This window comes from Delphinus delphis, chromosome 7 (genome assembly GCF_949987515.2).
Source record: "Delphinus delphis chromosome 7, mDelDel1.2, whole genome shotgun sequence".
Lineage (NCBI taxonomy): Eukaryota > Metazoa > Chordata > Mammalia > Artiodactyla > Delphinidae > Delphinus > Delphinus delphis.
Genome location: NC_082689.1, coordinates 111,133,811 through 111,277,989, shown reverse-complemented (window position 1 = coordinate 111,277,989; position 144,179 = coordinate 111,133,811). Strand labels below are relative to the sequence as shown.

Genomic DNA, 144,179 nt, shown 5'->3' with positions numbered 1-144,179 from the left:
CTTCACTTCAAGTGGGTCGGACTCCAGCCTAGAGATACTTTGGTCCCTGAAAAACCTGGTCCATGAGTCTGTTCGCTGCCTTCTCTCTGTATCTTTATCCTGGTATTGGCCTGATGGATTTTTATCTTTTCTGTAGCAGAGAAAGAGAGTAACAGAGAAACCACAAAACCCTTCTTTCCCAGGCCCACCCCCCCATACCTTGTCTCATTTTGCCCTGTTTCCAGGCTGGTCCTGCCCCCCTGCCACACCCCAGGGAGAACACCTCACAGGGGCGGGGCCTGATCTATCACCATTTTCCCTGTGAGGATACATACCTCTGGCCCCTGAGAGTCAACAGGATGTCTCAGTAATCACTGCTGTTTCTATCAGTTGAATTTCCGACCTATACTCTTTCTATAATGGTCCCCGCCCGGGGCATCCTGGCTGAAACATAACTTCTCTGTGAAAACATTTTATGCATAGCAATATTACCAAGTACATAGTCCTCCAAAGAAAACAGCAGGCCACCTACCAGTCTGAGTAACGCATGGTAAAATAGTTTTCCAGCCTTTATTAAATATTCAGATAAACACTACAAATACTTCAGGGCCACTTTATGGGTTTCTTGGGTGAGTATTGTAAAATCATTAAAGATCTCCAACCAAATATCAAGCCACATAACTTAGATGAGTTATTTCAGGGATTCATCAGTATATAAAACAACTCTGTGTGTATGTGGTGTGTATGTGGTGTGTGTGTGTGTGTTTCCAAATGCCTTAAGACCTGTACAGACATTTATGTCACTGGCTTACACCAGAAGCAATTCCCCACGACAGCAAGCAAGGGGCCCAGAGTTCCAGAGGCAAGCTTATAAGGGCATATTATCCCACATCAGTCTACATGCTGGCGGGGACAAAGCCGAAACAGTTAGGACCAGTTCAAGACACAGAAGCAGAAAAGCTGCCGTGATGTCCACCCTCCTTCCCCCGCAGAGGTACTCCTAGCCCCAGCCCAGCTTCCTCTGAGCCCAGGCCATGCTGTCCTTTCCTGGCACTTTACTCTCAACCTTGCAACTGGGATGTCTTTTCCCACAGGCCTCTCTTCCTTTGGACCTGCAAGGTTATGCTTCTGCCGATGGGTCCTCTCCCTTCCTCTCCACTGATTCCCAGAGATTATTCTCATCCACTCCCCCTTCAAGGCAGCTGGCAGCCAAAGCCCTCCAAGTGGGCTTCAGAAGAAGGGCTGAGAACTTCCCACCTACTCAGAGAACCAGGAGTGTCACAGCAATGCTCGCAGGTGGGTCCCCTGCAGAGTGGGCACGTTGGGACACTCATAAATCCTAGAGCGTCACTTTCATTGGCCATGGGTGGGGGCAACCACATAACTGCCGCTTGAGCAGTGCTGGAGCAGAGCACTCTGTACAAACAGGAGGATCACATGCGAATGTCCATGAGCTCTGAGGTGGGAGGACAGGATGTCACCATCACTGCACTTTCATAACAGAATTCTGGAGCTTGTCACTTTCCAAAACCACAGGACAACCTCCCGTGAAGGAGGAGGGTGAAGAGCACAGGAGCTGAACTAAAAGCACAAAACAGACCAGGAGTCCTGTTTAACTCTTGTCTTTTACAGCGTGTGGTTCAAATAGCCTTTTTTGTTTCTGTCTGTTCTTGGTTGTATATACAGAATCTGGGTGGGATCTTCAACTATATTAAGAAGGTACTTACGTAGCAAGATCCCAAGCTAGACCCTAAAAGGAACTACATGGATGGGCCAAGCTCACAGTGCCTGGGAGATGGCTGGAAGAAGGAAGAAAGCCTCAGGGCACAAGGAGGCTGGGCTTGTAACCCAGGCAGAGGCAGATCACAGCACGGGCATGGGGTAGCTTAGAAGTCACCTGCCAGTGCTCCCTGTGGACTTGTGTTTGGGTCTCATGGAGTGCTGGGTAGCTGGACTTAAGATTTACTAAAAACTCAAAAGGACATGGGGCCTTGAGCAGTGAGACTCTGAGACCCTGATGACAAAAGAGAAAACTTTACCCCAGCACATTGAGGGCTACTCTGGGCAGAAGACAACAGTGCTTTGGAAGCAGAGGACACATGTGCAGGAATGAGGCTCTCCTTGGGGACCCCTAGATGGTATAGGATAAGGCTTTGCAAGACTTTGGGGTTTAGGAAGAGCAAGTGAAGGGAAGAGTTAGGAACAATGTGAGCCTGACCAACGTAGGGAGATAGTTCCTGGGTAGAGTGTTCTTTAAATAGTTAAACAAATCCCGTCCTTGAGAGGATTTTGGTGCATAGAGCATAAGATTGGAGATTATACAAACATGGGGCTAGGTGCCCATGCCATTTAGTTAACTTTTCTCAGCGTCAGTTTCTTCTTCTTTAAAACAGGGATAACATCTGCTTCTTAAAGGAGTCATAGGGAATGAAATGTTCACGCATGTGCAGAGTTTAACCCATCCCTTGGTGCTCACCGTGTTCAGTGAACGTTCATGGAATAAATGAATGCAGCATGGCCACACACTGACAAAATTCGTATTCTCTGAGAAGCCCTATTTGTTTTACTAGGATTGATATGGCTCATTCTGCACTAACATTTCCTATCATAAGACACATGGGTCTGACTTGGTCTCTGGGTATCAGGAAGTGAAATTACAATGACCTGAAATTCGTTGTAAAGGGCCCCTGCAAAGTGTCTGGGTCAAGTAAAAGTGATCACCATGAGTGGTAAGCTTCTGGGCTTTGACTGAGAGCCTGTCTGAGCACTGAAGCAGATCTAGAGAGGTTTTACAGAATGACCCCGGTTCTGCCTAGAAAGGCTCTCCAATGCACCTCCATGCACAGGTGGATGGCAGATACTTTTCAGATAGGTCAGTAAAGATAGGTTATTAAGCTCATTTATATAACGGTGTGTCAGCCATGTATTATCTGCATTTCAGTTTATGTAAAAATACCAGCTTAGACCCCAAGGCTATGCTGGGTTCATTCTTGCATCCCAGGGTTACTTACTGGTGTTAATCCTTACTGGGCTTTGTAATGATAATGGGCACGATTCTTGCCCTTTCTTCCAGTGATGGGGACAGACAATTACACCTGAGTGAGATGAATGGTCTGCTGGAAGGAATTACTTTGTGCTAAATCCAAACTAAGACCACAGGGGACTTCATGAAGTGAGGTGACACCTGAACTGAGGTCAGAAAGACAAATAGGAATTAGGCAGACTGAAAAGGGGCAGACAGAAAGCTCTTCATTCAATCATTATTGGTTTAGTGCCTCCTATACTGTCCTGTGCTCTGGTTATAGAATGATGAATAAGACAGAACCTTTGTCCAAGGAGGCTGTGAAGGCATGGAGTCCCAGGTGACTTTAAAGGGGAAGTGGAAGTTGCTAAAGGATGACCTTAATGTCTCCAAACTGGTGGGCAGGGGCACGTTGGATGTGGATCAGGTATGTCTTAAAGTGAGATTTGAATGCTTGGCAAGAGTAAGTCTGTTCTGTGTTGTGGACAGAACAGCATTTCAGGCAGAGGAGGAAGCGTATGAGAAGGATCAGAAATCAGAAAAATGTTGGCACTTTCATGGAAGCGAAAGAATTTCAGTCGGTATAGAGCCTGGAGTGTGGAAAGAGAGGTGAAAATGGACAGATGAGAAGAGCCTGGTCATGCCCTTCTTCCTGGTCACGTGGGACTCGGGTTAGACAGGATGGACAGTTTGTAACATTTTAAGGGCGGCGCTGACATTTAGATTTCTGACTGAGAAAAACAGTGCTTTTGGTTATGATATGGAGAATGGATTGAAAGTGAGGCAGGAAGTAACTCTATTCTCTAGAACAGGTCTGGTGGGACCAAGAATGCTGAGAATCTACTTAAGAGGTCAGTTTAGTAACTCAGAGAATGCTGCTCTGAGCATCAGTGGAAACTGAGATTACAGATGGTTATAAAGATAAGATGGTAGATGGCTTTTCTTGGTAGGTTAGAGCAAGTTGTGTAGCCTAAAGGTGCATATTAACAGTTCTTTCTGATTGGTGGGGTAAATCCCTGACTAATCGATTGCCTGCTCTCAGGCTCTTGGAAGGAAGAGTGGCCAGGTTATCAGGCTTCCTACACAAAGTAGGTAGTGGTGGCACCAGCTGCCCACCCACCACCTCTCCTTCTAACTTTGCTCCCATTGCAAGACTTTCCTGAGGCCCACCATGTCCCCATCAGCACGGACACAACAATCAGTAGATGGTCTGAGACCATGACTGCCCTCGGTACCAGGTTTTCAGTGGTTAGTTCCACAGAATAACTCATAAGAGGTTAAATTGTCATCAAATATCATGTGAGCAGCCAAAATGACCAACATATCAGTCCCAACCCTGGTCAAAATCAGGCTTCTGTGTACTTTTCCCTCCAGCTCCTGAGGGTCAGAATGAGGGAAGCATCCCAGGACACTGTCTCCCAGAGGCTGCTACCACACAGCAAGGCTCACCAATCTGTCTCATTTCTTTTAAATCCTTGTCGAAGCAGCAGGGGACTGCATTTTTATCTTACCAAAGATGATCAAGTTTAAACTAACATCTAAACTCTTTATGCTCAAGACTTGATCAGCTTAGAGTTCTTTCCAATTAATATGGCATTTAGACCTAAACATATGTCTTACAGAGACTGTTGGAAAAGTCCATTTTCCAGCCTCTACTGCAATTAATCAAGTAAAAGTGATCTTCACCATAACTTTTATGCAGGTGGTGGGTTATAGCCACATACAGGCCTGGACCTTAAGCCTCTCCCACCTGTACTGCAGCCCTCTCTTCCTCTTCTGTGATGGAGACCACCAGGGCTTACTTGTTCAAGGTGGCAGCCAGCACTACAAGGTACAAGAGTCCCACCTAACCCCCTTGGACTTTGCTCACATGAGAAATAAGTCTTTGTTAAACCAATGGAATTTGGGGGTTTATTTATTAATGTAGCAGAGCAGAGCACATCCAGCCTGCAGCTAAATATATTCAGCAGGACTCCTACACGTTTTCCAAGGCAAAATGTTCATTGACAACTTTAAAATTGCCCATATTCAGGCTGCGCCTACTCTCTTTGCCCCATCTGGTAAAGGGCATGAGTGTGAAGAAAACGTCTTAAACCCCGGTTGGACATTTAGGAAGCACAGTCACAGTACTTGGATATTTCTTGTATGTGGGCGTGGGGAGGGGCAGAGATAATGAGAGCCCTGCTAGATGGCAGTGTCTTCCCTGGGAGAGAGAAAAATCCAGTGGAACAGTGAGCTGTATTCTGATTTGTTTTGTTTTGATTTTGTGGGAAGTGAGAAGAGATGGTCAATTCCACAGTGGACTTGCTGATTTTAAGGTACTTGGGGACATCCAAGTTGAGAATCCGGTGGAAAATTGGATACACATGCCTGAGACTTAGAAGAGAAATCGACTGGAATTATAGATTTTTGAGTCATCAGTATATAAATTGAAGCCATGAGTAAATGAGCTTTTCCAGAGAGAAGGTGGAAAATAAGAAAGACAACATCCTAGGATCAGACCCCACAGAAATACTCATACTAAGCCAGCAGGTTCTATGCAGAGGTTGTGAAGGGGGCAGAAATGTGTGTGTGGAGAAACAAGCTAGTGTAATGACAAGGGAGCCAAGAAAATAAGGCGGGCAGGGACAGTGGAGATCTCCTGGGATAAGAACCAAGAGATGCCTGTCAGACCTGGCAGTGAAGAGGCCATGGTGACCCCTGGCAGCAGTCTGAGTAGACGGATGGGGCTGTCCTGTGTTGAGGGGTGCATGGGAGGAGATGGTGTGCATACAGTAAGCGTGGAGAAGTCTAAGAGTTTGGCTACAGAAATGACATGGACAAGACAGTAAAAGTACGTACGACTGAGGCAGAACTTTTCTTTTTTTTTTTTTTTTAAGATAGGGTAAGTTAACATGCCGAGGGGAAGGAGTCAGAAGGAGGGGAAGGAAGGATAACACAGGTCTGTCCCTGAGAGTAGGCAGGGAGGAAGGCGTCCGGGGGAGGCAAGATTTTTCTGCTAAGATAAGCCAGAGGCAGTGGGGATTTAGAGGTTCTGCTCTGGATATTTCTGTGGTGGGTGCAGGAAGTTTGGAAAATTCCCAGTAAGTGGAGTCCTTTTTCATAGTTAAAAAGGGCATCTGCTAGGTGAGGGGGTAAGATGCAGAAGAGGGGGTTTTAGAAGTTTGGTGAAGCCTTTGTGGGAAATTGGGAAAGATGGCATTTTAGGGAAATACAGAAAGCCTGTTCTCACAGTTTACGTTGGAGACTGTAACTTTGAGTGGCAGCAATCCATGTAGTTTTCTGTTTTTCTCAAATGATGCTTAGTAATATATTTGTAAAAGTCATAAAAGCAGACATGGAAGTGATCCAGGATTGGGGTTTTGTAGAGTGGGTGTGAATAATGGAGAAAATGGTAAAGGAGATGAAGTTTCAGGAAAAAAATTACTTTTTCCAGTGATGACTTCGGAGTCCAGGAAAGACAGATAAGGGAATAAATGCATGATTTTCCTGTTTTACAGATAGATAGAAATGGCCTGTGGTATGTAGTCATACCAATGGTATGTGGTCTTAGTCCATCAGTAGGGATGGAACTCTGGCACTTTGAATGCAGGTGGGAATGTCTGTCCAAGACAAAACTGGATTGAATGTTCCAGTTCTAAGGCAGCACCATCTCTTTCTCCCAAGATCTCACTTTTATATCAGCTGTTATGTTGTTTTTTATCCTTTATAATAAGAATTAGGAGAAAAATATTTTTTTTCTTTACCATTTAAGAGATACATTTGTTCTTGTAAATTTTAGAAAATCCTTGAGAATCTCTGCTCTAATGGAAATTAGACTCTGATCCATCATCTGCCCATCCACTCATCTATCCATCCTCCAGTATGACAGAATTCCCAATCTGCTCTAAACACTGCACGAAGAGACTAGAAATGGAGACTATGGGCCACATTCTCTGCCCTTGAAGTCATTGTTGATGTGACAACTGGCCTGTGCTCTTGGGCTGTCCTGTGTAGCATCACACTTACTCTCCAAATGCCTCGTCAGTCTACAGCATCTTCCCACAGTGACATGGCTTCACCTTGCCTGTCTCTCCACATGAGGACATGTAATGTTTTCTGCCACTTTATTACAAAACTTGACTTTATAATGCTAAGTGGCTCCAAACAACTATTAGCAGACATTTTATACCAAAGTACAGATAACATACTTCTGTTGTTGTTGTTTCCTTCTCTTTTTTTTTTAACAACTTTATTGGAATATAATTGCTTTACAATGGTGTGTTAGTTTCTGCTTTATAACAAAGTGAATCAGCTATACATATATCCCCATATCTCCTCCCTCTTGCATCTCCCTCCCACCCTCCCTACCCTACCCCTCTAGGTGGCCACAAAGCACCGAGCTGATCTCCCTGTGCTATGCGGCTGCTTCCCACTAGCTATCTATTTTACATTTGGTAGTGTATATATGTCCATGCCACTCTCTCACTTTGTCCCAGCTTACCCTTCTCCATGTCCGTGTCCTCAAGTCCATACTTTTTAGTCAGTTGGTTTCTCCATAGAATTAAGATCTCAGTTAAAACAATGTGGCATGCCTATTTTGTTATATTCCAGGCTGTGAACCTGCATTCTGCTGAGAATATGGTAGGTAGGTACTCAGTAAATATTCATTGAATAATCATCATAGTTCATAACTATGACTTATCCAAAGGACTTTAACAGTGTTCAAAAGTACAATTAGAAACACAAAATAGTAACTTCCACAGTTTATAGTAATAAAGCAAAACTAAATGGGTAAACAGTTGACTGAATCAGGAAGAATTTAAGGTCCTATACAATCCTGAGATATCATGATTCTAGGAAATCAGGGCAGAAGAAGATGGGAATCAGAAAGGGAAGATATTTGGGTTTTGCATAGGTTACTTAGGAAGCCCAGATAGGTAGATTTAAGTAGCACGGATGAACCACCTCAGTTAGGAGCTCAATGGGGCATATTCCTCATAGCAGGCATAGAGGCCCACACTCACTACTGTTGCCAGCTGAGCTGATGAGAATTAAGGGTCTGTGGTCAGAGTTTCATCTCCTGACCTGACCTCTCAGCACAGGAGTGTGGCCTGAGAGCTACCTGCAGGGACATGCCTGAGGGAGGTATGGAAAACACATGTTCCAGAGCCACTGCGTTGTCATGTTAGGGAATCTGCATCTATAAGAAGCACACCTCACAACCTCTGTGCACACTAACATCTGAGCACCTTTAAGATCCTTTAGTGAGAAGACCAGGGATCTGAGATTTGGGCCTCAGCTTGGCCATTCCCAGGTGTGTGTGGTTTGGGATTCATCACCTAACTTCTCTGAAACTTCTTTTCTCTTGATGGTTATCAATACTGCCCTAACTTCTTCTGTAGGAGTCTTTGGAAGGACCATTGAGGTAGAGCCTGTGAAGGGATGTTGGAAATTGAAGATTGCTGCTGAAATCCTGAGCCTCAGGTAGGTGTAAGCCTGTGCCTCATGTGAGTGGCTGACGCTTTGTCTAGAATTTGAGGTAAGTCTTTAGTTAGTTTTGGGGGTATCTTATGGCCAATTAACCCTGGTGGTAAAAAGTCCAGTCTTCGGACAAGCTGAAAGTAAGCTACATCATTGCAGGTTAATGGTAGGGCTGTGAAGAAGGATGAATTGTGATGCTAAGCAGTGGAAGGGGCTGTCCCAGAATGGAACCAGCTTCCTGGAGCCTGGGAAGCTGCCCTCACTGGACTAGTTAAGGCAGACAGTGGATAATCTCCCTCAGGAAAGCTTGGAGCATTCCTGCTCTGCTTTGAAAGTCAGGCCAATGACCTCCATTTCCCCTCCAATTTTATACTTTATTGTTTTATGACCCTATAACTAAGTTAACCAGACACAGAGAGAGGCTGTTATCTTATATCATAATTTGCCATAAATAGTTCTTTGATAACCTTAGTGCATTAAAGAACTCTTAAAGTTTTCTTTAATCTAAATACAAATTCCACTGGGAATCACTAGGTTATAAGGTACCTTGTATTTTTATAGAGTTAAAAGGAAAAACAGATGTTACCCTGACTGTAATACTTTTTAAAAAATTCTTTCTGTGGAAGCCGATGTGACATTTCAAATCAGAGCTTTTTTTCCCCTCATGACAGTTCTTACAGTTCTACTCTGGATGACAGGAAGCTAGCCGTTCCCTCCCCAAAACATGCACACTTGCTTAGGCAGACCAGAGTGGGGATGTGGGCTTGTGTAACGAGTATGAACGAACCCGCAGAAAGGTCCATCAGTTTGTAGAGCCTGAAGATGTTGAAAACTGTCCCTCTTTCAGACAGAACCACTGAGGCCCAGAGGTGGGAAGGGATCGGGTTTCAGTGACACAGCTGCTTTTTCACAGCTGAATGGCCCCTCCCATGAGGACTGAGGAGTGGACCCAGTAGTTTTCAAAGTTGACCGTAGAGTGATTCTACCAAATTCAGTATTTGCTATTCACTTACATCATAGCTGAAATACGCTTTACCTTCTCTTGGAAATAAACCAGTCTATAAATGGCAGGAAAAAAGTTGGTTGTGTAGGATATATTGCTCTTTCATATGTGCCTGAAACTTTGTATCTAGTAGAGAAAGAAAAATAAAATCTGTGCCTTATTTATTTCCTGACCTGGACAAAATCACTAGGAGAAATATTCCTTAAGGTGTATTTTGTGTACCACTAAATCTGTGGTATATTGGGGGATGAAAAGTAAAAAATAAGTTTCAAAATCAAGTATATTTGGGAGAGTTATTCAGGATTCTCTTCTGCAGAGTTTCTCAGCAAACTCTGAGTATGATAATGCACAATAGGTCTTTCCAAGAAGGATAGGGGATAGTACCTTATTCAGTACTCTTTGGTTACACATCACAAAGAATTAGTGTTCTTCATAACACATTTTAGGAAATTCTAACATAGAGATTTCAGTTGAAGAAAAACACAAAGAAAAACTCACTGAAATTCACTGAGATGTGGCAGTGAGTAAACAGAAAGAACACATTTACTATATTTAATAAAACAGCTTTCTTCAGTACTTTAATTCAGGGCAATAAAGTAAAATTAAAAATTTAAAGTAAGCTGATAATTTAAATAATTTACTAGAACTTATTAAGTCCTAAATTTTGTGTAATAATTGAATTTTGGAGGCATTTCAATATATACATAATCAGATGAGAATGAGAGTTCTTAGAATAGCTTTCCTGCTAACAAAGAAAACAGGATTAATTTACCTAGCAAACTAGGAATAGAAGACTTACTTGACTTGATTAAAAAAAATGTACAAATACCTATAGCTAACATCATATGTAATGATGAGAAACTGTATGATTTTCACCTAAAATTGAGAAAAAAGCAAGAATGTTTCTTGTCACCATGCCTATTCAGCATTGTACTGGAAGTCCTAGTGATTGCAAAAAAAAAAAAAAAAAAAAAAAAAAAAAAAAAAAAAAAAAGGTATACAGACTGAGAAGAGAGAAATAAAACCGTACTTATTCCCAGATGACATTACTGTCCATATAGAAAATCCCAAAGAATCAACAAAAACCTTCTGGAATTAATAAGTGATTATACTATGTTACAAGATATAAGCATAACATACCTAAGTCAGTTGCTTTCTTATATACCAGCAATGAATACTAGGAATTTGAAATTACTATACAATCTCATTTATATTGACAACAAAAAACAAAATACTTAGGTACAACTTTAACAACTTATGTACAAAATCTATGTGAGGAAAACTACAAAGTCTGATGAAAGGAAGCAAAGATTTGAATAAATGGAGATATATTCCATGTTCATGGATAGAAAGAGTCGGTATTGTCAGGATGTCTTTTTTTTCCACCATGATCTAAAGATCAATGTGATCCTAATAAAAATTCCAGAAGTTATTTTGTAGATATTGACAAACATTCTAAAATTTATACGGAGAGGCAAAATACCCCAAATTGCCAACACAATATTGAAGAAGAAGAATAAAGTTAGAGGACTGACACTACCCAGTAACAATCAAGGTAGTGTGATATTGGCCAAAGAGTAGATAAAAGATAAAACAGAATAGGGAGCCCTGAAATAGATCCACATGAAGATAGTCAACTTATCTGTGACAAAGGAATAAAGGTAATTCAGTGGAGAAAGGCATGTCTTCAAAAAATGATGTTAGAGCAACTGGACATCCTCATGCCAAAAAAAAAAAAAAAAAAAAGTCTAGACACATTTTACATTTTACCAAAATAAACTCAAAATGGATCATAGACCTAAATATAAAACATACATCTGTGAAACTCCTAGCACACGAGATAAAATCTAGGTGACTGTAGGGTTGGTGACGACTTTTTAGCTCAAACACCAAAGGCATAAACCATGAATGAAAATCCTGATAGCTCGGACTCAATTAAATTTAAAAACTCCTGAACTGTGAAATAGATTGTTATGCAAATGAAAAGACAAACCACTGACTGGGACAATATGTTTGCAAAGCATAAAAAAGCACTTGTACCTAGCATACACAAAGAACTCTTAAAATTCAATAGGAAAACAAACAGCCCAATTACAAAATGGGCAAATGATCTGGACAAACACTTCACCAAAGAAGATATCCATATGGCAAATAGCACATGGAAAGATGCTTAATATCATATGTCATCAGAGAATTGCAAATTAAATAGTAATGTCATATCACTATACATCTAATTTTAGAATGGCTAACATCCAAAACACTGACAACCCTAAATGCTGGTGAGGATTGAAGCAACATAAACTCTTATTCATTACTTATAGGATTGCAAAATAATACAGCCACAATGGAAGACATTTTGTCAGGTTCTAACAAAAGTAAACATACTCTTACCATAAGATCCAGAAATTGTCCTTCATGGTATTTACCCAAATAAGTTTAAAAAAAAGTATGTCAATACTACAAAGCTACAGTAATCAAAACAGTGTGGTATTGGCACAAAAACATACATATGGATCAATGGAAAAGAATAGAGAGCCCAGAAATAAACCCACACACCTATGGTCAATTAATCTTCAACAAAGGAGGCAAGAATATACAATGGAGAAAAGACAGTCTCTTCAGCAAGTGTTGTTGGGAAAGCTGGAGTGCTGCACATTAATCAATGAAGTTAGATTATCTCACTCCACACACAAAAATAAACTCAAAATAGTTCAAAGACTTAAATATAAGACATGGCACCATAAAACTCCTGGAAGAGAACATAGACAAAACATTCTCTGGAATAAATTGCAGCAATGTTTTCTTAGGTCAGTCTCCCAAGGCAAAATAAATAAAAACAAAAATAAACAAATGGGACCTGATCAAACTTATAAGTGTTTGCACAGCAAAGGAAACCATAAACAAAACAAAAAGACAGCCTGTGGACTGGGAGAAGATATTTGCAAACAATGTGACCGACAAGGGCTTAATTTCTACAATATACAAGCATCTCACACAGCTCAATATATAAAAACAAAACAAAAACAAAAACAAAAAAAAACCCAACCCATTCAAAAAATGGGCAGAAGACATAGACATTTCTTCAAAGAAGGCATACAGATGGCCAAAAAGCACATGAAAAGATGCTCAACATCACTAATTATTAGAGACATGAAAATCAAAACTACAATGAGCTACCACCTCACATCAGTCAGAATGGTCATCATCAAAATGTCTATAAATAATAAATACTGTGAGGGTGTGGAGAAAAGGGAACCCTCCTACACTTTTGGTGGGAATTTAAATTGGTGCAGCCACTGTGGAGAACAGTATGGAGGTTCCTTAAAAAACTAAAAATAGGGTCACCATATGATTCATCAATCCCACTCCTGGGCATATATCTGGAAAAGACAAAAACTCTAACTTGAAGTGCAATGTTCATAGCAGCACTATTTACAACTATATTCAATATCTTGTAATAATCCATAATGGAAAAGAACCTGAAAATGAATATATATCAATATATAACTGAATCACTTTGCTATATACCAGAAAATAACACAACATTGTAAATCAACTACACTTCAATAAAACAAACAAACAAAAAACTGTGTCTACAGAAAAACCTGCACACAGAGGTTTATATAGGCTCTGTTCATAATTGCCCAAAACTTGGAAACAACCAAGATATCCTTCAATAGGTAAAGTGATAAACAAACTGCAGACAATGGAGTACATCCAGACAATGGAGTAATATCCAGTGATTAAAAAGAAATAAGCTATCAAGCCACAAAAATCAAACGAACAGAAAAACCATGGAGGAAACTTAAATGTATGAAGTGAATGAAGCCAATAAGAAAAGGTTACATACTGCATGATTCCAAATATATGACATTCTGAAAAAGGCACAACCAGGGGTTTAGGGGAGGGAGGGAGGGAGGGATGAATAGGTGGAACCTATGTGATTTTTAGCACAGGGAAACTATTCTGTATAATACTGTAATGGTATATGTCATCATTCACTTGTCAAATCCTATAGAATGTACAACACAAAGAGTGAACCCTAACGTAAACTATGATGATAATGTGTCAGTGGTGGCTTATCAGTTGTAACAAACAAATACCATGCTAATGCAAGATGTTAATAAGGGAAACTGTGTCTTGGGTAATGAGATATATAGGCATTTTGTACTTTCCAGTTGATTTTTTTATAAACCTAAATTGCTCTAAAATAGTCTATTAACTAAAAATATATAAATAGAATATTTTTACATTTCCCTTTCCAATCTAAATGCCTTTTTTCTTGCCTAATTGCTTTGGCTAAAGCCCCCAGTACAATATTAAATAGAAGAGTCAAGAGCTGAAATCTTTGTGTTTTCCTTGACACTAGGTAGAACACATTTAGCTTTTCACTATTAAGCATGGTGTTGGCTGTTAGTATTTTGTAGATGCACTTTGTCAGGTTGAGGAAGTTTTCTCTTATTAAATCTATTACACAGTTTTTATCATGAAAAGATGTTGGATGTTGTCATGATTTTTCTGTATCTATTGAGATAGTCATGTTGTTTTCTATTGTTTCTATTGTTTTCTATTGTGTTCTATTTATGCAGTGTATTACATTAACTGACTTTTGGATGATAAATCAACTTTGCATTCCTGGGGAAAATTCCACTTGGACATGTCATATAAAAACGTTTATATATTGCTGGTTTGCTAAACGTTTTAAGAGAGTACTCTGTTGGTATTCATTAGAAATATTGGTCTGTAGGGGCTCTTTTGTTAAAAGTTTAAAATTTGATGTAAACTGAATTGTCGTATAAAAAGATGAGGCAGAACATTTCAAACTTTACCCATAACACTATGACAAAAAGTAACTGATTAACAGGGAGAGAAACCATGTCTCTGCCTTTTAAAAACTAAGATGATTGTAGATTCACATGCAGTTTTAAGAAATAATACAGAGAGATTCCTCATAAACTGTGTCCAGTTTGCCCCAAAGGCAAAATTTTGCAAAACCAAAGTATAATATGACAACGAGGATATTTACCTTCATATAATTCACTGATCTCATTCAGATTTCCCAGTTTTACTGTACGTGTGTGTGTGTGTGTGTATTAAATGCTATACTTTTATCATCTATGTATGTGTATCCATTATGACAGTCAAGATACTAAAGAATTCCAATACCATAATGATCCCTCTTCTTGCCTTCTATAACCACACCTACTTCTATCCCCATCTCTAAGCCAAACCAATTACTAACATATCCTCCTTTCTAAGATTTTGTCATTTCAAAAGTATGTAATTTTAATCCTCTGTTATTTAGCCTTTGGGTTTTTTTTTTCACTCAACATAATTCATTGGCTATTCATCCATGTTATTAATAGATAGTATCTTTTAATTGATGAGTAGTAGTACATTTAATGTATGTATCACAGTTTGTTTGAATATTTAGACATCTGAGTTAACTCCGGTTTTTGGCTAATAAAAATGAAGCTGCTATGACATTTATATACAGTTTATTTTTGTGGAAACATAGGATTTAATTTCCCTGGGACAAATGCCCAACAGTGTAATTTTTATGAGGCCTAATTTATCTTTTTTAAAAAAATTTTGTTTTATGAAATGTACTTTTTTTGGGGGGGGTACATGGGCCTCTCACTGCTGTGGCCTCTCCTGTTGCGGGGCACAGGCTCCGGATGCATAGGCCCAGCGACCATGGCTCACGGGCCCAGCTGCTCTGCAGCATGTGGGATCCTCCAAGACTGGGGCACGAACCCGTGTCCCCCTGCATCGGCAGGCGGACTCTCAACCACTGTGCCACCAGGGAAGCCCTATTAAATGTACTTTTGATGTCATGTCTGAGAACTCTTTGCCTAGACCAGATTTAAAAGATTTTGCCCTTTTCCTTTCCTAAAAGTTTTATGTTTATATTTTGGTTCTTTTTGAAGTATTTTTTGTATGACATAAAGTTTATTTTGAGGTCTTTTTTTGTTGCTGTTGTTGTTGTTTTTTTGTTCTTGCCCCCACTCCCCGTGGATGTCCAGTTGTTCCTTCGCTATCTGTTGGATAGACTATATCTCCTTCATTGAATTGGTTTTACAAATTTGTCAAAGATAAGCTGAACTCATATTTCTGTGAATTTATTTTATATGTTTTCTATTCTCTTCTATTGATCTGTGTCTATATTTCTGCCCGTACAACACTCTCTTAATTACTATACCAATATAGCAAGTCTTAACTTTGGGTAAGATAATTCTTATCACTTTATTCTTTGTCAAGATCGTTTGTCTTTTCATTTAAAATTTAGAATAAACTTGTCTATATCTACCAAAAATTGTTGGGATATTGGTATGAATTGAACTCAGATCAGTTTGGGAAGAATTAACATATTTACTATTTTGAGCCTACCCATCCATGAACACAGTATTTGCATTTATTTAGATTTTTTATTTTATTCACCAACATTTTTCTATTTTAGCATGTAGATGTATGTTTTGTTAAGTATATACCTAAGTATTTCATCTTGGATCAATTTTAAATTGTATTATGTTTTTAATTTCTGTTTGCAAATGTTCACTGTTAGTATATAGAAATGTTAGTGGAGTGTGTGTGTGTGTGTGTGTGTGTGTGTGTGTGTGTGTGTGTATGTGTATGTTGACTTTATATCCTGTAATCTTGCTGGACTAATTTGTTAGTTCTAGGGTATTTTCGTTGATTTATTGAAATTTCTATGTAGACAATGATGCCATTTTCAAATAGAGTTAATTTTTATCTATGTATTCCATTTACTATTATTATTATGGTTGGATTTGCATCTGCCAGTTTGCCGTTTGTTTCCTACATGACTCATGCCTCTTTTCCATTTCTCTTCTTCCTTTATGGCCTTCTTTTTCTTTAAGTGAAATTTTCTTGGGTAACATTTGAATTTTTAATAAGTTTTTACTTTATAATTTTTAGTAATTTTTTTAGTGGTTGCACTAAGGCTTACAAGATATATATTAACCTCTCAGAATCTATCTCATATTTCCATTAATTTAATTCCAGTTATTTTTAAAAAAAGAAAACAATACCTTACTCCTCTTTAGCTCTATACTTTTCCCTTTTTTTGTGCCATTCTTGCTTAACAACTTTGTCTAATGTATGTTACAGATTATGTAATAGTAGTTATAATTATTATTGTATTTAAATTTGTGTTTCTTAAAGGAAGATGAAGAAAGAATATATATGTATATGGTTAGATAGATAGATAGATAGATAGAAAATTTGTACTATTCTCCTCATTTCTTAACTAAGGCTTGTGTTAACTTTTGGTGTCTTTTCCTTATTCCAATATAGCTTTGGCCCCATTCATCTCTTTTTGTGTTGTTATTGTCTAATATATTGCATTTCTATATGATATAGGCACACAATGCAATAATATATATATATTGTTTTATGAAATTAAAAAGTCTGTTAAGAAAGAAAGTAGAGGAAATATGAAATTATACTGTCTTTTATGATTTTTTACATAATTATCTTAATAGCACTTTTTGTTTTTGTGTGGATTCAAATTACTTACTCTCTTGTGTCACTTGTTTTCAGCCTGAAGAATTTCCTGTATATTTCCTTAAAGGCAATAAATTCTCTTGGGTGTTGTTTATCTGGTGTATTAGTCAGCTCAGGCTGCCATAACAAAATACCATATGCTGGGAGGCTAAAGCAACAAAAATTTATTTTCTCATGGTTCTGGAGCCTAGAAGTCCTAGATCAAGGTCTGACTGGGTTGGTCTCTAGTAAGAGCTCTCTCTCTGTCTTGCAGATAGTCACCTTGCTGTGTCCTCACATGGCAGAGAGAGAGAAAGAGCTTTCTTCAGAAGGACACTAATCCTGTAGGATCAGGGTCCCACCCTTGTGGCCTCATTTAACATTAATTTCATCCATAAATGTTCTATCTTCAAATACAGTTACATTGGAGGTTGGGGCTTCAACATGCAAATTTTGAGGGGATGCAAACATTCAGTTCATAATATCTGGGAATGTCTTTATTTTGAAATGTAATTTTGAAGGCTCTAAGAGCCTTGGTTGAGAGTTTGTTTGTTTGTTTTCCCCACTTAGAATATGTCATATCTAAGCCAAACTTACTTCTGGCCTTCATTGTATCTGATTTGAAGTTAGCTGTTAATTTTATTGTAATTCTCTTGTTCATGGCGAGTCATTTTCTCTTGTTGCTTTCATGATGTCTCTTTGATGATCAGTGTTCAATATGGATCACTTTGTGTTGAGCTTTCTGGATGCATTAATTAATGTTTTTAATTAAACTTTTCATGTTCACAGCAATTATTTCTTTGAACATTTAAATTTTTCTTTTCTTTCTTCTTCTTCTGATAGTCCATTATTTGCATGCTTATTAATGTCCCCCTCAGAATGGGAGAAAATACTTGCAAATGTAGCAACTGACAAAGGATTAATCTCCAAAATATACAAGCAGCTCGTGCAGCTCAATATCAAAAAAAAAAAAACAAACAACCCAACCAAAAATGGACAGAAGACCTAAATAGACATTTCTCCAAAGAAGATATATAGATTGCCAACAAACGTATGAAAGGATGTTCAACATCACTAATCATTAGAGAAATGCAAGTCAAAACTACAATGAGGTATCACCTCACACCAGTCAGAATGACCATCATCAAAAAATCTACAAACAATAAATGCTGGGGAGGGTGTAGAGAAAAGGGAACCCTCTTGCACTGTTAGTGGGAATGTAAATTGATACAGCCACTATGGAGAACAGTATGGAGGTTCCTTAAAAAACTAAAAATACAACTACCATATGACCCAGCAATCCCACTACTGGGCACATACCCTGAGAAAACCATAATTCAAAAAGAGTCGTGTACCACAATATTCATTGCAACACTATTTACAATAGCCAGGACATGGAAGTAACCTAAGTGTCCATCAACAGATGAATGGATAAAGAAGATGTGGCACATATATACAATGGAATATCACTCAGCCATAAAAAGAAACAAAGTTGAGTGTAGTGAGGTGGCTCGACCTAGAGACTGTCACATAGAGTGAAGTAAGTCAGAAAGAGAAAAACAAATACCATATGCTAACACATATATATGGAATCTAAAAAAAAAAAAAGGTTCTGCAGAACCTAGTGGCAGGAAAGGAGTTTTGGGGACTCTTGTTGACTCTTTCTTTCCCTGATCTCCTTGATAAGCTTCTGAAAAGGCTGCCTCTATTGTTATCACAAGCAGCTGTTAGGCTCCACTAATTGCTAGCTGACTTTAACAATACTCTAGGATATGATTTCCTCCAGAGTTGTATCCAGTTAAGTCAGGCCCCTCAACAGGGGTGGGACATTAACAGTCTTTAAGGCTTGATCTGACTTTTCCCTGGGTGGAAACTCTGCTGTATGGAACAGGAGCTGGTAGAGGGTTTGCTCTCCACTGGCTGTTCCACCTGTATCCTCCTTATGAATCAGGAGATATGTGGTATGTGTGTGTGGCGGATGTGGAAACTGGTGTCACTCCTAGGCACCACCATTGCAGATCTTCTGCAGTCCAGAATCAGGGAAGATCAGATGTGGTGGCTTTCCAGCTTTCAAATCTATTTAAAATAGGTTTTCATCCCTGGAAGCTAGAGGAGAAAAGATTTGCCATCTTTCTGTCAACTTCACTAAAGAAAATCCCTCCTATTATAGAGGCATGTGGGAAAGGGGACTGAACTCTTAAACCAGCTGCCCAGCCCAGATCCTCCGTACTTAGCAGGAGTTGAGGGTGGAGCCACCTGACTGATTCTACAACCACAATAGGCCTTCTGCAACATGGAGCTGTGAAAAAATGTAATCTCCCGATGTTCTCTGGCTTCTAGAAAGCTGGGGAGGTGGTAACTGCTCCTTGGCTGCCAAGCCCATGGTCAGGTCACAACTTAAATGAAGGAAGAGCTGTGGGGGAAGGAGGGGAGTGCAGGTTCTATCACAAATGCCGTAGCTTCCCACTGTTCTGAGTTTCCATGGATTTTGTTGAATAAATGTTTCTCAACTTGCTGTAAGCCGTTTGATCAATCACAGACTTTGAATGATTGTCTTTGCTAATTTTTATGTGCTAAGTAGATATCTTTGTGAGGGAGAGTTTTCCCCGAGTTTTTGTATTACCATTCTGCCTTCCTACCATCACTTCTAAGCACTGCTCCATCGCATAAAATTCGAGAAAACAATATTTTGTCCCCATGTGTTATTGTGACTATTGCATTAAATTATTTTTCACGATCAGAACGTCTCCTCAATGAACTATTATGCCAATATGCTGCTTTTTAGCACCACATTTTCTTTAACAAAAATCATTGTCAGTAAATAGAAATGGCAATTTCAGGTGACTTTGAACTTTGGCAATTCTGTAATTGGTGTACATGAAACAATCAACTCACTGGATCATTACTGTATAAATGACAAAATTTATTCATTTTTTTCTCTCTCTTCAATATAATTATCATAAAGCTTTTGATGGAAAACACATTAATATTCTCGGAATGATAATATAAAAATGCCCTAGTTACTGGAGAAACTGTTAAAAAAAAAAAAGAAAGTAGAATGAAAGTGCGGCAGGCATTGTCAAGATGGCAGCATGGTTGGATGACAAATGTCAGCTGAGAATCAAGAATTTTCCTTCTCTCCAGCCTGGTCCATCGACTCTGAGATCTGGAAATGTCATTCCAGTCCTTCTGACTATACCCTCAGGGTATCCAAGCAAAATCTTGTACAATAATGGGACTCAGTGAGTTTAACAGGAATCTGTTTAAACATCTTCCTCTGGGTCAAGAAAGCTGGAATCCTGCAGGAAGTAGACATAAGGATGATAAGATAGATGGTTAGAATCACAGGGTGTGAAAAATAGAAGAAACAATGACCAGTTATCACACTAGATTTCTAACTTTTTCATCCAAAGTAAAATTTTTTAAAAGAAAAAGTTAAATGGAGCCCCAATATATAAATATCAATGCTCTGATAGAAGTGGGGTTGGAAAAAGCCCTGCTACTTTGACCTGCCCTTACCTCCTACAGTGCTCACCAAGACAACATTGCCAACCTCTGGGCTGTTGAGAACCCAGTGTGGAAGGTTGATCTGATCCAGCCTTCTTCTCTATAAGTTTTCAGTTTCATGTGGTGGGGAGTCACTAAAACTCGAGGGGTGGCCCTGAAGAGGAACAAGTGGTAGAAAATACTCCATCCTTTATTGAGTCTTCCTGAATAAGGAGTCAGCTCCTGGACAAAACCCTATGTGTGATCTATCAGGCCTTACCATTGGCAATCACACAGGCTTTATGTAGGTCTTTTCATCTGCATGTATGAGAAGTAGAAACTGAACCATTTTCTAGCAGTAACATAGGTTGTATTTAGCAGCGTACCTCCTCTCCTGATCCTGCAAATCTAATTAGTGGCTGGGGAGAATGAAGTACATTAGAAAGTAGGAGTAACACTGAGGGTAGAGAAGTTCTCTTGGCTGCATCCTCAACCTCTGAGACTCTGGAGAAAGTTCCTTTTTGGCTTCCCTTTGTAAAGCCTGGGTACAGCCACAGAAAGAGAGTGTGCCATTGCCTTCCCACATCTCCTTGGATCTGGTATAACCCTCTCTTTGAGATGTAATCCATGGCCTGCCATGGGATCCACCAAGGCTGGGGGACTGACCTTGCAGCAGAGGCTAGAGAGTGGTTTACTGGGCCAGTGAGCTGGCTGGAGGGACTGGTGAGAGGTTTGTTTCTGTAGCTAGTGAACTCCCAGATGAGGCCAGATCAGCTGAGGTGAGGCTTTAAGAGCACCATCTTGGCAGATAAATGGTCCACAAGTCCATCCAACTACAGCTGGCATCATCAGAGTTTATCAGGTCATACCAGGAACAGGAGGACAAGGCACATCACCTAAGAGACCAGATGATATCAGGTAAAGCCCATCGGGATTCCTCTCTTCTCCTTCCTTCCTCATATCACCATGACAGTGTGGAAGGTCTTATGCCTCATAAACCTGGACACTTTCTTAGGAGAAGATTCAGGAGGAAGAAATGAGACCTGGGAGACTGAACATTTGTATTTCAAGAAAAATTGAACAGTCAGAGCAGTTGCATACTATATTGCGCTCAACTTTAAATTGTGAAGGACTAGAAGTAAATATTTGACATTTTACTAACCATCAGGTGGAGGATTGCACTTTGGCCAGCAGGTGAGATGTCCCTTTTCAGAGCAGCCACACCTGGTCCGTCAGAACAGTCAAGCCAGAGGCTTCCTGAAGCTCAGTGGGCATTGGACAGATGTAGGCCAGGTAGAAAGGGCATTTGCAAGGGCGTGTTGCTGCCACCTCCATGAAGAAGCCAACCAGGTGGAGGATGCAATCAAGTTTCCTACTTATTCTCCTCATCCCCATCCCACTTTGGTTCAGAATCTTTCTTGGTAGAAATGCCATGGAATGAATCTAAAGGGGCTTGATGGCTGAAATTCAAAGAAACAGTTATACTGTGACTTCCTTTTTGTTCAGTGGTTAATCTCTAGTTTATAGAATAGCTCTCAGGAGCTGAAGATGGGGGCAAAAGTTTTTAAGTTTGAAAAGGCTCCATTGGGCAGGCAAAGCTGAAAGGGTCTAAAAATACAAAGAGACTAGCCTATGTATAGGATGTAGCACAGTTTCTGACACAGCAATCTAAGTCTGTCCTAACATAGACTCTTGTTCAATTATTTACTTTGCACACTTTGATCCCATTCAATTGCGTTCATCTACCCAGTTGTCACCAATGGACCAGGTAACAGGCCTCTTTCTCATCTCCATAGAATGTGGCACTAAATATCCCTCTGCAAATACCTAGCCCAGTCAGCTCCATAAACAGGGTGGATGTGACAGCAATTGTCATGTCATCATTTCATATTACTATGGGGAACATCAACTGAGATTCCACAATGACCCCCAAATAGTCCATGTGTTGGCAATAAAAGAAGATGCAAATACTCAGTCCTTCCCATCAGGACAACCCAGGAGGTTGTCCTGGGTTTATGTAGGTCTTTTCAACCCAGGACAGCCCTCAACACAGGAGGCGATGCAGACATATTAAGAGATTGCCACAAACAAAGTGTGGAAGCTCGTCCAGTAGAGGTGCTTCGACTGGGATTGGTCACCCCTCCCTGAGCACGAGGGATGGTGGGAGGTGCTTTGGCAACATTTCTCTGCTTCAGGAAACGAGAGTCAAACCTAAATATAAATGTTTACTGAAAGGATCTGGGTGGCTCTTGAAACTGCTAGATGCACCAGAGAAGATGAGAGTTCAAGAGGAAGCTTCAGGAACATTGCCTTAAACCAGATCATAACCAGTCTGAGAAAGGAAACAGTGGTGCTGTCATCAAGCCTTAGTAGCTTCGTTAATTCATTTCCTCACTCACTCCTGCATTCAGCAAGACATACTTGGACACCCACCATGGGCAGGCAGTATTGCATGCTCTGAAGATAAAGCAGGGTGTGCAACCACTAACACTTCATGCCAACGGCCCTACTTGACTGTCACTGCTACCACTGCCAGCTCTCTGTCCATTCCCTTTTGACTCAGTTTCTCCTGAGTCATCGTCCTATGAGTCCATGGATATGGCTGGCAAAGCCTGAGAGGGAAACTCGGAGACCAAATATCTAGCATGTTTCTTCTGTAAAGGGAGGTGTGTCTGAAACATACCAGGACTCAACAACTGGAGAATCCCCCAGCTACAAAACCGGGTTTGGTTCCTATTCCTACAAAATGAAAGACAAACAACACTAGGAAATGTGTCACAGCATGATCGATAAGGGGGTTAAGTCTTGCAGGGTGAGTGGTGGCATCAAGTAGCAAAGGAGACAGTGGGGAAAAGTTTCTATGCTGAGGAAACCACTTGAGTCAGGTAAGATGCTGGGAGAGGCAGCCCTGGGCCTTCAGAGGCTCAGCTTATCTGTGGCGTCATCAACACCATCATTTTAGAACAATTAAGAGTAAAACAATAAAGGACTTAATTCTATCTTTATTTATTGCTTTTCTGTCACTCTTTCTGCATGCATGTCCAAGGTTCTGACCCCTATGTTTATTTTTTTGCTTGAAGAACTTCTTTCAACGTTTCATGTGATGAATTCCCTTAGTGTTCAATTATCTGCTAAAACCTTTATTTTTACTTCACATTTAGAATTATTGGTTGTCATCTTTTTCCTTTCAACACTAAATACTTCATTCCACTCTGCTTGCTTGCACGGTTTCTTATAAGTCCACTGTAACCCTTACCTTTGTTTCTCTATAGGTAAAACTTTCTTCTCTGGCTTCTTTTAAGATTTTTATCTTTGTCTTTGGTTTCCTACAGTTTGAATATATTTTATTTTTAAAATGTATCCTGCTTGGTGTTCTCTGAGCTTCATCATCTGATTAAGCCTCAGTCTTCTGATGTCTGTCATTAATTTTTGAAAGTTCTTAGCCATTAGTATATCAAATATTTTTCTGTTCTATTCTCTTTCTTCTCCTTCTTGCATTCCCATTATGATATGTTATACCTTCTACCTTCTTGAAACTGTCACACAATCCTTGGATGTTCTGTTCTGTGGTTTGCATATTTTTTTTTCTCTTGGTTGTTTTAGTTCAGGAAGATTCTATTGTCCTATCTTCAAGTTCACTGATTCTCCCCCTGCTGTGTCAAGTTTACTCATGAGACCATCAAAGGCATTTTCCATTTGCATTACAATGAATTTGATATCTAGCATTCCCTTTTGATTTATTTTCCTGGAGTTTCCATGTCTCTGCAAATGTTGCCCATCTGTTCTTTCATTTGTGTACTTTTTATTTTTCCATTAAATCCCTTAACATACTTATCATAGTTATTTTAAATTCTCTGTCTGATAACTTTAACATCTGTATCATGTATGAGCCTGGTTCTGTTGATAGCTTATATTTCTTCACACTGTATTTTGTTCTGTGTTGCCTTTTAACAGGACTTACAATTTTTGATTAAAAGCTGGGCATGATGTATCAGGTTATAGGAACTTGTATAAAAGGCCTTTACTGTGAGAACTTAAGTTATTCTGCCTAGGAGTTGGGCCATGTTTAATGTTTGCTGTAGCTATAGTGTCAGAGACTACAAATTCCACTGCTGTCTCTGTTTCTATCTCTCCTCTTGGTTTAGGGACTTCCCTTTGTGCTATTCCTTGGTGAGAGTTTGTGTGTTACAGTCCTTTCATTTGTAATGCACTGTTATTATGCTGGAAGCTTGTTGGTGTGGCCTTCAGTTGTGGAGTTGGGTAGCATTCTACAATCTTCGGATAAAGTCTCTGTCATTCTGTGGACCTGTTTCTCATGGGTGGCCTTTCAAAGTGGCTCTGTTCCTCCATTTCCAATTTATATGCTTAATTCTGGTTCCCTATTGAATATGTTTTTTAAAATTATTTTTTCAAAGGTGAGACAGAAAAGCTGGAGGGGACTGGTTTGGGGCAGAATTCCACACACCGCCTCCACCCCCCCACTGGAATAAGCTTTCAGTATTTCCCTCTGGTCATTCTCATCCACTGCCCCCCTGGCCAAGGGCATGAGGGGATCTTCAGGGGTTCTCCCTGGGAGGACCTGGTGAGGTTTCTGGAGGGAAAGCCTGCAACAATGTTACCCCACTTCCAGACTGTAGGAGCAACCCCCCAGAACTTTCTCACTATCGTGCTAATGTGTTCTCAGCCTCCAGCACTTTGTCACAATTACTAGTCAGGTAAGTGTTTTGTCAGTTACGGCTCCCAGTGACTTCTTGTCCAGGTAAGCAGTCTTGGGTGCTCTACCTTTCTGGGTACGGCTGACCCTACAGATTTCAGGGTAGTTTGCCTTGTGACTTCGGGTCTCTAGTGGGCCAAAAAAAAGTTGTTGATTTTAATTGGTCCAAATTTCTCCCGTTGTAAGGACTGAGGTCATGGTTTCCAAGCTCTTTACTTGTTGGAGCCGCTATGAAAAGTCTAGTCACCATCGTTTTAACCAAAGGTATTTCATTGTGGAGGGCTGAGGGAGACCTCTCCTAGAGGGGTTGCTGGAGTGACAATAATCTGCTTTTCCCTTCTAAACTAGGGAAAGTCCCACCAGGACCATCCTACCTGACTTAGAGCAAACATATTAATAGTCAGAAAGAGCTGCACATCTCAATTAATCCAACATTAATTAGGAAGGAAGCAGAACAGTGACAGGAATTTGCCCTCAGCAACTGATGAATTGTCTCAAGGTTTCCAGGGCAGTGATGGAAAGGGAGAAGTTCCAGGTTTTGAAATCGGTCAGGCTTAGATTATTAACAATAGCTCTTCCTTTCACTCTCTGGGTTTCCTCCATAGTCATAATTTCCTCAATTTTAACTAGAGGGTAACAATATGCACCTTACAGGTTACTACAGAAATTAAATGAGATAATTTATTTAAAGCCCTCAGCCAGTGCCTGCCACCTGGTCAGGACCTGTTGACCTGAAGCCACCAGCATCTGCCTGTGCCTTCCCTCCCCTGGAGCCTCCCCAGCCTGAGCATCTTACCTCCAGAGAATGGGGACACAGGTGTCTGACCCTCACTTGGCCAATGCCTTCTGCTCTGCTCCCCATGCCATCTGAGTCTGTGACACAACACTGGCACATTGTGGGTTAGCTCCAAGTTCAGCGGAATGCTTTGCTTCCTAATTAGTAAAGGCAGAGCTCTCGCTAAATTACTGGAAGATCAGATGTCTCATTGCCTTTTATTCATTACTGGCTTCTAATTATTCTAAATTGTTTCTTAATTAGATTCTGTCCGCTGGAAAATGGATGTGCAATGAGCAAGGCACAGGACAGACCTCCGGGGTGAAGCAGACAGTACGTGATCCCTCAGAGATGGTCTTTGTCACTAGAAGAGGATGCTGAATCTGAAGCTTCTATTTCCTTGCCAGGCGCATTCTTTCCAAGCCCTGAAGAAAACACCATCTCTCCAGTGAGGTCCAGCTCTAGTCTATCAGGAGCAAATATTCCCAGAAGACTTCCAGTCTTGAGCAGGAGGTGTCACTTGAGGAAGTGTGAATAGAACCAGGCAGAATCTGCCCTGACAGTTTTGTGTTCTTGGTGATCCTCTTGTCCAGGTGGTTCTTTCCCAACCCCTTTGTAACCTAATGCCTTCATCTTCCTCCCTCCCCTACTGGAATGTAACCCAGACAAGGCATTGCTTTTGGTCCCTTACCCTTCCCTTTGCATTATGGATCCTATTCTTGCCAGGGAACTAAAGATGCTTCTTACAAAGTCTCTTCTCTTACTATAAATGAAAAGTATTTCCCTTACAGAAATGCAAGCTATCACTTTGATAGCATGCAACAAAGATCTAAAGAAATAGTCATTACCTCTACTTCTGAGAATTTAATCTAAGAAAATAATCACAAATGCAGATAAAGGTTAAACTCAAAAAATAGTGTTATGGGTTGAATGTGTCCCTCCAAAACTCATATGAAGTCCTAAATCTCAGTACCCCAGTAAGTGACCTTCTTTGGGGATGGGGTCTTTAAAGAGATAATAAAAATGAGGACATTAATTGGCTCTCATCCAATATAACTGGTGTCCTTATAAAAAGGGGAAATTCGGACACATAAATATTCATACAGAGAAGATGATGTGGAGGGACACAAGGAGAAGATGGGCATCTGTACGTCAAGGAGAGAGGCATGGAATAGATCCTTCCCTCATAGCCTCAGAAAGAACCAAGCCTGCTGACACTTTGATTTTGGACTTTCAGCCTCCAGAATTGTGAGACAGTACATTTCTGTTGTTTAAGTCACCCAGTTTGTGGTACATTGTTACAGAAGTGAACAAATTGGTCCATTTGTACTAATACAAATGGGCATTGCAGTAGTTAAAACAGTGAGAAATTGGAGCTAAATATTCAGTGATCGGGAAATGATTAATTACATGTGGTATGTCCATTTGATGCCATTTCATGCAGCAATTCAAATAAATGTTTACAAAGAGATATTGATAACAGGGAAAAATAGGTAAAAAAAAGGCTTAAAATTTATACATAGAATGGTCACGTATACATATAAACCAGACGAAAAACCTACATAGGAAGGTCATTAAGGAAATGTTCAGTCACACTAGTAATCAAAGAATGCAAGTTTAAACAACAAAGAAATACATATTTTCCCAACGAAATTATTTTTCAAAAATCAAACTACTTAATTCTGAGGAAATACAGTGAGATGAGTATTCTCATATGCTACTGGTGGGAGTGTGGGTTGGCATAAGTTTTCTGAAACCAATTTGGCTAAAAAATTGAAGAACTTTAACTTTTCTGTGCTTTATGGGCTAATTTTCAATTTCTAGGAATTTATACTTAGGAAATAATCATGGGTTAGAAGAAAGGATTTTTGGTATCGGATTTTTTGGTATAGCATGATTCATAATAGGAAAACAAATAGAAGCAACATAAATGCCCATAGTAAGAAAACTATTATATAATTTCTGATATGCTTGTAAAATTATGTATTATGAAACAATTAAAAATGTTAAGAGTATGTTTCATACTGTGAGAATGCATTGCCTGTTTTATAAAATTAAAACCACTAAATGTATTTTTAAAGAAATAGACCAAGATTTTATACAAATTATCTTTAGTTATAGGAATGTGTGTTGTTTTTAAACTATTATTTTATTATTCCATATATAATTTAAAATTAAAATACATAATTACTTACAGACTGTGAATAATTTAATACCCTTTTTTAAAAAGAAGAACTGTAAAGCATCATCAAGAGGATGTAATAATGTGTGGGAGGTGGGGGTGGATGTGAGGCTTTCCAATATTCCTAAAATCAATTGTGAGTATAGTTGACTGCCTTTTATTGACCTTCTGGACCCCAAATAGAGATCAATAGTTGAGCACTAAAACCATGGTTGCTTCACTGGGGAAAAAGATTAACAGGCAGGTGAGGCAGGAATATTCGATAGACTGTAAACAAGAGAAGAGCAAAGCCCTAGTTTAGCCACACTAGAGAGGCAGTAGGCAGACTCTGTCAATCAAGCCGAGAGTGCAGAGGACATGCAGACAGTGGGGACTCAGTGAGCCAGCATCAGCTGACAGGGTGAAATCAAAAAGTGCAGGAGGTTGTACTTGGACTAGAGAGATGGTAACTCCTCGACACGTAGGACCAAATGCTTTGCTAGCTCACTTTTAAGGGAGAATTAAAACATTATCCTACAGAGCAGCAGTTCTCAAATCTTTTAGTCTCAGTTTCCCTTTACTCTCTTAAAATTACTGAACACACCTAAGACCTTGTCTATCAATATTTCCTGTATTAGAAATTAAAGGTGACATGCATTAATATCTTTATTATTCATTTAAAATAATAATAAACCCATTTGATGGTAAAATAAATTCTCTTTCATAAAAATTAACTAACATTTTATTAAAATGAAAAAAATAGTGAGAAAACTGGCATTGCTTCACCTTTTCACAAATCTCTTTACTGTCTTAATAGAAGGCTGAATTCTACTTGTTCTATATGCAATATATGATGATATATGCCATATTGCCTCTAGAAAACCCTACTGTAAGAAAATGACAGTGAAAACATTAAAAAAAAAAAAGAAACCCAACACCTCTTTAGCATCATGAAAATGATTTTGAACTTATGGCCCTATTGAAAGGATTCGAGGGACCCTTAGGGGTTCCTGGACAAAACTTTGATACCCAATAGCTAGCTATTGTCAGAGCTAGTATAATTGATTTGAGACTGCCAAAGACCCACTCTCCATTCCATGGAGGGTATCAGCCATCCCTAAGGAATTCTGCCTTTCTTCTTTCCCAGCACGTGAAATCAGTGAATTAGTGATAGCTCTGGGAAGCAAAAAGCATGCTCCAGGTGAACAAGGCAAACTAAAAATACGAAACAAATTGGATTCTCTATACAGCAAAACATGCATCAGAATGTACATTCCAACACGTGAACGTGGAACACCTGCTGCAGAAGGGACAGAGATTCTGGCTCAGAGTCAGTGCCTTCATAAACAGGAGGCCTGGAACCGAAACACCCTATAGGGTCTAACTGGGTGACCGCCAGCCTGCGCGGAGGTTCCGGGACCGCAGCAATCACGCCACCGAGCGCTGGGGTATGGTTGTGTGGGTTTGGAGAGTTGGAATTGTGGCTTAGGTAGTTGGCATCACCCCTGAGGTTAGGGGCTTCCTCACACCCAGAAGACGGCCTCTGGCAGGTGCCCTCGTGCAGCCTGTCCTGTGCCTCCGCAGCAATCACGGGGGTGAGTGGGGGTGGGGAGGGGCAGCCTGTGGCAGAGGGAGCCGCAAGAAAGCACGGTGCTCTAATCCAAAGACAAGCAGATATTCAGGAATCATCCAGCGTTTGTGGAAAACCACACTATGAAACCGCATCTCTATAGTCAGTCAGCAGTAATCACCTGTGCAACAAATACCTATTGATGAACAATCATGTGCCAATGTTGATAAAGTATATTTATTTAAGCATTCCCCTATGATGAACATTTAGATAGATTTTATTTTTATTGATTGCTATAGTCCTCACCATAATTAACATCTTTGTAAAAATAAAAATATTTGACATTGACTATTTATAAAGTATCAGGCACTATTTCAAAATTTTACATACATTTTAAAAATCTAAGTCTCACAACTTTCTTTGGGTTGGTATTATCATTGATGCATATTTGTGTAAATATGTCCATAAGAATTCTTGGTATAGGTGGAACTGCTGAATGTAAGAAGCATGCATATTTTAAGCTTCGATACATTTGGCAAATTGTCTTCAAGGTATTTGTATAAATTTACCTTTGTACAAAGAATATCACTTTTAATTTACACAAATCTACACTTCAGCCCATAGTAGGCGATAGCTCCAATTTTCCTGCCAATATTGAATTGATGTCAATATTCTTTTTAGTTTTTGTCTATCTGGTCAGAAAAAAAATCTTATTCTGGTTTAAATTTTTTAAGTAAATATTTATTTTATCCAAAATTTTACTTGACAGTTAATAAAGTTGTATCTTTTCAAATGTTTATTGGACATTTGTGTTTATTTACATGTAAACTGCTTGTTCACAGCCACTATCAAATCTTCTATTAATTTTTCTTTTTTCATTGATGTGTAGGCACTCCCTATACATCATGAATATTAATTCTTTGTTCACCACATGTATTTCCAATATTTTTTCCCCAGGTTGTCTCTAAACCATTTATATGATGCCTTTCACAGTACCAAAGATTTTAAAATTTATGAAATCAAATCTTTAAGCCATTTCCTTAATGGCTTCTATCTGGGGGTCTGTTCCATGCTTAATGTTTTGAGATAATTTGAGATAATCTTCAATAAATTTTTAAATTTATCTTTTCCTTTTCTAAAAAACATAAGTATTATTTTATAGTTGGGGGAACCCATATGTTAAACATTCACATGCCCACATTAGAGGGACCAAAACCATAGGTCTCCTGACGCCATGAGGTCTAATTCTTTTCTTGGTTAGAGATGATGTGTCAGCCGTCCATGGGACCAGTGACTTCATGAATCTGTCCACAGCCCTTAGGAACGTTTTTTGTTGAATATTGCCAGGCCAAGTGACCGATGTCACTATCACAGTGTCATACACTAGAGAGTGTTGGCTATACCCATACTCTTCTTCTATGCAGCTCCTAGGAGAGAGGTGGGGCTCCCTCCCACCAGGTAAGCACCACTATGATGGTTATCTCCAAGGAGGCTTAGCAAGGTGTGGAGAAAAATGCCCTCATTAAGCGACCATGTGCTAGGGCCGAGGAGTGCATGCAGTTCGTGAATATTCAAACCTTCCTGTAGGCTAAGCATAATGGAAAGGCATTGCATTTAAGGTGTCACGGGCTCCAGGTATGGTCCAGCCCAAGCACTAGAGGAGACCAGCCAAGAAGACTCCATGGGTGTAGTTCTTTGGGAACCAAGTGGAGGCTTTGGAATCAGGACTAATGTTTTTCCTGTTAAAACAAATAGCTGTGTGCTGTCTTCCCCTTGCCATTGCTGGAGCTGCACTGAACTTCTTCACCCATACCTGGCTGTCTTAACATTTCTACACTTCCCATTATGGTCCAGGTAGTTCTCCAGTTAGAAGAGCTTAGTGCCCCTCATGATTGAGGAGATCTCACTGTGCAGCCTGTCCATGAAAGCATCACTGGGGAGAAAACTCAAAGGAACAAAAGCCTTTTCACCAAAGGAGACTCCATTCCCCGAGGGCCTGCAGCATCAGCTAGGCATTCAGAAAGACAAGGGGATAAATAGAAGTAATTTACTTCCAGGAGATTTCCATCAATTGTAGTTGGGTTACAGGAAACTTTGTTCAAGCTATTTCTTTCAACCTCAGGCCTGGAAATTTTATATCTTGTTTATGTAGTGATGAGGCTGTTGTGGAACTGGAGTAAAATGTATAACCCAGAAGTTACTCCAAGTATAAGCTGAATTATGAATTTGAACTGACAATGGGTAGTGGAAATGTAGGGCCAGGAAAAAGCTACAGAGGCTAGGAGCATGTCTTATAGAGGAAGATTGACAGTGCTCTCCACCCTCACTTGTGTCTAGTTCCTTTTGTCATTACCTTTCTTTTTTTCATTGTTTACCTTTATTTTAAAATAATTTTAGATTTATAGAAGAGTTGTGATAATACAGATGGTTCCCATATGCCCTCCTTCTCCTACATTAGCATCTTACAGAACCATGATACATTTACCAAAACCAAAAAGTTTACATCAGTACAACACTATAAGCTGAACTACAGACTTTATATTTCACCAATTTTTTGCACTAATGTTTATTTTTCTGTTACATCATTCAATCCAGGCACCTTGCTGCATTTAATCATTATGTCTTCATAGTTTTCTCCAATCTGTGATTTTTCCCTCCAATTTTTCCTTGTTTATCATGACCTTGTCCCTTTTGAAGAGTACTTGATGGATATAGCTGTAGAATGTTCCTCAGTTTGAGTTTGTCTGATACTTTCTCATAATGAGACCTGTACCTTTCCCATCTCATCATATCAGGGAGTACATGTTAACATGATTTATCACTGGTGATGTTCATGTTGATCTCTGGGTTAGGGTGGTTTCTGCCCGGTTTTTCACTGTTAAGTTATTACTATTCCCTTTCTACACTCTGCCTCAGGGGTGCTCAAACTGGGGTGATTTTATTCCCCAGGAAATACTCAGTAACATCTGAAGACATGTTGTCACAGACGGAGGGGGAGCTATTGGCACCGGTGGGCAGAAGCGAGAGATGCTGCAGAACTTCTTCCATCACAGAGTGGCCTCTGCAACAAAGAAGAGGGAGGGCTGAGAAACCCTACTCTGTCCATTGCAGCAACTCACTGCATTCAGCCCACACTCAGCAGTGACTGCATTAAACTTCACCTTTTAGAAGGAATGTCAAAGGGTTCCTGGACATATTCTAAAGCCAGCACAGTCATTAAATATTTTGCAGGAGATACTTTGAGGCTATGCAAATTCTTATTTCTCCTTAAAGTACCACCCACTAACTTTAGCTTTCATCAATTGCCTGGAGCAATTATTATTGTGCTGTAATAGTGATTTTCTATTTCCCTCATTGCTTCTACATTTATTATTCCTGCTTTCCTTTTTAATTAGCTTTTCATGTAGCCATGACTTGAGTTAAAAAAGTGACTGTATTTCCTGTATCACTAGTAGAATTGGCCTAAAATTATGTTACTGTCTTATTCATTTACACCCTTATTTATTTACCCATTCATTTATTTTTATTTATTTATTTATTTATTTTTTCACAGGCGCCCGGGGGGTTCCCACCTCCCCACCCCCAGGGACACGGGGCGCGTATGCGCGCAGCACACGGCCACAGCCCGCACCACAGCCGCCCGGTAGCCCCCTCCCGACTGCCGCGGCGGAGAGGACCACTGGCGCGCGGCGCGGCGCGCCGGCCCCGTGTGGTGGGGGGAAGCGGAGTCTGGGGGAGAAGGGAGGGGCGTCCCGACTCCCCGCGGGCCCGACCGCCCGACCCCAAGACGGACGGGCGACCTCCCATGGGTCTTCAAACCTCCGCGCCGGGACGTGCTAGGTACCTGGAGTGGGGGAGGCGGGCTAGGCGGGGGCACGGAGCGCCCCACGCTCGCCGCCGCCCAGACACAAACCAACACGCTCTCCGCCCGCGGCCGCCCGCAGCACGCGGGCCTCGGCGCTACTGGCCCGTGACGCGGGGCCCCGTCCGGGCGCCGGGCCGACCGCCACACGAGACACCACTGCCACCGCCCGACAACGCCCCCACCGTGTCCCCGAAACCGGACAGAGACCTCCCGTTCGCGCCGGCCCCGAGGGCGTAAGGGAGGCTTCGACGGGAAGCGGGGGGCGAGCGGGCAGGGAGCACACGTGGGAGGGTGGGAAAGAGAGAAAGCGAGAGAGAGCCGGACGGACGACGGAGGAGAGGCCCCGGGCTCGGAGCCCAGCGAGGGGAAGGAGGGCCTGGAGCGGAGGACCGACGACCGGTGGGGGAACCGGTCCAGGGCCGGCGGCGGGAAGGCGACGGGCGGGCGAGCGGCCCCACGGGGAGCCACCACCGCCACGCCACCCATTCATGATGCACCGGAGGCTCGGCGCGGGGGCGGTCGCGAACGGGGTGGGGGGGCGTGACCGGTGCCGGAGACTGTGGCGCGCGTGGCGGGGACTCGGCCTCCCTGGAACCCTCGGACCCAAACCTCAAGGGACGACGTGGCGGGGAGGTCGGGCGGGAGAGAGACGCGCCGGGAGATCACCACGACGGTCGCGGGTACGCGGCGTGGTGGCGGGCGGGGGTCGCCTTGGGCGGCCATACCGGGGGGTGGTGGTGGTGGTGGGGACGGTGTTGCCCCGGGGGCATTTATTTTTTAATTGAAATATAGTTAATTTACAATATTATATTAGTTTCAGGTTGCAACATAGTGATTCAATATTTTTGTAGATTATATTCCATTTAAATTTATTTCAAAATAATAGCTATGTTTCCCTGTGCTTACAATATATCCTTGTTGCTTATATATTTTGTACATATTAGTTAGTATTTCTGAATCCTCTTCCCCTATCTTGCCCCACTCCTCTTCCCTCTCCTCACTGGTAACCACCAGTTTGTTCTCTATATCTATGAGTCACTTTCTGTTTTGTTACATACATTCATTTGTTTTGTTTTAGGTTCCACATATAAGTGATAACATAGAGTATTTGTCTCTGTCTGACTTATTTCACTAAGCATCATACTCTCTAGGTCCATCCACATTGTTGAAAATGGCAGAATTTCATTTTTTTTATGGCTGAGAAATATTTTATTGTGTATATACAATATATACTGATAAGGGGTTAATATACAAAATATGTAAATACCTCATACAACTCAATATCATAAAAACAAACAACCCAATTAAAAAATGGGCAGGAGACCTGAATAGACATTTTTCCAGAAAGGACACATAGATGGCTAGCAGACACATGAAAAGATGCTCAACATCACTAATCATCAGAGAAACACAAATCAAAACTACAATGAGATGCCATCTCACACCTGTAAGAATGGCTGTCACAAAAAGGATCACAAATAAACACTGGCAAAGATGTAGAGAAAAGGGAATACTTGTGCACAGTTGGTGGGAATGTAAATTGGTGTAGTCACTATGGAAAAATATGAAGGTTCCTCAAACAAAAACAGAACTACCATATTATCCAGCAGTTCACCCCTGGGTATATATTGGAAGAAAACAAAAACACTAATTCAAAAAGATACATGCACTCCAATGTTCACAGCAGCATTATATAAAATATCTATTCATCTATTTATTCAACAGATATTTACTGAGGGTTTACTATATTCTATGCATTGCCATTCTAGGCCCTGGACATATAGTAGATAATGAAATAAACATAATCTTTGTCATGTGGAGTCTACCCTCCAATGAGGGAGGACAGACACTGAACAAGTGAAGAGGCCAAAAAAATGTTTTTATGGAGACTGAACATATAATATTAGTTGAAATAAAAGTGAAATTAGAACAACTCAATTTCCATTGTATTTCTGCTTTCAGCTGCAGATGATTGACTTATCTTCAAGCTGGAAGAAGAAAAATATTATCAAGAACAGAAGCACCAGGTAGCTAGAGAAGTGGGAAAAGAACTGGGTTGCTATTAGCATAATTTTACTAAGGCATGAGAGGATGGCTTAGTGGGTCCAGGGCTACCCAGAACTCCGGGTACGTCTCAGCTCTTCCACAGGCTGGTGTCACTGTGGGGCTGTCATAGGATGTCTGTTCACACAGACACTGTCAGCAGAGTCAGGGTGCTGCAGTCATACACTGTGAAGGAATTGTGTTGGCCACAGCATGAAAACCAGCCTGATATATTAAAGGGTCAGCTCTGTATCAGAATTCCACAGACAATGTAATTCAACCCAGAAGGTCCAAATAAAAAGGTCTTAATGAAAATATAGGTTAAGGAAATAAATAGCGGATATTGATTTCACAGAACTGTGCAAAAGAGAAAAAGCATCACCAGTCTCAGGTAGAAGGGAAGCAAGGAATGAAAGATGTTATCAGAGCCCAGTGAAAGCCAAACAAATGAAGGGCAGGCCTCCTGGAGCCATAGTCAAGAATTACAGGGTATTGCCAAAGATGCAGTACGCAGGCAGGGAGGGAGAAGGAAGGGTACTTGAGTTCTTTCACCTGCTGCTGTCCAGTCTCCTGCTAACACTTCCCATGGCTGAATACATCTGGAACCAGCTGGCAAGGATAAGGAGCCCAGGTGTTGAAGTCTCTGTGTCAGCCTCTGGAAATGCAGATCAGTCAGAGAGGGGTGGAGAATGGGTCTGAGGGTGAGGAGAGGCAAAGAGAAGAACAAGCACAGTCAGGACAAAAGGACACTACCTCCAGGCAGCTTAACTATGACCTATGGGTGGGTGGCTTGGGCTTTGAGGGACAGAGAATCCTCCAGCATCACAACTGCTGAACCTGGTCTGGGTAGAGACGTAGATCACAGTCTCCTTCTCAATCAGGGCCACCTGGGCTAAGCAGCATCCCTCAAAGCCAGTGCAGGAAGAAATCCTGCTTAAAATCAGATGGTTTCTAAACCCCTTTGTCTCCCAGGGGATAGGGGCCTGAGATTGCATCTTCTCCTGAGTGATGGATGAACTGGCCTGACTTACTGGACCCCATAACCCCTCACTTCAGAGTGCAGCTGTGCATTACGCATGTAGAAAAGCACAGGCACATCTCAAGCAGTAAGTTTCTCTAGGTATGTGATTATTTTTTCCATTTAATTCCTTATGAAAAATACCTCTATGTGTAGCACAAACACACTCTTTAAAAATACATATAGCCCTACTCTTGTTTTCTCAAACAGGAAGAACAGAAGATTGGAAATTCAAGCACCATCAATATTAAGGTCAATTATTTCACTCTTCTGTAAATACTGCAGATGGTCTTGACTCAGCCCAAAGCCCCAAAACTTGCTTTCCTGGAAAACTGATTGTTGTAACCTGGCTCTCTTCTTCCTTGCCTCCCACTCCAGGGAGTGGACTATCTTTTGTGTGTCAATGCGTCTATTGTTTCTATTGTTCAGAAACAATACTCTGTATATCTCTCTTTTAAATTTCTTCTTCCATCCTCTCCATCTCCTTCTCCACCCTCTCTCCCAGTTTTGCTCATGAAGTATACTACACAGAAGTATCAAGTAAAGGTAGGCCCTTGTGAGATGATGCAGTTATCCAGCCACTAGACTCTGTTTGTTCAGAGGCTGTAACATTAGCACATACCTAGATATAATATGCGGAGTAAAATACACACATTTCAAGCACATCTTGTTAATTTTGCCTGTACTCCTGAGTGAGCTGTTCCCAAATGAAGACACAGAACATTTGGTTTCCCTTGAAGTTTCCCTCATGCCCTTCCCCTGTCAACCCTCACTCCCCCACCCTCACCTCCATGTCGTCTCTTCCCAGCTTCCATCACCTCGTGTTTGTTGATATAAAAGTTTATAGTTTATAAATACTTTACACAAAAGGAATCAGTGTGTATGCACTGGCTTATTTTGTTCTATATAATGTTTCTGAGAGTCATTCATACTGTTGAGTGCAGCAATCATTTTGTTACGTTTTAATTGTCACTTGGTATGCCATTTTGTAAATATATGGCATTTTGTTGATCCATTTTGTCTTTGTTGGGCATTTGATTGATTTTCATTTTTGACCATTATGAATTAAACTGCTGTTTACATAATGGTATGTGGCTTTCAGTGGACATCTGCATTCATTTCTATTGGGTATTGTTATAGCTTGAATTGTGCTTCCACAAATTCATATTGTTGATTTCCTAACCCTCAGTATCTCAGAACGAGATCTTATTTGGAAATAGGGTCACTGCAGATGTAATTAGCTTAGATGAGGTCATATTGGAGTAGGGTGGTCCCTAATCCCATATGGCCGGTGTCCTTATAATAAGGGGGGATTTTAGATACAGGTACACACACAGGAAGAATGCCACGATAAGACTGGAGTACTCCCATGAGCCAAGGAACTACCAAAAGCTAGGACAGAGGCCTGGAGCAGATCCTTCCACAGTGCCTTCAGAGGGAGTATGGTCCTGCAGATATCTTGATATCGGACTTCTAGCATCCAGCACAGTGAAACAATACCTTTCCATTGTTGTTAGTTGTTGTTCTGCCATCCAATTTGTGTACTTTGTTATGACAGTTCTAGAAAACTAATATAGGTATACACCTAGAAGTGGAATTGCTGGGACACAGGGTAAGAGTCAGTTAAACTTTATTGGAAACTGCCAGTTTCCCAAATTGTTGCACATTTTACAATCCCCAAAGCAGTGTATTACAGGTCCTTTTGACTTATTCTCAGCATTTGGATTATCTGTATGTTTCATTCTGGTCATCCCAGTGAGCAGGTAGTGATATATCATAGTGGACTTCTTTTTGGCATTTCTCTGGTTAATTAATGGAGGTGAACACCTAATCATAGGTTTACTGGCCTTATGAATATTTTCTTTGTGAAGTGTCTGTTCAAGGCTTTTGTTAATTTTTGAACTCAGTTGTGTTTTTATTGATTTTTGTACATTTTTGTATATTCTGAATAGAAGTTTTATTAGATGTATTTATTGCAAATATTTTTTCTCAGTCTATGCCTTTTTTTTTTTTTACTTTTTTAATGATGTATTTGACATGCAAAATGTTAAATTTTGATGACGTCAATTTTATTTTTTCTTCTTTTTTGGTTAATGCTATTTGTATCTTTTCTAAGAAATTTTTGCCTACTTCAAGACCAGGAAGACATTTTCTTATGTCTTCATCCAGAACTTTATGGTTTTACCTCTTTTCATATGTAGCTTTATAATTTATTTCAAACTAACTTCTAAGGATGGCCAAAATATCAAGGTTAGTTTGTTTCACATGGATATCCAGAAATATGAGCAGCTGCCCCTTTGGCCAGGTTGGGAGATCCTGGGCTTGGCCAAAATGTAAAGGGGCTTAAAGGGGGGTTGGAGGTACATTAGGAACGTTCTATCTCAGGTTCGATCAGAAGATCCATTTAAATTTAGCTAAACAGTGGCTGCAGAAATCAAGTCTATTTCTAAATCAGTGGCAGAGCATTTGTGTCACAATGGGAACCACGTGAAGCAAGAACATGTGGCTGGACACTCATACTAACTCCATCCCCAAATCAGGGTGCACGTGCTGCTGCCCCATCCATTCCTCCAGATCACTTGGTGACCTTGTCAGACGGGATTTAAAATCACACCAGCGTGCTGGAGAGGGTGTGGAGAAAAGGGAACACTCTTGCACTGCTGGTGGGAATGTAAATTGATACAGCCACTATGGAGAACAGTATGGAGGTTCCTTAAAAAACTACAAATAGAACTACCATGCGACCCAGCAATCCCACTACTGGGCATATACCCTGAGAAAACCATAATTAAAAAGAGTCATGTACCACAATGTTCACTGCAGCTCTATTTATAATAGCCACATGGAAGCAACCTAAGTGTCCATCATCGGATGAATGGATAAAGAAGATGTGGCACATATATACAATGGAATATTACTCAGCCATAAAAAGAAACGAAATTGAGCTATTTGTAATGAGGTGGATAGGCCTAGAGTCTGTCATACAGAGTGAAATAAGTCAGAAAGAGAAAAACAAATACCGTATGCTAACACATATATATGGAATCTAAGGAAAAAAAAAAAAGATCATGAAGAACCTAGGAATGGAGACGCAGACCTACTAGAGAATGGACTTGAGGATGTGGGGAGGGGGAAGGGTAGGCTGTGACAAAGTGAGAGAGAGGCATGGACATATATACACTACCAAACGTAAGGTAGATAGCTAGTGGGAAGCCGCCGCATAGCACAGGGAGATCAGTTCGGTGCTTTGTGACCACCTAGAGGGGTGGGATAGGGAGGGTGGGAGGGAGTGAGACACAAGAGGGAAGAGATATGGGAACATATGTATATGTATAACTGATTCACTTTGTTATAAAGCAGAAACTACCACACCATTGTAAAGCAATTATACTCCAATAAAGATGTTAAAAAAAGTAAAAATAAAGTAAAATCACACCAGCAGTGGAGATCTGGTGCCCAATAATGGGGACAGATGAAAACAACCATCTGGCGGGGGGGGGGTGTTAGCAATGCAGCTGTATGTCAGTATGTTCATCTGTGTGTGCATACACACATGCATGTGCATTGGTGTGCAGGTACATGTGTGTGCATGCATGTGTGTGTGTGAGTGCATGTGTGCTCATGTGCACGTGCACTCTTCAGAGTTGGGTAGGGCCATGTTCCTGGGTACACTGCCTCACAACTCCAGAACTCTGCCAGAAGAAATGGACTATGTACTCACTGTGCATCTTCAAAAATTGACCTTTTCTTATGTATTTTATCTCCTTGTCATTTGTTGAACATTTATTTATTGTATTTTCTTTCAACTTTCAATTTTTTTGGGGGGAGGAGTGGGACATTACATTTTTTTAAATTCTAAGACCTTCCTCCTTCCTTCCTTCACTCCCTCCTTCCATCTGCCTCTTTCTGTCCTTCTTTCCTTCATTCCTTCCTGCCTGTCTTTCTGTCCCTCTTCTTTTAAGTAGCCTGTTGCTCTTTTATGGAAAGAATATAATCCTTTGACATTATATGTTAATGTATCTTCCATTTCCCCCATTGTCTGTTTGTTCCACTGTCAATTTTTGTTACTTTTCTCTTGGCCAGTTATTCATTCAGCAAATATTCATTGAACATCTTCTATGTGCAGCCACAGTTCTAGCCCTTGGGGTTTATCAGTGCATTTTCTTTAAATGTCTGGTTTCCTTGGGTGTCATGTTTAATTTCGTATCTAAGAAAGAAGCAGTAATAAGCCTGGCTGGGAGCCTGTGGACATGGGTAGGGATTGTCCACTGGAGGCTTTTGCTTTGAAATGAGCAGGTTGGGTCCCAGCTTGACTTACTGGGTGGAGGAGAGGGCAAGGCCATAATATGCATGCTTCTCTCAGGCCTTCTAACGACCACGTCAGGCACTCAGGTTCTCTTTTAGTTTGTTCAGATTCTTTATAACTTCACACCTCTCTACCTGGAGAAAACAGGTCTGGCTACTGAGATTCCTGTGTGTCTACATTGTTTGTGGGTGATGGCATGGTTGTAGGAATCCACTACTCCATATACAGAACTTAATTCTCAACTTTCCCAACAACCAATCCCTCCAACCCTTTATTATACATACAGCCTTCAAATGCAAGACCCTTCAGGGTTGAGAAGGGCAGCTTGGCACCTTCCAGTGGTTCTGTAACTTTCCCAAGCGTCCACCCTGCAGCTTCTGAACTCAAAATTTGTCTGTGAACACTCTATCTTCTGTCTTCTTGAACTTAGTTAAATTCTCTCTTCTGCCAGTGTTGGCTTCTTGCATCTTCTTGTTGCCTTACTATCATTTAAATGAAATCTTGAGAGGAACAGGCTATAAATGCATGGGCACAGTCTACTATTTGGAACTAAAAGTCTGATTGGGACTTTTTGAATGTGTAGATTAAGTGGAAAAGAACCAATATCTTTACAATACAGAGCTTTCCCAGTCAAAAGCATAGTATGCCTTTCTATTTGTTCAGGTATTTTTTCTCTTTCACATTTTTTGGATTATTTTGATATATTTTTGAGGTTTGTTTTGCACATAGCTTGTTTTTCTTTTTGCTGGTGTGAATGGTGATTTTTTTTTCCCTAGGGAATTTTATTATTGGTTCCCGATTACATAGAGAATTTCATTATTAGTTTTTATTAATTTGTATTTAACTTATTTAATTGAATTCATATTAATTCAATTAATTTTTCAATTAAATATCTTAAATTTTCAAGGTAAACTACCTTACTGTCTGCCAAAAAATGACAGTTGTGATTTTTCCTTTCTAATATTAAATCTTGTTTGGTTGGTTGTTTTGATTTAATACAAAGCGAGAACTTTCAGTACAATAGTGACTAATAGCAGTGACTGAGGCCATCCTTATCTTAAAACTGTCTCATGTGGATGCCTTCGTATTTTGTCACTAATTATGATGTTTCCTTAGATTTCTTGGAGAAAGTGCTTATCAGATTAAGGATATTTCCTTCTATTCTTGGTTTACCTGTAGTTTTGAGTTTGTTGTTCAACAACAAATGCAGGTTGAATTTTGGTAGATATTTTTCACCTATCATATGATGGTGTGTTTTTCTCTCTTTAATTTGCTAAATTGCACTAATAGACTTAACTATCTTTACCATGTTTACAAAGTTCAATCAGTCTCTTCGAGTTTTCTATTTTTCTTTGAGTTAGTTTTAATCATTTATTTTTTCTAAGGAGAGCAGCAATTCTGTGTCAGTTTTCAAATTTATATATAAACTAAACATAGTGTTTTATGCTTTTCTATATTTTATTGCCTCTATTTATGTTCTTTGACCCTTTATTCAATTCCAAGTTTAAAATTTTTCTTTCTTCTCAATTTTTATTGGATTACATTTGCCAGCTTCATTTTATTGGTTTCACAGAACCAGATTTTGGCCTTATTAATCAAATAATATTATTTTTCTATTAGTCATTTTTGACTTTATTAAATTATGCTTGTTTGTTTTTTTATTAATTTCTGGTGTGTCTTAGTTATTTTATTTTTAGTCTCCAGTCTTTAGTCTTGTGTTCCTGGGTTCTCCTTTACCACACTCACAGGTTCTGAACTTCCCACCAGGAACAAAGGAGGAAGCACTCAAGTTTTCTTACCAGTTTAGCCAGATGAGGGACAGAAGGTGAGGGGGAAAAGTAGGATTTGAAAGCTGTCATCAGACAAACAATAAACGTAGAGTCAGAATCTTTAGTAAATATGTGTAGATTTTTGTGTCTCTAAGATAAATGCCCAGGAGTGAATAGTATGTTTAGTTTAGTTTTTGGGTTTTTTTGGTCAAACTACAAACTCTTTTCCAGAGTTGCTGTAACATTTCACATTGTAATACGTGAGAAATATAATTTCTTTGCAGCCTCGCCAGTATTTGTTATTGCCACTATTTTTTTAACTGCTCTGATAGATGTATATTGTTATGTCAGTGTGATCTTGATTTCCATTTCTCTAATGACTAGTGATGTTGAACATATTTCCATGTACTTATTTGTCATCTGAATATGTCGTCTGAAATGTCTCTATATATTTTTTCTTATTTTTAAATTGGATTGGTTGTTTCTTTAATGGTGAGTTTTTTCATATATTTTAGATCTGAGTCTTTCACCAAAAATGTGGTTTGCAAATGTTTTCACATAGTCTGTAACTTGTCTTTTCATTTTCTTAGGAGGGGTGTTTGCAGAGGAAAAGTTTTATTTTTTTTTATAGCTGATTTGAATTTTATTTTGTTTTTATACAGCAGGTTCTTATTAGTTATCTATTTTATACAAATTAATGTATATATGTCATTCCCAATCTCCTAGTTCATCCTACCATCCCCCCTCCTGCTTTTCTCCCTTGGTGTCCATACATTTGCTCTCTACACTTGTGTCTCTATTTCTCCCTTGCAAAACGGTTCAACTGTACCATTTTTCTAGATTCTACAAAAGTTTTAATTCTGATGAAGTCCATTTATTTGGTATGAACACAGACATCTCTTTATTTATTTTGATCCTATTTGATTTCTTTCATCAGCATTTCATACTTTTCAGGATACAAGTTCTGCATATGTTTTGATAGATTTACACCTAAATATTTCTTTCTTTTTTTGACCAGTTGTAAGTTGTATTTTATTTTTAATTTCAGTTTAAATCTGTTAATTGTGAGCATAAAAAAATACAGTCGATTTTTACATCTTGATCTTGTGTTTACAAACTTGCCAAACTCATTGATTAGTTCCAGGAGTTTTTCTTTGTTTGTAGAATCATTGTCATGTCATGTCATCCACAAATAGGAACTTTTTTTTCCTTTCTAAACTGTATGTATTTTTTTTTTCCTGTCTTATTGTGCTGACTGGAACTCCCAGTATTATGTTGAACAACAGTGTTAATAAACGAGATCCTTGCCTTGTTCTCAATTTGAGGAGGATAGAACATTCAATCTTTCATCATTAAATACGATGTAAGTTATAGTTCTTTTCTAGATGGTCTTCATTACATTGAAGATATTCCTCTCTATTTCTAGTTTGCTAAGAGTTTTGAAAATCATAAATGGATGGTAGATTTTGTAAAATACTCCTGTGCATCAATTGATAATATCACATGGTTTCTCTTTAACCTGTTGACATGGTTGAATTGCACTGTTTGATTTTGGAATGCTGAACCAGCTTTGTATCCCTGGAATAAAGCACACTTGGTCATGGTGTGTTATATTGTTTATACATTGTTGGATTCAGTTTTCTAATATTTTGTTGAGGATTTTTGCACGTAAGTTCAAGAGAAATATTGTGTGTATTTTTTCTTTTTCCTTTTTTGTACTGTGCCTGGTTTTTCTACCAGTGTACTACTGGCTTCATAGAATAAGTTGGGAAATGATACCTCTTATTCTATTTTCTGGAAGAGATTCATGTAAAATTAGTGTTCATTGTTTAAATGTTTGGTATACTTTGCCTTATAAAACACATGGATCAAGATTTTTTTTCCAGAAAAATTATTTCATTATAAATTCAATTTTCTTGATAGCTATGGGGCCATTCAAATTATTCATTTCATATTGGGTGAGTTGTGATAGTTTGAGGTAGATTTTAAGGAATTGGTCCATTTTATCTAATTTTTCAAATTTATGTTTAGAGTTGTTCATAGTATTCTATTATTATCATTTTCAAGTCTGTGGGATCTGTAGAGATCCTGTGTTTCATTCCTGATATTGGTGATTTGTGTCTTTTCTCTTTATTCATTGTCACTCTTGCTAGCACTTTGTCAATTTTATTGATCCTTTCAAAGAACCAACACTTTAATTCATTGACCTCTCTGTCATTTACCTCTTTTAATTTTAATCGATCTGCTCTTATCTTTATCATTTCTTTCCTTCTCCTTGTTTTTGGTTTATATTGCTCTTCTTTCCAATGTCTAAGGAGTACAGCTCCTTGTTACTAACATTTATGTATAATTTTCCAGGCCCAATAACAGGCAATTAAAAAAGCTTTACCTGCTCTCCCCACATAGAGTCGGTGCACTGCCAGTGCAGTGCAGCCTCTGAAGGGAGTTGTAGTCAGGACTTAGGGCCATCCTCTTACTCATAGCTGCATTCCTAGCCCAGGCACCTCCATTCAGAGGCCTCTTGATCTGGGGCCTTCAGCCAATGTCTTCCCCAAGTCTTCTCTCTCAGTCTTCCCCAGGCCCTTGGATCTATGAAATGTGGGAGCCTTTTGTTTAGGGCTTCTTTGGCAGTGAGACAATCCATAGACCTATCATATCCATAGACCTACCATAGATACCATCCCATTGGGGAAATGTAACAGGAAATAGCCAGTGCTTTCTCCAGTTCAGCCTTCTGCTTATACTATTGCAGTGCATGATTAAAGACTTGACTATTCTTTTCATTTTGGTGGTTGTCTTATTGGCTGCTCCTACACCTGGCCCCTCAGCTCTCTCTAGCTCAGCTGAGCCCTTGATAAACTGGCATATCAAGCAGGGTAGTCAATTAAACACAATATTGTTATGGAAGAGCAAAAAGCTTGAAGATACCATAAGGCATCTTTGGAAGGGGCTAGCAGAGAACATTGGGTATTCTAGAGGGGTGCTAATAAGTCATTTGCAAGAGTATGAGTCCTACAGGGCGCTCTGACAATGGATCTTGGAAAGCGCTAGAGTATCCCATGGGGCACTTTGCTAGGCATGCCAGTGAGTCTTAGGGAGTGCTAGCAGAGCCACAGCACATTCTTGAAGTATGCTAAGGAATTGTTTATACAAGTCATTTGGTTCCGAGGGGGTGACTTTTGGTCCTTCTCTTTAACCTGCAGTTCTCTGGCTGAGTTCCCCTGGTGGGTTAGCCTAGAGACACAACAGAGGAGTTCAGAGAAGGTAGGGAAGCACTTTCCCAGCACTATTTGGAGCAATCTGACTGTGGGAACAGAGACAGTGGAGAGCTCTCACGATTTGAGTAACTCTAAGCAGTTCTCGGACACTGATAAATGCCCTGCAATACAGCAAGTTGTTGAAATTTCAGAAGGGATAAAAGAATGTAGACCCCTTCGAGATCACTTTGCCCCGTTACCCGGAAGAGACTTTAGAGGCTTAATTAGACTCCCTTCAGAGGTAATCTTGCTAAAGTTAGTAAGGCTATTGCCGCTGCTGCCAGGAAGACAGAGCAGCTGCAATAACCTTCTGAGTGGAAAAGCCTGGGCTCTGCTGGAATTAGCCTATCCTGTGCCATCCCTGGTAGTCCTGGCCGGGAAACAGCTGTCTACCGCAGCCTGGTGCTCTACCTGGCTCGCCACTCCTTCACTCCACCCCAGAAATCTTGTGACCAAACCTGAGAGAGGTTTGCACTTTGGTAGCCCGCATCTTCCTCTGGGCCTGGGGACAGATTGGAGGGACTCACTTTCATTTGTTCAGACCCCTCAATTGTTCAGAAATAAACAATACTAGCAGTTGGTTAAACCAATGTCCCTCTGTCCCTAGGAGAGATCAGAGGTCCTATGTCAAGGTTAGAAGTCCATGAAGAGGAAGCGAAATCACATTGCTTGGGCCCTTTAGATGCTGGTGCACAGGTAACACGCAACCCCTGCCACCAAGATGAGGGGAAAATAGCTCTCTTGTTCGGTGTCTGAGGCCACCAACACCAGAACACTTGCCCAAGCCTAATTATGAGTAGGTTCTTTTGGGTGTCTATAAAACTCTATTTTTATAGTCCCCACTACTGAATTTATTATGGGAATTGTCCATGTTCACCTCTCTTAGACTTCATCCTGAAGCCTTAACAGGAATTGCTGCAGTTATGGTCATTTAGTGTGGCGTGGCAGAGGTGGACTGGGAACCTCATGGGCTACAGTTAATGGCCTGGCCATTTGATCAAGACACTGTGCAAGACACTTGCACATAAAAAAAAGTAAACATTAAGTACAATAAATTTCCCTCTTAACACTGCTTTAGCTATACTCCCCCAATTTTTGTATGTTTTCTTTTTGTTTTCATCCAGTTCAGTGTAATTTTAATTTCCCTTGGGACATCTCATGAATAATGGATTATGTAGAAGTGTGTTTTTTAGTTCCTAATTATTTGGAAATTCTTCTGTTATTGTTGTATTATTGATTTCTAGATCTGTGGTCAGAAAACTCTGCATGATTTCAATTTTTTTTGATTTGTTGAGGTTTGTTTTATGGCCAAGGATATACAGTTGGCCCTTGAACAATATGGGGTTAGGGGTGTCAACTCCCTGTGCAGTTGAAGCTCTGCATATAACTTTACGGTTGTCCCTCTGTACAGTAAGTCCCCTACATATGAATGACTTCCATTCTGAGAGCATGTTTGCAAGTCCAATTTGTTCGTAAGTCCAACAATGTTAGCCTAGGTACCCGACTAACACAATCGGCTATATAGTACTGTACTGTAACAAGTTTATAATACTTTTTGCAACAATAATACATAACAAACACAAAAAATAAAGAAAATATTTTAAATCTTACAGTACAGTACCTTGAAAATTACAGTAGTACAGTACAACAGCTGGAGCTTTTTGGCAGTATCAGCTACATCACCACTGCTGTTACACTTGCTTCTGGACATCCTGGGCTTGAAATAAAGATAATGTACTACTGTACTCTATACAGTACTGTACAGTAAAGTACACAAAAGCACAACCACTTGTAGAGGATGCACGCATGTGATAATATACCCCAGACTCATGAACTAACTTACATGATTGGACGTGCGAAGACACGTTCACATCTTTGAAAGTTCGCAACTTGAAGGTTTGTATGTAGGGGACTTACTGTATCCAGGGTTCTGCATCCATGGATTCAACTAACCAGAGTGTGAAGTACTATAGTATTTATTGAAAAAAATCTGCATATAAGTGGACCTCCTCAATTCAAACCTGTGTTCTTCAAGGGTAACTGTAGTCTGTATTTATTATCTGTTACTGAAAAGACACAGCTCTTTTTGGGTGTCATGTTCTATAAATGCTGATTAGTTAGTTTTGATTGAGTTCTCTTAGTTATTGAGTTCTCTTATTTACTTGCTGATTTTCTGTCAAACTGGTCTACCAATTGTTGAGAGAGAGGTGCTAAAGTCTCCAACTGTAATTGTGGATTTGCCTATTTCTCCTTTTGTTTCTCAGTTTTTGCTTTGCATAGTTTTCAGATTTGTCGTTTGATGACTACACTTTTATGTTTGCTATGTCTCTTTGGTGTATTGATCTTTGTCATTAGGTAACGTCCCTCTAAGTACATTTTATTTTATTTTATTTTATTTTATTTTTTGCTCTGAAGTCTAATGTATATATTAGTATAGTCCCTCCTACTTTTATTTGATTGATGTTTGCATGGTATCTTTTTCCATACTTTTGCTTTCAACCTATGAATACCACTATATTTTAAAGTGAGTTTCCTGTAGACAGCATATGAATTGGTTATATTTTTGTTCTTCTTGCCAGTCTCTGTCTTTTAACTTCTGTATTTAGACCTTTTACCTTTAATGTTATCATTGCTATTTTAGGGCATACCTGTACCATTTCATTTTTTGTTTTCTGTTTGTTCTTAATGTTTTTGTTTTGCTTTTTTTATATTGCAGTTTACTTAAACAGTTTAAAATTTTCATCTTGGTTGGAATATAGTGGTATTAAGTGGTTTGAGTGTATCCCCTTGCAAATTTCTTGAAAAAAATAAATTTCTCTACATTGGTATATTATATATGCATAACTTGTCAGAGTCTATTGGTGTTGGCATTTTACCAGTCCACTCAGAGTGTAGAAACTTTGTGTCCCTTTAAGCCTCTCATTATAATATACTCATGTTAACTATTTCCTGTACATACATTGATAACCACATCTGACAATGTTACAATTTTTTCTTCAACTGTCTAACACAATTTATAAAACTCAAGGGGAAAATTCAAGAAGAAAAAGAAAGTCTACTGTATTTACTACTATTTTTACTCTACCTACTTTTCTTCCTTCCTGATATTTTGAGATTCCTGTTTTTAGCAGTTCCTTTCTATTTAGAGATCTTTCTTTAGCCGTTCTTTTAAGGTAGGGTTTATGATAACAAATTCTCTTAATGTCCTTTCACCTGATGATGTCTTGATTTCCCTTTCATTCCCAAAGGGTATTTTTACTGCATATAAAAATCTGGGTTGGGCTTCCCTGGTGGCGCAGTGGTTGAGAGTCTGCCTGCCGATGCAGGGGACACGGGTTTGTGCCCTGGCCTGGGAAGATCCCATGTGCCGCGGAGCGGCTGGGCCCGTGAGCCATGGCCGCTGAGCCTGCGCGTCCGGAGCCTGTGCTCCACAATGGGAGAGGCCACAACAGTGAGAGGCCTGCGTACCGCAAAAAAAAAAAAAAAAAAATCTGGGTTGGTAGTTTTTCTTTTAGTTCTTGAAAAATGTGCCATTTCTGGCCTCCATGGTTTCTAATGAGAAATGTGCTGTCATTCTAGTTGATTTTTTCCCTACAGTTAATAGTTACTTTATCTTTTGCTGCTTTCAAGAATTTTTTGTCCTTACTTTTCAGAAGTTTTACCAAGATGTGCCATGATATGAATTTTCTTTGGGTTTACATTGTTTGAAGTATACTCAGGTTCTTGAATATGTAGGTTTATACTTGTCAAATTTAGAACTTTTTGGCCATTATTTATGCAAATACTTTTTGGCCCTACTCTCCTTTTCCCTTTTTTCTGGGATTCCAATGATATAAATATTATATTGTTTTTGTTATAACCTCACAGGTCCCAGAGGCTTTGTTTATTTTTGTCCAGGCTATTTTTACATGGTTGTTCAGATTGAGTAATTTCTGTTATTATATCTCCAAGTTTCTCTTGTCTTCTCCTTTCTGTTGCTGTGTCTTCCTCCTTTGAGGTTTTAGTTGTTACTGTACATTTCAATTCTGAATTTGTTTTTTCTTCATATCTCCTATTTGCTGAGATTTTCTTTCTTATTTACGAGGCTTTCTATTTTTTAATTAGTTTCAATTGTGTTCTCAATTGCTTGTTAAAGCATTTTCTGTGATGGCCACTTTAATTTTTGTCAGATAATTCTAACTTCCCTGCCCTCTTAATGTTGGCATCTGTTGATTCAGTTTGAGGTCTTTCTCTTTATTGGTATGATGAATGATTTTTGCTTATAATCTGGGCATTTTAGATATTATATTGTAAGATTTTGGATTTTTTTTGTGTGTGTGTGGTATGCGGGCCTCTCACTGTTGTGGCCTCTCCCATTGCAGAGCACAGGCTCTGACCATGCAGGCTCAGTGGCCATGGCTCACGGGCCCAGCCGCTCCGCAGCATGTGGGATCTTCCCAGACTGGGGCACGTACCCGTGTCCCCTGCATCGGCAGGCGGACTCTCAACCACTGCGCCACCAGGGAAGCCCCGGATCTTATTTAATCTTATGTTTTAGCAGTTCTCCCATGGCACAGCTCCTTTGGAAGAAGGGAGTTGCTTCCTTGTTACTGCCATATGGGATGGAAGTGTAGGTTCACTACTCAGCTTCCATTGCCACCACCTGTCATTCTTTGCATCCTGAGGTCCCTAGCCAGTTGTCCTTCTCTCTACGTTTCAGAGTATTCTTATGCTTGTTTTATATAGACTCCAGGTTTTTTAGTTGTATTTGGTTAAAGATATAAGGATAAGTACACTTACTTTATCTTTCCAGAAATCATATCTCTAATTGTTTGTAATTTAGATGCTTTGAATTTCATTGTCAGATAATAAGGTCAATGGCTGATATCTTCTTGGTGGCACTTGGCCCTGAGCACATTATCTGATAATAATTTGACAGCTACTGCTTTTTTGCTTCTCTTCATCAATAAATCTATGTCACTGTCTTACAAATTTTCTTGTATCTTTTCCCTTTGTTTTTCTCTTACTGTATTTGTAAAAAATTGCATCCCAGTACAAGTTTCTATGTTTGTATAAAGGCAACTCAATTAGTGAGCTTTATTTTATAATTGATATGATTAGATATATTCCTTTTACTTATTTCATAGCTGCCAATTGTAATATTTCTAGTTTGTTTTCCTCCTTACTTTTTCCTCTTATTTTTGTTAAATTGACCTTTAGAGAAATTCTGCTTTCTCTTTTGTAAAATGGCATGTTCCTGTCTTGTCTTGTTTTACTAGTGGTTATCTTTTTGTTTTGTTTTGTTCTAAAGATTAATGGCTTTATTGTTTGGATAAAAATTCCAGCAACTTAGGAACCGAAAAGCAAGAATATTAACCCAAATGCCACCATCTAACATTAATTTTAAGTAACGTTTATTAAACATTATTCCAGATGTCACCCAATGAGATTAGCTGAATAATATTTTTAAATGAACTCTACTGAACAGTTTAAATTTAAATTTGTTGAATCAAAAATTAAGTTGGAGATATTGTTGATCATTGCCTTCACCAAAGGAGGTATGATATTCTAAAACATTCTGAAGTTAAGTGGAGGAAAAAGCTAATGATGAAAAGAAATAAGTAGTTATTTATTGCCACTCTGTGATTTGAAAAGTAGTTCATATTTAGACCAGTCTATGGTTGCCCTGCAATTAGTGATGAAGACATCAGCTCATCTACACTTTCTCTTTCTTCCCCCAATCACCTCTGTTTGGGTCTCTGAGGTTTCTAGCCTTTCTTTCCCTCTATAATCACAGCAGTCTCCTGGAGCAGGCTAAGAGTGGGGGATCCTCCTGCCTAGAGAGAGTTCATCTTCATATTTTTCCCCCAGTGCATGAGGAAAGGCAGTCTGTGGAGTTTCCTTGGTGAAGAAATGGGAAAGATAGTGAAAAATAAGGAGTCAGAAGTGTGTCTTCAGAACCCTGCCTACCTACCTTTGTGGTCTTTCCAATGTGTTAATACTTCAGTCTAATCCCTGTTCCACCGTCAACTAGTGCTGTGCCATTGGGCAGTCTAATTTCTCTATATACCTATTCTACTTTCCAGGCAATTTCATGAATAATGGAGATTTCAAAATCAATATGAAAAAAGTTTGATCCATTTTTAAAGATCATCACTCTTTTCAATTATTTTCTTCTCCAGTCTTCTTTATATTTTTGAATAATAGGCAACTCTTAAATAATAAGTAACTCTGGATTGCTGTTCTTCCTAGGATCCTTATAATCACACCACTTCAACCTGTTTGCTCTCTTTTTCTCTCACTTTTAATCATTAAATAATAAGGAATTTTCAAATTTTACTCTTTTCTTCCCACAGCTTACAGTCCCTCAGTACATGTCCTTTGCAGCAGCCTTGGGATCTTCAGCCCACAGCTGCTGTCAGCTGTGATTTTCCACTAGAGAAGCCCTTTTGTATTTCATCCTGATAATGATAGTGTGTGCTTTTCCAGCTCTTTTGAGCACAAAAGTTCTCAAATAGTAGTCATTCTTTCCAGGAGAATCATTAGTGAGGCTGATGTTTTAATTTGGTGAATGAGAACATGTAGGCAATGAGCTTAAATCATTTGCTAAAGGTCACATCCTGAGTCAAGGGCAGACGTGAAAACAGACATAAGCAAGCTTTGAAAGTTTGATGTCTTCAGGAATACAGCAGCTTTTATGGAAAATATTGTTAAAATTGTCTGAAATTGTTGATCTTTGCTATTTCCTCCCTTCACTTCGACCCTTGTTGGGATACTTCCTAAGAACCTACCCTTTAGCCTCCAGATTATCCACAGTCTCCATTCTGTAATAATATGCAAGAATATTAACCTGGTCCTAAGTTATTTCCCAGCTCATGTGCATCCTCACTCCTCCTACTACCACCACAACCACCCCACCAATATCACCATGGCCACCATCAAAAGCAACCACAATTCTGCACTGTTCTCTCCACCACCACTAGCAACACCCCCACCAAAACTATCACTATGACCAACATTGCCACCAACCACAATATTGTATCTACAAGCACTGCCACTGCTACTACGGACACCACCTATCATTTTCACCATCATCATCACTGCTCCCACCACCTCCATCATTACCACCATCACCAATACCACCACCACTGCCACAACCCACCATACTAACCATCAACTACCACCACCACCAGTGACCACCACCACAAGCACCACAACCACCAATACTATCACCACCACTACTACTCCTATCTACAAACAACAGGGCCACCACCAAATCCAGCACCACCACTGTCACTGGTGAGCATTACCTTCACCACTATTACAATCACTGCCACCACCATCACCACCACCAATTGCTGCCCCATGCCTTTGTCAATTTCTATATAACATTCATTCCTCTTAAAATTCAATTCCCCTCCCTGTTAATAGAGTACATTTCTAAGTCATTCTTAGAGTAGCAACTCCGATCATCCTTCTTTACTAAAGCTTCCCCTGATCCTCTCAGGAAGTTGATCATCTTTCTCCTGTGTTCTTTTTGTCTCATAGAAGAGTCCATGTTGTACACTTAACTCCTGTGCCACAATATTGTGAGTACCTCAAAGGCACAGAGCATATGCTATCCACCATTATATCATGAGTGCCTGGCAAATAACAGACAACCAAAAAATATTTGGTAAAGTGTACTAGATCATCCTAATTAATATTTATATAGAAATATGTGGTTTATATTAAACATTTTAACTACTGGAGCCAGTTTTCTGCTAACAAAATAGTTTTACTAAGATGTGTCTTGCATTTTGGTATTTAATTTAGGTAAAAGACAAATTTCATGCCTCAGTTGACTTATTGGTGATAAGAGAATGGCCCAAAGCTTGGGTTCTATGCAAGAAACTGTTATCCAAATGGTAATAAACTGATATGCCACTAAACTCTAAGAAAATAATATAAATTAAGAAAATACACTTTAATCTGTGTGACGTTGTCTAGAGTATAGAACTGTGTGGATGGGATGGCTGGTGTGGAGAACTTCTTTTATTAAACTTTTTATTTGTGGATAACTGTTGAAATTGGACAGTTGAAATAATATAGAGATCTTGTATGCCCTTTACCCAATTTCCTTCATAATAACACCTTGAAAAACTATAGTTAAATATAGCACCTAGGATACTGAAATTGATACACTCATGATACAGAACATTTAAATCCTCACAAGGATCCCATACATTGCCGGCCCTTTAACAGCCACACCTGCTTTCCTCCTGCCTCTGCTCCCTCATTAATCCTTATCTCCATTTCTATAATTTTCCCATTTCAAGATGCTATTTAAATGGAATCATACAATATACAACCTTTGGCTTTTTTCTCTCAGAATAATTCTTTGGAGATTCATACATGTTGAGGGCTTCAATAGTGTTTTCATATTTACTGCTAAGTATTGTATCATTGTATGCATGTATCACAGTTTATGAATGACATCTGGGGTGTTTCCAATTTTGCATTATAATAAAAAGAAGCTTCTGTAAGCATTTGTGTACAGATTGTTACGTAAACATAAGTCTTTATTTCTCTGGGAATTTTCTCAGTGAATTTGGTGGGTCTTTGGTTGTTGCATAGTCATTTCCACGAAACCCCCAACTGTTTTTCAAGTGATTGGACCACTTTACATTCCTAAGAACAATATGTCAGTGATGCAGTTTCTTTTTATTCTCATTCATATTTGGTGTGGTCACTATTTTATATTTTAGGCATTCTGATAGTTGTGTAGTGATATCCCATTGTGGTTTTAATTAGTATTTTCCTGATGACTAATGAATGTGAATATATTTTCCTGTGCTTATTTTCCATTTGTATAGCCTGTCTGTGATACAATATCTCTTCATGTTTTTTGCCCATTTTCCTAATTGAATTGTTTATTTCTTTAAAGCTGAGTTTGTGTATATATATATATATATATATATATATATATATATATATATATATATATATATATTCTATAGATTCTAGGTTCTAGTTGTTTGTAGGATTTGTATGTGGTTTACCAATATTTTATCTTGGTATATAGTTTATTTTTTCATTTTCTTAAAAGGATTTCCTACAGACCAAACTATTTAATTTTGATGAGATCTGATTTATCATTTTTTCTTTTATGGATTGTGCTTTTGCTGTCAAATGAAAGATCTCTTTGTTTAGAAATAGGTGTCAAAGTTTTCTCCTATATTGTTTTCTAAAGTTTTTTATAGTTTAAAATTTTATGTTCAAGTCTGTGATACATTTAATTAAATTTCACCTAACGTGTAAGGTTTATGTTGAGGTTCATTTTTCTTTGCCTATGATGCCACATTGCTTTATTTACATTTGTTGAAAAGGCTCTTTTTCCTCCATTGTATTTCTTTTTCACCTATGTAATAAAATAAGGAAACCTGAACAGCAGTACAAATCAGTATTATATAACTGACATTTATAGAATATTCTATATGACAACAGCAGAATACACATGCTTCACAAGCTTACATGAAACATCCATTAAGATGCACCCCATCCAGGCCCTAAACCACATATAACACATTTAAAAGAAAAAAGTCAGACAAGATATGTACTCAGATCACAGTGGAGTTAAACTAGAAATCAATAACTGAAAGATAGCTAAAAATTGTGCAAATTTTTGGAAATTAAGTATCAACCTTTTAAAGCCCACCTGGATCAAGTATTAATCTGTGTGGCTATGCTTCTGCCAATATCACTTGGTCTTGTTACTGTATGTATATAAGAAGTCTTGACACCAGGCAGACTGATTTTTCTACTTCGTTTTTATTTTTCAAAATTCTTTTAGAAATTTTAGTTCTTTTGCCTTTCAATATAAATTTTAGAATAATCTTGGCTCTAGCTACAAAAATGTCTTACAGGGATTTTGATAAGGAATTGTCATTACCTCGTGTATCTGTTTGAGGAGAACTGACATCTTTGTTGTGCTAAGTCTTCTAATTCATGATCATGGTATGGATCTCCTTTTATTTAGATCCTCATTGACTCATTTCATTAACATTTTGCAGTTATCAGCATACAAGTCCTGCACTTGCTTTCCTAAATTTATACTTACATATTTTGTGATTTTACAATTTTATTATTTTATTTTATTTTTAATTTATTTTAATTTGTCTCCATGTATTCATTGCTAATAGGTATGCGTGTATGTACAATTAATTTTTATGTTGATCTGGTAAACTGCAATGTCACTGAAATCACTTAATAATTCTAGAAGTTTTTGGCAGATTCCTTGAGATTTTTTATGTAGACAATCATGACAACTGCAATAGCAGTAATTTTATTTATTCCTTTGCAACCTGGTGGCCTTTTATTTTCATGTATTGCTTTCTTATACTGCCTAAAACTTGAAGCATTAGGTTGAATAAAAGTGATGAGAGTAGACACCCTTACTTTTGTTCAGTCTTTTACCATTAAGTAAAATGATAGCGATAGTTAGCTTGTACATGCTGTTTATTAAGATGAGGAAGTTTCCATTTATTCTTATTTTCTGAGAGATTTTATCATGAGTGATTGTTAAATTTTGTCAAATGCTTTTTCTGCATCAATTAATATGAATGTTTTTTCTTCTTTAGCAAGTTTATATGGTGGATTACATTGATTAATTGTCAAATATCATATGCCTTGCATCCTTGGAATAAATTAAACTTAATCACAGTATGTAATTTTTAAAAAAAAAAAAACTATTGCTAAATTCCATATTTTGTTAAGAATTTTTCACCTATAGGGGACGAGGAGAAGATGGCGGAAGAGTAACATATGGAGATCACCTTCCTCCCTACAGATACACCAGAAATACATCTACACGTGGAACAACTCCTACAGAACACTTACTGAATGCTGGCAGAAGACCTCAGACCTCCCAGAAGGCAAGAAACTCCCCACGTACCTGGGTAGGGCAAAAGAAAAAATAATAAACAGAGACAAAAGGATAGGGATGGGACCTGCACCAGTGAGAGGGAGCTGTGAAGGAGGAAAGGTTTGCACACAGTAGAAGCCTCTTCATGGGCAGAGACTGCGGGTGGCGGAGGGGGAAATCTTCCGAGCCATCGGGGAGAGCACAGCAACAGGGGTGCGGAGGGCAAAGCGGAGAGATTCCGCACAGAGATCGGTCCGACCGGCACGCACCAGCCCGAGAGCCTTGTCTGCTCAGCTGCCGGGGTGGGCGAGGCTGAGAGCTGAGGCTTGGGCTTCGGTCAGAGCGCAGGGAGAGGACTGGGGTTGGCGGCGTGAACACAGCCTGAAGGGGGTTAATGCGCCACGGCTAGCCGGGAGGGAGTCTGGGTAAAAGTCTGGACCTGCCAAACAGGCAAGAGACTTTTTCTTCCCTTTTTGTTTCCTGGTGCGTGAGGAGAGGGGATAAAGAGCGCTGCTTAAAGGACCTCCAGAGACGGGTGCGAGCCGCGGCTTAAAGTGTGGACCCCGGAGACGGGCATAAGACACTAAGGTTGCTGCTGCAGCCATGAAGAAGCCTGTGTGCGAGCACAGGTCACTATCCACACCACCCCTCCCGGGAGCCTGTGCAGCCCACCATTGCCAGGGTCCCGGGACCCAGGGACAACTTCCCCCAGGAGAACACCCGGCGTGCCTCAGGCTGGTGCAACGACCCGCTGGCCTCTACCTATGCAGGCTCGCCCGGCACTCTGTACCCCTCCCTCCCCCAAACCCGAGTGAGCCAGAATCCCCGAAGCAGCTGCTCCTTTAACCCCGTCCTGTCTGAGCGCAGAGCAAACGCCCTCCAGTGACCTACACGCAGAGGCAGGGCCAAATCCAAAGCTGAGCCCCAGGAGCTGTGAGAACAAAGAAGAGAAAGGGAAATCTCTCCCAGCAGCCTCAGAAGCAGCGGATTAAAGGTCCACAATCAACTTGATGTACCCTGCATCGGTGGAATACATGAATAGACAATGAATCATCCCAAATTGAGGAGGTGGAATTTGAGAGCAAGGTTTATGATTTTTTCCCCTTTTCCTCTTTTTGTGAGCATGCATGTGTATGCTTCTGTGTGAGATTTTGTCTGTATAGCTTTGCTTCCACCATTTGTCCTAGGGTTCTATCTGTCCGTGTTTTTTCTCTTAAAAAAATTCTTTTTTCTTAATAATCATTTTTTATTTTAATAACTTTATTTTATTTTATCTTCTTTCTTTCTTTCTCTCTTTCCTTCCTTCCCTACTTCCTCCCTCCCTCCCTCCCTCCCTCCTTTTCTTTCTTTCTTTCTTTCTTTCTTTCTTTCTTTCTTTCTTTCTTTCTACTTTTTCTCCCTTTTATTCTGAACTGTGTGGATGAAAGGCTCTTGATGCTGCAGCCAGGAGTCAGTGCTGTGCCTCTGAGGTGGGAGAACCAACTTCAGGACACTGGTCCACAAGAGACCTCCCAGCTCCACATAACATCAAATGGTGAAAATCTCCCAGAGATCTCCATCTCAACACCAGCGCCCAGCTTCACTCAACGACCAGCAAGCTACAGTGCTGGACACCCTATGCCAAACAACTAGCAAGACAGGAACACAACCTCACCCATTAGCAGAGACGCTGCCTAAAATCATAATAAGTCCACAGACACTCCAAAACACACCACAAGACGTGGACCTGCCCACTAGGAAGACAATATCCAGCCTCATCCACCAGAACACAGGCACTAGTCCTCTCCACCAGGAAGCCTACACAACCCACTGAACCAACATTAGCCACTGGGGACAGACACCAAAAACAACGGGAACTATGAACCTGCAGCCTGCAAAAAGGAGACCCCAAACACAGTAAGACAAGCAAAATGAGAAGACAGAAAAACACATAGCAGATGAAGGAACAAGATAAAAACCCACCAGATCTAACAAATGAAGAGGAAATAGGCAGTCTACCTGAAAATGAAATCAGAATAATGATAGTAAAGATGATCCAAAATCTTGGAAATAGAATGGACAAAATGCAAGAAACATTTAACAAGGACCTAGAAGAACTAAAGATGAAACAAGCAATGAAGAACAACACAATAAATGAAATTAAAAATAATCTAGATGGGAGGGATCAATAGCAGAATATCTGAGGCAGAAGAACAGATAAGTGACCTGGAAGATAAAATAGTGGAAATAACTACTGCAGAGCAGGATAAAGAAAAAAGAATGAAAAGAACTGAGGACAGTCTCAAGACCTCTGGGACAACATTAAACACACCAACATTCAAATTATAGGGGTTCCAGAAGAAGAAGAGAAAAAAAAGGGACTGAGAAAATATTTGAAGAGATTATAGATGAAAATGTCCCTAATATGGGAAAGGAAATAGTTAATGAAGTCCAGGAAGCACAGAGAGCCCCATACAGGATAAGTCCAAGGAGAAATATGCCAAGACACATATTAAACAAACTTTCAAAAATTAAATACAAAGAAAACATATTAAAAGCAACAAGGGAAAAACAACAAATAACACACTTAATTGATATTTATAGGACATTCCATCCAAAAACAACAGAATACACATTTTTTTCAAGTGCTTATGGAATATTCTCCAGGAGATATCATATCTTGGGTCACAAATCAAGCCTTGGTAAATTTAAGAAAATTGAAGTTGTATCAAGTATCTTTTCCGACCACAATGCTATGAGACTAGATATCAATTACAGGAAAATATCTGTAAAAAATACAAACACATGGAGGCTAAACAATACACTATTTAATAACGAAGTGATCACTGAAGAAATCAAAGGAAATCAAAAAATACCTAGAAACAAATGACAATGGAGACACAACGACCCAAAACCTATGGGATGCAGCAAAAGCAGTTCTAAGAGGGAAGTTTATAGCAATACAATCCTACCTTAAGAAACAGGAAACATCTCATAAAAACAACCTAACCTTGCACCTAAGGCAATTAGAGAAAGAAGAACAAAAAAAAAAAAAAAAACAAAAAAAAAACCCAAACTTAGAAGAAGGAAAGAAATCATAAAAATCAGATCAGAAATAAATGAAAAAGAAATGAAGGAAATGATAGCAAAGATCAATAAAACTAAAAGTTGGCTCTTTGAGAAGATAAACAAAATTGATAAACCATTGGCCAGATTCATCAAGAAAAACAGGGAGAAGTCTCAAATCAATAGAATTAGAAATGAAAAAGGAGAAGTAACAACTGACACTACAGATATACAAAAGATCATGAGAGATTACTACAAGCAACTCTATGCCAATAAAATGGACAATCTGGAAGAAATGGACAAATTCTTAGAAATACACGACCTTCCAAGACTGAATCAGGAAGAAATAGAAAATGTGAACACACCAATCACAAGCACTGATATTGAAACTGTGATTAAAAATCTTCCAACAAACCAAAGCCCAGGACCAGATGGCTTCACAGGCGAATTCTATCAAACATTTAGAGAAGAACTAACACCTATCCTTTTCAAATTCTTCCAAAATATATCAGAGGGAGGAACACTCCCAAACTCGTTCTACGAGGCCACCATCACCCTGATACCAAAACCAGACAAGGATGTCACAAAGAAAGAAAACTACAGGCCAATATCACTGATGAACATAGATGCAAAAATCCTCAACAAAATACTAGCAAACAGAATCCAACAGCATATTAAAAGGATCATACACCATGATCAAGTGGAGCTTATTCCAGGAATGCAAGGATTCTTCAATATACACAAATCAATCAACGTGATACACCATATTAACAAATTGAAGGAGAAAAACCAAATGATCATCTCAATAGATGCAGAGAAAGCTTTTGACAAAATTCAATACCCATTTATGATAAAAACTTTGCAGAAAGTAGGCATAGAGGGAACTTTCCTCAACATAATAAAGGCCATATATGACAAACCCACAGCCAACATTGTCCTCAATGGTGAAAAACTGAAAGATTTCCACTGAGATCAGGAACAGGACAAGGTTGCCCACTCTCACCACTCTTATTCAACATAGTTTTGGAAGTTTTAGCCATGGCAATGAGAGAAGCAAAGGAAATAAAAGGAATCCAAATCAGAAAAGAAGAAGTAAAGCTGTCACTCTTTGCAGATGACATGATACTATACATGGAGAATCCTAAAGATGCTACCAGAAAACTACTAGAGCCAATCAATGAATTTGGTAAAGTAGCAGGATACAAAACCAATGCACAGATATCTCTGGCATTCCTATACACTAATGATGAAAAATCTGAAAATGAAATCGAGAAAACACTCCCAGTTACCATTGCAACAAAATGAATAAAATATCTAGGAATAAACCTACCTAAGGAGACAGAAGACCTGTATGCAGGAAATTATAAGACACTGATGAAAGAAATTAAAGATGATACAAATAGATGGAGAGATATACCATGTTCTTGGATTGGAAGAATCAACATTGTGAAAGTGACTCTACTACCCAAAACAATCTACAGATTCAATGCAATCCCTATCAAACTACCACTGGCATTTTTCACAGAACTAGAACAAAAATTTTCACAATTTGTATGGAAACACAAAAGACCCCGAATAGCCAAAGCAATCTTGAGAACGAAAAACGGAGCTGGAGGAATCAGGCTCCCTGACTTCAGACTATACTACAAAGCTACAGTAATCAAGACAGTATAGTACTGGCACAGAAACAGAAAGATAGATCAATGGAACAGGATAGAAAGCCCAGAGATAAGCCCATGCACATATGGTCACCTTATCTTTGATAAAGGAGGCAGGAATGTACAGTGGAGAAAGGACAGCCTCCTCAATAAGTGGTGCTGGTTAAACTGGACAGGTACATGTAAAAGTATGAGATTAGATCACTCCCTAACACCATACACAAAAATAAACTCAAAATGGATTAAAGACCTAAATGTAAGGTCAGAAACTATCAAACTCTTAGAGGAAAACATAGGCAGAACACTCTATGACATAAATCACAGCAAGATCCTTTTTGTCCCACCTCCTAGAGAAATGGAAGTAAAAACAAAAATAAACAAATGGGACCTAATGAAACTTCAAAGCTTTCGCACTGCAAAGGTAACCATAAACAAGACCAAAAGACAACTCTCAGAATGAGAGAAAATATTTGCAAATGAAGCAACTGACAAAGGATTAATCTCCAAAATTTATAAGCAGCACATGTAGCTCAATAACAAAAAAACAAAAAACTGAATCCAAAAATGGACAGAAGAACTACAGAGACATTTATCCAAAGAAGATATACAGATTGCCAACAAACACATGAAAGAATCCTCAACATCATTAATCATTAGAGAAATGCAAATCAAACTACAATGAGATATCATCTCACACCAGTCAGAATGGCCATCATCAAAAAACCTAGAAACAATAAGTGCTGGAGAGGGTGTGGAGAAAAGGGAACACTCTTGCACTGCTGTGGGAATGTGAATTGGTACAGCCACTATGGAGAGCGGTATGGAGGTTCCTTTAAAAACTACAAATAGAACTACCATATGACCCAGCAATCCCACTACTGGGCATATACCCTGAGAAAACCATAATTCAAAAAGAGTCATGTACCAAAATGTTCATTGCAGCTCTATTTACAATAGCTAGGACATGGAAGAAACCTAAGTGTCCATCAACAGATGAATGGATAAAGAAGATGTGGCACATATATACAATGGAATATTACTCAACCATAAAAAGAAATGAAATTGAGTTATTTGTAGTGAGGCGGATGGACCTAGAGTCTGTCATACAGAGTGAAGTAAGTCAGATAGAGAAAAACAAATACTGTATGCTAACACATATATATGGAATCTAAAAAAAAAAAAATGGTCATGAAGAACCTAGGGGCAAGATGGGAATAAAGATGCAAACCTACTAGAGAATGGACTTGAGGATATGGGGAGGGGGAAGGGTAAGCTTTGACAAAGCGAGAGAGTGGCATGCATGTATATACACTACCAAATGTAAAATAGATAGCTAGTGGGAAGCAGCCTCATAGCACAGGGAGATCAGCTGGGTGGTTTGTGACCACCTAGAGGGGTGGGATAGGGAGGGTGGGAGGGAGGGAGATGCAGGAGGGAAGAGATCTGGGAACATATGTATATGTATAACTGATTCACTTTGTTGTAAAGCAGAAACTAACACACCATTGTAAAGCAATTATACTCCAATAAAGATGTAAAAAAATAAAAAAGGAAAAAGAAGAATTTTTCACCGATATTCATGAATGATATTGCTTTTCTCCTGTGGGTTAGTTGCATTTGTCTCTCACTAATCTAAATATTTTTTTTCTCGATTTTAGTTTTCAGGACTTTAACTATGACTTATCTTGGTGTGGATTTCTGTAGTTTGGTTTTGTTTTAAATTTATTTTATTGAAGTATAGTTGATTTACAATGTTGTGTTAATTTCTGCTATACAGCAAAGTGATTCAGTTATACATACATATATACATTCTTTTTCATAGTCTTTTCCATTATGGTGTATCACAGGATATTGAATATATTTCCCTGTGGTATACAGTAAGACCTTCTTGTTTATCCATTCTATGTATAATAGTTCGCCTCTGCTAATTCCAAACTCCCAATCCATCCTCCCCCCACACCCTCTCCCTTGGTGACCATAAGTCTATCCTCTGTGTCTATTAGTCTGTTTCTGTTTCATAGACAGGTTCTTTTGTGTCATATTTTAGATGTGGATTTCTTTAGTTTAATTTTGTTTGGTGTCAACCAGATTGATGAATCTGTAGGTTTATGCCTTTTTTCTCCAAACTTGAGAGGTTTTCATCCAGTATTTCTTTACGTACAGTCTCAACCTCTTACTTCTCTCCTTCTGTGACTTCTATGGTATGATTCGATATTCTATGATATTTTGTTAGATGAGTTTCTTAGGATCTTAATTTTTCAGTCTATTTTCTCTCTGTTCTTCAGATTGTATAATTTCTATCTTCTGAGTGACCCTTTCTTCTGTCCCTTCCATTCTGTTATTGATTCCATCCACTGAGCTTTTCATTTGGGCTATTGTGTTTTTCAATTCCATGATTTCCATTCAATTTTTATTTACATATTTGTTTTCTTCTCTGAGAATTTTTATTTTTTACTATTTAATTTGTTTCCCAAATGTTTGTGATTTCTCTTTGAAGCATCTTTCTCATGGTTGCTTTGTCAGATATTTCTAACATATCTATATATTGGTATTGATATCTATTGATTGTCTTTTTCAGTTAGAGGTCTTTCTGGTTCTTGGTATGAGGAGGAATTCTTGATTGAAATCTGAGCATTTGGGGTATAGCTTTATTTTTTATATACATTTAGTTTATTTATTTTTGGCTACGTTTGGTCTTTGTTGTTGCAAGTGGGCTTTCTTTAGTTGCAGCGAGTGGGAGCTACTCTTCATTGGGGTGCGTGGGCTTCTCATTGTGGTGGCTTCTCTTGTTGAGGAGCATGGGCTCTAGGTGTGTGGGCTTCCATAGTTGTGGCACATGGGCTCAGTAGTGGTGGCTCTCGGGCTCTAGAGCGCAGGCTCAGTAGCTGTGGCATGCGGGCTTAGGTGCTCTGTGGCATGTGGGATCTTCCCGGACCAGGGCTTGAACCTGTGTCCCTTGCATTGGCAGGAAGATTCTTAACCACTGCACCACCAGGGAGGCCCCGTCACACATTCTTACAACTTTTTTTTGGTCATCGACAAGTGAATGCATAAACAAATTTTGGCTTCCATACAATAAAATACTGCTCCACGATGAAAATTAATTAACTCTTAAGACATATAGCAACATGGATCTCAAAAGTATTATGTTCAGAAAAAGAGTATATACTATAAAATACAATTTGCACAAGGCTCTAGAATTGGCAAAACTAAACCGTGATGAAAGAAATCAGAAAAGTGTTTGACTAAGGTGGGGGAATTGCCTATAAAGGAGCATGAAAGAATTTTCTGGGGTTGTATAAATTCCTGTATCTTGATCAGGATGTTGATTAGACAGGAGTATACATTTATCAAATTCATCAGATATAAAACCTGCTAATTTTATTGCATGTAAATTATATCTCAATAACGTTGCTGTAGGGCCAAAAGATTTTTGTAAATGTTGACCACACTGTATAATTGGCTTCTGTGATCCCCGAGGAATGGTAATAATACTTAAATGTAACATAAGGGAGTGGAGTGGAATGGAAGTGGATTTCAATCCATGAGGAAGCGTCTAGAAGAGAGAGTAGATGGAATGTAGAGTTCAGTATCTGCTAGAGACCACACAGACCACCCATCAGTGCCCAGTGAGCAATGAGTGCTGGAGGAGAATCTTTGTGCACTAGAGTACTCCACTGTCCCCATGAGTGATTCTGCAGGGTTGGAACAGACAATGCCAAGAAGAGAGGTAAGGATAAAGAGTGTCTATACATCCTCTCCTAACAGTCGAGTGTCTTGTGCTTGCCTCACAATGACAGATTCACAGGACGCAAATGAGTCAGATGCAAAATAACCTAGAGTGACAAAGGCCACCTCTCACTTCTTCACAGTATTGAAAGGTGAGCTGACACAGTGTCATGACAATTTCTAAGTAGGTAAGTGACCTGTCCCAAGTTGTATGTTGTTTAATAGTAGAGACTCTCCACTGACATGCCTGCTTCACAGCCCTGACTCTCTTGCTGAGGGGAATTTGGGAAAGTCTGTTGATACCAAGAGTGCCAGACCCATGTACATTTACAGGGCAGAAACTAAACTGGGGATGGACAAAGTGCTCAAGGAGTGCTCTCATTACCACTGTGTTTGTGTACCTGAGTCTCTGCAGATGGAAAATCAACACTCTTATGTTCAGATTAGATGATCTGAAAACCACAAATCAAGCAGCAGGGTATTAAATGCTCTATTCACTAAAGCATGTGTGTGATTGTCCACTAACTTGAGGTAGGTGGTAAGAGTAGAAGAGCAACTATCATCTGAAAATTGAGTCTAAAAGGTGGAGAAAGGATACAACTGTGAGAAGCTGTCCAGATTTGTCATTAACTGAGTGGGATTTCTAGTCTAAACTGTCTATGCCAAGGAATTCTTGTCCCATTGGGCCATAGCTCACTATTATACCTAGTAGTGTTTAGGAAAAAATCAAAAAACAAACAAACAAACAAAAAAAAAACCTTTAACATGGTCCACTTCTTTAGAAAATAATTATATTCCTGGAGCCACTATTGATAGAGTTACTGCTGCATAAGAATGCCATATGGCCATACTCCAATTTCAAATCATACCCTGAGGTTAAGAAATGTCCTGGTTATTCATGAAGCAATATTATATCTGAAAAATTAGTTTGCAATTTTATGCTTGTCCAACAAGGTCATGTCTTTGCTTCCTGACTGTCCAGGTGTATGTATGCATAAACAGATGCTCACACACACACACACACTCACACAGCTGTAATGACATTGCTCCTGGTTGGTCTCAATCCCATAAAGGTACACAGACTGGTAGCCACCCTGATGGCCCAAATCTCTTTGGCAGGAGGTTGAACACCAAGCAAACCGCCCAGTGAGCTGATTAGTGTTTTCCTCACTGAGCCTCTCCTGTCTTCTCTTTCAGCCCTGCTCCCTCTGCCTGATAAAATTGTCAACTGTAGTGGATTCTGGGGTTTGAGCAAGACTGAAGAAGGTGGTCCTGCTCCGTATCTCCACAGGATCCCACCTCAGTTACAACATCCGAAAGCCAATGTTTCCAATATTTTTGAAAATTGTTTTCCTTCAGTAAAATCCCAGTCATAAGGTGTTGGCCTTCTTGTTTGGCAGGGTACACACAGGTGGTCTTTTCTGTTGCCACTGAGGGAAAGAGATGGCCAAAGATGTTCTCTGGTCTGGAATTCCCACAGAGGGCAGGGAGACCCCAGCCACCTGGCCCTTCAGGAAAACATTCTGCAGAGGGGAACTCGGGACCAGTTCCTGAAGAATGAGTTGGAAATAGTAGGAATAGAGGATGGAGTCTATATGGATGGCGACATGCATCCCCTGTGTGCTCTCCCCACCTGCTGATGTGCCTCGGACCCAGATGGCCAGGCAATCAGAGGGTGAACCCTTGGGCACTGGCTTAAATTCTTAAGGAGAAAACACTTCTCCTGAAGGCATGGTAAACCTGTTTCCTCCAGGGTACGTGGATGAGTCAGGAGAGCCCACCAGTAAAGATGAATAGTGTGGGATAAGTGCCCCCATAACCAGTTGTTAGATTTGTTTCTAAAGCAAGAGTAAAGAGAATCTGAAATAGGCTTGAGCATCTCAACGCGGCAAATAGCAGGTGTTTTTGATGACTCAGATGCCTGGTCTTGACTCTTCCATTTTCTCAGTTTCTTTCTGAAGAAATAAATGAGGTCTCATTGCATTGTGAGTGATTTTTGTTTGTTTTTTATTTTGGAGTTTGTGACAATTCCCATTTATCCTCTACTGTCTCTGGTAGGAGGTCAGTCAGATCATATCTTGATAGCATTTCATGTTTAGTATCTTACATTTCATTCTTATTAAATTCAGCATTCAGCATGGATATTTGAAAACTGAATTTTCAAATATCACAAATCACAAGTGAGAACAATTCTATTTATACAGAACAGGCTATTTATTGTTGAACAGTTTATTTATAAAGAAAAAAAGAATTAATATGTCATTATGTAATTTATAGTCAGATATAATTAAATTGAACATATAATTTTGAATCCACAAGAAAAAGCATTTAAAAACAAATGATTTTGACTTAAGAAGCATGTAAATAATAAAACTGATGAATTAAGTTACTTCTTTTGGAATTTGAGACAATTATGCTGTCGGTTTTTTTCCATTTTTTGTTCCAAGGTACAAGACACCTCAGTCATTCTCACTGATATAGTAATTGGCTTCAAGTAAAGCAATTAATAATAATTAATGGTGACTGGTTGAACATGTGCACTGCCTGACCCAGGGGTTATAGCAGCTTCCAGCTGTGATGCGGAACCACAACTCTGAGGACGACACCTGCTTTGTTTACTCTCTACGCTGTATTTTCTGATATACGACACTAACAATGACTTCCAGGACACAATGCATTCAGTCAAATCAAAGTTTTGCCTCAACTCTAAGAAAGTAAAAGTAGGAGTTTTTTGAGTAAAAGCAGACCCAGAAATATATATCTTCAAAAACAAAAACACTATTTAGAAAGGATATATGCACCCCAATGTTCATAAGAAAGTTATTTACAACTGCCAAGATATGGAAGCAACCTAAGCATCCATTAACAGCTGAATAGATAAAGAAGATGTGGTATATATGCAATGGAATACTACTCAGCCATAAAAAGAAGGGAAATTTGCCATTTGTAGCAACATAGATGGACTTGGAGGGTATTAAGTGAAATAAATCAGACAAAGGAAGACAAATACTATATGATATCACTTATACGTGGAAAAAGTACAACAAACCAGTGAATATAACAAAAAATAAGCAGATTCACAGTTATAGAGAACAAACTAGTGCTTACCAGTGGGGAGAGGGAAGGGGGGCAATACATTGGTAAGGAATTAAGAGGTACAAACTATTACATATAAAATAAATAAGTTACAAGTATATTTTGTGCAACACAGGGAATATAGCCAATATTTCATGATAATTAAATGGAATATAATGTTCAAAAATTGTGAATCACTATATTATACACCTTATATAATGTGTAACTTATATTTTACATCAACTATACTTCAATAAAATTAAAAAAAAAATCAGACCCGTAAAGAATTGACAGGACCAACCACAGAACACTATGGATGGACCAGGTCTTCTTGACCAACTCCTCAGACCCCTGAAAAAGAGGCAACCAAGTCCAACATTTAATGGTGCCTCAAGAAATATCTGTGAATTGTGATTTGTATAATCTTATTGCACACTAATCATCCATTTCTACCTTTGACGTTAAGATTTTTCAGATATGCTTTGCAGTTATAAACCATGTTGAAATGAATATCCATATGCATGTCTCCTTTACCCATCCATGTGCTAGAGTTTCTCTAGAATCTATTCCCAGATGAGGAGTTCTAGGCTGAAGGTCATGAACATTTTTATCATTAATGCGTATAGACAAATTATTCCTCGAAGTTGTGTTGCAATGTTCCTTTATGCTGGCAGTGTAGGATGATTATTTTTTCCTAGAACCCTTGCCAATTGAGTCCTGAATTTAAGATGCATGAGGCTCAGGTCTATTTAATTTATTTTACTATCATCACAGGCTGGTGTCAGACCTGCTAGCTGCCTTCCAAATGTCCACCCCCTTCCTTTACTAAGGAACTTAGATGTTGTGTATGGTCTTCAACAACATCCTTAACTTTAAACTCTCAGCTTCCAGATAGTAGGGTTGATGATAGATCAAAGTTCTACATTTCAGCAAATGAAATGTTGGTAGAAATCCCTTAGGAGGACATGTATTCATACATGAAAAGGTACAGCCTTGCTGGGAAAAAGTCTCTCTGCCGATTTGCACCTTTAGAACCTGCCTGGAAGGGGATGAGAGGTGAGGAGGCACAGCAGCCCCCTTGTGACCTTTACGTGACATGCATGAGGATGAAACCTTGTCAACTGTAGTGGACTCTGGGGTTTTCTTCCAAGACAGGCTCTTGAGGATCCACACCTCTCTTCCAGGTACTGAGAGTAGTAGCTGAGGATACAACTGCCTCACTGGTTAGGAATTTCCCTTGGCCTAAGGGAACTGCCCACTTAGAATTACCTCTCCTGCTCCCCAGGGGAAGGTGATGGCAATGAACTTTCCAGTGACCAGCCCAATGAAGGCGATGGCTGAAGCAGAGATACGGAGATGTCACTGATGTATCTTCATTTGGGATAAGAACGACCCAGTTCCAGAGCTCTAGTAGGATTGGCTGAGCCATCAGCTGCAACCATTTTGCTGTTCAGCTCCTCCCTTTACCCAGACCTGCCTTCCTCATGACCTTACTGCTGTATCTCCCAAAAGCTCTTCCCAGTGAACCCTCTGCAGTCTGATCTTTTTCCAGGGTACCCAATCTAAGACACTCAGAAAGTATGCAGAGCACAAATATTGAAATAGTCCAATGTCACTGGTCAGGTATCACACGTGTCCTGAACTACTCCTAGATTTTTTGCAATATGTGACAAATAAAACTATACGTATTTAAGCTTCTGTCATTTTAACTTCTATTCCTTATAGCAGGATCCAATCCTAACTGATAACTGCAGCCTCACATGCTTGGCAAGGGGGTCGAGGTCTTGTCAAACATGGAATTGTTAACAGTTATGATGTTTTCCCTTATGTAAGTTATGAGGTTATGTAAATTAAACAAAGGTGAAAATGATTCTATGGTCCTCAGCTTTCTGTCCTCTTCTTCCCCCAAACCCACTCCTATTTTATGTTTTGGCAATGTGGAAGTACCTGTAGAACTCAGATTGTGTTTTCTTCCTCTTTGGCACATGCTATAATTTCCATCAGAGAATATTCCCCTGCATTTGGAAAACATGTCATTCTTCACAACCCAGAGCTGGCTCATTAGCATCCTTCCTGGATATCCTATGCTTCTTCCAACTTTCTGTGGAGGACATGGCTCCTTGCCTACACAATAGCTATTATCCCTTCTATGTTGATGGGATAGTTTTGAACTATGTCGACTTAGCTAAATTGGAACTGCCTTTCCCAGATTTCTTTGTGTATGGTTTTGGATAAGGGTTCACCAGAAAATGACCTGTGTAAGATTTGCAAGGCAGAGGTGAAGCAGTGGACATTTTTTATGCATAGGACACTGGTGCTATACTCTCATGTGTGTAGTCACTGCCTATTTGGCTTACATTGTTAGATCATGGCTCCTGCAGTTCTACCAGACCACCTCCTTCAGCTTCTCTGAGTTCTGGGCAGAGTGCATACATCACTCCTTGGCAAAGGGCACTGACTTTTCCCTCAGGACACCCATGTCATTAAGGTTGGAGGGAGTGAGAGGCATATGCAGGTTCCACTTTATCCTCATAGATTGCAGTTTGCCCTCATGCTCACTTCACAGGTTCTGCTTTGTCCTTGCAGTGCCCCATGTCACATCCACCTTTCTTTCTTGTCTGATTGGCCAAGCTGGGTTTAGACTCAGAACAAAAACTGGACAAAAATACAAAAGCCTACATACTTTCATGTCTGAAATTGGGAATGGTATAATCCTGTTAATAAACCTCTTATTTTATATAACTTATAGTGATTCTGTTTCTGTGACTGAATCCTGACTGATGTACTTAGTACAAATCTTTGGTTTATTCAGTGTCAATGTGCTCAGCTACAAGACTAAATTTCCCACACTCCATTGCAGTAAGACTAGCCAATGATATGTGAGTAGATATCATTGGATGAGGCTTCTGGGAAATTGAGGGAGAGTGTTCTTTTTGTTGCTTGACCTTCCCCCTTTTCCTTTTTGGAATTCAGATATAAGGTCGGAGCTGCAGCAGCTATGTTGCAACCTTGAGGAAGGAAGACACACACCAAGATCGTGAAGCAGAAGGAAGTGGCCTGGGTCTCTTTTGTCTTCCTACAGCTTGTATTACAGCCCTGGACAGCCAACTCTGGACTTCTTTATATGAAGGAAGAAATCTACAATTTAATGAAACAAACAACAATAATAAAGACAACAAAAACACTGGAGTTGGGAGTCTATAGTAGACCAGACATAATTTAGTATTGATTTAGCAAAAAATGTTGGCTTTCTTGTGAAATCACTTGTCCTGTAAAACATATTTGCATATATTATATGTGTCCCTCTGGCTAAGGTGGTGAACATGGTGGATACTGCATCCCTCATCTGTATCCTCAGCACCTGGTATTGCAGCCAGCGTATAGTAGGCATGCAGACATATCTATTGACTGTAACTGAACTAAATATTGATGAAGTTACTAATTCCCCTTGGAGAAACTGAAGTCCATCGAAAGAGGAAGCATTTTGCAAATCTCACACTAATGCAGCCTATCATGAATCTTGTTCTTCCCTATCCATATTTCCTGTATCTATCCTTCCTAGAAGAAGTCTAAAGTAATTACATTTTGGGTTCATTACAGGTTTTCACCTTATAACCCATTTATACTCCTTCTTTAGTGATGTTTGTGGTGTTCTTCAAAATGTTATAATCAAAGATCATGTTTCCCTAGGTGGGCCAGAGTCTTGGGAAAAACAAGATCTGTGAGTGGCCTGGTAATAGCCAGCATTCCACTGCCACCGTTTGCAGAGCTGAGGACACTAATGCCCTGGCTAAGTAGCTGAGGTGGCTTCCAGAGCACTTCTTCTCCTCTCCCTGACCAACTAACCTAAAATAAGCATCTCCCAGGAAAGGTCCAGGGACCTTCACTCAACCCAAGTTTCCTGGGGACAATAAGTAAGGAGATTGAACCCCACAAATATTTAACTTGTAAATACTTTCTTATTATTTTCATGCTTATAATGTCTTTTCTCACCCCAAGATTAAATAGCAATTTGCTTCAATAACTTCTAGTTTCTAACAGTTTCATTTTTCATACTTAATTTTTAAATAAACTAAAAATTTATGTTGATACACAGCAAGAGGTGAGAATTTAATATTTTCCTAAAAATAATTGATGAAAAATCCTTTATTAAATAAGCCTCAATTATCCTTTGGAAGTTTTCTTTTATGTATGATTAAAATATTCTCCCTTCCCTCCTTCCTTTCTTTTTTCCTTTCTTTCCTTCTTTTTTCCTTTCTTTCTTTCTTTCCTTCCTTCCTTTCTTTCTTTCTTTCCTTCCTTCTTCCTTTCTTTCTCCCTTCCTTCCTTCCCTCCCTCCTTTCTTTCCTTCCTTCTTTTCTTGTTTCTTTCCTTCTTTCTCCCTCCTTCTTTCTTTCTTTCTTTCTTTCTTTCTTTCTTTCTTTCTTTCTTTCTTTCTTTCTTTCTTTCTTTCTTTCTCTCTCTCTCTCTCTCTCTCTCTCTCTCTCTCCCTCTCTCTCTCTTTCTCTCTCTCTCTCTCTCTCTCTTTCTTTCTATTTTCCAGGTAACACATTTGTACTGTTAAAAATAAGAAAATACAGGTCAACTTCTTTGACCCATCCCCCTGCACTCTGTATATATACTGTGGGAACAGAATCTTGATGACTTTGATTACTGACAACTTTGAAATTACTATTGCAGTTATTTTGTATATATGTTTTAAAACTTACTATGAAATTACAGCTTCTCTTCTTATATCCTCTTTATTTTGTCTCTTCACTAATATTTGTTGGATTAATAGTTGTGGGGTTAATTTTATGTGTTAACTTGTCTTGGCTACTGAGTGTCTTGATATTTGTTCAAACATTATTCTGGGTGTTTCTATGAGGTTGTTTTTAGATGAGATTAACATTTAAATTGTTAGACTTTGAGTAAATCAGATTTCCCTCTTTAATGTGTGTGGGCTTCATCCAATAAGTTGAAGACCCAAACAGAACAAAAACAGTCCTGTTCTGAGCAAGAAAGAATTGCTGGCAGCCTGCCTGCAGATTTTTATCTAAAACATCGGTTCATTCTGATTCTACAGCAAACTTCAGACTGGAACTGCAGCATCAGCTCTCCTGGGTTTCCAGCCAGCTGGTCCACCCTGCAGATTCTGAACTTGCCAGTTGCCATAATTGTGTGAGTCAATCCTTAAAGCTCTCTTTCTCTCTTCTATTTAAAAGTATTCCTATTAATTTTAATCTTCCAGTTATCCTTTAAGTTTTTAAAGTATTTTTAAGGTGAAATTCATGTAAAATAAAATTTGCCATTTTAAGTTATTATTATTTTTTTTTTGCAGCAGGCCTTTCACTGTTGTGGCCTCTCCTGTTGCAGAGCACAGGCTCCGGACTCGCAGGCTCAAGGGCCATGGCTCACGGGCCCAGCTGCTCCACAGCATGTGGGATCTTCCCGGACTGGGGCACAAACCCCCGTCCCCTGCATCGGCAGGTAGACTCTCAACCACTGTGCCACCAGGGAAGCCCAAATTTGCCATTTTAAAGTGAACAATTTATTGACATTTAGTACAGTAACAATGTTTGCAACCATGATGTTTGCAGTGTGTATCTCTTAATCTTTATATGACGTATTGGTCTATGGAATTTTTTGCATATAATTTTTTCAAGGTATCTGGGTTATTAATCTGTGTTGTTAAAATGTGGTGGGAGTTTCCCATGATTTGTATTCCATGGAATGGTTTGCATAACATAGGATATATCCATTTTATTTTTGAATGATAAAATAAAAGAATCTTTTGGCCCTTGAGATGTTTTAAAAGAGGTCATTGTTTGATATTGGAATATAAGGGCATTTAAGATATTCCTTAATTATTTTAGATATATACTATCGAGTTTTTAAAAATTAGTATATTACTGTGAATATCAGGCTCTTAACATTTTACTGTCTTCCAAAATCTATTTTTGTTCCAGTCAGGTTTTAAATCAAAGCAGAACTATTATGAGTTATATAGAATGAGATATTCATTTAGGAATTAGATCTTACCCCATTGTGGGTGTTGGTGGAGAAGCCTTTGCAAAATGGTTGTCTGTATGTGGCATTGAAGTTGATCAGCCTGAACAGCAGGTGGGAAGAAAGGATGGCAATGCTCCAGCTCATAACAAGATGACACAGACCCTGCTCCTCTCCTCTCAAGATAAATACACTGGAAATAATGCAACAAGTAATTACAAAAGGTGTCTCAAAGGTGAAGAGAGGAGGGAATACTGGATACAATCTAAGGATTTGAAGAATGACATTGCATTGAGTGGCTGGGTTTTAATTTTATCTGCTATACAAGTCAGACTGGGTGCAAGAGAATCTTATAACTTAACCATAGACAAGAGAAAAAAAAGGGGAGAAGGGAAGCAAGGAAATCTTCATTGAATGGCCAAAAGACCAGTACATGGAATACCCAGAGGGCGTGTGATGGTAAAACTGTTACTGAGTCCGAGCTCATGCTGCTTGCCACACAACAGGTCAATGAATCAAAAGACAGTTGTTGGGGTAAGGAATAATGACTTTATTCAGAAAGCCAGCAGACTAAGAAGCTGGTGAACTAGTGTTCCAAAGAACCATCTTGCCTGGGTTTGGATGCTAGTTTCTTTTATAAAACAGAGAGGAAATGTGATAAAAATGTGATAAATTGTTGCAAATATTTCCTGGTTCTGACCAGACTCTGGAAGTGTTGTGTTAATTTCTTCTTTCCTGCAGCCCGTTCATGGGTGGGCCTGGTCAGGATGCTTCCTGTGAGCTAAACAACATATTTTAGCTTAACACTCAGGCATGGGAGGCAGGGTTCCCAGGGATGGGCCATTATGTATACTTTAAGCTATAGACAACATCCATTTAGTGATTAACTTATAGCGAAAGCAATAGAATATGAAGGTAAAAGTAGAGGCAACGGATCCAGCATTGAGTCAGATTTGTTCTTTCCTATTACAAAACCATCTATCAGGGGCAGTGGCAGCTGATCTGTTCACAAGAGCATTTCCGGGTGGAACCCAACAGCCCTGCCCCCACCCACTTGCTGCAGCTGGTTTGATCTGCTCAGAATTCGGAAGTCAGCAGAACACTGGAGGGCTTCCACGCCTGCACACGAAACATAAACAAGGTGACTGGTGCTAAAATAGCAGGTTTAACATAATATGATATAACATATTATATTGTAACATAATATCTGAAATATCCAGAATATAGTAAAAAGTCATACCAAAAATCAGGAAAATCATGACTTAAATGAAAAGGTAGTCAAGAGACACCACACTGAGATGAACTTGAGAAGTTGGTTTTGTCTGACAAAAATATTAGAGCAGCCATCACAGAATTGCTTAAACAAGTAGATAAGAATTCCCTTGGAACAAATGAGAAAAAAAAAAAAACAAGAGCACAGCAAAGAAACAGAACTTAAAGGAAAAGAGCCAAATAGAAATTATAGAACTGAAAAATATAAAACCAAAGTAAAGGACTTGCTGGAAGTGCTCAGTAGGAGCATGAACATGATAGAATACAGACTGCATGGAAATAGGTAACAGAATGTACTCAGTTTGAACAAGACAGCAAACGGACTGAAAAGAACAATGACAACAAAAAGAGAGCCTCAGTGATCTGAAACCATCATAAAAGATCTAAGATCTGTATCATTGAGTCCCAGAAAGATTGGGGAAAAAATGAGACATTGAAAATGTATTTGGACAAATAAAGGATTAAAATATCCCAAATTTGGTATAAGACAAACCCACAGAATCAGAAACTTGACCATACCCCAACTAGGATAAAACCAAAGAAATTCATACCAACACAAATCATATTTATTTTTTAAAATTTTTACTGGAGTATAGTTGATTTACAATGTTGTGTTAGTTTCTGCTGTACAGCAAATTGCATCACTTATATATATATCCATATATCCACTCTTTTTTAGATTCTTATCCCATATGGGTCATTACAGAGTATTGAGTAGAGTTCCCTGTGCTATATATCAGGTCCTTGTTAGCTATTTATTTTGTATATAGTAGTGTGTATATGTCAATCCTAATCTCCCAATTTATCCCCCCACCCCTTTCCCCCTGGTAACCATAAGTTTGTTTTCTACATCTGTGACTCTATTTTTGTTTTGTAAATAAGTTCATTTGTACCATTTTTTTAGCTTCCGCATATAAGCGATATCATATGATATTCGTCTTTCTCTTTCTGACTTACTTCACTCAGTATGACAATCTCTAGGTCCATCCATGTTGCTCCAATGGCATTATCTTATTCTCTTTATGGCTGAATAATATTCCATTGTGTATATGTACCACACCTTCTTTATCCATTCCTCTGTTGATGGACATTTAGGTTGCTTCCATTGGTGAGAGTTCTGAGTCCAGGACACTGGGCTGCCAGAAAATTCTCAGACCCAGGGAATATTAATTGGTGTGTGCTCTCCTGGAGGTATCCATTTTGACACCAAGACCTGGTGCCACCCAACTGCCTGCAGACTCCAGTGCTGTACACTTCATGCCAAACAACGAGCAAAACAGGAACACAGCCCCACCCAACAGCAGCCAGGATGCCTAAAGTCATATGAAACTCACAGACACCCCAAAACTCACCACCCGATGTGACCCTGCCCATCAGAGGGAAAAGACTCAGCTCCACCCACCAGAGTTCAGGCACTAGTCCCTCCTACCAGGAAGCCTACACAAGCCCCTGGACCAACCTCACCCACTGGGGGGCAGACAATGACCCTGCAGCCCATGGAAAGGAGACCACAAACACAGAAAGTTAGACAAAATGAGATGATAGAGAAATATGTTGCAAATGAAGGAGCAAGGTAAAAACCCACAAGACCAAATAAATGAAGAGGAAATAGGCAATCTCCCTGAAAAAGAATTCAGAGTAATGATAGTAAAGATGATCCAAGATCTCAAAAATAGAATGGAGGCACGGATTGAGAAGATACAAGAAATGTTTAACAAGGACCTAGAAGAACAAAACACCAAACAATAAGTGATGAACAACACAATAACCAAAATGAAACATACACTAGACGGAGTCAGTAGCAGGATAACTGAGGCAGAAGAATGGATAAGTGAGCTGGAAGATAGAATGGTGGAAATAACTGTCACAGTGCAGAATAAAGGGGAAAAAATGAAAAGAAATGAGGACAGTCTCAGAGACATCTCAGACAACATTAAACACACCAACATTCAAATTACATGGGTCCCGGAAGAGGAAGAGAAAGAGAAAGGGTCTGAAAAAATGTTTGAACAGATTATAGTCGAAAACTTCCATAACATGGGAAAGGAAATAGTCACCCAAGTCCAGGAAGTGCAGAGAGGCCCATACAGGATAAACCCAAGGAGAAACAGGCCAAGACACATATTAATCAAACTTAAAAAAATTAAATAGAAAGAAAAAATATTAAAGCAGCAAGGGAAAAGCAACAAATAACATACAACTAACATACAAGGGAAAAGCAACACATAATACAAAGGAAAAGCAACACATAACCTACTAGATTGCCTCCATGTCTTGGCTATTGTGCTGCAATAAACATTGGGCTGCATGTATCCTTTCAGAATATTGTTTCTCAGGGTATATGCCCAAAAGTGAGGTTGCTGGATCATATGGTAGTTATAGTTTTAGTTTTTAAAGGAATTTCCAAACTGTTCTCCACAATGGTTATACCAATTTACATTCCCACCAACAGTGTAGGAGGGTTCCCTTTTTTCCACATCCTCTCCAGCATTTATTTTTTGCAGACATTTTGGTGATGGCCATTCTGACTGGTGTGAGGTGATGCCTCATTGTAGTTTCGATTTGCATTTCAAATAATTAATTAATAAATTAATTTCAAATTTGATAATTAGTGATGTTGAGCATCTTTTCATGTGCTTTTTGGCCATTTGTATGTCTTCTTTGGAGAAATGTTTACTTAGATCTGCCCATTTTTTTATTGGGTTCTTTGTTTTTTGACATAGAGCTGCATGAGCTATTTGTATATTTTGGAGATTAATCACTTGTTGATTGCTTTATTTGCAAATATTTTCTCCCATTCTGAGGGTTGTCTTTTCATTTTGTTTATGGTTTCTTTTGTTGTGCAGAAGCTTTTAAGTTTAATTCAGTCCCATTGTTTATTTTTATTTTCATTACTCTAGGAGGAGGATCAACAAGATATTGCTGCAGTTAATGTCAAAGAGTGTTCTGCCTATGTTTTCCTCTAAGAGTTTTATAGTGTTCAGCCTTACATTAGGGCTTCGATCCATTTCTAGTTTATTTTTATGTATGGTGTCAGAGAGTGTTCTAATTTTATTTTTTAACATGTAGCTGATTCCTCCAGCTCCATTTTTCTTTCTCAGGATTTCTTTGGGTGTTCAGGGTTTTTCCTTTTTCCATATAAATTTTAGAATTATTTGTTCTAGTTCTGTGAAAAATGCTATTGGTAATTTGATAGGGATTGAACTGAATCTGTAGATTGCCTTGGGTAGTATAGTCATTTTGACAATATTAGTTCTTCCAATCCAAGAACATGGTATATCCTTCCACCTGTTTGTATCATCTCTGATTTCTTTCATCAGTGTCTTATACTTTCAGAGTAGAGGTCTTTCATTGCCTTAGGTAGGTTTATTCCTAGGTATTTTATTCTTTCTGATGTGATGGTAAATGGGATTGTTTCTTTGATTTGTCTTTCTGCTTTTTCATTGTTAGTGTATAGGAATGCAAGAGATTTCTCTTTATTAATTTTGTATCCTGACATTTTACCAAATTCAATAATGAGCTCTAGTGGTTTTCTGGTAGCATCTTTAGGATTTTCTATGTATAGTGTCATGTCATGTGTAAACAGTGACAGATTTAGCTTTTCTTTTCCAATTTGAATTTCTTTTATTTCTTTCTTCTCTGATTGCTGTGGCTAGGACTGCCAAAACTATGCTGAATACAAGTGGTGACAATGGACATCCTTGCCTTGTTCCTGATCTTAGAGGGAACAATTTTAGCTTTTCACTGTTGAGAATGATGTTAGCTGTGGATTAGGACAAATCATATTTAAACTTCTGAAAACTAAGGAAATTACCCTAAAAGCTACCAGAGAGAAACAACATATTTCCTATGGAGGAACACCAATTCAAATAACAGCAGATTTCTCATCTGATAGTATGGAAGACAGAAGGAAGTGGCATAATATTTTTCATGTGCTGAAAGACAGCATTATTATTTGATGTTCTTATATATTTAAATTTTTTGGATGAAAAGTTAATTTAGTTATATTCATTCTACTTTTTTAATAGTAAGAGTATCTTTGGACTTGTCTTCTAAGTATAGTTTTGACTTTTTATTTTTTCTGTAATCTAAGTAGTCTATAGCATGTTTTTATTTATTCTTCATTTAAGAGTCTTTAAAAAATAATCACTAAAATAATTAGGTTGCTAACTTATAGTTTAATATTTATTTATTGTGGTTTATATACCTTTTAATTATATGATCAATTTTATTAATAATATATTATTGAAAATTATTTGTATACTTTATGGGTAAGTAAAATTATTTGTTTCTATAGAAGAATGCTTGTTAGAGAATCAATTTGCACTCTTTAAATTTATTTGGTCACCTCTGGAAGGATGAGTCACTAGAGAACAGAATGTGTTCCCACATACCATTATACAAAGTAGTGACTCTCTTTGGTTTAAAGTACCTGGATTATTTGGAGTTGGTCAAACTCTACTATTAAGGAAATATTAAATGCATTAAGGCTTAATAGGTTTCAGTTCTCAGATGTAGAGTGCTGAAAACCATATCACTCTTACCCTCACCACAAGAAAACCTGGACAAATTGCAAATTCATGACTTTTCTTGAGCTAATCAGAGAACACAGGTCATAAGGTGAATAGTTAACCTGAAATCTACAGTGAGAGACAGTACATTGCAAGGAGACAAAGCCAGATGATATACCTGGACAAGAAACCATGGAATGCTAAATATGCCAGTAAGAAAATCAAAGTAGACATTTTAAATGAATTTCTGAAGGCCAATTGTGGGCTAACATGAGAGTGTGACAGACTCTAAGGACTGAAAACTTAGGGATCTTAACACTTTCTTGCAGGCTGTTTCTCCAGGAACCCCATCAGGCTCCCACAGGGAAGATTGAGGAAACCCCAGAGAAAACCACCCACCTGTGGTCTGGCTGGGGGAGGGAAACAGCAACCATAGTGAAATCTGCCCAAACCCATCAATACTATGAATGAAAAGCCTAAACTTCAGGGGAAAGGTACTAAAAACTGTAGCCTAAGGGTACTTGTGGCAACCCACTACAGCTAGGGGAGGGGGAGGAGGGTAAGGGAGGGAACAAATCTCTACCAATGGGAGAGGGGCAGGTATACATACTAGGTCCAGAATTCATCTAGTGGGGGAAGGATCACTTGTAAAGACCAAACCCCAAGATGAATGTTCACAGTGCCTGCCTGAGACTGAGGCTTAAGAAAAACATCAGAAAACATAACCACACTATGTTAACAGACATCGGGTTAAAATAACAACTAGGAAAGCTAAGAGAATCAGACTGACTGTAAGGGACAGTATAACAGAAGGACCCCAAACCAGGAGAGAGAAATACAAGGAATCAGAGGGATTTGAACCTTTAGTGTACTTAGAGTAACCACAGCAACCACGAACTTTAAACCCAGCCCAACTGTGTTTGAACTTGATTAACACATACCCCTTTATCAAAAGCTTAGCAGAAGAGAAGTTACACTCACTCTAAGTATAAAAAAATATTTACTTCAGTATGTACTCTTCTCTGTAACAGGTCTAGATTTCAGGAAAAAATGAAGAGGCATACAAAGGAGCAAGGACAAGTAACAAAGATCAGAACCAGACTTGGATATGGCACAGGTGTTAGAGCTATAAGACAGGTCATTTAAGATAACTATGATTAATATTTAAATAGAAAAGGTAGAAAACACGCAAGATCAGATGGGTAATTTCATCAAGATGGGTAATTTCATCAAGAGATGGCAACTATGAAAATCACTTGGAAATGGGAGAAATCAGAAGCACACATGATTTCCCTGAAGAATGCCTTCAATGGGCTTATCAGTAGACCTGACACAGTTGAAAAAAACAATCAGGGAACTTGAAGACAGGTCAATAGAAATTACCCCAACTGAAATACAAAGAGTAACAAAGTAGAAAAAAATGAGACAGAGCATCCAAGAGCTGTAGGATAATATTAAATGGCCTTACACAAATTAGAATCCCAGAGAGAGAAGAAAGAGAATGGGTCTGAAGACATACATATTTGAAGAAATAACACAGAATGTTCCAAAATTAGTAACATACACTAAACCAGAGATCCTTGAAGTTCAGAAATCAAGAATAATACAGAAAACAGCACTGGCCACAGGCACAACATATTTCAAACCTCTGAAAATCAAAGATGAAGTGAAAAATTTGAATGCAGCCAATGATTCAATGGGTAGATGCTGTCAGAAGCCACATTCCCAATTCTCACCAATACTCATGACAACACATACATAGGACTTTAAGTTCTGATAGTTCAAAACCCTCTAGAAGACATTTTGGAGAATAAGGTATCTAGATAAAGGCTTTTTTATTGATTTTAATTTTTTTAAACATCTTTATTGAAGTATAATTGCTTTACAATGGTGTGTTAGTTTCTGCTTTATAACAAAGTGAATCAGTTATACATATACATATACCCCATATCTCTTCCCTCTTACGTCTCCCTCCCTCCCACCCTCCCTATCCCACCCCTCTAGGCGGTCACAAAGCACTGAGCTGATCTCCCTGTGCTATGTGGCTGCTTCCCACTAGCTATCTATTTTACATTTGGTAGTGTATATATGTCCATGCCACTCTCTCACTTTGTCACAGCTTACCCTTCCCCCTCCCCATATCCTCAAGTCCATTCTCTAGTAGGTCTGCATCTTTATTCTCATCTTGCCCCTAGGTTCTTCATGACCATTTTTTTTCTTAGATTCCATATATATGTGTTACCATATGGTATTTGTTTTTCTCTTTCTGACTTACTTCACTCTGTATGACAGACTCTATGTCCATCCACTTCACTACAAATAACTCAATTTCATTTCTTTTTATGGCTAAGTAATATTCCATTGTATATATGTGCCACATCTTCTTCATCCATTCATCTGTTGATGGACACTTAGGTTTCTTCCATCTCCTGGCTATTGTAAATAGAGCTGCAATGAACATTTTGGTACATGACTCTTTTTGAATTATGGTTTTCTCAGGGTATATGCCCAGTAGTGGGATTGCTGGATCATATGGTAATTCTATTTTTAGTTTTTTAAGGAACGTCCATACTGTTCTCCATAGTGGCTGTATCAATTTACATTCCCACCAACAGTGCAAGAGGGTTCCCTTTTCTCCACACCCGATAAAGGCTTTTTTGAAAGAGAGCTTCCAGAACTCAAGGGAGAAAATTTGTCTGTGACTTTGAATCCCCTGTGTTAGGATCTCTGAGTCCATCCTAGGAGACGTTTCTGAGATGCCTGAGACCACACATCCAACACTGTCTATCTCCCTTGAATAACAAAACACCTTATCCTCTGCATTTTCTATTTTATTTCCTTTCTTCCTATAATGATGTTTAAATTAGAATGCAATACATAAGAAAATTGCACACATCATAAGTGTTCAAAGTGTTATCATAAAGTGAATATGTCCATACAGCCAATATAGGAAAGAATACTACCATTGTTCCAGAACCTATCACTAACTTCTTGCCCCCATCACTAACCTCTCCATCCTCCCAAAGGTAAACACTGTCCTGAACAAACACCATAGATTAGTTTTCCTAATTTTGAACTTTATATAAATGTAATAAGTCAGGATTTACTCTTTTGTGTCAGGCTGCTTTTGGGGAATGTTTGTGAAATTTACCTATACTTCAGAGTAGTTTTATTTTGTTCATTTTCATTGGTAAATAGTATTCCATTGTGTAAAAATACCACCATTCATTTATCTATCTTTCCACTTTGGGGCTATTTCAAGTAATGCTTTTAAGAACACATTTGAACAAGTCTTTTGGTGAACACAATTCTGCTTCTGTTGAGTACCTACCAGGGGTGAAGTTTCTGTCATATGCTATGCAGGTGCTTCGTTTTAGTGAAGTGTCAAACAGTTTTCCAAAGTGACTATATCAGTTTACATTCCCATCAGCAGTGAATGAATTTTCTACTTTCTTTGCAAATATGCCAATTAAAAAATAATTTCAGCCATTCTGATGGGTATGCAGTGATATCTTATTGTGATTTGTTAAACTTTCCTGATAACTAAAAGGTTGTAAAATTGTCCAACAGGTATGAAGTATTTAAAGAATGTTTATTAAATAAACTATTAAAGAACACAATGAATGAAGTACAAGGAAAGGCATGGCTTCAATTAAAATTATACATACCCTGTTTTGTGGCAGGAGAATTGCTCTAATCATTGAGTCCCATGGTCCCATTTATGTGGAAGTAGATCACCAATGGGGCTTAGCTTTGTCTGAACCTGCCATTCATCCTTCAGAGCCATTGCAACCAGTCCTCCTCCTTACATGGGCTTGAGGACACCGGGCCCCAGACTGTTCTCAGACATTGTGAGTTCTTCAGCTCTGTCCTTTTGTCGGCACCTACTTGTGTAGTTGACATATGATGAAATAAGACATAGGAACTAGCCCTCTCTCTGTGCAGTGCTGGCACGTGTGTTCCAAGTGAGCACACTAGTTGAGGCCAACAGGACCACTGGAAGCAGCCAAGAGTGAAGAGTGCCAGGGATCAGCTTAATGAAGCCAGTGTTTCGGGGGCACACCAAGTGTCATAACTGAGGAACTCAGTGTGACTATCAGTCTCAAAGGGCAGGGTCCTGGAGAGTATCAAAGCCAGGCATTCCAGAGCTATGAGCACAAAGGGAGCCAGAAAATATTTGATGTGCTGGGTGGAAGGTGGGCAGGCTGGGGAAGGGAGAAGACCCTTTTGTGCCACTGTCCTCAGCAGAGTCTTATGCTGGTGAAGCTCAGGGGCTCCCACTCATGGTCCCACTCACTGTATCTCATCTTTGTGCCCACGTCATCATGATGAGAGTGTCTTATTTCTTCTCTGATGCTTGGTGAGCCTGCTACTGAGTTCTATGATTTTCCTTGAAAGAGGAAAACATTGTTTCCTCAGAATGTAATCACTAGTATCAGAATAGTGTAGGCAGTGGTTGATTGTAGTTGACGTATGTAGTGACACTAGCACTGCCTTACACCTAAATGTTGTATTTCTTTATTCTCGCTCTAAATTAGCATCCTGTAGATACTCAGGTAGCAATTAATACATTAGTTAATCTAAGGTATACCTAAATGAAAAGATTTATATTTTCTGATTTACAATTACAATGATGACCACATGAAAACCAAGCTTCTCTTTTAATTATTTTCTATCTCTCTCTCACTTTTTTGTCCACAAGAGACAGCTCAGTGACAGAAAGAATATAAACTCCATAGTTATTCACACCTGGCTTAGAATCTTTGCTGTGCCAACTACTAGCTTTATCATCTTGTATAATTTAAACTGAATCTGAATTTCTTTATCTGTTGATGTATATTATAATACCTGTGTTCTAATGTGGAGGAATTACATGAGATGTTAAAGCAGCCAGCACAAAATTAGTGTTCAAAATAGTAATTCATCCTCCTCCTTTCTGCTTTGGGGTCTTATTATCATTCCCAGTTGATGGGTGAAAGCCTTCACCACTGAAAGGAATGATGATCCACTAATAGTTTTAGACACTTAACAGGGAAATTCTGGAACCCAATCTGTTAATACCAGGTGAGCTTCAGCCTACATATATTTTTATTCTGCTACAAAACTTCTAGTCAATGGGGAAATTTAAACATACAAAGTAAATCCAATGTCAGAGAAAAAGCAATCCCTCAGTCTTGTTGCTTCATTCTTGAACGATTGTAATGTCTTCCAGAGCATGGCCTTACTTTCAGGCTTTTCCTCTATCCTGCGCTCACATCTCTACCAGATTAATATTCTTCCAGTTTTCTTCTCATAGTCCCTCTTCTTGTTCACAATCTTTCAATGGTTCCCTGTGCCTAAGGGTAGATGTTCCAACCTGTTCACTTGCCATGTGAGGACTCTTCATTTGGTCAACTCAACTTTCTGCCTTTATACCCCATCATGTTTTATTAAAATATTCTGGTTTTGCAGGAATGAAGACTCTGACCTGTGACCACACATTTAATGTTCCTGTTTCATTGTCTTTGCTAATGTAATATGTGGCAGACCCTGAAATTTTCACACTCCATAGATAGTGTTCCTCACCTGACTTTAACCTTGGCAGGTGTCAGAGGTAGCTAGGTGCTTACTTATAACAGTAGCTGGATAAATGGGTTCTTGGATCAAAAATGTTTGCAGGGAATGACTGAACCTTAAAAAAGGTCACAATTGTACTGTTAACTCAAACAGTTATTACACAGCAAGCTAAATACCAGACGTGTGGGTAATTAATGGAAACTGAATTCCTTCTACTTGGTATTTAGTGGAAATTCTTGATCACCGTATCAGGGTGACAATAATCACTTTATTCCTACCTGGACCCTTTTCTCCATGTATTTACCTCATTCTGATAATTCTCTTCTATGAGTCCTTTGTGATTACAAATCTTCATGACTATTGTCTTGGCATTCTTTCTAGTTAGAATTTACATTTTAACAGATTTTACATTTTAACAATTCTTCTTATTAATAGTTACATTAAAGCAATTCATGTTGAGTTTGAATTTTGTAGTTCCTATTTCTGCCAAGGTTTCATCAAGTAGTGTATGTATAGGAAGCATGTACATAGTAAACAGAGTTTTCCAATTTAACCCATGATTAAAACTAAAACCACCAGGAACAACTTATGTACCCTTTTTGCTCATCTTTTCCAGGTTATAATTAACAACTCCATTTTGGGGGACAGCATGCAGAAAGCTTGCTTAAAAAATGAGTTGTGCTTGGACCTAATGGCTAGGGACAGTTAATTTCTTGCAGTCTCTGTGGTGGCTGTGTAATAGGGAAGAGCAAATCTGACTCCGTATTAGATCTGTTCCTTTTACTTTAACCTCTATGCTCTGTTGCCTGTGCTGTCATGCTGGCTCTGCACCTTTCCTAAAAGAATGTTGCCTATAGCCTGAAGTATACAGGATAGCCTATTCTCAAGGCTCCGACCTTAAAGAGTCCATTCATAAACAGATAAAAAGTTTCAGAACAGAGAATAACATTTGTCTTGTTCGAGGTTTACAGGAACATCTTGACCTGACCTATGTGGACAGCTGGAAAAACAAAAGATTCCTACACCAAGAAGGTCGTAACAACTAACCACACCCTTCCCTCACTTTGCTTTGCCAAAACCCTTCAAGGAGTTTGGGGCTTAAGCCACTGATCTCCTTGCATGGTCCTGCAATAAACCTTTCTCTGCTCCAAACTCTGATGTTTCTGTTTGTTTGGCCTCACTTTGCGTGGAGCACATGAATTTGCTTTTGGTAACAGTTGGGTGGTTGGAGAAGTTTTCAAAGCTGCTGCTCCAGCCAGTCTCTAGATGTCTGAGGTAGTTTTCTCACTGTGTGCATCCCGGGAGGTATGCAAACCTCCAGGTTACTAGTCAGTAGGATCTGTGGGAAACAAATGTAACAATAGGTTGAAGGCTTCTGAAATACAATTTAAAAAAATAGACACTGAAGAACCTTGTCATTGAGAATGTAGACAGTAGTCTGAATGCTCTTACTATGTTTTGCACCTTGTAAATTTAGTTGTTAATTACATCATTTGGTAATACTGTTAAAAGAGTTTAATGAATCCTTTCAGCAGCAATGAGCTCAAATATTAAAATAAATGTTTGATGACAAATTAAGTACTAAAATTAGTCTCTCAAGAATGTTAACAAACATGCACAAATGCAGACATAACAATTATGAGGGCTACATTAATAACCACATAAAAACTAGGGGACAGAAATCAGCAGATAATGCATCAATATCTATTTCAAAAGTAAGTTCTTATTTTAAGAAGACTGCATTCAAAGATGATGTTTTAACAAATGTATCTTCAGAAGGAACACTTATTACTCAATAAAGCACAACTTTTCATTTAGATCAGTTGACTCATTTTCCAAAATAATATATTTTTAATTCTAATATTTCTTGCATACATGCTAAAGGAAAAGTGATTGATGAAAATGAATTGGCTCTGTTATGAGAAAAACGTTTCTATCAGTTGAATAATATGAAAAACAGAGAGAATTTCTAACAAATAAGCCTATACCAAAAGGAGAAATCTAAGTGAAAAAAATTTTAAGCACAAGGATAATGACCCCACAGGGAAACACAGAACTGCAGGAGAAGATAAAGAACAATAGAAAAAGATATAAAAAAGAAACATGTTTTGAGGTTTTAGAACTATTGGGAAAAAGGTAAAATTACTAATTTTTGTTAAAATAAGTCAAGAATGCCTATTAGAATATCTAGGATAAATTCTGAATGAAAAATGAAAGCATGTATAAGTCATAAGTTAATAGAAAAAATAATAAAAAATATCTAAATTATTTAGAAGGTAAACAGACAAAAGGGAACATTAAAGAGGTATATAGAAAACAAATAGTAAGATGATAGATAATAGACCAAATGTGTCAATATTTATATAAAATTGTTTAAAGAGTCTATATAAAATAGCATGCTTTTCAGAAATGACTAAAGAAGGGAAATTTGATAACTTGGAGATTATTAATATTAAAAAAAAAATTTTGTTCTGCAAAAACCCATGTAGAGAGGATGAAAGACAAACTACAAACTGGGTGAAAATATTTGAAAACCACGTATCCAGCAGAGTACTAATACATATAATATACAAAGAACTCTAAACATTTAACAGGTTAAAAAATAAATTAGAAAATGACAAATACATGAACAGAAATTTCACCAAAGAAGTATACAAATGGCAAATAAGCCCATAATATGATGTTCAGCATAATTAGCCACCAAGGAAATGCAAATTAAAACCACAATGAGATATCAGTATAGATATATCAGATGGCTAAAATAAAATTTAAAAAACTGTGGCAACACCAAATACTGGTGAGACTGGGGACTCCTATATTACTGTTGGAAATATAATATGATCCATCATTCTAGAAAACAGTCACTCAGTTTCTTGTGAAATTAAACATACAATTACCATACGACCAGCAGCTGCCATCTTGGGAATGAAATAAAATAAAACGAAAACTTAGGTTCACACAAAAAAATCATGCATGAATGTTCATGGCAGCTTTATTCATAATAGCCAAGAGCTGCAAACAGCCAAGCTTTCCTTAAACAAGTGAATGGTTAAACTATGTTAAAGGCTTACCATTAAATACTGTTCAGCGATTAAAAAGAATGAACTTGTGATAGGTGCAACGCTGGGTGAATCGTCATGGAATTTTGCTGGGTCAATAAAAAAGCTAATTCAAAAATGTTACATACTGTAAGATTCTATTTATGTAACTTTAAAAAAAGACATCATTTTAGAAATGAAGAACAGATTTGCTCTTGACAGGGTTCAGGGACAGGAGGAGGGTGGGTGTGAAGAATGTGAGTTTGGTTATAAACAGGCAACACCAGGGATCCTTCTGGTGATGGAGCTGTTTATTTCTTAGCAAAACAACAAATAAACAGCTGTGGTGGTGAATACCCAAACTTATCATGTGACAAAATTATATAGACCTCAATACACACACCACACAAAAGAGTACAAGTAAAACTGGGGAATGTTAATAAGTTTGGTAGATTGCATCTTGGCTGTGATACTATACTATAATTTTGCAAAATGTTACCTTTGAGAGGAACTTTGTAAATTGTACACAGGATCTCTCTGTATTATTTCTTGTAACTGCATAGGAATCTTCAACGATCGCAATAAAATTTTTCAGTTAAAAAGAGGAAATAGTAGTAAATGTCATGAAAGATGTTCTACTTCTCTACACTAGGGGCTATATAATACTATTACTATAAATGAAAGAAGAACATGTAAATGGAGGGCATATCATGTTTATGGAAGGGAGGACTGGATATTGCAAAGATGTCATTTCCCCCCAAGTTATTCTATCCAAAGCAATCTTAATCAAAATCCCAACTTGTTTTCAGAAAATTGACACACTAATTCTAAAATGTCCAGGAAAATGCAAAATGCCAAGAACAACTTAGGCAATCTTGAAGAGCAGAAGGAATATTCTGGAGGACTTGGAACATCAGCTATTAAGGTATTTTAAAATTGCAATAATTAAGACTTTGTCCTAGTGGTGAAAGAACAGACAGATATATTGGAAAAAACATAAGGTCCAGAAATGGATACACACATATACCATCATGTACTTTATGACAAAAGTGACACTCCAGTGTAGTGTATAAAAGTTATTTTTAACATATTGTATTAATTGGCTACCATGTGGAAGAAATAGTGTCTCTTGACCCCCTACTTCCCAGCTTACACAAAAATCAATTTCAGTTGGATTGTTCATGTAAATATAAAAAGTAAAACTATAAAACTTTAAGAATATAACATAAATATTGGGATGGCCAAAATGTTTGTTCTGTTTTTTCCGTAAGAGGGCTCTAATAGCACTTAGTTGTCTTTAACGTCATGGGAAACAATTTTGTTAGACTGTATGTGACAGCTGTCATATCAGCGTGCATTTAAAAAAGGACATCAAAATTGGGGAATTTTTGTAGAGCCCTTTTAATATTGAAGATGGAAGAGAAAAGCAACATTTTCATTATATTATGCTTTATTATTTCAAGAAGGGTAAAAGCACAACTGAAATGCAAAAAAAGATTTGTGCAGTGTATGGAGAAAGTGCCGTGACTGAGGAAAGGTGTCAATAATGGTTTGCAAAGTTCTGTGCTGCAGATTTCTCGCTGGAGAATGCTCCAGAGTTGGGTAGACCAGTTGAAGTTGACAGCAAGCAAATCGGGACATTAATTGAGAACAATCAATGTTATACCACACAGGAGAGAGCCAACATACTCAAAATATCCAAATCAAGCATTGAAAATCATTTGCACCAGCTTGCTTATGGTCATAACTTTGATGTTTGGGTTCCACATAAGTTAAGCAAAAAACACCTTCTTGACCATATTTCTCCATGCGATTCTCTACTTAAACATAAAGAAAACATTCTATTTTTAAAACAAATTGTGATGGGGGATGAAAAGTGGATACTGTACAAAAAAATAATGTGGAACGGAAGAGATCATGGGGCAAGTGAAGTGAACTACCACCAACCACACCAAAGGCCAGGCTTCAACCAAAGAAGGTGATGTTGTGTATATGATGGGATTGGAAGGGAGTCCTCTGTTATGAACTCCTTCCGGAAAACCAAACAATTAATTCCAACAAGTACTGCTCCCAATTAGCCAACTGAAAGCAACACTCGATAAAAAGTGTGCAGAAGTAGTCAACAGAAATTGCATATTCTTCTATCAGGATAATGTAAGACCGAATGTTTCTTTGACGACCAGGCAAAAAAAAACTGTTATAGCTTGGCTGGGAAGTTCTGATTTATCGGCTGTATTCACCAGACGTAGCACCTTCGGATTTCCATTTATTTCAGTCTTTACAAAATTCTCTTAATGGAAAAAATTTCAATTCCCTGGAAGACTGTAAAAGGCACCTGGAACAGTTATTTGCTCAAAAAGAAAGTTTTGGGCAGATGGAATTATGAAGTCACCTGCAAAATGACAGAAGGTAGTGGAACAAAAGGGTAAATATGTTGTTCAATAAAGTTCTTGGTGAAAATGAAAAATGTGTCCTTTATTTGTACTGAAAAATCAAAGGCACTTTTTGGCCAACCCGATATATCTTCATGACTTGCTGGTAAGCAAGTATTCTTAAATTAGGAACAAAAGTGTTATTTTAAAAAGGGCTGAGGGTTTCTCTGGTGGCGCAGTGGTTGAGAGTCCGCCTGCCGATGCAGGGGACACAGGTTCGTGCCCTGGTCTGGGAAGATCACACGTGCCGCAGAGCGGCTGGGCCCGTGAGCCATGGCCGCTGAGCCTGCGCGTCCGGAGCCTGTGCTCCACAACGGGAGAGGCCACAGCAGTGAGAGGCCCGCGTACCGCAAAAAAAAAAAAAAAAAGGGCTGACTACATTAAAATTGAGAATTTGTGTTTATCAGAGGATACTGTTAAGTGTTAAAAGGCCAGTGCATAGAACAAAGATTATATATAATATATACATCTAACAATGGTCATTTGTCCAAAATATATAATACACAGCTTCACAGGGCAAAAGACATGAGCAAGCTTTGAAAGGGCCATAAACTTGTGAAAAAGTGAAAAACCCGTTAATCGTCTGGGGAATGCAAATTAACACACAATAATTGTAGTTAGATTGTTTGCAAACACAGCCTCATTAATTTCTTAGTCTCAGCAGTCATGGCTTTTCTGAAATGAGAATTTGCTTTTCCTCCCATGAAAAGATAATGTCACTTTCCACAAGTACAACATGTTTTCATACAAGACTCCAGAAGACCTTGAATCTGAGATGGCCTTGTAACTTGCTTTGGCCAGGAGAATGTGGAAGAAATGATGCTGTGGACCTCCTAGGAATGCTGCTGCCACCATGCAAAGAAGCCCAGGCCAGCCCCCTTGAAGATGACAGAATATCTGGAGAGGGAGGCAGAGGCGACAACAACTACCAAATGTCAGACATGTGAGTGTGGCCGTGGTGGACTGTCTAGTACCAGTTTAACCTCTGGATGACTACAGCAACATGAGTGTCCCCTGGAAAGACTAGCAAAAACACTGCCCAGATGACAACAGGCCAAAACTTCTGACCCATGTAATTGGCCCATGTAGTAAAATAGTGGTTATTTTAAGCCTGTAAGTTTTGGTGTATTTTGTTACACAGCAATCACTAACTGAAACAATGATACAGCACTACACACCCACCAGAGTTGCTAAAATGAAAATCAGAGACAATACCAAATGCTAGCCCCAAAGCAGCGCATCTGTAACCCTTACACCCTAGTGGTGGAAATGCAAACTGGTACAGTCATTTTGGAACACCACTTGGCAGTATCTACCAAAGTTAAACATACACATACTAACTCTAAACATACACCATACTCTAAGCAATTCCACTCCTTAGTTACAGGCTCAAGATAAATGTATCCAAAACACGTGTAAAAATGTTTATTACAGCACTATTTATAAAAGAATATTTGGGATTACCCAAATATTCTTCTAAAGTAGAATGGATAAAAAAGTAAATTGTGATATATTCTTACATTGTACAGCCACAAGAACAAAAAAAAAAAACACAACTACACACAACTATATGCATAAGCATCACAAACATAATTCTAAGAGAAAGATGCATAACTGCATTTATATAAAGTTCAAAAGTGAGCAAAAATAGTCCATGGTGTTGGTAGTGAGGACAGTAGTTAAATTTGATGGAGGAGTGAGGGGAAGCAACACAAGGAGGCTTTCGGGGTGTTGGTAACACTCTATTTCTTGATGTGAATGCTGGTTACATGGACCTATTTACTTTGTGAGAATTCATCAAACTGTACACTTATGATCTGTGCACTTTTGTGTATACATATACTTCAATAAATTTACAAAAACAAAAAAAGCATAATGAAAGAGAATACATTCTTCAGAAAAATACTAGTGTCTTGGTATTAGAGACAGATATGACTAAAAAATTGGTTAAACAACATGAATAGAAACCAAGGATAAGAATTTAAGATACTCGGGCTTCCCTGGTGGCGCAGTGGTTGAGAATCCACCTGCCGATGCAGGGGACACGGGTTTGTGCCCCGGTCCGGGAAGATACCACATGCCGTGGAACGGCTGGGCCCGTGAGCCATGGCTGCTGAGCCTGCGCGTCCAGAGCCTGTGCTCTGCAACGGGAGAGGCCACAACAGTGAGAGGCCCGAGTCCCGCAAAAAAAAAAAAAAAAAAAGTAAGAATTTAAGATACTATTTTACGATGTCCACATAATCAATATAAATTTTGGGGGGTAATTTTTGCTTCCATGTTAATTTATATAGATTATACATTTTTTAAGTTATTTTTAAAATAGTTTTTGAATAGGACAGTATGGTGGCTCCAACAATATAATACAACTAATTTGTACTCAATAAACAGTTATCAAACTTTACTTCTTTTTAATGTTTTCTCTCACTCTCAAAGTTTTCTTATTTTGAACCAAAAATTACATGATCACACACCCATCATGCTCCACCTGTTTTTTCATATACTAACATCTGGGATTTTATTTCTATTTGCTGATGGTTGCTCAAAGTTTGCTCTTAGTTTTTTTTTTTTTTTTTTTTTCCTTGACCAAAACACTTTAATTTACAACTTTAATATACAATATGACGTCTGTAATTTCTTGAAATTCTCACCTGGCTCTTGGAAAGAGTTGAGTCTACATTTTCAGTCTCATCATCAGGAAGGATACCTAATTCTTCATCCGTCCATTGGGAAGGATCTGGATATGGAAAGTGACCCAGCACGGCATCTGAGTCATGCCAAAATCGCCAGAGAATCCAGAACCACATGATTGCACTGAAGAACTCCACCTTGATCACCTGGGATCTGGTCAGCTGGGGAAACAGTCTGTACCGGGGCTCGATATGCACACCTCCACCAGCATGACGGACTCCAGCGCCTTCTGCTACCCGCGCGCGGCAGCCCCTAAAGAAGTGGCCTCCAACGCCCGGGAAAGGCGTTTGCCGCGTCCGAGCCGACATGCCAACCCGCAACCGGACAGCAATCCCCAGGCCGCACCGCCGCCTCACGTCACTTCCCTTGGTGCCCCGCCCAGTCTTAGTTGATTTCTAAATAGTTTTTCTATAAAAGTTTTCTCTGTCTAATAAATTTCCTGGCTAGTTGCTCCACTTTCTAAACCCAGATGTTTTGGGGTGTGCCTCGTCTTTCAGCTCTCCCTCTGGTTCTTAACTTCTCAGAATTCAAGTTTCCCTACAAATCTCTTGAGGAAGTTGCATCTTCCCAGAGAAGACTGGGTTCTCCCTCTTCCACTCACACACAACACTTTCTTTCGGTGTTCAGGGCCATTGGGAGCCTTGGCCTGAAGGAATCCTATGGTGGTCTGTAGATCAGGTGCTGTTGGTGCAGCCCATTCCCTGGGCTGGGAAGACCCACTTCCCAGCAGAGCCTGGACGGTTGTAGGATGGTGTAGGGCTCTACGTGTGGCTGGTAACCTCCTGGGTGGCCTCCTCCCACCCACACCCAGTGGTCTCCTCACCATTTCCATGTGTAGGGCTGGCTTTGCCTCTGGTCACCTCTACCTGTTCCCCCCTGACCCTGAAGGTTCTGGAGAAGCCCCACCAACTCCTTGAACTCTGCCTTGGCCAATGTGGAATGCTCTCTCCCTCCTCTGACTGTCTTTGCCATTTGAACCTTAATGCATTTACCTCTTTGGTTTCTACTTATTTTTATCTGTGGGTTTCCTGTCTTACCAAGTTCCAGATTACAGCTGTGATTTGAGATAAACCCGTTTCAACAACATAATCACAATATCAAAAAGAATAGTTATAGTTAGTGCTTAATGGACACCTGACACTATACTTGATTTAAAAAGTAACCCTTATGCCAACTCTTACTATGTTGATGATACTGGTCATGGATGAGGGAAGCGGTGAACAGAGAGGCTCAATTACTTGCCTGGGATGTCTTAGCAGGACGTGGCTAGAGCTAAAATATGTACTCTAGTCTGGGACTCAAGCACACACCCTGTTCTATCCACCCTGCCTCTATTTAGGCCATGGCTGTGTCTATCATTTCTTTTGTTTTTATATATATAAATTTATTTATTCTGACAGTAAACCTAGCTGACTGTGGTGAATTAATTTTTTCTCCCTGCATTGGTTCCTTTTTATTGCTCAATACACCCCAGCAGCCAACTGTTTGGCATCATGTGTTCAAAATTTTTAATTCCTGGATTTACATGACACCTTTTCAGAACTCAGATAACATACAACGAACTGACCATCTCTTATAGAATTAATTAGTAAAAAGAAAAAAACCCAACAAATGTGCACGTGTACAGGTAATGCTGCATATTAGAGGTGGGGGGCGGGGCTTTAAAAAAACCCCTAGGTGGAACCTGCCTCATACCACTTAGATGGGCTCTCTGGGTGCAGGATCGGAGGTGTCCGTGTTACTGAACTCAGGTCCGGCTGCTGGCTGCTCGAAAATCAATCCTTAAGGGGCAAGTGTTGGTAGAAAGAAACATTGCTTTTAATCAGAAAGCCAGTAATCTGGGGAGAAGGTAGACTCATGTCCCCTGAAAACCAAATCCGAAGACTCTGCTCAGCCATGAAAGTTTTTAAAGGGAAAAGGGGAAGTAATCTAAGTTTTCACTGAGATAGGGATCAAACTCATAGCCATCCCCCACTACAAGTGCAGGCTTCTCTAATCCTTGTGATCTTGCTCTAGATGCTATGCTGTTCACACAGTTTGTTTAGGGGATTACTGAAGAAGAAGCTAGGGAAGAGATCTGATCATCTGTAATGACTTATTCTTCATGTCTACTTCTTTGATCAAGGAAAGAACCAACAGTTTAGGCAAGGTATTGTGTGATCAAAAGTTTTGAAAATTGTGCTAGAGCAGGAGATGAGTAGAGCATGGGGATGCCTGATTTAAGGTTGGTTACAATATAGCTCTGCTAAAGTGATAAGACGAAAGGGACCTCCTGCAGAGAGCTCTTTCATGTAAAAAGCTGCTTATATCCATTGTGCAAACAGGGGTGGGAACCACCTGGGGGGGTGTCTCATGGTAAACAGAAACTTCCGTGCCTCTGGTATCATTTCTTTTTCTTTTTTTAACATCTTTATTGGGGTATAATTGCTTTACAATAGTGTGTTAGTTTCTGCTTTATAACAAAGTGAATCAGTTATATATATACATATGTTCCCATATCTCTTCCCTCTTGCATCTTCCTCCCTCCCTCCCTCCCTATCCCACCCCTCCAGGGGGTCACAAAGCACCGAGCTGATATCCCTGATCTGGTATCATTTCTTGGAGTGAAATATTTCAACATAGGACAGAACTAATTGTGGTCCCACAGAGGTGCTACAGGAAACTTCTTTCTAGCGACTTTTAATGTTTTGCTTTCCCTGAGTGTTTTCCTCCCATAGAGGGAGAACACTCTGCAGGGAAAAAAGTAGCTGCTAGACAGACACTTAGAAGAAGCTGAGTATCAGGCTTCCCTCCTTCATCAAACACACAGTAAGTACAGTGCAGTGTTCCAAACTCAGGGAAAAGCCCTGCAAAGAATACTGGAATTAAACTTATTTATCAATAAACTCTGCAGAAAATTCGGTGGGGTTAGAGAGACAAGCAAAGCAGCATGTAAAATATATATTTATATGTTCAGGATAGAACTTGGAGGTGAATTATGGAGGTCATAAACATGTAGCTATAAATCAGATCTGGCAAAAGGTCTAGCAGCAGAGGTGAGTGGGTGCCAGCCATCTGTGGCTCAGAGGCCATGCAAAAGAGCAAGGTCTGTGGGAGATGGGGAACCCTGCTGTCAGCATCTACTTTCCTGGTGCAGATGTGCAGAACTTTTCCTCCAAGGGCAAGATAAAGCAGCAGGTCCAAGTACAGATTCCAGCAATGGAATGACTTGCTGGCTGTGTGAGCATGGCGAGTCCCATCACCCCTCTTAGCCCCTCTTCCCTGATCTGGAACATCTGGATGCTGATGGTACCTATGCTCTGGGGTTGTGGGGAAGTTAGACAAGAAGAGAGTCAGTCTATTACAGCAGACAGCCTGGTGTGTTACCCAGTAAAGAGGAACCATGATAGCATTACTACCCATGGACATCACAGAATGAAGTTTTTCACACTGGATGGAAGGAGCTCGCTGCTCTTCCACACCAGAGACCCCATGGTTCCTCCAAGGGGGACTCTCAGTTTAAAGCTCGAAGGTCAGTGTAAGAAAAGGACACAGGACACAGAATCTGATCTCCTTGTTTAGCATCCTGGAGCAATCAAAACTCCCCTCCACCCAATCACTTTTGCATCAGCATTCCTAAATTGCCTGCTGTTTTCTCAAGATCATCGTGATGCAAATTTTAATAATCTTCTTGTTGAAAAACAAATCAAGAAATGAAAAAAAATGAGCTGGAGATATTGCATTTCTCTGGAAGGCTACCACTAATTAAGATGTTGAAAGCAATTTTAACACCGTTTCTCACCATGGTGAGGAATCTGACAGATTTACAAATTAGCATTCCGGGACTCTCATGCTGAATGCCCATGTTTTGTCAGATTTTCTGATGATCACAGACGTGCTTGGTAATTACTGCAAGTTGATACAAATACCTTGCAAAAAATAAAGCACACTCTCAGGTGATTCCAGGAAACTGGCCTTTTCATTTGCATTATAAACGATTGTTTTTGGCAGTTATGAGAAAAAGACGAATAGCATTTTGTAAGGCTAAATTACCAATTCTTCTTTCGATAAATTTCAGGTTCAAGAATTATTAGACACCAGTGTCTGTGCTAAGTATACAAGCCATGTTGTCTGCTTCGTAGGATCCTTCCAGGATATTTGGAACCCAAGACGTAGATGGAAAATATTTCACATAATGTGGGGTGGCTCCAAATCGGTACTTTTCCAGAAAAGAAGCAGGTTAGGATAATTTCTCATCTTATTATGCACGGCAGCTGCTACTGGGCTCACTTAACCCCCATCTCCCACAGGAGAGGAATAATTCCAGGGGATGTTCAGAAAGGTCATTTCTGCCAGGAAATTTTTGACAAATCAGCTAACATAAACCCTGGATTAGATTGTAACATTTTTTTTCTTTTCCTCCTCTTTCTTTTTCTTTTCTTCTCCTACTCAGCCTCCTCTTCCTCCTTACCCCCTTTCCTTCTTCTTAATATAAAGCTATCACGTGTTGGTAAATTACCAGTTAGGTAACAACTGAATAGGAAGAGAGACATTCAAGTTGAATTTCCACAACACCCAGGGCATTGTTAGAGGGTGAGCTTCAAAATAATTTTAGAAAGAAGAACCAGAAATAGACAGAAGCACCCCTTTTCCAACTATTGTCCCATTCCCACGTGTAGAGCATTCTTCCTCTTGTGCCCAAGGTAAAGACTTATAGCCGTAGCACTTATAACATAATACTGACATCTAACATACATTGAATTCTGCCATGAGTTGGAGAAATTACACTCATTATCTCGTTTAATTCCATCAGTCATCGAGTAAATAGGTTTAGTCCTATATTTCGGAAGAAATAAAGAGGCTCAGAGAAGTTAAGTGACTAAGCACAGTTAAGCACTGCTAGCAATAAACCAGCTTTCATCTCAAGTCTGTGTGCTTCTGGGCCTGTGCCTTTACCCCCATTCTGTTTCACCCTAGCTTGGTTACCTGTATCCACTGGAGTCTGTAAAAGGCAAAGATTACATCTTTGCTTTGCTTCATCAATGCCTGGGCAGTGAACCTGCAGCAGCTGCTCAACATGGGTTTATTGAAAGAATAAACAAAGGACTAAGCAAATGAGTACATGAAGCTACTATTGCTTCCATCACTTACTCAACGTTTCTCAAATGAATATCTACCATGAACAAGGCCAGTGTCTCTGGAAGTAGGCTCCTGAGACAGAGATTCACATGCATTTGATTTACTGCGAGAGTCATCTCAGGAGAAAGAGGATGAAGGAAGGATAGAATAGGACAAGGAGCTCAACAAAGATGTGGTCTCAGCTGGAGGCGACTTCAGCCTGATCCCACAGGGAGCTCTGGAGCGGAGACTGTACCGCAGAGTGCAATTAGGCAAGAAGCAGACTTTTATCAGTCAGTCATTAGCTGTGAGCTGCCCATAGGGAAGGGGCCTTAGCCGCCCAACCAGGAAGCTTCTATCAGCCAAGGGTGATTCTCTGGAGAAAAGGGCACCAGGAGTTGGGGATGGGTGAGTGAGTGAGGTTAAGGGGATCGGCAGGGGCCAACAGCATATTTCCGGGCAGACCTTATTACAATCCTATGGGCATTTCCCCAGGCAATCCCCATGGGCGCGCATTTTCAGTGCCTGCACTCCACTATCAGTGCCCTTCAAGGCCCATCTTAAGACCAACCTCCCTCAAGGAGTCTCCCTGGACCACTTCACCCAGGGATCTTTCCTTTTCAGAAATCCTACAGTGCTTCCCTGAGCAAAATGTTTATATAGTTAATCATTGCCTTTAAATGCCTTTAGATTGTTATACATGCATATAATTATGTCCTTATTAAACCTCAAAATTCTTCCAAGGCATGGATTGTGGCATCAAATGGCAATCTTTAGCTTTTTTTTTTTTTTTTTTTTTTTTTTTTTTTTGCGGTACGCGGGCCTCTCACCGCTGTGGCCTCTCCCGTTGCGGAGCAGAGGCTCTGGACGCGCAGGCTCAGTGGCCATGGCTCACGGGCCCAGCCCCTCCACGGTATGTGGGATCTTCCCGGACCGGGGCACGAACCTGCGTCCCCCGCATCGGCAGGCGGACTCTCAACCACTGCGCCACCAGGGAAGCCCGGAAATCTTTATCTTGATGCACTTGGCTATGCTAGATGTTGTCAAGGATGTAATAGAAGGCATTGATCCTGTATAGTAATGAATAATGGTAGATTGTACAGTAATAAATAATAATAGTGTACATTTTGTAGTGCTTTCTATTTGTCAGGCAATGTGTTAAGCACTCAACAAGTATCGTTTCATATAATCTCCACAAATTTTTGTCAAGGAGTCTATTATTAGGAATGCTAAGATAAGAGAAAACCTGGATACAGAGTGGCTTAAACAAATTAGGGATGTCTTCATCCTGTATCCGGGAAATCTAGAGATATAGTATTCCTGGCCTTGGCTTCATGGCTCTCTGTGACTCTCTTGGACTTTTCCATCTGCCTGTTACCCTATGGCCACACAGTGGCTGATGCTCCTCCCCCAGGCATCCCATTTAATTCAAGACAGGAAGGAAAAGCTGTTGCTCACTGCATCTGTCTTTTATCAGACAAAGTAAAATTGTTTTCTAAAGATGCCAGGAGGACTTCCCTGGTGGTAGTGGTTAAGAATCCGCCTGCTGGGCTTCCCTGGTGGCGCAGTGGTTGAGAGTCTGCCTGCCGATGCAGGGGACACGGGATTGTGCCCTGGTCTGGGAAGATCCCACATGCTGCGGAGTGGCTGGGCCCGTGAGCCATGGCCGCTGAGCCTGCGCGTCCGGAGCCTGTGCTCCACAACGGGAGAGGCCACAAAGGTAAGAGGCCCGCGTACCGCAAAAAAAAAAAAAATAGAATCCACCTGCCAATTCAGGGGACACCGGTTTGAGCCCTGGTCCAGGAAGATCCCACATGCTGCAGAGCAACAAAGCCCACAAGCCACAACTACTGAACCCATGTGCCACAACTACTGAAGCCCATGCGCCTAGAGCCCTTAGTCTGAAACGAGAAGCCAGTGCAATGAGAAGCCCGCGCACCACAGCAAAGGGTAGCCCCTTCTCGCTACAACTAGAGAAAGCCCGCACACAGCAATGAAGACCCAAAGCAGCCAAAAATTAATTAATTAATTAATTAAAGAAAAAAAAAGAAGGTCCCAGGAAACTTCTACTTCCATGTTACGGCCAAAACTGTGTAATGTTATCCTTTTCAGCAAGGAAGGTTGGCAAATTATGTATTTTGTTTTCTCTGATGCTTTCTCATCACAGTGGGGTGAACTGCAATAAGAGAGAACAGGAATTTGGAATGTCTGTCAGGTCAACCCACAGACATTATCTGCTGCTTGCAAGTACTAAATTCGTCTCCATTTCACAGATGAGAGAACTGATGCAATGAAGTAATTGTCCAAGGACTGGTAAGCAGTGGGTCCAGTATTCACATTCAATTCTGACTGCATATCTCGCACTTCTGACTACTATGCTATATTATTTCTTTAGGTACTGCATCTCAGTGCCTCATTTCTATCTCAAAAATGATAACTCCAGGATAGGGATAATTTAGAGCACTACTTTAGAGCATTCATCATTAACAATGAAAACATCTAAACCCTGGGTTGATATGTTTTTCCAGAGAAGACTAGCTGTGAGAAAGCTGGATTTAGGTTAATATAGGAGAAGTCCTCATGATGTGAGCACAAAGAGGATGATGATCTCCATTAAGCACACACACACGTTGCATCCTCCATGCTTAATACAGAAGAACAGTCATCCAATAATCTACATTATTTTGACCTAAGAAAGACTATAACTATGTTTTGATCTCAGAATGCCAAGTTAAGTTTTGTACATCCCCATTTTTATAGTTCAAAACTTCCTGGCTGAGACAATTTATTTAATTTTGATATTTTCTGAATCTCTGTTACAAATGACACAGAATAAGGTTTCTTGGCAGAAGGTGTGGTGTGAATGTGAAATTCATGAAAGGTAGGAGTCCTAGTCACCCACCTTCTAATTTGGAGATAAGAGCGACTCCCAGGACAAAAGCAGAGACAATACAGCCAAGACGGTGTTGGGAGGGTGCTGGTCCTGGGTGCGCTGTGGTGTGCTAGGGTCAGCTCAGGCTGACTCACCAGAGCCCTCCACTAGCATTTCTTCCCAATTCTGTGGTCAGTGATGTCACACTGACAGCTTGAAATCATGTATAGGGTAAGTACTTATATCACACACGTTGCAAGCACTACAAAACAAAGGCTGTTTTTCCTCTGAGAGCCAGTCGTTAAACATTGACCAGCACACCATTCACTGAACACCTCAAATAAGTAAAATCTTGTTTCCAAAAAAAAAAAAAACACACAAAGAAGAGGAAGGGAAATTGAATAAAACAATATCTAGCTTGTCTAGGATTTGGGGAACACCTCAGGTGTGCACCCATAACTGCGGACTCGCCCCCTATTATTAACACAAAAGCAATATCATGTTTCCATCAGTGTCCTAGGGCTCTGGGAAATGCTTTGTGAGCGACTGGCTTAGGTTCCTTTAGTCAGTATTTGTCTGTTCCTTGCTTTATACACCTGTTATTGGTAATCAGAAATCCAACGGCATGTGCTTACATTTGTGATAAGTTCCTTAATACTTGGGGGCAGCTCTAAATATTATCAAGTTCTTGGAGGCAAACTTACAAACCTGTTCACCTTGCGTGTTGGCGCTCAGGTCTCCCATTCATCAGTCCCCTGATGCAATGACTTTTCACAGGTAATCAATAGCTAACCTGATAAATGGGAAGGCTCCTTAAAAATCTATTGCTTGATTGCCGAGACTGAATGTTTTATTCATTGACAGCTGTGATTTGTCACTCAGTGGCTAGGAGGAAAACATTTGCCCCAACTGTTCTTACCGACGTCGCCCAGCAGTGGTGCTTTCGGTCTGTTTCCACAGAGCAGATTGACTTTCAGTTAGGAAGCTGTAGCTATATTTAGCATGTCAGGTCACTAGCTCTCTGTAAACAATCCAGATGCGTTGTCCTTCCCATTGTTCATAATTAAACTCCTCATCATGGGAATTGCAGTGCAGAGTCTTTGATCTTACATTCAGATTCTAAAATCTATGAAGTATTTCTATCCATGTGGAAACCGCTCCTAAAACGAATCCAGTTGCCTAATGACACGGGGATAGCTACCATTATTGAGGACCTACTACGTGCTAGACATTAGGTTAAGTCTTCATTTGCATGATAGATTTTAAAATCTTTATAGTAACTATGCATGACTCTCTTGATGCCCCTCTGGTTCTCTGCAGGGGGGCACAGTGACAAACCATATCAGTCAGAGTTCCATACGAGTAGTAGAACCACTAGAAGTGATGGGGAACCAGGGATTGATTACAGGAACTGGATCCTATGCCATTGTGGAAGCAGTTTAGCAGCTTAGGTGTGGCTATTTATTCTGCATCTGATGGTGTATCTGTGGTCAGCAGGGTTTCAGCAGGCAGTAGGGAAGGGAAGATGGGCATGAAGTGGAAGAGAGCAAGGATGAACAGGAACCTGCAAGGACCAGCTGGAACCCATGAGGATGACCTGGAAGCCACCTGCAATGATGGGGGTGTCCTACAGAATAGCTGGTGCCCTTATTTATGGAGCTGCATGTGGATCTGGCCCAGGTGTCCAAGAAGCTGAGTGAGGAGACTTCATAGGAGCTAGTGCTGCTGCTGGCCCAGTTGTGGCCACAGGAATGGGAGCAGCCCCAGGAGGAGAGCTGGCAGGGGCTGGGGAGCTGGCTGCATCCCCGTGCCAATGAGTGAGCCAGCAGACCTGCAACAGCATGCTGGAGCTGCAACACAGAGTGTGGTTTGGAGGTTTAATTCTAGACGGGCCTCTGCTGTCTGCAGCTGTTTTCCGGTGTGTTGGTATTCTCTCTCCCATGACGGCAGGTAACAAGCCTCCTGGCTCCCACTGTTCAAGCCTTCCTAGGACGCTCTTCTCTCATCAGGCTCCAGAAGCAATCTGGTCAGTAGGCACAGGGGACTCCAGGCGTGCTGGATCAGGGGCACACACTTGGGAGCCCAAACAGAGTTTGCACCTGACTTCAAGCCCTCATGATGATCTCAGGTGCTTGTTAACTCTGAGCCCAGTTACTTCAAGTGAAAACTAAGTTGTACATCAGTACTCTGGTTTGTGTGAGGATTTCATAAGAAAAGGTTGGCAGGGCAGCCTGTGTGCTATTTGGAGTGCAATATGTAATACCCATCAACACATGCTTGTTCCTTCCGCTTTTCTCTGTATCTGGACTGGCCTTGGGTCCCCATCCTGATACCCTAACCTTGCTTCACTGACTGTGTTTGAAGACCTCCCCCTCTCACCAATGTCCTGATTTGGAGTACAGTGCTCCCCGCCCACAGGTCAGAGCATCCACTGGGTTGATGGAAACCTTCCTGGGAAGCTGCTTTCTTGGAACTCTGAGTCTTTCCACTGCTCCCATAAGTGCCTTTATTCACTGGTCCATGAGTGAGAATATGAGGAAGGAGAGTTTTCTGAGCCCCGTGAGGACACGACTGCCCTTGAGGAGAATTATGAGGACATTGATGTGGGTTCTGTTGAAGGAGAGAGTGAGGAAGATCTCAGTGGCCCTGCTACGGACCCCTCTGTGCTGCCCCTGCTCTGGTGTCCTCACAGGTCCCCTGTAGAGGGTCAGACACCCTCCTGGCATCTGCAGCGGGCTCTGACCCTACCACCAACCCCACTCTATGATGGGATCCTATTTCGATGTCTAGACTGTCTCAGTCTTCTCCACTCTTGGAGTTTACCAGGCCAAGCCTATATGTTTCCTACGTTTATAAAAGATAATTAATCAATATTTGGGAGTTTTATAAAATATTTTCTCCAAATTTTCTTTACCCATAGATTTTACAGACTTGCAGACAGTGAGCTCAACTTGGATGTGGATGTACTCTTTCCATTGCTTACTTCTCACTTCCTGAGGGCAGTTGCTCCCATCCCAGTTAATTCTGCCAGCAACTTGTTAAATAAGTCATTCCAAATGTCACATTTTCTGTTCACTGACCTCCGGCAGCTCTCTGAGTATTCTTTCTAATGTTCTCATACTGTAGTCCATCTATTTCTATTTTGCAATGGAAGAAAGACTTTGATATTGAGTACACAAAATGTACGAAAAAAAGTTATACACTGTCTGCTTGTCTCCAGTTCTGTAGATGAGGGAATCAAGAATCAGAGAAACAATGAGTTTCTCCCACTCTCTTGCAATCACTAAGATATTCTCTCTCCTGGGTCAGTTGTCTCTGACTACCTCTCCTCAGCAGCATGCACCCATGTCTCATCATAAACTAGATGCACTAGAAACTAAGTCCAAAGCCTCCCTGTAAGCCACACCCCTTCTTACTTGCTTTGTTCACGGTAGATGTGAAGAGAAGCAGCTCTTTGAGTACCATGTGCTCTCCCTTCCTATGTGTCTGTGATGCCCCTTGTCACCCTCAATTCTGTTAGGGAATTGGGGTGAATATTTGAAGCAATAGGATGTTGTTCCAGCAGGATCCAGGTTTTATTGACACTTTTCCTGAAACTCTCAATAGACAGGTGTCCTCAAAGCACAAAGACCCAAGGAAGAGCAGTGGTGGGCTAATCACGACCTGGTTCCAAATGCCCTGTGTGGGGTCTCATCCAGGACTGGCTGGATCACGTGACCTAAGACTCTTATGGGGTTTCTTGCTCTCACTGCTCAAGCCTGCCCTCTAGTGGACCCTAATCGCAAAGAGGTGACCGATGGTTCCACAGTGCCACAGAGAGAAGTGAACTGAAGGCAAGATGGCCAGCCTTGTTCCAAGGAGAGAGACAGAAAAAAAGAGGGAGGGAGAGCGGCAGAGGGGAAGGGGGAGAAGAGAGAGAGAATGAGAAGAAAGGAAGGAATAGGGAAAAGAGGACTTGACCTCCCCATTCGTTTTCTAAGTTCAAGAAGGCATTTCTTTAATAGAAGTTCTTTTAAAATGCTCCATGACAGTGGAAAATTTGAGTGTGAGTTGTGTCTACCAAAAATGTGAAAGGCAGAAAGAAAAGAAGGGCAGAAAAGGGAGAACAATATAAAAGGGTAAGAGAAGGCAGGAGGGAAGGAAAAGTAAGGGAAGAGAGCAAATTAGATGGTAGGGAGGGCAGAAGAAGGGAGGGGAGGAATGGGGGAGGGGAAGGGGAAGAGCTGCTACCAGAGCCTGAGGGGCTGGCAGTGTTGGTGATGGAAGCATGCAGGGGGCGGGAGCCACTGCAGGTGGAGCTTGCTTTCTCGTGGAAACAGGGACTAGCTGCTGGCATTGTCATTTTCCTTCTCTGGTCTACTTTTTGTGTGCATCTCTGTTACCTGCCACATATTCTGGGACAGAGTACATCTCTGTGACCTCTGTACCTAACTGAGTGCCTGCAATAGAGAAGATGCTCAGGAGGGCAAAGAATGATGGATTTTGCTCAACACCTAAAGTGAAAGACTAACGACCACAGACCCATATTTGTTAAGCCTGCACAGATAAAGCCTGGTTGTGTTCTGTTTGGCATCAAACCATAGCAAGTAAAGGTGGGATCCAAGGTCAACAGGAGGTCACTTCAGTCTGCTCAAGACCATTTCCTTGATGACATGGGTGACGGTAACTGAAATCCACACTTGGAAACCTCCCTCTGAAGGCTCCCTTGTAGCACAGAGGAAACGGTGTGGGTTAGAAGCTGCTTTATGCGCGGTTGACGCCCATATCAAGTCTTTAGCCACAGAGACCAATACAGGTCAGATTAGACCATCATCACACTGCTTGGTCCCAGCTGCGTTCTTCATGTTTAGAAAAAACAAGGAATGAAGCAGTCCTGGTCCTCAGGTCTCCTTGTCTCTGGAGCAGCAGGCCAGGTTCAGGGTTTGGGGTGCAGTCTCTGAGCTTCTCTTGCTCCCCAAGATCCTTGTCCTTCATACCCTTCAGAATCCTCCAACTCCAGCCTCTCTCTTGGTCTCACATTTGAGCGTCCTCGTGTCATAGGTCTTTGTAAGGTCTGCGGAGAGTCCTTAAACTCCTCACCAATCATCTCCGGTGTGATTTAGGGGGCAAGACCCAAACTGCACTCTCTGTGGTAACCCCACAGCCTTACAAAGAGAAGATTTTTGTTTTAATTTGTGTGAAGGAGACTAGCAGTGTTCCTATTTAGTTATACTGCTAATTAACCTTCAACTTTTGTACAGCACATAAGAGATAACACTGCTTATACATGCAAGGGAAAGCACGTCAGTAAAACGTGCATGACACAGAGATTATTCAAGTGAAGGCTCAAAACATACCAATTTAACAAATAGCAAAAATACCATTTCACCTCTATTTTTGGGGTCACCATCACAGACCATCACATCCTGCTGCCAGTTGTGTGACTTTCTTCAACCACAGTTGCCCTGGATAATCTAGCATGTATGTATGTCAGGAATGTACACACTTACATATATCAATTTGTTTACGCCTCATAACAACCACTCAGCCCTTTTACAGATGAATTTGGTTTTTTTTTTTTCAACTTCTTATTTTATATTAGACTATAGGGGGTTAACAGTGTTGTGTTAGTTTCACGTGTGCATCAAAGTGATTCAGTTATACATGTACACGTACCTATTCTTTTTCAAATTATTTTCCCATTTGGGTGGTTACATAATATTGAGCTGAGCTCCCTGTGCTATACAGTAGGTCCTTGTTGGTTATCCATTTTAAATCCAGTTTAAATCCAAACTCCCTAACTATCTCTCCCCACCTCCCTTCCCCCTCTGCTAACCATAAGTTCTTTCTCTAAGTCTGTGACTTACAGATGAATTTGTTAATGCACAGATCAGTAAAGCAGCTCAGAGCATCTAGTGCATGAGTGACAGAGCGAGGATGAAGCTGCACTCTTATGTGCTCTGGATTTCACGCTCTGCTCGCTGGGCTGGGCCCCTGTTTCTCATGTTATTGGTCAGTGTCTTTCCATGTACACTTGCTGTGAGTCTATGTTCTTGTCTGCAGAGCTTCCGGATTGCCAGTCTCTTGATGGCACAGGGCTACTCTTACTGTAATTAATATTTCTTTCATTAGTTCATTCATACTATTGATACAGAGACTTGGAAAAGAAATGTTTGGAAGAAAACCCTCAAAATGACCTTTTGGGGATTTTCAAGGAAATTCTACTTCCCACCACTTAATTTCATACCCCTAAAAAAGAAATGTCTGTTGATGACTGCCTCTTGTTACACAACCAATTCTTTTCGTGATCACTCCTTCCTATAAAACAGTGCCTCCAGATCTGAAGACAACTGGAGGGAGCCCTCATGAGAAGAATGAGAAGGATACTCAGACCTGCAGTTTTAGGATAGAGAACAAGGATAGTGGGATGGAAGGCATCCTGTGAATGTGGGTCATGTGGGAGAAGAGTGTTATTGATTCAGTGGCTATAACATCTCTAAACTACAGTGGTTTCCTCTGTTAGCTTCCCATTAATGATTTCTAATTTAATTAGTTCACGTTTTATACACGTTCTGTGCACAAGATAAAATACTGCAGGCTTGAAAAGCAGAGAATTTGGAAACAGAATGAGTATAAAGAGAGAGCTGACAAAAAGGCAGCCAGAGTGGGGTTGGCAGGCCATGGGCAAGGCCAATCGACCTCTCGTCACAAAAGGGCTGCCGTCTCTGATCTTGCGTGTGTGTTGCATGCCAGGCCACTATTCAGGCAGTCCTGCACAGTTTGTGTGTAAGTAAATTAAATAATCAAATAGCCAGGAAGCTGATTCCTTGAGCAGAAGTATTCCATTAGCTTAAGTGCCTGTGTGCTGGCCAAGAAGTAAACCACTGCTACAGAGTAACCCGTCTCAGAATACTTAGGGTTTGTAGGTTAGAAGAGATTTTCAGTAAGAAAACTGAAGCTCAGGGTGGAAAAGGAAGATCTGCTCAAATTCCCATAGGTGGTTTTTGGCAGAGGCAGGGCTACAATTCAGGTCTCTTGATCAGATTCTCTTTTCACTGCCTTCTGTGATCCCCCAACATCAATGTCAGGGAATCTTCCCAGGTCTAGACTTATTGTTTCTGGTGTGTGCAGTAAGCCCCAAGATCTGATTTTGGGGAAATAGTACTAAAGAGGCTACCTAGTGCCTCCTAGGAGTCAGTGACTGCAGACGAGGGTGAGCTTTCCTCAGGAACTTTGGTGGGGTTGGAGCTTTTCCCCATTTCATGAGCTTGATTAACTGGAACAAATCCCAAATGACCTCAAACACCTACGTAAAATTAGGCTCTCTTTCCACTGATTTCTAGCTAATGTTAACCATCCCTAATGTAGTTTTTGTATCAAAATACGTTAGAACAGCTTTAACACACTTTAAACTTACCTCGTGAAGGGAATCTGGATTGGGTCTTAGACCTTTGGGAAAGGTGGCTCCTGAAACTCCTGAAAATATTCTATTGTCTTTTTTCCCTCTTGGGGTGGTATGATGCTAGCTGCAAATTTATAATTTCTCAGGTTTGGACACCTATTTACTTCTGATTCTCCTGCCTGTTTTATCTTCATTTCAAAGCAAAGAGAAACCCAGGAAACACTAAGACTAAAGTTTTGAGAATAAACCCATTTGATTCTGGATAGGCTAGATCATGCTGTAGTAACCAACAACCACCAGACCTCAGACTTACACAACGTAAGTTTACATCTCACTCCTGCAAACCCCACTCTGGAATGTAGGTGGCTCTCTGGGGCTGCTTTAACTGCTTCAGCCCAGAAGTGACACCTGGGCCTAATGCTCATGTTCCATTGATGAGACCTAGTCTATGGCTCCACTTCATTCACACTGCAGAGAGCTGTGACTGTAGCCATGCATGTGCCTGGTCAGGAAAGGAGGCCTGGATACTATGAGCACTAAGGTACGTGTTTGCCCCAGCAGGTAATTTCTAAGCTTTTTAAATTCACAGCCAAGTTTTTGCTGACTGATGGAAGACATTTTAGCAAAGATGGCAGTGGGAATACATGCATTTACCTCTTCTGCGTCTTATTTTAGCTCTTAGTCTCACTAAGTACATATAAAAATAGGAGGGAATGGCTGTGCCACCACTATTTTCCACTGCTTGGAGGGTTGGCACCCATAACCCCTATATTGTTCAAGGGTCAACTGTATTCTTCAATAAAAATATATTACTTAAAATAAGATAAAATTTTGCTTAAAACAAGGAATAAGGTTTGACAATAAAAAAACCTAAGACCTGAGCCCTGACCCATGGAGCCTACTGTCCTTTGCCCTTCTCTACCTGAGTGTACAAGAAATACCACAGACTCAACTGAACCAAAACTCTTGTGAAGGCTGCCTCATTCCAGCATCCTGAAAGTGTTGATCTTTCCTCTAACACTTACTCTCCCCATCTGATGGGAAAACTGGTCCTGTCAATCCCACCCCCTTGATACCTTTGGTTACATCTTTTGTCCTTATTGCTAATAAGTTATCATCTCTTGGCTAGAAAGTATCTCTATTAGTCATGTTCCCTTCCAATCTATTCTCCCTTCTGCAGCAAGAACAGTTTTTTTTTTTTAATGCAAATCTGATCTTGCCTTTCATCTTCTCAAAACCCTTTAGGGAACCCCTATAGCTTTAGGCGCTGGTCCAAACTCCCTAGAGGCTAGGCCTCCATGGCATTCCCTCTCATCCTCCACCACTCCCCATTCTTCCCTTTAGACCTGGACATGTGGGATGAATTACAGATGTGAAAACCCCTTGAAAATCTCTATGCCTTTGCACAAATCTCCTCTACGTTCTAGAGAGTCCCTTATCTTTTCTCTACCTCATTCTTCAGAACCCAGCTCACATATAAACCCTTTGTGAAGCCTTGTATGGCTCCCAAGCTGAGGCAGGTGCCCTCCTCTGTGATGTTGTTTTTGTTAATCACTGTTACAGATTGTCCAACTATATTTTAATTATTATTCCAATGGCCTCCTTCAGTGAACTGAGGGAGATAACTCGAGGGCAGGGGTTGTGATTTACAGCTGTGTGTCTCTTGGGACCACATGGCAGGAAGTCAGTGAATGTGGAATGAAAATCCCTGGAACACATTCTACTAAAGGGAGTGAGAATTCTGAGTAGTCACAGCCTCACTGTGTCTGTGTGTGAATTGTTTACGTGTGAGCATCTATGTGTAATGAATATTTTCTTAACTTTCTAGATCATTATAATGTACCCACCTTGGAAAGGTATCTCCAGTATGATGGTTATGGAATGAGAAAAGACAATGGCCCCCAAACCTTGTGCCTGTTCAGGGAAGGGTTAGAGAAATTCGCTCCAAGAAGCTTCAGGGCCCACATCTCTGTGGCTGGGCAACTGGAACTCTTTGGGACTATGGATGAAAAACTTTTTATCAGCTTGAGAATTGTCTCATTCCACACCTGGCCTTTAAGTCTCTGTCATTAGGCATGGGGAAGACCCTACAGTGAAGGAGTGGTCCTCACTTGATCTAGTCAGATTTCTTGCGGCCTCTACTGGACTAAGGTATGGCAAGGACAGATGACAAGACAGCAGTGCTCCAGCTGAGCAGAGGGACAAGGGCAGGGAGCGAATTGGAGTCCTCTCTTACCTGGAGATTCCTTGCATGACACGTGAGCAGCCACAGTTCTGTTCAGAGAGTCTGTGTATCAAACTCTCCAGCATTGTATCACTGGGTAATGAATAGTACCAGCCAAGATAGCTGTGCAGTCACTTGAGAAGCTGCATCAGAGCCTTTGTCTCTGGCGGAGGTAGGGCTCACATGGGCACAGACCACAGATGCTAAGTGCTCATCCTCTGGGGCCAAAGACCAATCTGTCTTGGAGCAGGGAGCCAAGAGTCTCTCTTCTGTTCTGTGAGAGCTCAGCAGTCATTTATGAGGATACCCTTCAACCCCTCTTTTGTCCCGTTCTCCCACCAACCTTAGAGATTTCCAAAGTGGGGTCATTCGAAGGGTCTGGGAGACCACAGACTGATGAGGTAAAAGCCCTGATTGTGTCATCAAATCTGCAATGGATCCTTCCTGCCTAAAACATATTGATCGCTCCCTGTTGCCTCCAGCCTGATCCCTAGTCCGTCTAATGACCCCAGACTCCTCAGGCCAGCAGGAGCTGCTCCCGGTGGCCCCTACAGACTGCCCCTTGTCCCGTTCCCACCACCCCCATCCCCTTACTCTAAACTCAGGCATTTCCTCAAGACGGGGAGCCCCATTCGTGCCTCCTAGTCTCGTCCTTCCTCACTTGGTGGTTCAGCTCTTGGATCTGAGCTCCTCTCCTCCCTGCCCCAGGCTGGTCACTTCTCTCTCCTCTGCTCCCGTCCCCCTGGCTCTCCCCCATCACTTACTCTCAGTGCTGCTGCCACTGTTCCTCTCCCACTGGCCCAGAAGCCCTTCTCAGCTGGCCACTGAGACTGATTCCTCTCTGTCTCCCCCAGTGAAGCCCATGGCTCCCAAAGAGTCAGAGGTCAGTAGCCTTTTGTGAGAAGGACGGGGGCAGGTGGGCAGCTTAGTGAGTGTGGGAGTGGGTGAGGGTCTACATGGGTGGAAGTGGTGAGAAGGGAGGGGGTGAGTAGCTAAATATGCGGGGTGGGTGGTTAGTGAGTGCAGGGGTGAGGGGTGAGTACATGAGGGAATTGGAGTGGGCAGCAACCAAATGAGCAAGTAGGTGGGGCAGTGGGTGTGTTGGCGAGCATCTGAGTGAGTTGGTGGGTGGGTGGTGGGTCGGATGTGGAGAGCAAGAGACAGTGGATAGGAGGCGAGGGCAGCATAACAAAGTCAGGGCGGGAACCAGAGCCCTCACCTCCCTGCCAGGGGCTCTTTCCAGCACCCACGCTGCCCCCAACCCTCTCTCTGAGTATTGGCTCTTGTCACCTCACACCCTCACTGCCCTTCAGTTTACTCAAATATGTGTCATGGACTCATTTGGAAGTAGAAGATGCAGACCACATGGTGCCTCCTTCAGCCCAAAGACTGGTGTGGAGGAATGCAGCTTCTGCTGGACTCCCTCACCAAACCCGCTAGGCAGAGAAGAGGTGACTGGGGCTGGGAGCATGCATCTCCTTTCTTGCAGAGCCCTCACACTCAGGTGTGGCACCAAGAGAGACCTGTAGATGGCAGGGGGACATGTGCTACACAGGCCAAGTAATGTAATGATGGGCATGAGTTTTCTGAGAGCAGAGGCAGTGTCCATTTCATCTGTGAGGCCTCAGGACCCAGGTCAGAGCTGGCAGATTGGGGCTGAAAGTGAGGGGTTGCAGGCAGGGGTCTGCTGAAGTCTGAAAATGCACTGGAGAAAGTAACCACCTCTCATAACTTAATGTTCTCATCCACATGCTGAGAACCCTGCGGGGACCTAGCACTGTATTACTTTTGGATTTGGAAAATAAATTGTAACTGAAAAACTGAGGGCGTTAAAAAGAATTATAACAAGTTGGGTGGTGTTTGGAGTCTCAGCTCATAATAAGGCTGAATTCACAAGTGGTGTCAGTGGGCAAGAATGCTATTTCCCCAAAGGTGGAACCTTAAGAAAAACACATTTTGAAAGTTAATGAGGGGGGAAGAGACACAAAGAAACAAAATTTGTTTAAAAAATGTATGGAGGAAGAATTCTTAACAGATTCACAGGCAGCATTAGAAATGCTGATTGTATGATATGTGTGTGGCAGGGACAGACCACCGACTGATTTATGAAATCACATTTATCAGTAGTTACAACTTTCATTGCTTTTATTAACTGCTGCAATGTTATTTACTTGATTGAATTACAGTTCTGGCCATTAACACTTTGGAACAACAGCCCAGTTAATTAACATGGAATTACCTTGGCAGTGCCATGACTATCCTTGGAGGACCACATCAGCACCAAAGTGCCCAGGGTGATGGATGCTCCTGAAGTAAATGCCACAGAAAAAGTAATGTTGGAGCATCACTTAAATGGGCTGCACACCTTAGCTTATGGGCCTTCTCACCAATCCATCTTCCACGTAGGGGATAAGACCTCTTTCAGGGCTCTCAGCACCCCTTCAGTGGACCCCAGGGCTAAAGGAGGATGGACCCAATGTTTCCTGAACAGCTGATGTGCACCAGGTGGCTTAGGTAAGGTATCTTGTCGTAACCTTGTTACAAGAGGGTGCATATTTCTAGTCTATATTTACAAACGAGAAAATGAAAGTTAAAGTGATTCATTGACATGCCCACGTCTTACAGCTCTGAGGCAGCAGAGTGGAGTTGGACCCACATTACTCTGGCCCACCAGCCAGCACACCTGTCATCAGCTACCCTTTCTGAAGCCTCAAAATAGGAGGCTTCACTGAAGGGCACAAGTTCCATTTCCACAACTTGGCAGTGCTGTGGCCTCCACCACCAGCCAAGCCACCATGGGGGTCTCACATGTTTTGGATCACATATAAAACTATCAACCTCCTCACAAGGAAACTTCCCTCTGGTACAGAGCCAAGCCACAAGTTGTCTGCATGAGCTGAGCCTTTCTTTTGATGAACTACTTCTGCTATAGTCACCTTTAGAATTTTTTTTCTTTTGCAAGAAACACACACAATGTAATAACCATCTGGCCCCTTTATTCCTCAGTGGAGCTGTGTGTGTTCAGCACTGACCTTGCTGGCCTTGCATTTGGCTGGAAGCAATCTTCTTATTAAATCAGAAACCAAAGAGGACCCCTGCCCCTTACCCCTGACCCCAAGACAAACCTGATGCTGGCCTCATCCTGACATCACCAGTCTGGCATTTAAATGCCAACATTTCTCCAAAAAGCCGTGATGAAGGCAGTAGGCAGTGCATGACTTTTTATACTTCAATTTCCATTTATAGGAAGAAAAGAAAAGGGAAAATGTCAGAGGAAATTCAGTTCTGACATCCAGGGCAGATTTCTCGTTGGGCAGAGAGGGAGACTGCAAAGGGATGGATTTCAGGAGAAGCTGGAACCCCTCCCAAGTCACTCCATGTCCTCAGACTGCTGCCTGCAATCTTGCCATCAAAGTGGCTGACCTTTGCTGAATATCTGTTGTGTGCCAAGGACTGTGCTTGACTTTTGCATGCCCTGTCTCCATTCCTCCACTCCCTTACTTATCCTGCAAACAAGGTGGTATAGCAATTCTGAGAAAGACATGCTTGACAAAGTGAGGAGAAATCCAGATCCTGCCAGGTCAATTCTTGACTGCTCTTGGTGAAGGGTGACCCAAGGTGTTAATTCTGTGACATCTCTAGGCTGTGCAAGCATTGAGGCTGAGACACACAGATGGCCCCGGCTGTGATACCAGAAGAATCCCAAGACACTAAGGGGGAGGTCTAAAAGAGAGGTCAGAGGTAAGACGCTGTCAGGTAGCATCTGCCCTAAGGGTAATGTCTGAAGTGAGATGGAACAGAGAGAACTTGGGTGGGGCAGAAGAGGTGTCCTGCACATATCATTAAACCCCTCTCATTTTTAAGTCAAGACATTGACTTGGGATTTGACCAATATCCTACTTTAAGCAGGTACTCTTTAGTTAGCTTTTACTTGCTTGGTGGTTGTTTCATTTGTTGAGGCTGATTTGGCCCATCCCTGCACTTACACACACAAACTTAGCAGTTTATTCCTACTAAGGCAACCAGAGCCTCCAATTTAGAGATGTCCCACTACAACAGATAAACAAAATGAGACGCAGAAACATTAAGGAATTTGCCTCAGTTCGCCAAACCCATAGGTGCTGAGCGAGGTCTCAAACCCAGAGTTAATTATTTTCTTGCTACATCATCTTGCATCTTGGCCTGTTAAATTCAGAAATTTTACATATTTTAATTTGGATTGTATCAAAAAACTCTGTTTTTCATTTTTATTAATCTAACCAAAATTGTTTGCTTGTTAGTCTTAATAACCTTCTGACACCTCTTCGTTGCCTGCAGAAGAGGTTGCAAACACTTTGCAATGGTTTTCAAGATTCTGCAAGGTCTTCTCAACCTACTTTTGCTTCCTAATAAATACTCCATCGAGTGGTGTGGAACAATTGGCTGCTCTTGGAAACTTTTAAGAGCTTCATAGTCCCCTGCCTTTACTATTTCTGGAACTTGGCATTCCCTCTACTTCTATATCTCCTAAAGTGGTGGAAGTGGCTTGAAATCAGGCAGTAGGTAGAAGTTGGACGAATTTGAAAAACATGATGGAGAAAGCTTAGGTTACTTTGAATAGAGTGATATATATGGACCCTGCTGAAGTGAATGAGGAGAAGTTTAGAAAAAGTTCTCAATCATCTTAGAAAAAGCCTAAACTTCAGTGAAGAGACTATTCATAGACATGTGTACTTGGAGGATACTCAAGGTGAGGACTCAGAAGGAAGTGAGGAACACATTATTGGAAACTGGAGGAAGGGGCATCCTTGTTATGAAGTAGTAGAAATCTTAGCAACATAGTATCTTGCACAGTCTCAGAGAGATTCAAAGAGTTAGGAGGATCAGCAAACTATTGGTTGTTTGAAGATGGATGGGGCAGTATGATGGGGAATGCAGTTGGTCTAAAGAGTTGAAAGAGAATCCCAGCTGATATCACAGGAATGGGGTTCTATATCTGCAAGGGACTGAAATCTGCCAAAAACCTAACCAACTTAGATAAGAGACCAAGCTAGCCAACACCTTGTTTTCAGCCTTGTGAGACTCTAAGGAGAGGAACTGGGTGAACCCAACCTACAGAATTGCGTGTTGTTTTAAGCCACTGGTTTTGGGTAATTTGTTCAAGCAACAATGGGAGAACACTACACTAAAACTCATCTCATTTCTTAAATCTGTTGTGTGTATCTTTCGTGTTTTGGGAAAATTCTCATCCACTCTCCCATACATTTCTTCTAACCCATTCTTTCTGTCTCCCCTTCTGGCCCTCAAATTAGATGTATGTTAGATATTTTCACTGTGTTCCTTAGGTTTCTTTTGTTTTCTTTTTGTTTTAAGTGTATGTTCATTTTTTTTCTCACTAATATTTAGACAGATAGGAAAGTAGAGTTTATTTTACTAGCCTATCTTCCAGTTCACCAATCCTACTTTCAGTTTTGTCCAGCCTACTGAGTTCTTAATTTCATTTTTGTATCTTTCAATTTTTATAAATTCCATTTGATTCATTTTGCTATATTCCAGTTGACTAATGAATTTATGCAACTTGCCATCTATTTTCTTGACCCTGTTATTAGGGCTAGGGTTAGGGTTATATTTCTTGGTATATTTTCCATTGCTATATTCCTATTGTTGGCTTTTTTACTTGGTCTGGATTTTTGTACCTCATACTGTTAGATTAAAAGCCAGTCACTGTGTATCAAAAATTAATAAGACTCTAGATGATGTCATTTTCCTTCAGGTATAGTTCACTCTATCCCCTGGCAAGTGATTAGAGTAGAGGCAAATCATTTCAACCCAGTAGGTGACTGAACACTCTTGAGCCTGGTTTTCAATCTTTGTAAGACCTGGTCTATTTCTGGTTTATGCTCACTGCTAGGGTATAGCCCACCAAGTGTCCCAACAAGATCCTTCAATTTTTTTACCCTTCTGTTTTTCACTATTTTATGCTAACCTTGTTAGGCTCTTATGTTACAGCTTAATCAGGAAATCCCTTGCACTTCTCTGCACTTCCCTTCTTTCTGGGGCTTTAGTGCCTTTAGCAAATTTTGGCTAATTTTCCTCTACCATTCTTAGAAGTCTCCAAAGAATGTGCTGAGTCACTGTTTTCTGTTTGACTTTCTCCTGGGCTGTTCCTCCTTTCACTCAGGGCACTTAATCAGCATAACCTCCAGGATGTTGAACTTATCTCAGAGAGCTTCCCTTCTCTTCAGGATGTTAGATCCTAAAGTCCAGGCTTCTTGGAAACCTTTTATTCCACCTTGAAGAGAAGGAAACAGAAGGACCTTCAGTTATAGGAGGATTTGATGGGCCAAGTCGGGAAGTAAACCATATCACTATTGTTCATAATCCATTGGCTACACATGATCACTTCAACCACAAGGAAGGTGGAAAAGTGTGGTCTATGCCTGTGCCTGGAAAGAAAGGGGATTGGAAACCTGTGTGATGTCATGGTCTAGACTTAATAGGCATTTGGTGAGCTTAATAACAATGGAAATCTTGTAAGATGAACCAAATGACCTCTGAATGTGACTTCAGTCTCAGTCATCTCTGTTCAATTCCTGAATGTGATTTTTTTAAGACTTTCCTTCAGCACAGATGATACACAAAAATATAAGAAGACAAAGACATTCTGCTCATTCTTTTAGGAATTAAATGCTGCAATCATAATATCAGGGAATTTTCTTGTCTGAAGTGCCAAGATAGTCCTTATTACTTAGAATTTACAATGGGTTCTCTTAAAAATATCATTCCTGCACAAATTAATTCAGGTTCAATGAGCTGGAATATACGTTCACTGGGTATTGGATACTCAAAACTTCATCTAGCATAAGACTAAAGTGCTTTTGTATCCAAGGAGAATATGAGCTTATTTTAATTTTTTAATTTTTCATTATTGATAAATTATGGTTTAAGCCTTAACTCTATGAATTTACCACCTCAGGACTTTTAATAGGTATTTGGGGAATGCAAGAAGAGCAAAATCAAAGTACCTTTTCTTGCAGGTATTGTACCATAGCTAATGAAACGTAGACCAAGAAAATGATGATGAAATAGTAGAGTTGGAAAACATCAACATTTGGATCTGATTACAAAAATCATGCAAAGAGGTCTATTATTAGTGATTTTAAAAAATAGTCTTTATTTTTAGATCAATTTTAGGCTTACAGAAAAACTGAGCAGAAAGTACAGAGAGCTCCCATACACCTCCTTCTTCCTAGTTCGCACTACTATTAATGTCTTGCATTGGTGGGATACTCTTTTTATAATTGATGAACAGATAGTGATTTATCATTAACTAAAGTCTATAGTTTACATTAGGGTTCACTCTTTGGGTTTTACAGTTACATAGGTTTTGGAAAATGCATAATGTCATGTATCCACAATTTATAATATCATAAAGAATAGTTTACTGCCCTAAAAATCCCCTGTGCTCTCCCTGTTCATCTCTCCTTCCTCACCCTGGAAACCCTCTTGAACAATGATTTTTTTTTTTTTATCCCTATAGTCTTGCCTTTTCAAAAATGTCATGTAGTTAGTATCAGAGCATGTGGCCTTTTCAGACTGACTTCACTCACTTACCAATATGCCTCTAAGTTTCTCCCATGTTTTCTCATGGCTTGATACCTCATTTCTCTTTATTATTGAGTAATATTCTGCTGTATGGATGTACCACAATTTGCATATCCATTTGCTTATTTGGAGGACATTCTGGTTGCTACCAAATTTTAGAATTGCTATAAAAATTTGTTTGCAGGTTATTGTGTAGACATAGATTTTCAAGTCATTTGGGTAAATACCAAAGTGTGCAACTACTGGATCATATGGGAAGACTATGTTTAGCTTTGCAACAAACTGGCATGCTGTGTTCCAAAGCGGCTGCATCATTATGCATTTGCACCAACATTGAACAAGAGTTGTTGTTGCTTCACATACTCACCAGCATTTGGTGTTGTCCGTGTTTTGGATTTTGGCCATTCTGGGAGATGTATATCATTTTAGTAGTATCTTGTTTTAATTTTCATTTCCCTGATGCTTTCTTATGCTAGTTGCCATCTGTTTACCTTCTTTGGTGAGCCACCTGTTAAGATCTTTGGCCCACTTTTTAATTGGGTTGTTTGATTTCTTATTGTTGAGTTTTAAGTGTTCTTTGTATATTTTGGGTGACAGTCCTTTATCATATTTGAATTTTTCAAACATTTTCTCCCAGTCTGTACTTTGTCTTTTCATTCTCTTAACCATGTTTTTACAGATCAGAAGTTTTTATTCTTACTGAAGTCCAGCTTATCAATTTTTTTTTCTTTCATGGACTATGCTTTTGGTGTTGAATCTAAAAAGTCATCACCAAACCTAAGGTCACCTAGATTTCCTCCTATGTTATATTCTAGGAATTTTATAGTTGTGTCTTACATTTAGGTCTATGATCCATTTTGAGTAAATTTTTGTGAAAGATGAAAAGTCAATGTCTAGTTTTATTTTTTGTTTTTTGCATGTGAATATCCAGTTCCTACAGCACCATTTGTTGAAAGGACTATATTTTCTCTATTGTATGGTCCTTGGTCCTTTGTCAAAGATCAGTTGGCTATATTTATATGGATCTATTTCTGTCTCTATTCTGTTCCATTGTCTTATTCGTCTATTCTTTCACTAAGCAATTCAATGAATCACACTGTTTCTTGATTACTGTAGTTTTATAGTAAGTTTTGAAGTCAGGTAGTGTCTACCACCCTCCAACTTTGCTCTTTGATTAGTGTTTTTCTTTTCCTTTTATTCATTTTTTTGTGGAGGGTGGTTAGAGGTTAATTTTGACTTTAATTTTCAGGGCACATGCAAAATTCTTTAGAGGTGTTCCATATCTATAGGATGAAGTCCAGATGCCTGAGTATTTAAAAACATTTATAGTCTAGGTCCTGCTTAGTTTTTTTTAAAACATCATCTACTACTCTAGGCATACCTATCCACTCTTTGTTCCTCAAACTCCCCTCAAACTCTCATACCTCTCTTCCTTGAGCACATTGTCCTGTATGATTGGAATTCCCTTCTGTTTGTTTCCACCTGGATAAATCATCTAGTCCTATTGAGTATGTCTCTGAGATATCTCTATAAATGTGTTTCTTGATCTTTCCCAGTCTAGCTTAGTACTGCCCTCCATTTATTCTTCCATCACAGGCACTCTATTCCAGGTACTGTACTTGCCCTTGGGATACAATGATCTAGTCTAGGATGAACCTTATATCTTGATGAAAGACCAGCTAGAAGTATTTAGATAACATAAACCCAGGTTATGATAATCATTATAAAGAAAAAAGTAAAGGGCCAAGATAGAAACTAAAAGATAAAGGAGGTCCTACTTTAGGAAAGAAGGTAAAGAAAGACTTTTCTGAGTAGGAACCATTTGTACTGAGATATGATGGATGATGAAAACTTGCCTCACTGAAAAAGCATCTCTTTCATGAAAGGGCCTGTGCAAAGGACCTCAAGGGAGAATTGAGCTCAACGTACAGAAGAACAAGCTCAATGCATTGAAGAACAAGCAGGGAGCAAGGGGATGGGGCATGAGATGAGGCTGGACATGTAGTCAATGTTCAAACCAGGCAGTGCTTTAGAGCCCCCAGTATAGACGATCAATTTTATTTTAGGCACAATGGGCCCATTGAAGGATTTTATGTAAGGCAGTGAAATTATCTGATTTACACTTAAGCGCTCATCGACTGCTGTATAGAGAATTATATGGAAGCAGTAATTACGGTTGTCATGTAATTTATCACCCATTGGGGCACTTTTAAGTGTGAAAGGGGGATTATTAATAATTATGCCGAGTCAATAGATACACACTGTGACATATGGTGGCTCAAGCAATAACAGATACAAGGCAAAGCTAATAGTGGTTTCTGGATTCTGAAGAAGGTTGATAGCCTAAGAAATAGTAAATGAAGGTTTTAAAAGATCAGATGGTTTCATGATACGTTTTGGAGGTAGAATCAAGAGTACTATTGCTGACATGCAGCTAGAGGATGGAGAATAATCAAGTACCTCTAGTTTCTGATTTGAGCATTTGAACTGCATTCACAGAATTTCCTGAGTAGGGAAAGGAGCTTTGGGGGAAATTTGTTTGGCATAGAGGCAGGGAAAAGGTCTATGTCTATGTCTAGTCCATAATAGAGCTCTAAACTCGAATGTTGCTGAGATATATGGTGGAGATGATGGGTAGGGTATTTGTATCTGTCTATTTAGGAACTTAGAGATGAAGAATGGATAAGAGATATATGTCTGGACATCATCAGCACGTAAGTGAGTTTAAATAAATATTAGTATGAGTGGTCACATAGAAAGTGTGAAGAAAATGAATACAAAAGAGATAGGTTCAGGCCCAGAGAAACAGAAGTATAGATAGTAGAGGAGGAATTCTCAGTGAGGTTGAGAAGAAATAGCCTTTGAGATGGAGGACAATTCAGAAGACTGTGGACACATGGAATCTGAGAGAGGAGAGTGTTTCATGAAGGATTTAACTCTGTAAAGTGCTGATGAGTGAAGGGGAGGATATGAGGATTGGGAGGTACCTACTGAATTACTACATTACGAGACATTGTGATCTTAAGAACAGAAGTTTCTTTAAGTGGAGGCAGAAAAAACCTGGTTGGAAAATAATAAAGAGTGAATTGCAGGCTTGAAGGAAAACATAGTTTATTTAAATATCTATCTATCATCTATCTATCCATATAACTATCTATCGATCAATAAATATAATATCAACAAATTTGCCATAAAGGGAAAAGATGGAGTGAGAGGGAAGCAATAGCAGGATGGGGATGCGAGGCTTAAGGGAAGATTTTTTTTTTAAATTTTTCTCATATAATCTTTTATTTTAAACATCTTTATTGGAATATAATTGCTTCACAATGGTGTTTTAGTTTCTGCTTTATAACAAAGTGAATCAGTTATACATATACATATATCCCCATATCTGTTCCCTCTTGCATCTCCCTCCCTCCCACCTCCTTATCCCACCTCTTTAGGTGGTCACAAAGCACTGAGATGATCTCCCTGTGCTACGTGGCTGCTTCCCACTAGCTAGCTATCTTATATTTGGTACTGCATATATGTCCATGCCACTCTCTCACATAGTCCCAGCTTACACTTCCACCTCCCCGTGTTCTCAAGTCCATTCTCTAGTAGGTCTGCATCTTTATTCCTGTCTTGCACGTAGGTACTTCATGACCTTTTTTTTTTTTTTAGATTCCATATATATGTGTTAGCATATGGTATTTGTTTTTCTCTTTCTGACTTACTTCACTCTGTATGACAGACTCTAGGTCCATCCACCTCACTACAAATAACTCAATTTTGTTTTTTTATGGCTTAGTAATATTCCACTGTATATATGTGCCACATCTTCTTTATCCATTCATCTGTCGATGGACACTTAGGTTGCTTCCATGTTCTGGCTATTGTAAATAGAGCTGCAAAGAACATTGTGGTACATGACTCTTTTTGAATTATGGTTTTCTCAGGGTATATGCCCAGGAGTGGGATTGCTGGGTCATATGATAATTCTATTTTTAGTTTTTTAAGGAACCCCCATAATGTTCTCCATAGTGGCTGTATCAATTTACATTCCCACCAACAGTGAAAGAGGGTTCCACTTCTCCACACCCTCTCCAGCATTTATTGTTTTTTGATTTTTTGATGATGGCCATTCTGACTGGTGTGAGATGATATCTCATTGTAGTTTTGATTTGCATTTCTCTAATGATTAATGATGTTGAGCATTCTTTCATGTCTTTGTTGGCCGTCTGTATATCTTCTTTGGAGAAATGTCTATTTAGGTCTTCTGACTATTTTTGGATTGGGTTGTTTGTTTTTGATATTGAGTACATGAGCTGCTCGTAATTTTGGAGGTTAATCATTTGTCAGTTACTTCATTTGCAAATATTGTCTCCCATTCTGAGAAAGGGAGAATGGGAGCTCTTCTCTAAATATTTGATAGAATTCGCCTGTGAAACCATCTGGTCCTTTTGTTTGTTGGAAGATTTTTAATCACAGTTTCAATTTCAGTGCTTGTGATTGGTCTGTTCATATTTTCTATTTCTCCCTGGTTCAGTTTCAGAATGTTGTGCATTTCTAAGAATTTGTCCATTTCTTCCAGGTTGCCTATTTTATTGGCATATATTTCCTTGTAGTAATCTCTCATGATCCTTTGTATTTCTGCAGTGCCAGTTGTTACTTCTTTTTCAATTCTAATTCTATTGATTTGAGTCTTCTCTCTTTTTTTCTTGATGAGTCTGGCTAATGGTTTATCAATTTTGTTTAGCTTCTCAAAGAACCAGCTTTTAGTTTTATTGATCTTTGCTATTATCTCCTTCATTTCCTTTTTAATTTATTTCTGATCTGATCTTTATTATTTCTTTCCTTCTGCTAACTTTGGGGTTTTTTTGTTCTTCTTTCTCTAATTGTTTTAGGTGTAAGGTTAGGCTGTTTATTTGAGATGTTACTTGTTTCTTAAGGTAGGATTGTATTGCTATAAACTTCCCTCTTAGAACTGCTTTTGCTGCATCCCATAGGTTTTGGGTCATCGTGTTTCATTGTCATTTGTTTCTAGGTATTTTTTGATTTCTTCAGTGATTTCTTGGTTATTAAGTAGTATATTGCTTAGTCTCCATGTGTTTGTATTTTTTCCAGATTTTTTTCGTTTAACTGATATCTAGTTTCACAGCGTTGTGGTCAGAAAAGATACTTGATACAATTTCAATTTTCTTAAATTTACCAAGGCTTGATTTGTGACCCAAGACATGATCTATCCTGGAGAATGTTCCACGAGCACTTGAGAAGAAAGTTTATTCTGTTGTTTTTGGATGGATTGTCCTATAAATATCAATTATGTCCATCTTGTTTAATGTATCATTTAAAGCTTGTGCTTCCTTATTTATTTTCATTTTGAATGATCTGTCCTTTGGTGAAAGTGGGGTGTCAAAGTCCCCTACTATGATTGTGTTACTGTCGATTACCCCTTTCATGGCTGTTAGTATTTGCCTTATATATTGAGGTGCTCCTCCATTTGGTGCATAAATATTTACAATTGTTATATCTTCTTCTTGGATTGATCCCTTGATCATTGTGTAGTGTCCTTCTTTGTCTCTTGTAATAATATTTGTTTTAAAGTCTATCTTGTCTGATATGAGAATTGGTACTCCAGTTTTCTTTTGGTTTCCATTTGCATGGAATATCTTTTTCCATCCCCTCACTTTCAGTCTGTTTGTGTCCCTAGATCTGAAGTGGGTCTCTTGTAGACAGCATATATATGGGTCTTGTTTTTGTATCCATTCAACCAGTCTATGTCTTTTGTTGGGAGCATTTAATCCATTTACATTTAAGGTAATTATCGATATGTATGTTGCTATTCCCATTTTCTTAATTGTTTTGTTTTGTTATTGTAGGTCTTTTCCTTCTCTTGTGTTTCCTGCCTAGAGAATTTCCTTTAGCATTTGTTGTAAAGGTGGTTTGGTGGCACTGAATTCTCTTAGCCTTTGCTTCTCTGTAAAGGTTTTAATTTCTCCGTCAAATCTGAATGAGACCCTTGCAGGGTAGAGTAACTTGGTTGTAGCTTTTTCCCTTTCATCACTTTAAATATGTCCTGCCACTCCCTTCTGTCTTGCAGAGTTTCTGCTGAAAGATCAGCTGTTAACCTTATGGGGATTCCCTTGTATGGCATTTGTTGTTTTTCCTTTGCTGCTTTTAATACTTTTTGTTTGTATTTAATTTTTGATAGTTTGATTAATATGTGTCTTGGCATGTTTCTCCTTGGATTTATCTGGTATGGGACTGTCTGTTCTTCCTGGACTTAATTAACTATTTCCTTTCCCATATTAGGGAAATTCAACTATAACCTTTTCAAATATTGTCTCAGTCCCTTTCTTTTTCTCTTCTTCTTCTGGGCCCCCTATAATTCGAATGCTGGTGCACTTAATGTTGTCCCAGAGGTCTCTGAGACTGTCCTCAATTATTTTCATTCTTTTTTCTTTATTCTGCTCTGCAGTGGTTATTTCCACTATTTTATCTTCAGGTCTCTTATCTGTTCTTCTGCATCAGTTATTCTGCTACTGATTCCTTCTAGAAAATTTTTAATTTCATTTATTGTGTTGTTCATCACTGTTTGTTTGCTCTTTAGTTCTTTTAGGTCCTTGTTAAACGTTTCTTGTATTTTCTCTATTCTATTTCCATGATTTTGGATCATCTTTACTATCATTTTTCTGAATTCTTTTTCAGGTAGACTGCTTATTTCCTCTCCATTTGTTAGGTCTGGTGGGGTTTTACCTTGCTCCTTCATCTGCTGTGTGTTTCTCTGTCTTCTCATTTTGCTTAACTTACTGTGTTTGGGGTCGCCTTTTCACAGGCTGCTGGTTCATAGTTCCCGTTGTTTTTGGTGTCTGCTCCCAGTGGCTAAGGTTGGTTCAGTTAGTTTTGTAGGCTTCCTGGTGGAGAGGACTAGTGCCTGTGTTCTGGTGGATGAGGCTGGATCTTGCCTTTCTGGTGGGCAGGTCCACATCTGGTTGTGTGTTTTGGGGTGTCTGTGACCTTATTATGATTTTAGGCAGCCTCTCTTCTAATGGGTGGGATTGTGTTCCTGTCTTTCTAGTTGTTTGGCATAGGGTGTCCAGCACTGTAGCTTGCTGGTTGTTGAGTGGAGCTGGGTCTTGGCATTGAGATGGAGATCTCTGGGAGATTTTTGCCAGTTGCTATTATGTGGAGCTGGGAGGTCTCTGTTGGAACAATGTCCTGAACTTGGCTCTCCCACCTATGAGGCACAGCCCTGATGCCTGGCTGTAGCACCAAGAGCCTGTCATCCACACGGCTCAGTAGTAAAGGGGAAAGAAAGAAAGAAAAAGATAAAATAAAATAAAATAAAGTTGTTAAAGTGAAAAATAAAAAGAAATATTAAAAAAATTTAAGTAATAAAATAAAAAAGAAAGAAGAGAGCAACCAAACCAAAAAATAATTCCACCAATGATAACAAGCACTAAGAACTATACTAAAAACATAATAATAATAATAATAAACATAAAAATGGACAGACAGAACCCTAGTACAAATGGTAAAAGCAAAGCTATACAGACATAATCACACACAGAAACATACACATACACAGTCACAAAAAGAGAAAAAGGGAGAAAACTATATATATCATTGCTCCCAATGCTCACCTCCTCAATTTGGGATGAGTCATTTTCTAATCAGGTATTCCACAGATGCAGGGTACATCAAGTTGGTTGTGGAGATTTAATCTGCTGCTCCCGAGGTTGCTGAGAGAGATTTCCCTTTCTCTTCTATTTTCACACATCTCCTGGGGTTCAGCTTTGGATTTGGCCCCACCTCTGTGTGTAGACTGCCTGAGGGTGTCTGTCCTTTGTTCAGACAGGATGGGGTTAAAATAGCAGCTGATTCAGTGGCTCTGGTTCACTCAGGCCGGGGGGAGGGAGGGGTACAGAGTGCAGGGCGAGCCTGAGGCAGCAGAGGCCAGCGTAACATGGCACCAGACTGAGGCACGCCGTGTGTTTTCCTGGGGAAGTTGTCCGTGAATCACAGGACCCTGGCAGTGGTGGGCTGCACAGGCTCCTGGGAGGGGAAGTGTGGATAGTGACCTGTGCCTACACATAGGTTTCTTGGTGGCTACAGCAGCAGCCTTAGCGTCTCATGCCCGTCTCTGGGGTCCACGCTGATAGCCATGGCTCGTGCCCATCTCTGGAGCTCCTTTAAGTGGCGCTCTTAATTCCATCTTCTTGCACACCAGGAAAGAAAGAGGCAAGAAAAAGTCTCTTGCCTCTTCAGCAGCTTCAGACTTTTTCCTGGACTCCCTCCCAGCTAGCTGTGGTGCACTAGCCCCCTTCAGGCTGTGTTCATGCAGCCAACCCCAATCTTATCCCTGGGATCCGACCGAAGCCAGAGCCTCAGCTCCCAGCCCCCGCCGGTTCCGGCGGGTGAGCAGACAATCCTCTCGGGCTCATGAGTGCTGGTCAGCACTGATCCTCTGTGTGGGAATCTCTCTGCTTTGCCCTCTGCACCCCTATTGCTGCACTCTCCTCCATGGCTCCGAAGATTCTCCCCTCTGCCACCTGCAGTTTCCACCCGCGAAAGGACTTCCTAGTGTGTGGAGACCTTTCCTCCTTCACAGCTCCCTCCCACTGGAGCAGGGCCCGCCCCTATTCTTTTGTCTGTGTTTTTTCTTTTTCCCTACCCAGGTATGTGGGGAGTTTCTTGCCTTTTGGGAGGTCTGATGTCTTCTGCCAATGTTCAGTAGGTGTTCTGTAGGAGTTTTTCCACATGTAGATGTATTTTTGTTGTATTTGTGGGGAGGAAGGTGATCACCACGTCTTACTCTTCTGCCATCTTGAAGCTCTACCAGATTTTTTTTTGTAAAGATGTGAGTTAAAAGAATATGTGTGCATTCTGATGGGTACCCTTCTTTCAAATATCCATAGCAATCTCTTTACTTGGTTGGCTTCCCTACTTTCATTTAAAGGTGATTTATCACAAGGCTTCAAGGGTCTACCAGAAAGCCTAGTACAAAACAGTCTCTTTATAATTGCCATTGAATGAAGACTAGTGCCTGAGAGCACCAGCCCTTGTTTTTTGTTGTCTTTCTGATACTAGCTATTCTGACAGGTGTGAGGTGATATCTCATTGTGGTTTTAATTTGCATTTCCCTGATGATTAGTGATGTTGAGCATCTTTTCATGTGTCTATTGACCATCTGTGTGTATTCTTTGGAAAAATGTCCATTCAGATCCTGTGCCCACTTTTTACTCAGATTATTTGCTTTTCTGATGTTGAGTTTCTATATTTTGGACTTTAACCCCTTATTGGATATATTGTTTGCAAATATCTTCTCCCATTCAATATGTGGACCTTTTTCTTGTTGATAGTTTCCTTCCCTGTGTGAGAGCTTTTAAGTTTAATGTAATTCCATTTGTTTATTTTTGCTTTTGTTTCCTTTGCCTGAGGAGACATATCCAAAAATATATTGCTAAGACCAATGTTAAAGAGCATACCGCCTATGTTTTTTTCTGCCTATGTTTTTATCATCTTACATTTAAGTCTTCAATACATTTTAATTCATTTTTGTTCATAGCATGAAAGAGTAGTCCAGTTTGATTCTTTTGTATGTACCTGTCTAGTTTTCCCAACACTCCTTATTGAAGAGACTGTCCTTCCCCCATTGTATATTCTTCCCTCCTCTGTCATAGGTTAATTGCCCATGTAAGTGTGGGTTCATTTTGGGCTTTGTATTCTGTTCCATTGATCTATGTGTCTGTTGTTTTTTGGGGGGCCAGTATCATCCTGTTTTGATTACTGTAGCTTTGTAGTATAGTTTGAAATCAGGGAATGTGATACATCCATCCTTGTTCTTCTTTCTCAAGATTGTTTTGGCTATTTGGGGTCTTTTGTATTTCCATACAAAGTTTATAGTTATTCTTCTAGTTCTGTGGGAAATGCCGTTGGTATTCTGATAGAGATTGCATTGAATCTGTAGATTGCCTTGGGTAGTATCATCATTTTAACAATATTAATTCTCCCAATCATTGATTATTGTATATCCTTCCATATGTTTGTGTCATCTTCAATTTCTTTCATCAGTATCTTATAGTTTTCTTAGTACAGGCCTTTTACCTCCTTAGGTAGATTTATTCCTAGGTATTTACTTTTTTAGATGCACTGGTGAATGGGATTGTTTCCTTAATTTCTCTTTCTGAGAGTTCATTGTTAGTAAATAAAAATGCAACAGATTTCTGTATATTAATTTTGTATTCTACAAGTTTACAGAATTTCTTAATGACTTCTAGTAGTTTTTTGGTGAGGTCTTTAGGATTTTCTATGAATAGTATCATGTCATCTGCAAACAGTAACAGTTTTACTTCTTCCTTTCCAATTTGGATTTCTTTTATTTCTTTTTCTTGTCTGACTGCTGTCCTAGGACATCCAATATTATGTTGAATTAAAGTGGTGAGAGTGATTATCCTTGTCTTCTTGATCTTAGAGGAAATGCTTTCAGCTTTTCAACATTGAGCGTTATGTTAGCTGTGGGCTTGTCATATATGGCATTTATTATATTGAGGTATGTTCCCTCTATACCCACTTTTTTGAGAGTTTCTATCATAAATGGATGTTGAATTTTGTCAAATGCTTTTTCTGCATCTATTGAGTTGATCATATGATTTTTATTCTTCAGTTATTAATTTGGTGTATCACACTGAATGATTTGTGGTTGTTGAGCAACGCTTGTATCTTTGGGATAAATAACCACTTGACCATGGTGTATGATCCTTTTAATATAATATTCAATATGGTTTGCTAATATTTTGTTGAGGATTTTTGCATCTAAGTTCATCAGTGATATTGGCCTGTTGTTTTCTTTTTTAAAAAAAACATCTTTGTCACTGGTGGATGAGGCTGGGTTCTGGGGCCAGTGCAGGGCACTGGTAGGTGGAGCCAAGTCTTGGGTTCCCTGGTGCCCAGGACAAGGTCCTGGGGTGGCTGTGGGCTCAGAGAGTCTTAAGGCAGCTGGCTTGCTGGTAGGTGGAGCTGTGTCCCTGCCCAGATAGTTGCTTTCCTGAGGCATCACAGTATTTGTGCTCACAGGCTGAAGGTAAGCCAGGTCCCAACACTAATAAGCTAGAGGAAAGACTACAAAATGGCACTTGCTATCACCAATGTCCTTGTAGTAGAATGAGCTCCTCAAAGTGGCTGCCACTAGTATCTGTGTCCCCAGTGTGAGCTGCAGGTGCCTCCTGCCTCTCCCGGAGTCTCTCCAAGACCACAGGTAGGTCTGACCACGTTCCTTTCAAATTATTGCTTCTGCCTTGGGTCCCAGAGCATGTGAGATTTTGTGTGCACCTGTTAGGACTGGAGTTTCTATTTCCCCCAGCCATCTGAGTCTCCTAAAAGTAAGCCCTACTGGCCTTTGAAGCTAAACATTCTGGAGTTTCATCTTCCTGGTGCAGAACACCCAGGCTAGGGAGCCTGATGTGGTGCTCGCATCCCTCACTCCTTTGGAGAGAACATCTGCAATTGAAATTATCCTCCCATGTGTGGTTCACCCACCTGGGGGTATGGGTCGTGACTGTACTGTGTCTCCACCCCACCTACCCATCTTATTGTGGTTCCTTCTTTACATCTTTGCTTGTAGAAGATCTTTTCTGCTAGATCCTGGTATTTCTCATCAAGAGTTGCTCTGTAGATTGCTGTAATTTTGGTGTGTCCATGGGAGGAAGTGAGCTCAGGGTCTTCCTACTCTGTTATCATGGCCACTACTCTCTTCTTGTACACTTTAAATCATATATAGATTATTTACAATATCAAACACAATACAAATGTTGTATAAATAGTTGCCAGCATGTGGCAAATTCAAGTTTTGCATCTTGGAAATTTCTGCTATTTTAAAAAAATGTATTCCATCCATTGTTGATTGAATCCTCAGATGTGAAACCTACAGATACATAGGGCCTACTGCATATTTAATTTTTATTCACTTATAGCTTAAGCAGTCTAAGATTATGTTAGAAAAGGTACTTCAGGTTTTCTGAACAAATAAAACACGTGTTGACTTGGTCAAAGAGGAAAACTGGGTATTTCTGTTCAAACACAGCTTTAGCCCCAAAAGAGGTCAGATTAGAAATCAGGGCAGTTCCTGACAGCCAGGAGCAGAGAGTGCTTTTGTTCTAAAATAAGAAGAGTCCGAGTTGTGTCTTGATCAAGCATGAAGATGAGCTTATCTTGACTTTCTTCTCTAGTAAGTAGAAGGTCAATTAAGGAATCTCCTGATTGAGTGAGCATGAGTTCTCCCTTCAACGCTTTCTGACCAAATAACAGTGGATTGTGCCCCATCTAAGAGGAATTATGAGCAAGCAATCTTAGTTGGGGGTCTCAGTGTATGTCCCAGGCTGGCAAAATAACCCAAGACCATGGCCTTTCTCCCTAGGCTCATTGATGCCACAGATACAATCTCAGCTTTTAAATTTTTTTTCTGCCCTTCCTAACTTGTGACAACTTTCCTCTTTGTGGCTAAAAAGAAAGTAATGACTCTAATCTTAATTTTAAGGGAAAAGTGGCTTATTAATAATAGATACAGTGCAATTAGGTTATGGTGTGTGAAGATGAGGCTACGACTTCATATTCAGTCACAGTGACCACTCTTCTGACAGCTCATTCCTGGATTTTTCCTCTGCATATGTGAAAATTACATTGAGCCCCAAGCAACATGAATGAAAATAAATCCAGAGCAAGAAACACTGTAATGAAACTGCAACACACAAGAGAAAAAAGCTAGAGAGTCCACAAAGAAATGATAACTGGGCTAACAGACTTCTCTTTACAATAACAGAAACCAAAAAGTAGTATCTACAAAGTGATCATGAGTAATTGAAGCTTACTGAAATAAAGGCTTTTCAAATAAACAAAGGCTAGGTTAACAACCAACAGACTGAAGAACTTGCCTCATGGAGAAAGAATCCAAATCCTGAAAAGAACCAAGATAAATAAGAAATAGAGAAAAAGGAAGTGATCTAAATAGGATACATCGAATATGAACTGGAAACAAAGTGGAATGGAAATGGTAAGAACATGCAAAATGGGAGGGGTGACTATTCAGAGCTTCAAGAAACAGGTTTCAAATTTCTTGCATTTTTCTGACTGAAGGTGGAAATTATAGGTGAGCTTTATACATTTTGAAATGAAGTATACCTCTTCAAAGCTTAAATGTGACCTCCAAAAGAACAAAACTGAGATTTATAAAAACTAAATCCATAGAAGTTATAGAGGAAATCTAGAAGCCTTAATCAATCTAGTAGAAGGCCAAAAAGGAGAAAAGGAGGAGCTATAGAAATTTCAGGGAAAATAGCTCAGAATAACATAGTCATAAGAATAGTTATAAAATTATCAGTAATCAAAGTAGATTAAACTTTCTAGTTAAAAATGTCTTAAATTATACATTAAAACAAAATCTATTTGCTAGTTATGAAACATACCTAAAACAGAAGGACAAAGCAAAGTTTAAAATATTATAAAAACATAGAAAAATGTATTCAAGTAAATCACCAATAAAATTGCTGAGCAATACTAACATCAGCAAAGTATACTTTATTTTGAGAAAACAACATTAAGGATAAAGAAGCTTGCTAGCTGATAAAAGGAAAAAGTATCCAGGAAGATATAAGAATTCTGAACTTGTACTTGTTAATTTACATAACCTTTAATTGGAAAAATCAAGCATTGATAGATTTAGCAGAAAATTACAAATTCAAAACAACAGTGAGAAATTGTAACAAATCTCTCAGTAGCTGATATGCTTCATGGGAAAAAAAGTAGCAAATTTACAGGATTAAAAAATACAATCAAAAAGCTTGATTTAAAGCCATCTCACCTCAGTAATGTGAGAATGCAGCTGCTTCTTTTTTTTTTAACATCTTTATTGGAGTATAATTGCTTTACAATGTTGTGTTAGTTTCTGCTGTATAACAAAGTGAATTAGCTATATGTATACATATATCCCCATATCCCTTCCCTCCTGCATCTCCCTCCAACCCTCCCTCTCCCACCCCTCTAGCCGGTCACAAAGCACCGAGCTGATCTCTCTGTGCTATGCAGCTGCTTCCCACTAGCTATTTTACATTTGGTAGTGTATATATGTCAGTGTTACTCTCTCACTTCATCCCAACTTACCCTTCCCCTGCACTGTGTCCTCAAGTCTATTTTCTACATCTGCCTCTTTATTCCTGTCCTGTCCTTAGGTTCATCAGAACCGTTTTTTTTTGTTTGTTTTTTTTTTTTTTAGATTCCATATATATGTGTTAGCATACGGTATTTGTTTTTCTCTTTCTGACTTACTTCACTCTGTATGACAGACTCTACATCCATCCACTTCACTAAAAATAACTCAATTTGGTTTCTTTTTATGGCTGAGTAATACTCCACTGTATATATGTGCCACATCTTCTATATCCATTCATCTGTTGATGGACACTTAGGTTGCTTCCATATCCTGGCTATTGTAAATAATGCTGCAATAAACATTATGGTACATGTCTCTTTTTGAATTATGCTTCTCTCGGGGTTAATGTCCAGTAGTGGGATTGCTGGGTCATATGGTAATTCTATTTGTAGTGTTTTAAGGAACCTCCATACTGTTCTCCATAGTGGCTGTATCAATTTACATTCCCACCAACAGTGCAAGAGGGTTCCATTTCTCCACGCCCTCTCCAGCATTTATTGTTTGGAGATTCTTTGATGATGGCCATTCTGACTGGTGTGAGTTGATACATCATTGTGATTTTGATTTGCATTTCTCTAATGATTAGTGATGTTGAGCATCATTCATGTGTTTGTTGGCAATCTGTATATATTCTTTGGAGAAATGCCTTTTTAGGTCTTCTGCCCATTTTTGGATTGGGTTGTTTGTTTCTTTGATATTGATCTGCATGAGCTGCTTGTATATTTTGGAGATTAATCCTTTGTCAGTTGCTTCATTTGCAAATATTTTCTTCCATTCTGAGGGTTGTCTTTTTGTCTTGTTTACAGTTTCCTTTGCTGTGCAAAAACTTTTAAGTTTCATCAGATCCCATTTGTTTATTTTTGTTTTTATTTCCATTTCTCTAGAAGGTGGGTCAAAAAGGATCTTGCTGTGATTTATGTCATAGAGTGTTCTGCCTATGTTTTTCTCTAAGAGTTTTATAGTGTCTGGCCTTACCTTTAGGTCTTAATCCATTTGGAGTTTACTTTTGTGTATGGTGTTAGGAAGTGTTCTAATTGTATTCTTTTACATGTAGCTGTGTAGTTTTCCAGCACCACTTATTGAAGAGGCTGCCTTTTCTCTGTTGTATATTCTTGCCTCCTTTATCAAAGATAAGGTGACCATATGTGTTTGGGTTTATCTCTGGGCTTTCTATCCTGTTCCATTGATCTATATTTCTGTTTTTGTGCCAGTAACATACTGTCTTGATTACTGTAGCTTTGTAGTATAGTCTGAAGTCAGAGAGTCTTATTCCTCCAGCTCCATTTTTCTTTCTCAATATTGCTTTGGCTGTAAACATAAATGCAAAACTCCTCAACAAAATACTAGAAATCAGAATCTAACAGCACATTAAAAGGATTGTATGCCATGATCATTAGGATTTATCTCAGGAATGCAAGGATTCTTCAATATATGCAAATCAATCAATGTAATATACCATATCAACAAATTGAAGGATAAAAAGCCATGTGATCATCTCAATAGATGCAGGAAAAGCTTTCAACAAAATTCAACACCCATTTATGATAAAAACTCTCCAGAAAGTGGGCATAGAGGGAACCTACCTCAACATAATCAAGACCATATATGACAAACCCACAGCCAACATCATTCTCAATTGTGAAAAGCTGAAACCATTTCCTCTAAGATCAGGAACAAGACAAGGTTGCCCACTCTCATTACTATCATTCAACATAATTTTGGAAATTTTAGCCAGAGCAATCAGAGAAGAAAAAGAAATAAAAAGAATCCAAATCGGAAAGAAGTAAAAGTGTCACCGTTTGTAGATGACATGATAGTATACATAGAGAATCCTAAAGATGCTACCAGAAGACTACTAGAGCTAATCAATTAATTTGGTAAAGTAGTAGGATACAAAATTAATGCACAGAAATCTTTTGCATTCCCATATAACAACAAAAGATCAGAAAGAGAAATTAAGAAAATTTTTTACCATTGCAACAAAAAGAATAAAATTCCTAGGAATAAACCTACCTAAGGAGACAAAAGACCTGTTGCAGAAAACTATAAGATACTGATGAAAGAAATTAAAAATGGTACAAACAGATGGAGAGATATACCATATTCTTGAACTGGAAGAATCAACATTGAATTGGAAGAATCAACATTGTGAAAATGACTATACTACCCAAAGCAATCTACAGATTCAATGCAATCCTTATCAAACTACCCATGCCATTTTTCACAGAACTGGAAGAAAAAATTTTACAATTTGTATGGAAATATAAATATTTTTTACAATTTTTTAACTAGAGTTATTAGGTTGAACAATATGCAATGCCAATACTATACTGTGCTATGCCTTCAAAACAGCAATTTCAAAGATTTCAAACTTGTGCATCTTTGAATATATTTAAACTTATTATATATTAAAAAATTCTACTGAGTGAAAAAAGTAAATGCAAAATAATACTTAGAGTACCATACTATGTATTTAAAACTTTTTAAACTGCAAATTAGCATTTTATGTTTTGAGGATAGTAATATATGCAGGAAAGTTGTTTATTGATATTTGACACAAGTCTACACTCACACAAGTTACTACCTTTGGGATGAAGGTCAGGAATGGCCTCAGGGTGGGATAAGCAGGCGCCTTGGATTACTTCATTTCTTAAAACTCTGAAGCTGGTAGGCATCATATTAAAACTTACCAAGGCTGGTGGTGGGTAAATGGGTTTCATTATATCGTTCTCTACAACTTCTCACACGATTGCAATATTTCATAATAAAAAGAGAAAACAATGAGGAGAAGGAACAAGAATATAAACACTAAAGTCCCTGGTGCTCTGTTTCCAAAACCTCTGATGTAGAACCTCCCGGTGAGCTCATCAGTGACGCTCCTGCTGTGGAGACTCATTGGATGTAGCAGGCAGAGAGCACATCTTAGTCTCCTACTGAGTAGAGCCCTTTGGAGGGTCAGGAGGGGCATGAGGAAGCAGTAGGGCAGGTATGGATGGGCTGGACACCTCCTGGATATCCACCTGTGGTGTTTGCTGGGAGACCACAAGGAGGGTTTCAGGTCGCCTGGCAGAATTTCACATGACAGTGAACAACCTGGCCAGGCCTGACACCAACCTAGAGAGAATCACCTACATCATAAATAGCTTGGAGTCCTCAACCTATAATACACTTGCTATCCAGTGAGGCCCAGCCCAAGCTGTTCCCTTTATGAAATTATTTTCTGCCCTGCAGGCCTCTCCCTTCCCCAAAGTCTCCAAAGGACCTCTTCCACCTCCACTTGTCAAAGGCACCTGGCCCTCTACCCATCTCACAATGGAGACCATAGCAAAGCCAGCTCAGGGCCACACCCCTGGCTGTGACAGGGCCCACACCACCACCTGCTGGCCTCTTTGGTGTAGAGTTCCTCATTCTTGTTTTCTCTGGACGGGAGAGGCGTCTCTGAATGAGAGGGAAGCTGTGTGGATGGACATAAGAGTGTCAGCTGGCAGTGATGGGGCTGTTGGTGAGGGCCGTTCTCACGCTGAATCCTGGGTTGGACTGACCCACTCAGTTGCAGGAAGGAGTCAAGCTTCAGGACTCCCTTCCTGGGCAGAGCCTGTGTCTGGGAGCCACGGCATGAAGGGCTGGAACCAAATAACAGCTCTCACAAGTGGGCAGATTCCCAGGAGAAAATAATTAAACTGCACATGACACGCCCAGTTCCTGCTCCCAAGTTTACCAGTCAGTCAGCTAATTCACTTCTTTCCTTGCAGGGGCTAACTCATAACTCAGTGCAGGCCCTTATGTCTGAAAGGAGCAGTTAAGGGCTTCCCCCCAAAAGATCTTGTGGGATTGTTAAGAGGAAAAAATGAGATAATAAATAATGAACTTGCAATGATAAATGGCACATAGTAAACTTGGAATGGTTGCTGTTTTCACTGTTGTTGTTTTTATGTACTATGACCAGGAAATGTGCTAGGCAATCTGCATTCATTCCTCCTTTGGCCTTGTCCTCAATGGAATGAGTGGAGTTTCCTTCCCCATAGTAGACACGACAATCGTGAGTGACCAAGCTATGACTGGAATCCAAGTCCATCTCAGAGCCAGAGCTCCAGCCAGTAAGCAGGCTGTGGGACTGCAGGTGTGATGTGCAGGGATGAGGGGCCATGGGCACGTGGCCCACACTCCATGTATGTGATTGGGGTGGTCCAGCCGCAAGAGGGGTGATGCAGCTGTGAGTTGTTCTGAATTGAGTCCCTTGAATGCAGCAGTGGCAGGGGGATAGGGAAAGGAGAAAGACACGATAGCAGAGCCCAGCGTGGGAGCCTCACCCCACTCCAACCTCTCTGGAGACAGGTCAGCACTGGGTGGGATGCAGGACTGAACTAACACATTCCTCTTTCCACAGTAGGTTACACCGATGGTCAGTTGTTCTAGTAGAGTGACTGTGCCCAGAGCCTAAGATAAATGATCCCACAACAAGTCTGTTTAATGAGCACAGACATTTGGTTTAGAGCATAAAGAAAATAAATCTCTGCAAAGCATTTTCAGCTGATTTCCCCATTTAGGTTCTATCATGTTAGCATGGCTTTCTGGTTTACAAAATAAACCTCTACCAAGGCACAATTAGAACCTCCTGAAAAATCTTTTTCTCCTACCTTGTTGCTTTCAAAGTATGGCATTTCCTCATTCTTCACCAGCAGCCTGACATAGATGCACGTGTGCTCCGTGGAGTCCATGCTTTTTACTCAGCACATCAAGGGTGTCTGGAGGTAAGGGCTAGGCTCTGCCAGCTCCTGAGCAGGGTGCAAGGTGTTTGTGGGTGTCATCCTGAGTGTGTGGCTGCCACCTTCAAGTACCTGTGTGTGGGTAAAAATACCACCTGCCTGACTATGAAGTGAGATACCCAAAGAGGAAACACGCTTCCTTCTCCACAGCCTAACACAAACTTGCAACATACAAGACACTCATAGAGCTGACAATAGCACCCCACACATTTTATGTATAAAGTGCTTTCCTTTCTCAGAAACCTTTTTAAAAGTGCAAGTGCAGCAGCACCTGTGAGACATGCAGATTCCCAGGCCCCTCCCCTGGCCTGTTGGAACTGTGGGATGAGGCCAGCAATCTGTGTTTTGGCAAACCCTTCAGGTGACTCTGATGCAGGTTCACAGTGGAGAACCACTGCCTCTGTCCAAAACTCCTCTCAGCTGAGGTAATTTGATCTTTTGATAGCCCAGCCATCAAGTCTAAGATGCTGTTCATCATAAAATTATTTTGTGTGTCAAAAAGAAAAGGTTATTTAAGAAAATGCCTATTTCAGAGATGTTAAATGTGGGAAAATGTGCTTATTAGAGTCAGTGAACTATGTCATTGCTAATTTACTAGGACACAGGTGTCAGGGTCAAAGGGAGGAGGGGAAAGTTTTCTAACCAGGCTTCAGGTAAGGGTGAATTTCAAAGATGACCCTTGTTCATAGAGCGAGTCCACTGCCTGTCACAAGGATTTCCCCCTGAGGTCCTGAGCTCAGTGTCACTGGGAAGCATGGGGTGAATGTGGGAGAGCCCATCAGGTCTGGAACAATGAAGTGTATGAGTCTGTATGAAAGCAGAGGTCAGGGTCAGAGGGAAGGGCCTTTTGTCATATAGACCACCTACTGATACAGGCCCTGTAGACTTATACCCGAGTCCAAGGAGAGGAGTCTGACATCAAAGCTCCCTCTCAGAACAGTATCTTCTAAAGGCACAGACCACACAGAACAGCCCATGAACGTCCCTGAAACGGAGTGTGGAGTGTGACATGAAAGAAGTCAAGGCTCTTTTCTGATCCTGGGGCCACAGTGCTGCAGGGGCTAGTCTCACCTCCACTCTGAACCATAACCAGACAGAAGGCATTTCATTCCGGTAGAGGGTGTCAGGAGGTGTCTTCACCAGCTGTTGTGTGTGGGGAGGAACAGGGAAGAGAAACAGGACAGATGCCATCACAAAGTAATCAGACGGGATCCTCTCTCCCACCGCCACCCCAGGATGCCCAGAGCTTGCCGGAAAGAGCTGGAAGGAGTTGGAGTCAGAGCACCATGCTACCTGACTGTGAGGTAATGTCTGCTGCTCCCTGCATCCTGGGTGGCCAGGCTCACTGGTGACATGGCATCCTGGGCACGCAGGCAGCACCAGGCCGTGGGGCCTCACCTGCCCACCAGTGTGGCCTGGAGGAGATTTCTGACCCAACGCATGCTCTGCCACCATGAGTCAGCCCAGAGGGTAAGGGGTTAAGTGGCAAGCCATTCTTCCCCCATTGAACCTGTGGTTTCAGCATCCCCTGACTCCACAACTTTTAGGCTAGTAAAAGCAAGAAGGAGCCACCCTAACCACTGTACTTCAATCACAGCTGAGTTGTTACATGTATCCAAATACTCTTGAGCAGTAACAGGGCACACAACACGGGCACCATCAGCCATCTGACCCCCAAACATTCCTTTTTCTAACACTGCACCTAAAACTTAGTGGCTTGGGAAATTGTTTATTATTGTCCCCCAGACGTCTGGGGACTGGCCAGGCTCAGTGGTGCTTCTATCAAGGTCTCTTGAGCCCATGAAATCGGGTGGTGTCTGGGACGGAGGCATCTTAAAGCCTTCCTCACTCACTTACATGCCCAGAGATGATGCTGCATGGCACCTCGGCAGGGGACAGGGGAGGGGTCTGTTGGCAGGAACGAGACTTCTGTGTGTGGCCAGGGCTTCCTCGTAGCATGGTGGCTGGGTTCCAACAGAAGTATCACAGGGTGGAGAAAGCCAGGTGGAAGTGGTACCCCTCTTGTGATCCAGCCTTAGATGTCACCCAGGGTCACACATTCTATTCAGTGGAAGTGGATGACTGAAGGCAGCCCACATTCAAGGGGAGGGGACTTAGACTCCACCTCTTGTAGGATGGCATGGCAAATGATTTTCAGGTGTGTTTTAAAGTCCTCAGAGTTCTTACAAAGCCTGTGCACTATAAATCCACAGAGAAAACAAAACAGGGGTTCAGGAGCCAGGGCCATGCTGCCAGGAATGCATGTGTCCAGAGAACCTGGCTTGCAGATGACACCAGATCTGTATCTTCTACAAGGTCCTGCAGAATGGGAGAACAGGGTCACCATTAAACAGGGTCACCATCCCTCAGGCTTTGGTCTGTCTGGGCAAATGCTGTGGTCACATTCCAAATCATTAATAAGCCCAGAGGATCAGTGTCATCCAATATTTGCCATATTTTGCACAGCAAGAGGAAGTGGACAAAAGAAACTGCTCACTCCTTGGTCAGGGCAATGGTGAGCCTGTGAATGGGCTTAGTGACCAAGTGGGCATTGGGGCTTGACACTCTGTGTAACCTTACAGAACCCAAGTCAGGGCTGGGGGTGACTGATGTGAATCAAACCTAAGGGAACATACCCGGACTCATTGTCACTTTTGACATTCCCTAACTCTCTAACCCTAAATCCAATTCATGAGGTGGTGTTTCTCCTGGTAAGAGGAGGCACTTTCTAGGACAATGACAGCAAATGCCTTTGTCCTGTGTTGCTACTCCCCCTCCTTCTGAGTTTTGGGTAGATATTACTAACTGAGAAGGTTATTTTTTTATCTTGCCGCGCCCAAAAGAGCGTGTGTATGTGTGTGTAAGAGAGAGTAGACAGAAACTGTCAATGGGAAAAAGAAAAAACATATTTTGAGCAAGTAACTTTTCCAAATCCCATTTTACTTACCTGTAGAAGATGTCTACCTGTGGACTTCCATGTGAACTCAGTGAGTGGCTTGGGATTTTGGTTTGGAAGCAGTAGGGACTGTTGCTAATTGTGATCAGCACTACACCCGAGAAGGGGACAGTGGAAGCCCCATTGCAGGCTTTCTACAAGGAAACTTCTGCCTAAGGGACCCCAGTGTAGAAATAGCTGGCACTTTTTGTCCTCTGGAAGGTTCAGATCCAGTGAAAATACCCAAGGCCGAGCCTTCAGCCCCTCTGTCCTATTCCTCAACTGAATAAACGCCTTTCTTTTCTTAATTACCTCCCTGAGGGCTGAGCAGGCTGGGTTCTCAAGCTAGAAGCCCAGAGAATTGAAAAATGGGAATTTTAATAAAAGGAAACCTAGTCTTTGAATGGTACTTTTTCATAATGATAAAGGCTTTATGCATGTCCTTCACCTGTTAACGACTCCTGCCTGTGCCCTACTCTCCTCATAAAATCTTTTCAGGGGTTTTTCTGGGAAAAAAAAATGCTACAAAAGTAGAACTGAGAGACCAACAAGGAATTGACTGGTTAACTGCTTTGTTTCATTGTTTTTTTCTAGTCAGGTAGGAGGTTGTAGGAAGAGGATGGGCAGAAGAAGCAAGTCGGCCAAGCTCCAGGTTTTAAACAGCTGAGAAAACGACAGGGCCAGCTGGGCAGTGAAGGAGGCAGGACCAGGCAGCTTACTGGCTGCCAGGTATCCATCTCAGATGTGACTGCTTCACTTTCAAAACCTGCCTGGGCTGGTCTCCACCGAGCAATGACAGATGTTCTCTCCTTGACCAGACTCTACTCAGGCTCTCGCAAATTTTTCAACTGGGCCTCAGCTTTTGGACTTCCATGTTCACCTCTGCATTACCCAATTTTAGTAAGAATTTGGTTCAGCTGTTTTTTAGCTAGAATCCCTCCAGCCCCATATCACCCTAGATATTTAATCAGTTCCTCATCCTCTGCTATCTCCCAGCTGATGTCTGATCACCTTGACCTGTCTTCAGCAAGAATCCTGTTAGGTTGGTTTAGCCAGAATCCATCTTTACCCCCAGTTTCCTCTTAGTAATTTTCCACCCATTGGCCTGCAGCCTGCTCCTTGGCTATAACTCTCACTTGCCCAAGCTGTATTTGGAGGTGAGACCCAACTCTCTCCCCTACTGCAACACCCTATTGCAGTGGTCTCTACACCCATCATGATGGCCTCCCTTAAATAAAATCTGCTTTACCATGCTTTAAATGAGAACCTACTGTATAGCACAGGGAACTCTACTCAGTGCTCTGTGGTAACCTGAATGGGAAGGAAATCTAAAAAAGAGGGGATATATGTATATGTATAACTGATTCACTTTGCTGTACAGCAGAAACTAACACAACATTGTAAAGCAACTATACTCGAATAAAATTTTTTTTAAGTGTCATGAATAATTCCTTTAACAGTTAGAATATTACTTTTGCTTTACAAAAGACACAGAAGGACGTTTGGAAATCCTCTACACCATCTAAGCCAAAGGCCTCTGTTCACAGATGGAGAACCTGGGGTTTTGAGTAGAGAGAGTCTGGCCCACGGCTACTTGGCAGCTTCGATGAGGCATCTGATTTGGAAAGCAGGTCTCCAAACTCCAAATGTAGGAAAGAGACTTGAAGACAATTACAACTAACAGTTTTGAAGTATTCACTTTTTCTAAGCATGGGGCTGAATGTATCAGACCATACAAATCTTTTTTTAAGCGCTCAATATGGTAATCTCATGCTTTAACCTCATTTCACAGAGGAAAACCTCAAGCACAGAAAGTTGGAAGCAATTACTTGTGTTTAGATGCTATGAAGTAAGAAGGCCAAGATTACTTTAGACGTTTGCGCCAGAGCTTGCATCTTTAACCACTGTTCTATAATAATGGTCATACGAACAGCTACTACTACTAATATCCTGCTATGTAGCAGGCTGTATACTAGGGGACCTACATGCACTATCTCAGCCTTTATATCAGCCCTGTAAAGTGCACCTTTTACACATGAGAAGAACTGAAACTCAGAACTTGAAATCCAGGAACTTCTTCCACTTGCTCTGATGCTCCAAAAGGCAGGCTGCCCTGGAATGACAATGGCACATACCTGCATCACTGCTTTTTTCTTGTTTCTTTGTTCTCAGTTGTACATGAATATTTCTAATGCACAAATGCTCCTTTGAGTTGTATGACAGGTGCCTCCCAGGATCAAGGAAAGAAAATACTGAAAAAATAAATACCCACGTAGTATCTGGCTAGTTAAGGTCTAATTAAGTTTGACTTGGGTACCAAGGAGAATAACCATAGCCTATTTGGAATATTAAGGAATGAGATAAAGTTACTCAACAGGAAAAAAAAGAAATCTGTTGTATAATAAAGAATTTGACTGACCTTCGTCCTGGGAAGTAACCTCTTAAGTCCTTGAAATTACTTGAGTGACAGGAGTGTTTGTTATTTATGCTGGGCCCATCAGATCCCTGTCACCTGAGTGTATGCTAATGAGCTAACTCATGATGGGCCCCTAGATAGTTTTAAGTTTGGGAGTGGCCACACCAGAAGGACCAACTGTGTGATTAGGGGATTGGGGCTTTGAACCACAGATATCAGCCTTACCTCCTGGGAGAGGAGGAGGCTGCAGACTGAGTTCAAACACGTGGCCAATGATTCAGTCAATCGTGCCCACATAATAAATATTCTGGACACTTGGGCTTGGGTGAGCTTCTCTGGTTGGTGCTATGCAATGATTTGCCAGGAGGATGACATATTCTGGGGACACAGAAGCTTTGTGTTTGGGACCCCCCAGACCTCGAATTATGCATCTCTCCTTTTTGGCTGGTAGACCTTTGTATCCTTTTGTTGTAATAAAACTAGAATTTTACATAGAGTACTTTCCTGAGTTGTGTGAGTTGTTGTAGCATATTATCAACCCTGAGGAGGTGATAGGAGCCCCCAGATTTTTAACCAGTGGTTGGAAGGGCGGGTTGCCTGAGAACCTTTGAGCATGAGGCTAGAGTTTGAGGTAAGGGGAGTCTTGTGGAGAACTGAACCTTCAACCTGTGAAGTTGGGTCTCGCTCTGGGTAGTTAGTGTCACAAATGAATCACACCTCCTTTTCTTCCCAAAGTGGAGGTGAGAAGAACAAAGGGCAAAGGCTGAAAGTTCATTTTCCTTGTCCCCTGGAGATATTCTCTCCACAACAACAAGGCTGAGAGGAACTGCCCTGCAAGCTGAGAGGAGGATTAATGTAGACAATGGTTGCTATGTGCCTAATAGATGGCCAAGCACAGAGAGTAGGGA

The 144,179-nt window shown here is 40.1% G+C and overlaps 1 non-coding gene and 1 pseudogene across 1 annotated transcript; both read right to left on the bottom strand.

Annotated features, from left to right (window-relative positions):
- Positions 1 to 35,502: 35,502 nt before the first annotated feature.
- On the bottom strand, positions 35,503 to 94,119 carry LOC132427903 (NADH dehydrogenase [ubiquinone] 1 beta subcomplex subunit 2, mitochondrial pseudogene; annotated as a pseudogene).
- Positions 94,120 to 106,950: 12,831 nt separating this feature from the next.
- LOC132428803 (small nucleolar RNA SNORA19) lies at positions 106,951 to 107,079 on the bottom strand. Its single transcript, XR_009520199.1, has one exon. It is a non-coding gene; the product is annotated as a small nucleolar RNA SNORA19 (small nucleolar RNA).
- Positions 107,080 to 144,179: the final 37,100 nt, after the last annotated feature.